Source organism: Spermophilus citellus, assembly GCF_964194105.1.
Source record: "Spermophilus citellus genome assembly, chromosome: 1".
Taxonomy (NCBI): domain Eukaryota; kingdom Metazoa; phylum Chordata; class Mammalia; order Rodentia; family Sciuridae; genus Spermophilus; species Spermophilus citellus.
The window spans coordinates 206,916,304-207,055,478 of record NC_138182.1 but is presented as its reverse complement, the minus strand read 5'-3'; the positions used below and the strand labels follow the sequence as shown (position 1 = coordinate 207,055,478).

Here is a 139,175-nt window from a genome sequence, read left to right as displayed (position 1 = left end):
CTTTCAGAGGTGTTCCTGGTCATCCACTTGTGTAGCAAGAGAAATAGCTCAAGTTTAAAATATACGTGATCTCTGGATCAAAGGTGAATAGCTTGGGTAGCTGGCCAGTTACATTAAACAGAAAAAAATGGTAGATTGGGGACAAGGAAGTCCAAGATAGAGATGTATAAGAGGTCTATGGGAGTGAACAAGAAATAGGAAGATCTTTGGATAACACCCATCAGAAAGCATCTAACAGAGAAAAGACACTAAATAACCAGATAGATCAAAATCGTGTCTAGTTAACAACAGTTATCCTCTGTCATTGGGGTCTTCCCTCACAGTGAAGGTACACGGGGTACACAAGTGAATTTGTGATTATAGCCAGGATGGAGGTTGGTAGGCACAGGCCTGACTACATGGGCTACAACTTACCATGGCTGAATTACCAACTGCTGTTCCTGAACACTCAGTCTGCCTTTAATAGACACCAATGCTGAGTTTCCAGTATGATGCCATCTCTTGAGTCATCAATCCTCACCAGCATTGACAATCCTCACCAGCATTGACTTTGTGTGTATATAAATAATATTGCCATGGGTTTACTATTCCAGTCTATAGGGGCTTAGTTGTGTCAGTACCTTAAGTCTTATAAAATGTTTGCTTTAACAGCATGTAATAGCATGTGTCTATATATCAAAATATGTACAGAAGAATACACGTTACTATAGGATTCCCTGCTTATATCCCACACTACACTACTAGAAGCAGCATGATGGAAGATGCCACAGGCTGTTGAAGGAAATACCTGTTTAAGGTAATACTTTTGAGTTTTATATGGTCCCCAACAAGCTGACTATATGAGTAAGATCAAGAGTAGACATAGTATTGGCTTTAGCTGCTATCATTCTCAATGATCCACTGGGGGAATTTTTATCTCAGCAACTCTAGGCTCAGAGGTTTTAGAGTGTTGTTTTTCAAATGAGAATATTTCCACCAAGGGACATAGCCAAAATTCAGTTGAACAATAATCTATGGCTGACATCTTGTTTCATGATGAGAAGGCAAGAAGATTTTGGAATAAAGATTGAGATTATACTGCTAGACAAATCAAAGGGATTGGCAGCATACCAGCTTAGGGTGAGAGGAATTTAGAATAGAGAGCATCTAAGAGTTATTATTAGTATCAATTTTAGGCTAAGCCTGCTATAGTGATGGGGGATATGGTTCATTTAATTTTCCTTACTTTTTAAAGATTACCCCCAGGAAGAGATAGATACTCACTGGAATTCTGAAGTAGTTGCTTGCAGAATTTAAACAAAGCATGGATCCAAGCAGCACAAGGTTGGACTCTGGTACACACTGTGACATAAAACCCAGAAAACCCTTTTCAGGAATGCAGGATTTAGCTCCCCCCACTACCGGGAGTGCTGCCAACAGAAAGTGCTTAGCTGGCAGCCTGTGTTATAGCCTGTGTTATGAAAAACTTCATATTTTCCTACTACCTCAATATCCCCACAAACAGCTTGTAAGTACCCCACCCAGTGACTAGATGCACCAGTGTGCTCAACGCTGGCCCTGCTATAAGTTCTCTGTCTTTTCCTCCCCTGGCTGTGACCTAGTGATATCCAAATACTCTTTTGCTAGTGTATTCCTTGACTCTGAATAAATATGTTTACCTGGGGCTCCTCACTTTTTCTCTCAGTTCCTCACCAGCATGTTTAAGGATACTCCTTGGCACTCTTGTCTTATTGCTCCCTGCATGCAGTTCTGTGCCCTTCTATTCTAGAAAGTGTGAGTGTAATAAACTACTTTCATAGTTGTACACCTCTGTGTAGTGGTATTCCATGTCTGCACCAGGAGTAATCATAAAAAAGACCCATTTTAAAATATAGTCAGGTGTTGCTTCATGATGGGGCTATTTCCAAGGAATGCACCATTAGGCAATTTCATCTTTCTGTGAACATCATAGAATGTACTCGCACAAACTGAGATCTTATTACACACCTAGGCAATATTGTATAGCTCTCAGACTACAAAACCATATAATATATTACTGTAGGCAATTGTAACATAATAGTAAGTATTTCTGTATCTAAACATAGAAAAGTTACTATAAAGATACAGTAAAAAAAAGTTAAAAACTGGTACATATGTACAGAGTATTTACCATGAATGGAGATTTTAGGGATGGAAATTGCTCTGGGTAAGTCAGTGAGTGAATGAAGGCAAAGGCCCAGAATGTTACTACACTGCTGTAGACTTTATAAACACAATACACTAAGCTACACTAAATTTACTTTAAACACTTCTTATTTCTTCAATAATTACTCTTAGTTTACTTTAAAGTTTTACTTTGTAAGCTTTTTAATTTTTAAAAATTTTGACTCTGATAATAATATATTTTAAAACATACATTGTACAGTTGTACAAAAATACTTTCTTTGTATTCTTATTCTATAAGTTTTTTTCTATTTGTTTGAAAATTTTTAAACTTGTTAAAAATTAAGACAAGGTCAGGAGTATCTTGTGTTTCTCTCCTTTGCTAGCAAAACAGTAAACCTTCTTTTCCCTTTTACTCAAAACCATGTCCTCATTATTGGATTGGCATTGGGGACAAGGACTGAGATTTCGGCAACAAATTTGACGACCCAACTGACAACTACCTGAAAGTAGCCCCTGCTCTTTTTTTCCTGGACAGGCCTGGCTCTCTAAGGAACCACACTTCCATGCTGAGGATTCATGGTGCTGTCAAACTTGTTGAGAGCCAACCGCAGGGGAGTTTGAAAATAGGTGAATTTGCTGCCAGTTGAACCAGAGAAGCTGTTCCTGTGAGTAAAGGAAGGGACTGAGGGACCATCCCAGCAGCTGCTGAAACTCCTTTTGCTTCAGGGAACTCCAGCCTTCTCTCCCTGAACAGTACAGATTGCTCCTTTGTGGACCACTTTGAGAAAAAGGAAACTGAACTCAATAAAGTCGCAACATCCTTGGTCATTTTGTAAGTCCTCTGGGTGCACAACAAGACCCTTGATTCCACACACCTGATTTCTTTCTGGGGAACATCTGGTCCCTCTTTCTGGGGACATCTGTGGTGCCATTGCTGTAGGAGTCACAGTTAAGCAGGACTTGAGAACCTAGGGATATGTACTCCCTTTCTGATCTGTTCTAGGTTCTCATGTTGACCTTGGGCTTGGGAATTCCCTCTGGTTGTCTGTTCTATTTATATCTGCTACTGACCCTTTTAAGACATTGTCAGTACTGCATTGATTATATAGGTAGTCTCTTGGGAAACATCTTTGCTAGTCAATTTAAAAGTACTCATCTCTTGGCCATGGGCTCCTCTCTGGTTGTCTCTCTATCTGTGTTTCTTTTTTGTACAATCTTGCAATTGGAGTTGGTCTGTCAGAGGTGAAGTGAATTGAAGAAAGGGCCACCTATAAGTCTAAGATAATGTTTTACTATGATGATCTGGCTTTTAAATAATTTTCTGGATTATTGTATCAAAATTGGATTTGGTCTGGTCTGTCAAAGGTAAAGTAAGTGAAAGAAATTTGTACGTGCAAGTCTCTGTGTTTTAAAGGTTCCTGTCTGTCAGGCCTCGTTTTGATGATCCTGTCTTTTCTGGGATTTGTTTGTTTGTTTTGTCTGTTACTGGTCCTTTAATTCATGGACCATGCTGCATTGATGTTACTGGTAGTTTCTTGATCAGAGAGATTTTGATTACATGGGCCACCTATAGGGATATGCCTAAGAGAAACAGAGTTTACTGTAATACAGTCTGGTCTTTAAATGTTTTTTCTGGATTATTATACAATCTTTATGTTGAAGTTGGTCTGTCAGAGGTAAAGTATATGAAAGAGATTCTGTATGTACAGGCACTTATGCAGTTGCATGATAAGGAGTCTGAACCATCAGGAACTAATATGAAGGTGCCAAAAGGCACTGCCTCTGGTGTGCAAGGTAGCAGAAGGTTTGTGAAAGGTAAATCTCAAAAAGTTTGTGTTTGTGATTACATTGGTTGTCATTATCACAGTCAGTTAAAGTTACTTCACTTTAATGTATTGATATGAAGCAAAGTCTGAAACACTGATCTGGTCTTATCTATCAAGAGAATTTTCTGGTATTTGTTAGATTTTATTACTTGTGGAAACCAAGTCTTAAAGGAATTAGGGACTTTGTGTCTAGTTAAACAAACAACTTTCACTTAGTTTATAACAATATAGTTGACATCTTAAATATATGTGACTTAGTATATCTGAGAACTTAATCTTTTCTAAGTGTTATGTAAAAGATTATAAAATGAAAGTTTATGTAAGTTTACTGGCAAGATAACCAATAAGTGCTTTCTTTTATACATTGTATCTGCCATAGAAGGGCCACACTGTCATTTGAAGACCTGTCTTACATGTTTGCTTTGACTAACTCAATTTCTGATTATTAACACTGTTTCCTAAATTTGTAAGAGGTTTAAGGCTATCTTTTGATTTTTGTTAACCCATGCAGAACCGTGATTATTGTTACCATACACTCTGAATTCTAAATTGTACTTTAAATGTTAAATATAAAGTTTAGGAGAACACTTTGCCAAGTTGGTGTTCTCAAAAACTAAAATTATGTGTAGCAAAAGTCTTGGATTTGTGTAGAAATAACAAACTTGGTTGGTATTTATTCATGTCGTTTGATTGTTTTATAGCTGGATAAAGTGACCTGTTGTGTTATATATATATATATATAACCTTGACTCATCCTGGCAAGTGGCACTCTGGTAGAAGAAAGTAAAAGGAGCCAGGAGGATTCCCACATGTCCCCAAGAATGATCTCTGAGGTATCTTAGCTGACTCTTAAGAGTAGATAGGTTTTGACCAACTTGGTCTTAACACCTGGCAATAGAGTGTTGGGAACTGCCACACAGGAGATGGACATGTACCCTTAGCCTTGAACGACAGAGGTTGGAATGGCTTCCACAGCACCCAAAAGCAGGTGGCTGGGGATATAGCTCAGTTGGTAGAGTACTTTCCTCACATGCACAAGGCTCTGGGTTCAATCCCTAGCACCACCACTACCACCAAAAAAAAAAAAAAAAAAAGGCAGGTGGGCCTCACCCCACCCTCAGGAGGGGAATGAAGCTCTGGGGTCTCATCTAATCTGATGAGACTGGGCTATACCTCCCCACCCCCGAAATCTAATTCCTTGCTTCATTTGGGAGGAACTTTCTTGAGTGTCTTCCCTTCAATATATAGGGCTTCAGGTGTGTCTGTCTGTCTCTCTCTCCTCCCTCTCTCTCTGTGTGTTTTGTCTGCCTCTCTTGATTCCCTGCAGGAGCTGGGGATGAGGAGCCATTTCTGAACCCCAAGGAAAAGGTATTTTCTCTGTCTCTGTGTGATTATTTAATGCCAACCTAATTCACCTGGAGTGACCCTGACTGATTTAATGGCATGTTGTGGCTGTAGAGTGTGGCGTAAAAGCACACTCCTATGTGTGGACATTTAAAAGGAAAAACAAAGGTTTTTAAAAATGTAACTTAAGATGTATACTTGTGTCAGCCCTATCACAAGTAAAGCAGGAGGCTATAAAAGAAGGGTTTTTGTGTGAAAGTGCCTAATAATAATGATCACAAGAGTCACAAATTTGTCCTGAGTTAATTTGAGTCTGATTTCATAGACCTACAAATTTTTCTAACCTTCTACATTGATGAACATGATCTGCTTTTCACTGATAAGGTTATGAATTACCATCCTCATGGTTTTCAGAGACTGGAAGACATACTAATTGTTTTTGTGCTAATTATTTACAAAAAATAAGGTTTTGCTGTCTTTATTGTTGTCTTAGAATGATCCCTGCCCTATGTATGCCTTATCCAGTCACCTGCCATCTGCCACTGTGGACCTCTGAACTGTTCTGATGCTGAATGCCCTTAGCTGTCCATGCCCCACATAATATAGAATAAGAACTTTGGGTTACTTTCTCCAACTTTGCCCTCTTTCAACAGGAAGCAGTTTGGCGATGTTGTCACCCATTTTTCCATAGAAAAGGAATGTAGGGGAAATGTTACCAGTGGTTCACTTTATGCTTTAAAGTAATCCAGACTTTGGTGATGGTACCAGAAGATCTCAGAAATGACTAGCTCCAAAATTATCAAGTGAATTACAATTGCAACAGAGAACTTGTGGATTGTAGCCTTTGAATCACCACTTTAAAATTTCTCTGTTCCTGCTCATGGGTAGAATCATAGCTTTTGGGACAGGAGTCCCTTGTGCTTCTTTCATGCTAGCAAAGCAATAAACCTTTTTTTTCGTTTTCTCAAAAAACAAAGCAAAACTAAGACACAAACACATATATTGTTTCTGCACACACAGTGTCAAGATCAAGTTTCACTGTCTTCCACTCCACATTTTATCCCACTGAAGATCTTCAGGTGAATAACACCATGGAGGTAGTATCTCCTCTGGTCACAGTCTTTTGGCATACTTCCTGAGGAACCTGAAGCAGGCTGTTAGTGAGAAGCTGTCACTCTTTTCACAAATATGTCCTTGGTGGTTTGCTTATTTGTTTGTTTATAATTGCAGATTTACTTGTAAGCAGATAACATACCTTGAATATTGCTCTCATAGAAAGTCTTGATGTTGTTGTCTAAGTTTTCAAATTATTAGGAGCTTGTGGAGGTCTATAAAAGCTCTTTCTATACTCTTTACTGGGAATTTTCTTGGGGGTTCTTTATATTCATCTTCAGTTTTCATTTGCATCTTCTTTAGCTATGTATTTACTAGGTGAAAGGATTTTTCAGCTTCATTTAAATCCTGTGGGACCACTGTCATTTATACAGTTCATCATTGCCTGAAATGTCATATAGTACCTGATTATACTGATTGTTCCTTGTACCACACAGTTTTTACTTTGATTGCCTATGCTGAAAGGAGCCAGCTCACCTAAGATCATACTTCCATTTGGGGCTTACTTAGATGCATGAAATGACTGATTGATGTGATCATCTCAAGGACACATTTGTCCCAATGCAGCATAATTTCAAAGGATCCTGCTGTCTTCACAATTCCCTGTAGAGTCAACCGAAGCCTCCTTTGGTACTGCATCACATTTCAACCTCTTTTTTTTTTTTGATTTTTTTTTCTCAATCCTACTTATTTCCCTGCTGTCCTCCAAGGATTGGTAATAAGAGCACTCCATCTTGTACTCCTACACACTAATCTCCAGTACAAAGTCCGCTTTCTGGGGAAATCAACCATTTCCAGTGGTTTTTTTTTTTTTTTTTCCTGAACTCTTAGCCTAGTGTTAATGGGACCCTTCCAAGGGAGTGGGATGGTCAGGATAAGACCTCTAACTGAAAGATAGGTAGTTGGCTTAAATCCTGTCACTAACGAACATTTTGACTGTGGGAAAATTCAACTTACCTCATTCATAAAAATTTCCATTTTTAATGTTTACTGAATAATGTTTTTTGTTAAGACAAATATCAATTAATTTCATCAGGGAGCTTATAGATCTAATGGATATTAGTTTCTTTATTTCTGTCATGAAGGAATTGGGCCTGAATTAATGTTTCTAAACCTCTTGTTAAATCCCCATTTCAAGTCACCTGCATTCCTATCTGGTTATGTTCATTTTCTTCTGTGTTTCTTTCTTTGGTTAACTGAGTATCTCAAACAATTTGAGCAAAAAGAATAAATTTGGAGGTATCACACACCCTGATCTAAAAAATGTAAAATGACTGTAATAAAGGCATCATAGTACTGGCAAAAAAAAAAAATCAACCAATGGAACAGGATATAAAATCTAGAAATAAATACATGCATTTATGGTCAGTTTATTTTTGATAAAAATATCAAGAAATTGCATCAGGGAAAAGATAGTATCTTCAATAAATTATGTTGGGTAACTTGTTATCCACATGCACAGGATTGAAATTGGTTCTGATCTCACACTGTATAAATCTTCAACTCAAAATGGATTAAGGACTTCTATATAAGGTCAATAGAAGAAAACATGGAACGCTCCATGACATTGGTCTGGACAGCAATTGTTTTTGGATATGACTCCAAAAGCACAGGCAACAAAGCCAAACATAGACAAATTGAATTTCATTAAACTAAAGATTTCTTTACAACAAAATAAATGCTTAACAGAATGGGAAAAATATTTTCAAACCACATATTTGATGAGGATCTAAAATCCAAACTATTTAAAAAGCTTAACTCAGTAGCAAGGAAAAAAATAACCTGATTAAAATAAAATGAACAAAGAACATGAACAGACATTTCTCAAAAGTAGACATACAGATGGCCACTAGGTACATGAGCAAGCACTTAACATATCTAATCATTAGGAAAATGCAAATTAACAATATGTTATTACCTCACATCTTTTGGGAACCTTTTATAAAAGTGATGAAAGGTAACAAGTGTTCAAGAAGATGCAGAGAAAAGGGAATTCTTGTGTATTGTTCATGGTAATGTAAATTAGTAAGGCCATTATGGAAAACTGAATGAGTGTTACTCAAAATATAAAAAAGAGAATGTTGTTATGATCCATCCAACTACTTCTAGGTCTATAATCAAAAAATTTGCAATCCATTTGTTCAAGAAATATCTACACTCCCATGCTTATTGAAACATTGTTAACAATAGTCAAACTATGCAATCAATCTAAGTTTCCATCAATAGATGAATGAGTAAAGAATATGTGGGATTTAAACATGTTTTATATAATTTTCCCATTGCTGTAACAGAATACCTGAGTCTGGATACTCTGTGAAGTAAAGTGATTGATTTGGCTCACAGTTCTGGAGGCTTAAGAATATGACATTGGCTTCTGCTCTGCTTTGATGAGGATCTCATGGTAGATGACATTACAATGGTACAGTCATATCAGGCAGAGGTCATATGGAGAAACAGAAAGCTAGAGACAATCAGGGGTCATGCTTACTATTTTACAATAATCCATTCTTGTGGAACTAGCATGGATTCCATGAGAACAACCATAATTTCTTCTGAGAGCAGGACCCCCAATGACCTGTGTGGCCAACACCCTTAAACAACACCCCCAGCACCATCATGCTGAGAACCAAGCTTTCAGCACATGAGTTTAGGAGATGTACTGAAACCATACCATACATGGTAAAAAAAAAATTCATCCTTAAAACAGAAGCAAAACTTGTTATTTGTGACAATGTGGACAAACCTGGAATGCATTATGCTAATTGTAATAAGCCAGGCACAGAAGGACAAATACTACATCTCACTTACATGTGGACTATAAAAAAAGTTGAACTCATAGAAAAAGAGAGTACAATAATAGTTACTAGAGGCTGAGAGGCAGGGGGAAGGAAAGATAGGGGAATTGTTGGTCAAAGGATACAAAGTTTCAGATAGATTGAAGAAATATGTTTTGAAGTCTATTGCAAAGCAGGATGCACAATATGTATTATATATTTCAAAACAACTAACAGTGAATTTCAAATATCTTACCACAAAAAATTTATAAAAGCAAGGTGACTGATGTTAGCTTGATTTAATCAATCTCTGTGTGTGTGTGTGTGTGTGTGTGTGTGTGTATCACATTATACCCACAAATGTATATAACTGTGATTTTCACTTAAAAATAAAGAATATTTGGTTAAGTTATATGTTATGAAAACATTTTTAATTTTCTATTATTTGAAAATTATTCATTTTCAAAAAGTTTGCCTCAAATCCTTGGTGATTTCAATAGCATCACTCACCTAAACAATCACAGGACAGGTGATCCGTCTGGGTCTAATTAAGTTAGAAAATATATTGGTTATTTAGATAGAGAATTTAATATTAAGAATTATAATTAGGCATAAAATTAACTAGATAACTGAAAAGGGTAAAGGACAGCTACCACTACTCAGATGAGAGGAACAAACAATAAGAAGTTGAAATTATTTAAAGTTAGATGCTTAAAATAGAGTCCTCATAGACCTGAAACCCAGACCTTTGAGAAGGGGGCACTACCATACTGGTGCAAATATTGCTGGAGCAGGAGGATAGGATAAGCGTTTTTCAAAAATTTGGAAAAATTGTCAACTAGATTCTTCTGATGCTATGGGAAGACTCTGCTCCTGCTGGGAGAAAAGGTGTTGAATGATGCTAAAAATACCCAGCAAATACACAGGAAGTTTGGTGGAAACAACCCAAGGACCAAGTTGATGCTTCCTTGTAGGACTCCTTTTTGGCAGAGTCTGACATGGAGCTAGTGGGCAAAGAAATGTAGTTTACTGGATCCTAGCCCTTGTATCAGTGAGTGGAGTGTAGAAGTCTGAGTTTGAAGGTAAGAGGCAGGAGCTGGATATTGGCACAAACTCTGAGGCATTTTTGAGCTTTAAGATTCTATTTGTTTGTGAGTTCTGCATTGGGTAATAAGTAAGCTTCTTAAAGTTTTCCCTCTTTTTAGGTGTTTTCTTTTTGTGTGGCTTCATTTAGAAATTAAATGACTTGTTTCAGATTTTTTTTGTTTGTTACTTTATTTCCTAACTTGAATGAGTTTGCCTGTTTTAGTCCTGAGTTTGCTATTGTTGTTGTTATATCTTCATTTATACGAATTGAAAAATAATTCCATAGCTCTTTAAGAGATTCTTTTGTAACAGAACTTTTGACCCTCAACATATTCTTAGCATATTATTCCAGGTATTCTGTCAAATGCTAGAATTTTAAATGCATATACACATTAAGTTTTACAAAATTTTATGATTTTTTTCTTTGGATAATGAATCTTGGCTTTAATAATATTCTCTAAACTATGAGATTTTTAACTTCTCACCATTTGGACAGCATTTTAAACCTAAGCTACTGCCTGACTTCCAAACTTGGTTAAACATTCGTACTATGTCCCTTTTACGTGGCTTAATGTGCTCTTTAACATGAAAACATTACTTGCTCAAAAGGAGTTCTCATGAAAGTAGTCTTTATGTAAAATGTGGTATTAAACTTTCAGTAGGAAGTGGTCAAATAAATAGAGAATATTAAAAATGAGGTGTTCAAAAGGTGGAATGGTGGTTTAATTAGCTGAAGAGTACTTAAAAATGTCTGTTGACTTAAAACTAACAAACATGAAAATGTAGTCACTTAGTCACTTGTGTTTATCAGTGGAAACCTTATTATAAATAATAATCTATGGAAAAACTTTAATTTTGTATGTAACTGTATATGATGGTCCAAAAATATATTCTTCTTTAAGTTCCAAATTGCAAAAATGGGTTCTAGTTAAGTTTAATGAAAGGCAGTAACCATGCCAGGTCTCCAAATACTATAAATTCTTGTCCATAGGTAAATTTATAAATACCTCAGAATGCTTGCTGAAAGCCCAACATGCACTGGGAATTTTATATACAAGCTTCTTTCATGCTAGTTTTGGGACCCCCACCCCTTCTCAAGACGTGTTCAAATGGCTCTCCTTTTATTAATACAGGTGTCCCTTTTCAAACAAGTCTCTCAAGGATAAAATTATTTGTTTTCTTTGAATTCTCAATTTTATTAAGCTGCCATCCAAAGTCAGAAGACATTGGAAAATATTGAAGTTATTCTTGAAAGCAGTGACTGTGGTTACCATAGTCACAATTACCCGATATTCCAAACTCATTTATTAACCTAGGGTTTTTTTTTTTTTTTTTAGAGAGAGAGAGAGAGAGAGAGAATATTTTTTTGATATTTATTTTTTAGTTATCGGCGAACACAACATCTTTGTTTGTATGTGGTGCTGAGGATCGAACCGGGCCGCACGCATGCCAGGCGAGTGCGCTACCGCTTGAGCCACATCCCCAGCCCTAACCTAGGGTGTTCTTGTCAAGGAAGTCAGAGGTTGGCATTAATTGATCTGTAGTTGCCATCCAAATACCAACTTATGTTGAGATGATTTTGCTCTGAAGCATATCTAACATATGTTAAGCCTGTATGGAATAAAGCTTGCACAGTGTAGTTTAGCCAAAAATAACCTGTTGACTGGCAATTTTGGGAACTTTCACTATTTCTATAAATATTAGTGGTAGTATGTTCTAGTACTTAACACATGGTATTTTATAGTCACTGGAGCAACTGATTATTCAGTTTGTGAATAAATTGAGTCTGCATTTTGGATTTTTCCTTTTTAGTTCCTGCTCTGAGCATTTCACTATCTCTGTCACTCAAAGTAGTGGTTAAAAGGAAGTGAGATGAAATGAAAATTCTGCTATTTTTATTGCTTTTATTTCTAAGAAAAATACAAATCCTTTCCACAATTCCCATTTCTTTTCACTCAAAATCTGAGTTCTAAATGATTATATACAATCTTACAAAGCTTTCTTTTTTCCTTTCTTTTAATAAAGGTTGTTTTTATAAGTGCTAGAAGAAGAGGGAATACTTCCCAAATTATTCTAAGACCCTATGCCAAAATCAGATAAAAATATCACAAAAGAGAAAACTACAGACCAATATACTTTATGAACATAAAACTAAAATATCTCATCAGAGTATTAGCAAACTGAACTCAGTGATATATGAAAAGGATTGTATACTATAATCAACTGGGGTTTATCCTAGAAAAGCAAAATTGGCTTAATATAAAAGAAACTGGTAAACTAGAGCATACTAATAAAGGATAAAAATCACATGATCATCTGAAAAGATGTAGAAAAAGTTCAATACTTTTTCATGATTGAAAGCATTTGAGGGGCTGGGATTATGGCTCAGTGGTAGAGTACCTGTTTAGCATGTATGAGACACTAGTTTCGATTCTCAGCACCACATGCAAATAAATAAATAAAATAAAAATTTCATCAACAACTAATATAAATATTTAAAAAACAAAACAAAACAAACAAACAACAACAACAACAACAAAAAAAAAACACAAGCTCCAGTAATTAAACAAGTAAAAGAAATATAAGGCACCTAGACTAGAAAGGAGGAAGTAAAATTATCTTTATTCACAGGTGACATTTGATTTTGTATAAAGAAAATTCTGAAGAATGTACAGAGAGAAAAACTGTCAAAATTAATAAATGAATTCAACAAGATTTTAGAACGCATAAGCAACATGAAGTCTTAGAGACTGGAGAAGATTAAGGAGATAGTGTCCAGTCCAAGTGTAAAATGGTATCTTGATTTGGATCCTGGAGACAAAAAAAAGTCATTACTGGAAAAACTGGTAAAATCGAATCTGAACTCTGATTAACAGTGTTGTACGACTTTTAATTTCTTAATTTTAGATAAGTCTATATCATTATGCAAAATGTTAAGATTGAGAGATTAAGGGAAGCTTCATATAACACTCCTACAAATCTAAAATTATTTCAAAGCCAAAAATTTTAAACTTCATATAATTTTTCTGTTCTGTTATTTATTATTTTATGTTTTTTGGGTGAATTTTGATCTCTCAAAAAGAATTCATGCAAAATAATGCTAATTGCCTTGTGGGCTATTTATTTGCTTTTCCTATTTAAAAGGAGCAGTCTATAATCCTTATCAATCCAACCATTATGCTTTAAAACCTATAACAACATGCTTTTGTTCTCATGATTGCAGAAATCATATTATTTGGTTGAACAATCTGAAGGTCACAGAGCTTTTGATCCAATAAAAAATCTGAACATATATTTAAATTCAAGACACTATTTCAATTTATTATAATCTATAATGTAGATTATTTTGCCTTTTTATAATGATAAAAATAAGGTTAAACTGATGTTAGGGTAATAGTGTTAATATATATTTTATATTCTACCAGTGTTCTAAAAACTTTTGAGTTAGGTAACAACTCAAACACACAGTTATTTAAAAGCCATATTCTAGAAAAAATATTTTAGCACTTGAAAAAGGCAATTTCTACATTAAAAAAGTGCATAAGACCTTCTAAAATATAAAGTTTTTAGTTTTTTGAAAGAAAAACTAAATAAACCAATTTTCACAGGGGTAATCATCTTTCAGTTGTGGGGTTAAAGGTTTTTTGTTGTCCCTTTTTATGTTTTCAAAAGTTTACAAAGTGTATGTTCATTACTTTTACAATTAGAAAAACAGTAAGTATTAAAAACATATATATCATAGAATTATTAAAAATAAAGAGAAAATAGAAACAGCACGAAGTAAAGAAAGTCAATTAATTTTGTTCTGAATAAATGAATCTAAAATTTCCAAGATTTGTTCACTTTCTGAGACTTGTAAAACTTCTAATTCCTCATGCTTAGTGTTTTACTTTACACTTACTCATTTAAACAGATGCAAACCTCATATCTGTCTCCATTAAGAGATCAGACTTATACCCATATTTATAGGGTGGCGACTTCCCATATAAATGATTCTTTGTCTATTGTTTATATTGCTGACCAATATATTGTACAACACCACTCACCTAACTCAGATTATAGAGATAATATATAATTAAAAAACAAGCTTAAAAATTTATTAAAATTTTGATTTTTTATAGAGATTATATAGCATTTAGAAATAACAAAAACAAATCTGTATCAAAATTTGGGTCATCATTCCATCACAAATTGAATGATTTTAGATTATACAGAAGAAACGAGAAAGAGGAAGAGGAGAAGAAGAAGAAAAGGAGGAGAAAAAGAGAAGAGGAAGGAGAAGAAGGAAGGAGGAGAAGGAGTAGGAGTAGAAAGAAAAAGAAACAAAAGAGAGAAGAAGGAGAAAGAGAAAAGCTCTGATCTTTGTAAGTTGCCTACCAGCCCTTCTTTCTCACTGGTTCTTTTATCCACATAGAATCATGATGTCATGGCCCATCTGTTTGTTGGAAATTCTACTTGACATATCATATAATTTCATGATAGTGTTTATAGGGCTTTCAGACATTTTATTTTTAACCAGCTTTTAGTTCAAGGCTATAGATTGTCAGAAGTTTGACAAAGATTAAGTGGAAGCATTATTATATTCTTATAACTAAGTTAATTAAAAGGATATTACCCAATGATTTGAGACTACTGCTTGCTTGTGATCTAAAAACAACTTTCTTACATTTTTGGCTAATCTCAATTGCAGAAGGCTGTAATTAAAGTACCTGTAGTAAATCCTTTTACTAAACAGCATATTTGGCTCTTCCATGGCAAGGTGTTTGCTTCTCTTGTGTAAACAATAGCTGGATCAATCCCACAACGTTTTGAAGGGATTGAATAGAATGTTTATGTAAAGGGCTTATAATGTACTTGGAGCATAAAGTGCACAGTAATTCTTATCTAGGAAAGGAAGAGAAAACCAGTGTGTTGAAGAAGTGCATTCTATGCCATTAGAAGCTATAGATACGCAGAAGTTTGACTAAGATTAAGTGGAAGCATTATTGTATTCTTATGATTAAGTTAATTGTATTCTTATGACTAAGTTATCTTCTAGATACTCAGATAGACAAGGGGAAGATCAGCCTATTAGCATTTTTACTCTATTCCAGATTAAAGTAGAAATCATTGAAGGGTGTTCAGCAAGATATGATGTAATCAAATTTGTATTTTGAAAGAATATTTAGCTATTTGAAGATTGGATATCAGAGAATTGAGGGTTCATGTTCTTTCCTCTGGGTTATATATTTGAATTGAGCATTTTTAAAATTTAAACCAATGGTTTAAGTTTTTCCTATGAGTACAGGTGGAGTTTCAGCTTCCCATTTTTATTTTGACATAGGCATAGCACATGTGTAACAAGGCATGCAGCCCTAGTTTCTTGGTATTATTTGAAAACACTTGTGCTAATAGGGCTACCACATTCAACAGAGAACAGGTAGGATGCTAAGGAGGAGACCATCTTTTAATGTGGCTTTGCATTTCAATGATGTTGACTTCCTTGATTTTGCCTCCTAGATTCTCATAACTTTTACATGGAAGCTTTGTTTCTACACCAGTTTTTATTACTTCAGCTTTCAGGTTAGAAATTACAATGCTGTGGTATAGATGCTACTATTTCTTTGCCTATTCTTCCTTCATCTTGCATACTACCCCCACCCTCATTCTATCTCCTCACTTCATCTAATTAATAGTCTCTATTGTTGCCCATATCTCAGGCTGATTTTACCCATTTTTTTCCTTTTTGTCTTTCTTCAGGGGTAAATAAAGTAAAACTGAACTATTAATTGGTGAAATACTATGTTGTTTGGAATTTACTTGTAGAACTCAGAAAAACCAATAAATTGACAGAAGCACAGACGAAAAAAATTAAAAAGACACAAGTTAATACTTGTTAAAGCCGAATGATGGCTATTTCATTCTGTTTTGTGTATATATGCATATTGCAATAATAGAAAGCAAGAAAGACACATATAAAATTTGAACATATTAATTTCCAGTCAAGTAGAGGTCCTGGGGAAGTGGGACAGAAATATGAAAGCAATTGGTTAATGGTCAAAAAGAGGGTGCTCTTTGTCATCTTGGCATATTATACAGGCAAATCATGTTATATTATACATACACATTATACATTATATTATACATGACATATTATACAGTCTCTCTCCATTCCACCCCAAATTGTGAGAACCCAAACTTTCTCTGGATATTTTCAAATGCTCTCTGGGGAAGACAAGTTGAAAACCACTGAAGTATGGTGATGATATATATATTTTTCTATCTTGGTTCTGGCTATGTAGATGGGGATAGACTTGATATGAACATTTGGATGCCATTGTTTCTCCATGCTACATTAAAAGCTGATTGTACTATAAATAAATAATTTAAAAATAAAAAATTTCAAATACTATATGTTTGTTAAAACAACATTAACTAATGTCCTGCTTTTTCAGGTCTATCATATGAAGCCTTGGTATATGTATATCACATAAGATGTTCTTAGGATCATTATTTTTCCAGTATCTTCATAAAATACTGATTTCGTAATATCTTCTGTACATTGTTCCTTTTATCAATTTTTGAATATTATTTCTTCATTTTTTTTCTTTGTGTCTTTAGATACAATTATGTAGTTGTAATTTTTTATTTTTAAGTTAACCTAAATTTTGCAGTGTCTTTGGAAATGTAAGCTCTACTTGGATGGGAGAGTCTGGAAATTTATTTGATAAATTTTGTGGTTCTGGGCACAGGGTAAATGAGACATTTTCAGGTGCTACAGTATATAAATAAATGAATGTTTTTCCTGGCTCCATTTTGTACCATAACTAGCCCACAAGTCTTGTATTAACTTCTTCAACTGAATGGAAGCACACTAGTACATACTTCTGATTTAATAAAATTCTCAAAATAGGTTTTTGTGCTAATATATTTATAACATGCAGGTGTTTGACATAGGAAAATAAATTACATATACAGAAAATTGGTTCAGGGAATTACTAAAATGTGCTGGGGAGGATATTAAAATATATAATTTTACACTTATTTTACAATTCAGTGTGAACATTTTTCAGAAGTGGTAGAGTTCATTGCTCTGTTATATAATTCATTTTTCTGTTGAACATTTCTAATCTTGTATGTTTTTTTTTGTTTTTCTGTTGTCTTGAATTTTTAAAATTATTTACTTAATCTGGTTGTGTAATTCTTTTTGGAACACACACAGAGATATGAGTTCTTAAAAATCTGTTTAATTGGGCTGGGGATGTGGCTCAAGCGGTAGCGCGCTCGCCTGGCATGCGTGCGGCCCGGGTTCGATCCTCAGCACCACATACAAAGATGTTGTGTCTGCCGAGAACTAAAAATAAAAATATTAAAAATTCAAAAAAAAAAAATCTGTTTAATTATACCCAAGAATATTTGTCAGTTCTTTTTTACTCTTATTTTCCCCCTTGGTACTGGGGATTGAACCCAGAGATGCTTTACCATTGAGCTACATCCTCAGCCCTCTTTTAGTTTTTATTTTTAGGCCGGCAGGATGTCACTAAGTTGCCAAGGCTGGCCTTGAACTTTTGATCCTCCTGCTTCAGCCTCCTGAGTACCTAGGAATACAAGCATGTGGCACTATGTCCAGTTTCTTTTTATTGTTTAGAAACATGCATAGTATATGGTTATCTTGCTCCACAAGAGCCACGAGTCTGCTAGTTTATCAAGAATGATAATCATATTTGTATGTTATGTTAAAAAATATCAGTTACATATTTAAGTGATTTTAGAGACACACCACCAATGAATTATTTAAAAAAGACATTTAAGTTGGTGAAGGGTGATCTCTGAAATTCAAGCATGCTAATTTAATTTGCCCCATAAAAGATATTTATTAAAAATGCATTGAAATATTTATTGAGTGCCACTAATTGACAATGTTTTTCATTTGATTTTTTAAAGAGATGTAGACTTACGCCAGTGGAAGTGAAGAGAGGAAAGCAAAGGGAAATACTGGGGAATTATATGGGCCAAATGATATTATATCGTGTGCATGTGTGAGTATGTTAACAATATATCTCACCATTATGTACAACTGTAATGTACCAGTTAAAATATGGGGAAAAATTAAAATTAAAAAAAAAATGATGTGAACTTGCTATGTTATTTAGGTTGGCCTTAAATGATCCCCTTATCTGAGTCTCCTGGGTAGCTAGGACTATAGGCACAGACCATCATAACTGGCTTGAATTTTTTTGATCATTGTTTTTCGTCTGTTATTGCAAAGATTTTTTCATGATTAAAAACAGTATAAATAATTAGAGAATTAATTCTCAAAATAAAAAAAAATATGCATGTTTTTAGAGTGATATCCACATGGCCAAGTTCCTTGGTTCCTTTAAATCTTTTCCTAAAAATCCTTTTCTTAATGAGACTTACTATGATTACCCAATTTGAAATTATACTCTCCCTCTCAACCTCCCTGTATGCTCAATCTTCACAATCTATGCTCTATCTTTTGGTAACACTTGTTCTTTGATGGCATACCATATATTAAATATTTATGTTTTTTTTTTTTTGTTAATTGTCTGCCCCCATCAAACAATAAAATCTTTAAGGAGTTTTTGTTTTTTCATAGGATTGTCATGCAGATGTCTTGTATACAGTAGTTCATGCATTAGAAGGGTCTTGAATTTTAGCTGTTAGTTCTTTACTAATTGCCTTTCTGCTATTATTTTGTTGTTTTCAGGAATTCAAACTAAGAATTCTGAAAGATCTTGAAGTTTGACCTACTGAGCAAACAAACAAATAAACAAACAAACCCCAAACACTGGTATGGATTTTTATGGTTTAGTTATTTTTAAAAATATTGTTTATGTGGAATGATAATAGCTACCCTTTTTTTAATCAAATGCTATACCACATACTTACCTATTTTCTGTAAGTCTTCTCACTATCTTTATTGAGATTGGCAGGCTTCTTAGTTCATTTTGTATTGCTATAACAAAATACTAGATTCTGGGTATTTGTGAAGAAAAGTGGTCTATTTAGCTCATTGTTTCTGAGGTCCAATAACATGGTCCTGGCATCTAGTTGGCTCTGGCAAGGGCCTCATCCTGTATCTCAACATGATGGAGAAGTAGAAGGAGAAAGGACGCATATGAGAAAAATATATACGTAAGAGAAGAAATGAGAGAGACATGGCCCTGCTTTAACATAACTTGGCCTTGTAGTAAGTAATCCAGTCCTGCAAGAGTAAGAACTCATCCTTCCTGGCAAGACAGCATGAATTCATTCATGAGGATTTGTTCTATGACCTAATTAACTTTCAAATGTTCTATCACCTCTCAACACCATTATTTTTATTGGGAACTGCAAGCAAAAATAATGAAAACGGAAACAGACCTCAATAGATCAGCAAGCTTTCTTTATTAAGCTGCGGTGGAATGGCACAGTTTCAGGGGAGAAAATGGCAACTGACTGCAAGAGGGGTGCATTTTTTTAATAGATTTTAAATGAGAGTTAATCATAGTAGAACGTTTAGTGTGACTTAATCATTAAAAACTCAGAGCATGAGGTTGGGTCCTCAGGAAACTAGTTGTGCAGGTTCAAAGTCTGAACAGTTGCAAAAGTTCGAAACCCATTGTTACTGGAATGAAAGTCCAGAGCCCAGAGCCCATTCATTATTTGCCTTCTTCCTCCCTGGGGTTATTACTCCACATCCTTCAGGAACCAAGCCTCAACATGAGTTTTGTTTTTTTCCCAATCACTATTTTATTATTTTGTTTCTAATGATATTAGCAATGTTTCAGGACTTCATTGTCCAATTCACACTATTGAAACTGGGCCATAAAATGGCAACTTACCTTTTTACTAAACGGGAAATTGTTCAATCTGATTTCCAGGCCATAGGCTTAGAAACCTAGAACCTGATCTAAAATGATTTTGAGAACCTGGTGGAATCAAAAGTCTGGGAAAAGTGAACCTGATGAATAAAAACAGGCCCTCACAGATGTATATTACAAGTTAGGGTGCTATCAACAGTAGCAAAGGGATTAGAATAGTGGAGAGACTATGTACTAAGTGTATGTAAGTTCATCTCCATGATCTCCATCTGGACCAGCAAACTGGTGTGGACTTAATGTACCATCAACACTCTCAGGATTAATCCATCAGTTTCTATTTCCATTTGCCCCAGGATCCTGAAATCCCTTCACTCTTGGCTCTACCACGCGGCCTGCGCAGTGGTTTCATTAATGAGGTTCTAGGCATAAAGTTAGTTAGAAGAGATCGAAATAAAACACACAGACCAGTTACCTTATTTATATTGCTAGGTCCGAGACGGCTCACCTCTCTGGTTCCCACCTCTAGCCGCCCAGCAGGGCAGCGAGGATTACTCAGGGCTAGCAGGAGAGAGAGAGCGCGAACACGCCTGGGAGTAGCCCTTTATTGGGGAACAAGAGATTCAGGGGAGAATTCCATCCAATGAAGGTTGAGGGGGCGCTGCACTCCAAGGTCAGGGTCAGTGATTGGGTCCCCGGGGTCAGTGGTCAGGCACACCCCCACACGGATGGGCTCTCTCATCAGGAAAGGGACAGGAAAGCTTCGACAGAGCCAAAGCGCCTCAGGCCCTTAACGGGAGTCACCCAATCACGTGTCAGAATGGCTTCCCACACTTGGCCAACTGGAAGACAAATTTGAGCTGCCTCTCGTCTTCTTGTCCATCACTGTTTCTTTTGCAAAACTTGATGTCACAGTATTGTCTTCTATGCAACTCTATGCAATGTCTATGACATTTCTATGCAACTATGCAGCAAGTCCTTGCTTGGTTTCAATATTCTTAACTATTTACCTTGGCCTGAAGTTTCTCTACTCATTTCTTTTATTTAAATTATTATTTTATTTTATATACGACAGTGGAATGCATTACAATTCTTATTACACATATAGAGCACATTTTTTTTTTTTTACATCTCTGATTGTATACAAAGTATATTCACACCAATTCCTGTCTTCATATATGTACTTTGGATAATAATGTCCATCACATTCCACCTTCATTTCTAACCCCTCCCTTCCCTTCCCACCCCTCTGCCCTATCTAGAGTTTGTGTATTCTTCCCATGCTCCCCTTCCCTACCCGACTATGAATCAACCTCCTTATATCAGAGAAAACATTCGGCTTTTGGTTTTTTTGGATTGGCTAACTTCACTTAGCATTATCTTCTCTAATTCCATCCATTTATCTGCAAATGCCATGATTTTATTCTCTTTTATTGCTGAGTAATATTACATTGTGTATAGATGCACACTTTTTTATCCTTTCCTCTATTGATGGGCATCTAGGTTGGTTCCATAGTTTAGCTATTGTGAATTATGTTGCTATAAACATTGATGTGGCTGTGTCCTTGTAGTATGCTGTTTTTAAGTCCTTTGGGTATAGTCCCAGGAGAGAGATAGCTGGGTCAAATGGTGGTTCCATTTCAAGTTTTCCAAGGAATCTTCATACTGCTTTCCATATTTGCTGCACCAATTTGCAGTCCTACCAGCAGTGTATGAGTGTACCTTTCCCCCCACATCCTCACCAACACTTATTGTTGTTTGTTTTCATAATAGCTGCCATTCTGACTGGAGTGAGATAAAATCTTAGAGTAGTTTTGATTTGCATTTCTCTAATTGCCAGCGATGATAAACATTTTTTCATATATTTCTTGATTGATTGTATATCATCTTCTGAGAAGTGTATGTTCAGGTCCTTGGCCCATTTATTGATTGGGTTGTTTTTTTTTTTTTTTGGTGCTTAGATTTTTAAGTTCTTTATGTACCCTAGATATTAGTGATCTATCTGATGTGTGAGGGGTAAAGATTTGCTCTCAAGATGTAGGCTCTCTATTCGCCTCACATATTGTTTTTTTTTTTTTTTTTTTTTTTTTAGCTGAGAAGAAACTTAGTTTGAGCCTATTCTATTTATTGATTCTTGATTTTAATTCTTGTGTCAAAGGAGTCTTATTAAGGAATTTAGGGCCTAATCCCATGTGATGGATATTAGGGCCCACTTTTTCTTCTATTAGATGTAGGGTCTTTAGTTTTATTCCTAGGTCCTTGATCCATTTTGAATTGAGTTTTGTGTATGGAGAAAGATAGGGGTTTAATTTCATATTGTTGCATATGGATTTCCAGTTTTCCCAGCACAATTTGTTGGGGAGGCTATCTTTTCTCCAATGCATATTTTTGGCACCTTTGTCTAATATAAGATAATTGTAATGTTGTAGGTTAGTCTCTGTGTCCTCTATTCTGTACCATTGGTCTACCAGTCTGTTTTGGTGCCAATACCATGCTGTTTTATTACTATTGCTCTGTAGTACAGTTTAAGGTCTGGTATACTGATGCCACCTGCTTCACTTTTCCTGCTAAGGATTGCTTTAGCTATTCTGGGTCTCTTATTTTTCTAGATGAGTTTCATGACTGCTTTTTTTTTTATTTCTGTGAGGAATGTCATTGGGATTTTGATTGGAATTGCATTAAATCTGTATAGTGCTTTTTTGGTAGTATGGTCAAAATTTGATGACATTAATTCTGCCTATCCAAGAGCAAGGTAGATCTTTCCATCTTCTAAGGTCATCTTTGACTTCTTTCTTTAGGGTTCTGTAGTTTCATTGTATAGATCTCTTACCTCTTTCGTTAAGTTGATTCCCAAGTATTTATTATTATTTTTTTGAGACTATTGTAAATGGGGTAGTTTTTCTCATTTCCCTTTCAGAGGATTTGCCACTGATATACAGAAATGCCTTTGATTTATGGGTGTTGATTTATGTCCTGCGACTTTGCTGAATTCATTTACTAGTTCTAGAAGTTTTCTGGTGGAACTTTTAGGGTCTTCCAGGTAGAGAATCATGTCATCAGCAAATACTGCCATTTTGAGTTGTTCTTTTCCTATGTGTATCCCTTTAATTTCTTTCGTCTAATTGTTCTGGCCAGTGTTTCAAGTGGTGAAAGAGGGCATCTCTGTCTTGTTCCAGTTTTTAGAGGGAATGTTTTCAATTTTTCTCCATTTAGAATAAAGTTGGCCTGGGGCTTATCATAGTTAGTGTTTATGATATTGAGATGTTTCTGTTATTCCTAATTTTTCTAGTGTTTTAAACATGAAAGAGTGCTGTATTTTGTCAAATGCTTTTTCTGTGTCAATTGAGATGATCATATGATTCTTATCTTTAAGTCTATTGATATGATTAATTATATTTATTGCTTTCTGTATGTTGAACCAACCTTGTATCCTCTGTGCCTTCTTGTATCCCAATAACCCTTATATTTGGTCTTTTGATGCTGTCCCATAATTTTTGGATGTTCTGTTCCTGGTTTCTTACTATCTTCACTGTGTGATAAACTTTATTTTCCATATTGTGTACTTTGTCTTTATTATCTGACATTCTTTCTTCCAAGTGATATAGTCTGGTGGGTATGCTTTCTATTGAGTTTTTTATTTTATTTATTGTATCCTTCATTTCAAGGATTTCTGGTTTTTTTCAGAGTCTCTAGCTCTCTGAAGTAATCTTTTTATACCCATATTTGCTCTCATCTCTTTGTAGGAGTGATCAATTTTTGTCTGTATTTGCTCATTTAGGTCATTCTTTAATTCACAGATCATTTTAATTATGAGCCTTCTGAATTCCTTCTCTGATATTTCATCAACTTCGCTGTCCATGGGTTCTGTTATTATAGTGTCCTGGTTTGTTTGGGGCACTTTTCTCCCCCCCCCCTTTTTTTTTCATTTTGTCTATGTGTCTTCCTTTCTTGCAGTGTAGCTATAATATGTTACAGTTTCTTCCCTATATTCTTGTAGTACCCATAGGGATTGTCTGAACCTCACCTTGATGTTAGGCTTCCAGACCCTGCTGGTGTTCCTCAGTGTATGCTACTGCATCTAAAGATGGTGGCAGCAATAGCAGAAGTAACTAGAGATAATAGTTAAGGTGCCCCAAGATGGAAGCAATGTCTTACAAAGATGGGACTGAAAGGGTGAACCTTATTCTCTCCTTGGGATGCCTGCTCTGAGATGCAGCTGCTTCCAGGACCTGTCTACTGTCAAAAGTTAGGGGCTACTGTGTGGGGAAGGCTATACTGATGACTGCAGTGTCCTAAGATGGAAGTGGGTTAGGCTTAGGCTCCCAGTGTGTGTGTGGGGTGATCTCAGACCTACCCTAGATCTGGGCCCTGCATAAGTCAGTGTGGGTGAATTTGGGCTGGGTTTGGGGTCCTGTGGTAATCTGCTGGTCAGAAGAGGTGGTCCTGAGCTGAAGGCTGTGTTCCAGCGGGTATCTCTACTGCTGGTAAAGGGGTGGACCCAGGCGTACTCTCAGCCTGGGTCCTGGGCAGGCTGGTGTGGACAGATCTGAGCTGAGCCTGGGCTCCTGCTCAACATGAGTTTTAGAGGGGATAAACCAGATCCAAATCACAGCAGCAGTGTTACTCCCACTTTATAGATGAGAAAACGGAAACTCAGAGAGAAGCTAAATAATGATAAATGGAAAACCTAGGAACTAAGTTTGTCAGACTGAATTTAAAGAGTTCCTCTTTTTTTCTTTTATAAAAATCTATCTGTATGTGAAAAGGGAATTTCTCTATTAACAGTATTATTTAATGAGAAATCTTTTTCAATGACCATATTGAATAAAATATTTAGGAAAGTTTATAGTGTAATTATTAGCACACAATATACTTATATATTTCATTCATTTATTAAAGTACTTGTTATCTATGTGCTAAGTACTAGGTATGACATGAATACAATAGATAATGGCTCCTACCCTTAAGGAGCTTATAGTCTACTGAGAAAGAGATGCAACATCAAAGATTCAGAACTCTATTCTCTTCTTCACTTAATTTTTCCCACCCTTACCTCTGGCATTTTGCATCATCACTGAAAATAGAAAATATTTTGGTAACTTTTAATTTTTATATTGTTTTGGAAAACATGGCTAAATTTTGCTTTTTCAGATGGTGTCATCAGGGTTATATGGTCTAATGCTTCCCATCACCTGCCCCCTGCAAAATTTTTTCTTTTCACTTTCTTGACCCTTTGCAGTCTGAGTCAAAAGGAAAAGTCAAAACAACAGCAAAATAAGTTGTTTATGATCTATTTTATTCTACTATGGTGAGAGTAAAAGTTAGTTATATATAATGTTATAAGCAACTGAAAGGTAGCTTGAATTTTTGAAATACCGAATTTAGCCAAAAATACATACCTTTGTCATTTTTAGGTCATTTGCATATTGCTCTGTTCAAACACTTTGTAATACATTATTTATTTAATAATGCGACCTTGAGTATTTAAATTACTTTCATTAAACTACTACAATGTTAATATTTTCACTCTTTGTGGATTGTGACCAAGTCTTATGTATAAATGAATTCTGACAAATCTAGAAATTGAATAAATTTAGGATTGAATAAAGAATTCTTGATTTTCATTTCAACGTGGTATCCCAGTTTGTGCTAAATGATAATCTTATATATTTTCAGAATAACTTGATGTTTCTGTATTTCATAAATAGCTGTATTTTTATGATGAATGAAAGATAAGTAACAGGAAGTAAAACTAAGGCATTCATCATCAGCTCTGAGTAATTGAGATTCTGGGCTATTTTTCTTTTCTGCTTGTATTTGCATGATCATAATCTATTCAAGTTCCATTTCCTTTGGAGATTATGAGTCTTAAAAATCCTTTTAAAATAATATTTTATTAATAAAGTAAAGACCTTACTGTAGTGCCACCCCTTCCTCCATAGGAAATCTTAACTAAGCTTCTCCAGGGATATACACCATAATTGTTCTTAGACTATCAGTAAGAATTTTGATAAAAAAGTTCAAATGTGATTAGGTTTCCTATTTCCTGTTGCTCTATCTCACAATAACTAAATTTGGCCATAGCCACAGAGGAGATAAGCACTCTCGAATCAGAGCACCCCTTACTAGTTTTTCACATCATTTATAGACTATCTAGTGTCATAAATTATCTAGTCTAAAACTAAAAATAGTTGTGCACAGTTTTCAAAAAAAACTTATATATGACTGTTTGTAAGAGTTTTCAGGTGGGAAGTGTGTTTACAAAAGCAGAGTGGTTAAGGACCATGGGCTTTTCTTACAAGGCCTCTAGCCTTGGGCCTGGAGCCTTCACAGAAAGGTTTATGCTTCAAAGAAAAGTAGCTAGATCCTAGGGAAAGTCCTTTACCATCCAAAAGGTAAGAGTGAATGGTGTTAATTAGGTTCCTTAAAACAAGATGACATGCAAAGGGAGGGAAACCCTCCCTTTTCTAAATACTAATTTTCAGAGAGCTTCCTTGGTTTATTTTTGTATTCAGGACTGGGTTAGTTACCCAGTACATTAAAAAAACAAACAAGGCTGGGGATGTGGCTTAAGTGGTAGCGTGCTCCTCTGGCATGTGCGCGGTGCTGGGTTTGATCCTCAACACCACATAAAAAGTAAAAACTAAAGATGTTGTGTCCACTGAAAACTAAAAAATAAATACTAAAAAAATTCTCTCTCTCTCTTAAAAAAAACAACTTAAATTGTGGTATAAAGGCATATTAAGAATTGCAATGCAAAAAATTATGAATGTAATGCACTTCTCTATTGTGATGTATGTAAGAAATAATAAAAAATTAAAAATAAATAAATAAAATTAAAAAATCCCCAAACTCTACTTATATAGACTTTTGCAAATTATGAACCTTTGAGCCCCCCAGCCCCCACCACACACTGGGTATAAAGTTCTAAAAATTTCTGGACTTGGGGTTCAGAGGGATGAAGTGATTTAGGGGAAAGCCCCGCTCTGGACCAGCTGCAGCCAATAAACCTGCTTCCTGCTAATTCTTCAGTGTCTAGCCTCCTCTGTCCTACACCATTACAACAGATATTTTGAGCATTTAGGTTTTGACGTCATCCAGATGCACAATTCTGAGGGGATATTTCTAATAGAGTATTTATATCTTTGATCTTTCAGAATAGTTTACAACTGGAAGCACTTGTAATTTAATGTTTCTGAGAACATATGATAATAATGGAAAAATCATAGGATGGAGGTTGAAGGACACTTTTTGCATGTGTTGCATAAAGACTTTTAAACCTACCAAAGTCAAGGATTAAGAAAAGAAACAATTGAGTATCATTATGGATTGTGAAGTTTGTTTTAACCTATATGCTTGGATCTGGAGGGGTCAGAGAGAACTACAGGGGGAGATTTTAAACAGCTACTTTATGTGCTGATCTAGCCTACAGATATATTTTGTTTGGACTACATGGTATTTTTGAAAAGTGGGAGTTAATGGCAAGTGTTTAATAGCTTAGAATTTTTACACAAAAATTCAGATTTTAACTTCTGAAAAATTGGAATATGTGACCATGGTGAAACTGCCTTCCCACAAAGCAACATTTAACTGGGTTGAGTAAGTGGTACCTTTGGAACATACTCCAGTTTCTCATAGTTCTAACAATTCCCTTTCCTTCTTGGATACGGACATGTAGTTTCAATTGCCATTTATCATTGTGTATGTACTGTCTTTTTTTTTTTTTTGTATTTGGTATGTAGTTATGAGTTGCTTTCTTTCCCTATAGCCTTACCCCCAATCTTCAGTGTTTGGCTTCTTCTTACTGCCCTCATAGTACCCATAATGCTCAGTACACACTCCCTTTAGGACCTAACCATTTTTAATGGTGTTTATTTGATAATTTTCCTTTCTAGAAATGAATATTTTGAGGTATGGATCTTGTATTATATTGTATACTCAAGAAATTCAATAGTGTTGAATTTTAAAAATACCAAAATTATATTTGTTGATAAACCAGGTGAAAATTTAAATGTTGCCTAAAAATTATATATTTTGTAATATAAGGAAATCTCCAAGAATAATTGGATCATTAGGAGGTTCAAATATTCGTCAGTGATACTCATTAGGAGAGATTCTCTGATTGCTGCAGAACAGAGTGGGACTCAGTTGAATCAAAAGAGGCTCCTAGTTTAAAAATTTTAGGAGACACTTGCTCTCAGAGTAAGGAAGTACTTTTCCAAGATTTATATTATAGTAGCTCTTTTTGCCCCACTATACTTACTGTCCTGCTTCACATAAACAAACTTTAACTTAAACATAAAATATCGGTCCTAATTGGAAGACGTATGACAGCAGAAATATACATTGGTTTTAAAGGAAACAGGGCCATGAGAATCTATCTTTTCTCAAATTTTACTTTGAAATGCTTTAAAGATTTTCTCTTTATTGTTGGTTTTAATCAATTTGATATGATATGCTTGGGACTAGTTTGTGTTTCTTCTGCTTGGGGCTTATTACACTTTTTGGATCTGTAAATTTTGAGTTTTCATCAAGTTCAAAAAAATTCCAGGTGTTTTTTCTTCAAATGTTTCCATTGTCTCCTCATTGTCTTCCTATTTAGAGACTCTACATGTATACTGGTCTAACCAAAGTTGGTACCCTGTAGCTCACTGACACTGTTTTCATTTTTAGTCTTTTTCTGTTTGCGTTTTATTTTGAATTGTTTCTATGCTATGTCTTTGGGTTCAATAATCTTTTCTTCTGTACTAATTACTATTAGTCATATCCAATGTATTTCTCATTTCAGACACTTACAGTTTTCATACTTATATATTTAATTTAAATTTTTAGTATGTCTTTTATATCTATGTGTGAGATGCTAAATTTTTCCTCTCACCTCTTTTTATATGGACCAGAATAATGGTGATCATTTTAACATTGTCTCTTAAATCTAACCTATATGTTAATTATGGATTAGTTTCAATGACTGATTTTTCTAATCATTATGGACTGCACTTTTCTGCATCTTTGTATGTCTAGTATTAGATGCCTGACATTGTAGTTTTAGTTTGTTGGTTGCTATATATTTTTGAATTTCTATATATACTCTCAAGCTTTGTTTTGGGAATTAGTTAATTTTATTATAAACAGCTTTATCCTTTATAGGTGATATGAATATTTAAGGCACAGATAAAAAAGAAACATCCAGGAATACAGCTGTGGAAAGGGAATTGTCCTAGAGGTCAAGGAAACAATGTTAAGAAATAGAGAAAAATAAGTAGATCACATGCTGCTGGGACTTCAAGCGGGATAAGAACTTTAAAAACCTAAAGAACAAGTTCATTTATTTGATAAGAGAATATTTTGTAGCCTTTTGAGTAGAAATCAGATTATAGAAAGTTTGAGGAGTGAGTGAAAAAATGAAATAGGGTTAAGAGTAGATCCTTTCTCCCCACCCTCCTTCTTTTTCCTTTTTCTATTTTTTCTCTCAGATTCTTTTCTTCCTTAATTTTTACTCCATTTTTTAAAGCAAATTAACTAACAGCCTTATTATGGAATATACTCTTTCTTGAAAAAATCTTTTGATATAAAGTATATTTACATAAAACACATATTCAATTCAGATATTATCAAGAAGATAAAATACCTTTACTTTTGGAGGTTGTCTGGTAACTACCAATTTTTATTTAGATATCTTTCCTCAGCTTACAAGATAAGTTGTAAGGGAATTCACGACCACCAGACCAGTTTTACAAAAGATGCTAAATAGAGTCAGACACCCAGAAATTGAAGAAAATATAACTACTATCATGATAGCATCTGAAAGTATAAGTCCCACTAGAAAAGTAGACATATAAAGAGAATTAGTAAAGAATCAAACATTATTAGTACAGTAAACTATCAAGCACAAAGATGAATAAGAGAGGAAGAAATAAACAGAAAGTATTCAAAACAACCAGAATAAAATTAACAAAGTGACAGGTATAAATCCTTACTTTTATTAATAACTATAAAATATAAATGATATTAATTCTTCAATGGATTAAAAATTTCAGGGGCTGGGGATGTGGCTCAAGTGGTAACGCACTTGCCTGGCATGTGCGGGGCACTGGGTTTGATCCTCAGCACCACATAAAAAAATAAAATAAATGTCTTGAGCAACTAAGAAAAAAAATAAAATAAAGATGTTGTGTCCACCGAAAACTGAAAAATAAATATTAAAAAATTCTCTCTCTCTCTTCTCTCTCTCTCTCTCTTAAAAAAAATCTCAAAAGAAACTCACTTCATAATGTGATAAACTTCTTCATAATGAAGAAACTCACTTCACATATTGAAAGTGAAAGAGTCGAACATGTTATCCCAAGAAAGTGGAATCTGAAAAGAAGCAGGGATAGCTATACTTATATTTGACTAAATAGACTTTCAGACAAAAATGGTAAGAAGAAACAAACAAGGTCATTATGTAATGATCAAGAGAGGAATTCATCAAGATGACATAACAATTACAAGTTTATATGGACTTAATATCAGAGCATCCAGTTATAAAACAAGCACTCATATCTAAAGGGTGAGATAGGCTCCAATACAATGGTGGTGGTGGGTTCTAATACCTATGTTTCACTACTGATAGATCAACTGAATCTCCCCTGAAATCACCAAAGAAGCACCAGAGTTAAACTACACTATGGAGCAAATAGGCTTAAAAGTCATTTACAGGATACTCCATCCAATAGCTGTAGAATACACATTGTTTTCATCAGCACACAGAAATCTCTCTAGAATCAACTATATATTAGGTAACCAAAAAAGTCTTAACAAATTAAAAAAAAATTGAAATCATATTCTATACTTTTTCTCACCCCAGTGGAATTAAACCAGAAATCAATTCTAAGGGAAATATTATAAATTACATAAATACATAGAGACAGAACAACACACTTTTGAATGAGTGGTGCATCATTGTGGAAACCAGAAGAGATATTTAAAAATTACTTGAGATAAAATAAAATGGAAATACAACATATAAAAACCTGTGTGGCACAGCAAAAGCAATACTGAGAAGGAAGTTTATAGAAATAACATGGGCCTAGGGTTGGGGCTGTAGCTCAGTGACAGAGCACTTGCCTAGAGTGTATGAGGCACTGGGTTCGATCCTCAGCACCACATAAAAATAAACAAATAAAATAAAGGCATTCTGTCCATATGCAACTACAAAAAAATTTAAAAGAAAGGAAATGACATTGGCCTACATCAAAGATATAGAAAGAGTTCAAATAACCAACATAATCATGTGTCTCAAGTTCAAAAGCAAGAAAAAAAATCAAGCCATATCCAAAATTAATAGAAGAAAAGAAATAAAAAATATCAGAGCAGAAATAAATAAAGTCTAACAGAACTATACTAAGGATCAAACAGTTGGTTCTTTGAAAAGAAACAAATTGACAAATCTTTAGTTAAACAAATGAACAAACAAAAACAGAAAGAGAAGACCCAAATAAATAAAATTATAAATGAGAAAGCAGATATTACAATTGATACCAGAGACATTTAAAGGATCATTAGAAATTGTTTTGAAAAATGACCCGCAAATTGCAAAACTTAGAAGAATGGGCAAACTTTTTAACCAAAATTAAACCAGGAGAGTATAAAAAAACAGAATAGACCACTAGCAAGTAATCAGATATGATCAGGAGTAAAATATTTCCCAGCAAAGAAAAGCCAAGGACTGGATAGTTTTACTGCAGAATTTTATCAAACTTTTAAAGAAGAACTAATGGCAATGCTTCCCAAGGTAGTTTGTAGAATTAAAAGGCGGGAGGAAAGTTTCAAACTCAATCTGTAATTACCTTGTTACCAAAACCTGACAAGGACACAACAAAAACAACACAAAACTATAGATCAATATCCCTGATGAATATAGATGCAAATTTTGACCAAACTACCAATAAATCAGATTCAATGGCATTTCAAAAAGATCACACACAAATCAAGCTGGTTTCAATCCGGGGATGCAATGATGACCCAAATAATGACCCAAATCAATAAATGTAATAAATGGAATGAAAAATAAAAATCACATGATCATCTCAAAAGATGCAGAAAAAGCATTTGATAACTTTCAACACTGCTTCATGATAAAATCATATGTGGGAACTAAGGGGGGAAAAAGTTGACCTAAAAGTAGAAGAGGGATTACTAGGGAAGTGGAATGGTGCTGGTGGGGCAGAGGGTGTGAAAAATGAGGATAGAAGAGTGGATGAACATGATCAATGCACAATGTATAAAAGGAAAACCAGAAATTGTATGAATAAAATTTCAAAACAAAATTGGGGAATCCATCAGATAGTGGTTTCTTTTGATAATAAAATGGTAAAAAGGATATAAAATTTGCAGAAGGAGCCATTGAGTGGGCTCTCTCTTGTCCAGTGAGGGGATCCACGGAATAGGGTAGAGGAGAGTGTGGCTGCAGATTTGCTAATCAACACCTCCGGAGACAAGCAGGAAGCCAGTCTGGGCACTCTGCCACTGAGCTACAGCCCCAGCCCTTGATCTCATTCTTAAAAGCCTTGTGATCTGTCACTGGTAGTCACTGTATTGCATAGTCTGCTAGAAGTGAATACAGATTTATTAGTGGAAAAGGAATGTCAATTGTCTTTGTTATGTTGCCTGCATACATCCTCTGAAGAAGAGAGAAATAGCTACAAAGGAGTGGTAAAATTAGAGTGTTTTCTTGGCAAATGCTTTGTTCTGGGGCTACATTTTCTAACAGAGAGTATTCATATTATACTGATTTTCTATTTTATGATGTGTGCTTTCTAAAGCCTATTAATTCCTAATACTTTGCAAAGATGCAAATGAAAAACATTTGATCCACGAAAGATGTAAGTGACAAATTCATGCATTTTAATAAACTGAGAATTTAATGCTAGAAAAGAACTCTAGGATCATAGAATTTTATGAGGGTATGTTTGGCCTAGTAAACAACACTGGGATCATATTTGTAGAGCAGACCTGTGTTTATTCATTTATGGTAAATAAAAAAGATAAATACTGTTTTGGGTAATATGAATGGTTTGTTTCCTATTTAGGACTTTTCTTTTTTTTTAATATTTTTTAGTTGTCAATGGATCTTTATTTATTTATATGTGGTGCTGAGAATCGAACCCTGTGCCTCACACATGCCAGGCAAGTGCTCTACCACTAAGCCACGTCCCCAGCCCTTAGGACTTTTCTTGAAAAAAATGTCCATAATCTTTACCAAGAAACCTAAATCATCCCATTGATCTGGCAGTAAAATGTGACTCTCATTTGATTTATTTATTTATTTTTTTTTCTGGTTCTCAAGAGCATATATTTATCTAATAATGGATATGCTAGGTTTACAGCAGGCTTTTTATTTTCTTGATAATGCTGAATTGTCTTTCAAAGTAGTTACACTAATTTATACTCTTTTTTTGTCTTTTTTTATTGGTTGTTCACAACATTACAAAGCTGTTGACATATCATATTTCATACATTAGATTAAAGTGGGTTATGAACCCCCAATTTTACCCCAAATGCAGATTGCAGAATCACGTCGGTTACACATCCACAATTTTACATAATGCCCTATTAGTAATTGTTGTATTTTGCTACCTTTCCTATCCCCTACTATCCCCCCTCCCCTCCCCTCCCATCTTCTCTCTCTAGCCCATCTACTGTAATTCATTTCTCTCCTTGTTTATTTTCCCATTCCCCTCACAACCTCTTATATGTAATTTTGTATAGCAATGAGGGTCTCCCTTCATTTCCATGCAATTTCCCTTTTCTCTCCCTTTCCCTCCCATCTCATGTCTCTGTTTAATGTTAATAACAAGAATCAACAAATGGGACTTACTTAAACTAAAAAGTTTTTTCTCAGCAAGAGAAACAATAAGAGAGGTAAATAGGGAGCCTACATCCTGGGAACAAATTTTTACTCCTCACACTTCAGATAGAGCCCTAATATCCAGAGTATACAAAGAACTCAAAAAATTAGACAATAAGATAACAAATAACCCAATCAACAAATGGGCCAAGGACCTGAACAGACACTTCTCAGAGGAGGATATACAATCAATCAACAAGTACATGAAAAAATGCTCACCATCTCTAGCAGTCAGAGAAATGCAAATCAAAACCACCCTAAGATACCATCTCACTCCAGTAAGATTGGCAGCCACTATGAAGTCAAACAACAACAAGTGCTGGCGAGGATGTGGAGAAAAGGGTACACTTGTACATTGCTGGTGGGACTGCAAATTGGTGCGGCCAATTTGGAAAGCAGTTTGGAGATTCCTGGGAAAGCTGGGAATGGAACCACCATTTGACCCTGCTATTGCCCTTCTCGGACTATTCCCTGAAGACCTTAAAAGAGCATGGTACAGGGATACTGCCACATCGATGTTCATAGCAGCACAATTCACAATAGCTAGACTGTGGAACCAACCCAGATGCCCTTCAATAGATGAATGGATAAAAAAAATGTGGCATCTATACACAATGGAGTACTATGAGCAATAAAAAATGACAAAATCATAGAATTTGCAGGGAAATGGATGACACTAGAGCAGATTATGCTTAGTGAAGCTAGCCAATCCCTAAAAAACAAATACCAAATGTCTTCTTTGATATAATGAGAGCAACTATGAACAGAGCAGGGAGGAAGAGCAGGAAGAAAAGATTAACATTAAACATTTGATTTTTTTACGTGAGGGCAAAATAATCAGGAAAGCTTTTGTAAGCCTATTATGGTAAGTTGGGAGTCAGAAATGGAAGAATTTCACAAGTCAAATGAGATAGAGCTATATGTCAATATTTGTGTACTGACTTGTGAAAACCAGCTCCAGTTGCCAGTTTCTTATAGAGCCTTGCAATTTAAATTTACATTAGTAATCAAAATGAATGACCACAAAATCTCCATTTTAAAAAAACCTGACTTGCAGTTTTTGAGAAAAATAACTTAAGATAGTTTTGGCAACTGCTCATTAAATATTTGAATCTGGTTTTGTGCACATGGAACACATTCTATTCATTACATTAACCACACAGTAAAAAAAAAAAAGCCATTTACTTTTCTCAGTACAACTAAAAAGTTAAGCATTAAGTGTGTAATAAATATATAGGAATACAAAAGTAATTAGAAATATTATTTGGATACTATTATACTTTTCTTGAAATGTATCTGCATAATACTAATTTTATTTCTTATTCAATTACATACATTTTTTTGGTTTCAATTTAATTTTGACTTTCTTTATTTCCCTAAATGATTTTTAAATATTCCTATAATTCCTGAGCCAAAATTTGTGTTTAATTGTCCTACTGATAACACTTAAAAATATTCTTAAAAGAACATTTAATTGTCTGTGACTTCAGATATTTTTTCTTAACATTTTATTTTAGGCACTATTATCAAGTTGAATAGTTAAATCACAATTTTAAATATTATATTAAAATTATGTATTATTTGAACTTTAATCAAATGTCACTTATCTCAGAGTTATTTTTCTTCTTTTGCATGTTTTTTACATCTTTTTGGTGGGTAAAGATTGAAAGGAATAAGAAATGTGCCTTTAATCAACATCTATCTGATGATAGAATCTTTTATTCTGCTATTAAATCTGAAAAATTAGGATTTCAGATAATGTTTTCAATAATTAAATTTCATATTGTCTGCCTTCAATAAATTTATGCATATTTTTTGCATTTATAAATTTAAATTTGGAGGGGGCAAGTTATTTGAGTTACTTGGAGGGAAAATTGATAGCTATGTTTACTATTTTAAATAAGATAGATGACAAATTAAATAATATAAGCACAAATAATATAAATCTGAAATTACTCTGGTGATGGCAATATTTTTAAGAGCTCTGAACAAATTTTAATGTAATATTAAGAACTCCAGATGATTAACTTTCCTTTAGGTATTTTTAAAAAATATTTTATTTCTTATTTACTAGTTGGACACAATACCTTTATTTTATTTATTTATTTTTATGTGTGGCTGAGGATCAAACCCAGGGCCTTGCATGTGCTAGACAAGCGCTCTACTGCTGAGTCACAACTCTAGCCCTTTTCTTTAGTTTTTTAATGAAACTAAAGACGTGTCAGAACCTCAATATTTAGAAAATAAATAAAATAAAATTAGATCTTTTAAAATCTATTTTTGCTAATAACCATTACTGGAATATTATACAGATTATAATATGTTACTTTTTATTTTTTCAAATATCTATAATGTTTTCATGAAAAGATGATGGTAATAAAGCATCACTTTTGCTTTTGCTTTTAAGAAAAGAGTTAGAAAGTTTTTGGCTTACTGTGAGGTTAATGACCAGAATATACTTGATTTTTAAAATTCTCCACGGAATGGAAATGAAAATAATTTAGTATGAAAAACCCTAATCCAGACTCAAATTCCTAATGTAAGAAGAAATTTGCTTGAAAAAGAGTTAAAAGGAATAACTTAATTAGAAATCAGAGTTCTAACAAGAAGCTCTATGCAGTTTCTATTATGTATCAAAAATGTTTCTTTTGCATTTTATACTCCTCAAAGTCAGCTGACATTTATACAAAGTCAAAGTGGATTTAGTATGAAAATAGGGAAGTTTAATTTTCATGACCCCTGTGTTATTCAGCTTTTCATTGTTGTGATGACTCACACACCTGACAAGAACAACTTAGAGAAAGAAAGATTTATCTTGGTTTGTGGTTTCAGAGGATTTGGTTCATGGTCAGCCAGGTCCAAGGCAGAAAAATCACTGTAGAAGGGCAGAGGAAAGCTTCTCAGAAGATGGCAGACAGAAAGGGGGGCAGGGAGAGAGAGATGGAGAGAGAGGGAGGGAGGGAGGGAGGGAGGGAGGAAGGAAGGAAGGGACCACATATAAGAATCCAGGAATAAGATGCAGTCCAAGGCCATGTCCCCATTGACCTACTTCCTCTAGCCATCACTTACCTGCCTATAGTTAACCTCCAGTATCCCATTCATATTATTATTCCATCAAGTGGAGTAATAATATGATGAGATCAGAACTGTCATTACCCAATATTTTCACCTGAACATTGCTATGTTGCTTAATACATGAGCTTTCTGGGGGATATTCCTAATTCCAAACCATAATACTATTCACTTGAAGAAAGACTTAACTTATCTATCTTGTCACTATAGAAAGTGATATTTTAAATAATTATATTTAAAGAAGTGGTGAGAGAATATGCAGTGAAAAAACACAGAAAAAATACAATTGTCAGGTCAAATTATTTTTTTTTGCGATTTTTGTGATATGCATGGTATCTTTCAGTTTATTAAAATCTGTAATTTGTTGTTATTTCTCATTCTAAACAAGTGTGTACTTTCATACAAAATTTTATATTGTCACTCTTTCTTTATTTTGGTACTGGGGATTTAACCCAAGGGTGCTTTATCACTGAGCTACATCCCCCGCAATTTTAATTTTTTTTTAAATTTTGAGACAGGTTTCACTAAGTTATTTAGGGCCTCACTAAATTGCTGAGGTTGGCCTTGAACTTACAATCCTCTTGTCTCAGCCTCCCAAGATTCTGGGATTACTAGTGAGCGCCACTGCACCCTGCTTGTCACTCTTTTTGTTAAAGAGGAGCCCCATATTATAAAACTTCCAGCTTTCCAAGATCTCAGCCCAAAGAAGTATCTTTGCTTTTATGTGGTAATTTGAAAATAATGTAATAGTCATATTTTCATAAGGCATTACTTTCATTTTTCCACAGTTGAATTTTTGTGAATTTTAGTTATCCACTGCAGTGGTAGATGAGTCATTTTAAGTCAATCTCTTATTATGATATCACCATGAAACATATCTCTTATAGAAAATTAATGGAATGAATAATTTCATATTGCAGCTTCAGGTTTGTGTACTACTTTTCCTAATATGGAGATATATATATATATATTTGTTTTGTTTTGTTTTGTTTTTCTGAAGGTAAATTTAAAAAAAATTTAATTGTAGATGGACACAATACCTTTATTTATTTATTTGTATGTGGTGCTGAGCATCAAACCCAGTGCCTCACATGTGCAAAATAAGTGTTCTACCATTGAGCTCCAGCCCTAGCCCTAAAGGTAAGATTTTTGTTTTGCTAATTAATAATGATATTTTCTGTGATTTAACACTAAGTTTCTTTATCTTCTTATAATAGCTCTTTAATTTTTTCAGTTGTTTGAGTTTGTAATGGTTTAGATATGAGGTATCCCACCAAACTGATGTGTGAGAAAATGCAAGGATTTTCAGAGGTGAAATGATTATATCATAAGAGGGGTAATGTAAGCAGTGGATTAATTCACTGAATTAACTGGGAAATAGCTGTAGGCAAGTAGGGTGTGGCTGGAGGAGACGGGTGACTGGGTGTGTGACTTTGGGGTTTATATATGTCCATGGTGAGAAGAGCTCTTTCTCCTTCATGACTGCCATGTCCTGAACTGTTTTCCTCCACCAGGCCCTTTGCCATGATGCTCTGCCTTAGTTCAGGCCCCTGAAGTTGGCTGAGCCAAACCTTTGAAACCATGAGCCAAAATGAACATTTCCTCCTCAAATTGTTCTTGTCAGTTTTTTTTGGTCACAGTGACAAAAATCTCACTAAAACAAAATTAAAAAAAATTCAGAATGAAAAGGCTTACTTTCAGAATGTAAACAATTTTCAAAAAAGCCTACTTTCAGAGCATAAAAAAATTTCAAAAAATGCAGAAGAACTAGATTCATTTTGAAAAGACAGAGTGCACCAAGTATATTGGAACACACCTGTAATCCCAGTGCCTCAGAAGGCTGAGGCAGAAGGATCTGAAGTTTGAGGCCAACCTCAGCAACTTAGGGAGACCTTGTCTCGAAACAACAAGATATAAAGAGATGAGGATGTATCTCAGTGGTAAAACACTCCTGGGTTCAAGCCCCAGTATCACACACACACAAAATAAACAAGAAACAAACAAAAAGCCCCTGTAACGACAGAGTTCTATGGGTAGGAGCGTAACTCCTCAGTGGTAGAGCACGTCCTTACCATGTGCAAGGCCCTGAATTAAATCTCTCTCTCTCTCTCTCTCTCTCTCTCTCTCTCTGTTTCTCTCTCTCACACACATATACACACAGTTCTAAGAATTATTTTTCCATTTTAAAACTTATATTAAGAATGTTCATAGACAATCTATGTCTTTAAAGAATTATTTTTCTTTTATTATTAGTGAAAGAATTTCTAATCATGGCATTTTACCTGTATCTTTTCTCATTTTTTAAAACAAAATATTTATTGTCATTCTAAAGCAAACTAACCTGGTAGTATACAATTCTTAGGTGGGGGAAATATCAGTAGTATTGATAAGAATCTAGGCATATATTATCTCCTCACAGGGTTTTTTGGAGGCATTCAACATAATTACTATTAGTTGGGGTCTGAAACTATACTCTTGAGTTTCAATCCTGGCTATGCCACTTATTGACCTAGTGAATTTATAGAGATCATTTAATCTGTTTGTGCTTCTCTTTCTTTTTTGTCAGATGCTAATAATGTTAATATGTAAACAAATGCTTTTCTTATGTAACACCGACTTTATCTGTTTTGTGTTGCTTTAACACAATACCTGAGACTGGGTAATTTATAAAGAAAATTATTTCTTATAGTTCTGGAGAATGTGAAGTTCAAGGTCAAGGGACCTGTATCTGGTGAGGGTTTTGTTATTACATTATCCCATGATGGAAGGTGGAAGAGTAAAAGAACACATGCATCACAGAGGGGAGTGGGGTGGGGCAGGGATCTCAAAATAGGACCAATTTACTTTTATAACAAATCCACTGTCCAGATAACAAACACACTTCCTTTATAACAGCATTAATCTGTGCATGAGGGCAGGGTCTTCATAATCTGATAATATCTTATTAGGTCATAGCTCCCAACACTATTGTATTGGGGATTAAATTTCCAAGCCTGGTCTTTGGGGTATACATCCAAACCATAGCAAGTTCATAGTAAACAACAAAATAGATGAGAGTTGTTATTATAATGGTGCAATAATAATAATTTGGGGGCACTTGGTTTTCAACAAGGGGGATGAATGCAGGCTTTGTCCTAGTCTGTGAGGGCTACTATAAATATTTTAGACTAGAAATTTATAAGCAACAGAGATAGAAAACTCAAGATCAAGGTGCTGTGGCAGATTTGGTGCTTGTTGACACCTCATTCTCTGCCTCATAGATAGTGCTTTTTATGCAGCATCTTCATATGGTGGAAGGGGTGACAAAGATCCATTGGGCCTCATTTATTTATTTATTTTATTCTTAGGGTACCATGGATTGAACTCAGGGGCACTTGACCACTGAGCCACATCCCCAGCCCTATGTTGTATTTTATTTAGAGACAGGATCTCACTGAATTTCTTAGCTCTTGGTCCTCTTTTATAAGGCATTAATTCTATGACGTATTTAATCTTTTAGAGACCCCACTTCTTACTACCATCATATGGAAGACTAAGTTTCAACATCTAAATTATGGGGGAGCACAAACCTTTAGGCCATAGCAGTCATATTCCCCTCCAGGAGGCTTTGGATGTTTTTGGAAAATTGAAGTCCACTTTGTATGTTATATAGTGTCCTATTGGTCATGCAGCCAGACACAATATAGAGACTTTGATCTTATTTAGGGGGACCTTAAGAAAACATGATTACATTATGAAAATTATTTATTCAAGATGGTTAACATAATATGTCTTCCTAGTTTTAGTAAGAGAAAATTATGTGTAGGATTTGAATTGAGAGCTGGATTATGATGCTAATTATCAGCTGGTTTTTGTAGAAATTTCTGGGATGAAATCAGATTCTTTAATTCTCTATATATTCTAATACCTGTACCTCTGCTTCACTATATCAGACATTGTTTTAAGTGGGAGGGTCGTTTTTAAACCCTGTTATATGAAGTCACATTATTTTGCAGTACCTACAGATGCAATGATTGAGTTGGGGAAGGAGGGAATTTATGGCCTATCAGGTGGGACTGAAGAGGTTGGGAGAGGTTGGAGGCCAAAGAGGTGGAACAGTGATAGAATTTGGCTGACTGGAGGGGTAAGGAAATAGAAGAGCTTCTGAATTTTATGCCAATCTTTCCAAAGTTCAGAGTAGTAAGCAATTCTTGAGTGTTAGGACAAAGTGGAGCCGATATCCTAGACTTATCCAAGAGGAGTTTGGTTTATTCTGTGATGGTGTTGCCCCTTGTGGTAACTGCCTCTTGGAAAGGAGGTAAAGACAAGCCAGGATTGTGTGGTAAGCCTGGCCAATTTGGATTTCATGACTAAATGAGTACAAAACATTTGTGTCCTATAATTCCTCATGCCTTGGTAAAAGAATCTTTGCTAAAACAAGGCTGAGATTTTTAGAGTATGATTGATTACCATGATGCAGAAAAGACTGCTTTCCAGATCCTGTCCTGAGTAGTTTAATCCTGTGGTTGTGGAAAAACATCAGAGCAAACAAGAAATGTCTGTTGGCAATTTCCCTTAATAGTTCATTAGAACTTCTCACCCAGCTATTTTGAAACATATTTGTACTTCTGTAAATATACCGTGACACTTTGGAGTGAGATAGGAAGTAAGAAGAAAATGTCTAATTGCAAGTTGGTGTGAGATCACTGACAGGTATATGATGTGCTTAAGAAGAAAAATTCCATGTCATGTGCATCCAATAGTTTCTTTGACCTCTATTTGTAAATGCCATTCTATAGATATTTTTTGTTTGTTTGTTTTGTTTTTATTTACCCAAGAATCTTCCATAGTGTAGAGTCTTCATTAAGAACATATGATGGGCAGCTGGGGTGTGGCTCAGTGGTAGAGCACTTGCCTCCCATGTGTGAGGCACTGGGTTCAATCCTTAACACCACACAAAAGTAAATAATATAAAAATACTGCATCCATGTATAACTCAAAAAATATATATATTTTTTAAAAAAAGAACATATGATGGCCTGCCCAGATTGTATCCCTTTGCCTTTGCCTTTGCCTCAGGCTTCAGTTTGCATTTAGTATGCTCTGTCATTTATAGGAGCTGTCTGGAGGCAACCAGACTTTTACTGCTGCCATCCCTGGAGTAAGAAAAATAAAGGAAATAGAGTTATACGATGTAAGAAGAGAATTTCAAGAGACCATCTCCAACAGTTTTCAAGCAACTTTTTCTTTCTCTTTCCTTTTCTTCCTCTCTCCTTTCTTGCCCCAACTTCTTTCTCCCTTTCTGCCCTCCCTCCCTCCTTTTCTCTTCCTTCCTCCTCTCCTTTCCCTTCCTTTTCTCCTTCCTTCCATCACATCTTTGTTCCTTCCCACACTCCTTCCTTTCTTCTCTCTCCCTTCCTCCCTTTGTTCTTTATTTCCATCTTCCATTTCTTCTTCCTTCCTTTCTTAACTTATAAAGCCATTTCTTCTGTGGAGGGTTTCTATGGAAACCCACAGGAAGACAAGATGAAGGCTGCTCTCCAGGATGCATGGATGAGGCAGTGCCCATCGTCCTGGTTGTGGTCATGAGGAAATACCTTAAAGAACATTTGTTTGGTTCTATTAATAGAAAAAAAAAGACATAAAATTGACTTGCTTCAATTTCTGATTTTGGCTGTTGAGACAATGAGCACATGGGACTTTTTGGTGATGGGGAAATTCTTGACATGGAATGCCTCATCTCGTCATTGAAGTTTGAAATTATCTCCCCATTTCTTTCTTTCTAAAAAACTTTCAATATTAAGTGTCGATGTGGTAGCAAAATTATATGTGTCAATTTTGTTTCTTTCTGTATCTCTGGGGTTGTGGTTCATTGATAGAGTGCTTGCTTAGCAAGTGTGAGGCACTGGTTTTGATCCATATAAAAGTACCATATAAAAGTAAATAAATAAAATAAAGATATTATGTCCATCTACAGCTAAAAATTTTTATAAAAAGAGTATGTGTACTGTACACATAGCTTTATTGCTATAATAACTGGGGACAAATGTTTGGTATATGTAAAACTACATACTTAAAAAAAAAACTAAAAACTTCCCTTTTTCTGAAACAAGTCTGCATTATCTAATGACAGTGCAAAGGCTTAAAAAGTTTATAAAATAATGGTTCCTCAAAATTAGTTTACCAAACTCTTGAAACAAACACCAAATTTCTTATAAAATTTTAACACTTCCTACGCTGAATATATTTTATGTTTCTTCTCAATGCCCTAAAGATTATCTACTTGAAATTAGGACATTACCTTGTGTAAAGCAGCACTTCATTACGGTGAAGCAGCTGCCTGCTGCATAAGCCCTTGCTCCTCTAGGGGGCAATGCTTCACTTTCACATCTGTAACCCAGAGGAACGTTGAGAACAGCCTTCTTCCTTAGGAGACTAGAAGTGGTTTATTCTCATTCTCTCTTTCAAGAAATATATTGTATAGCCAAGGCATTTAACAGGCATGTGTTTTACCAGAAAATATCCAAGATAATTAGAACTTCCATAAACTAATATTTGATTTGGATTTTTAGGGAAGATTTCTTTGGCTTTTCTTTTTTTATTTTCTAAGAAAGCATAAAAAGAGCTTGACCTGTGCTCTAAATTTAGGTATAACTGAGTTCTTTTTTTATGAAATAAATTTTCTTTTCTCCTTAAAAACCTTTTGATTTAAAGTTCCAGATTTGTCACTAGACTTGCTAAAAACCAAAACAAACCTCCAAAGCCAATCAAAACAAGAATAGCATGCCCCCCCACCCCCCCACCCCCCCAAAAAAAAGAAAAGGAAGGAGAATGAGGAGGAGGAGGGGGAGGAGGGGAAGGAGGGGGAGGAAGAGGAGGGGGAGGAGGAGGAAACAGTTTGAAACTATTTGAAACTCTCTGGGTCTACTTTTTTTAGTTTCCCCAGAATGTAGTTTTGACAACAGACCTCACTGGTCTACTTTTTTTAAAAATTTATGTTTATCGTGCTATTTAAAAATTTAAGTGATTTCCCTTGTGCCACAATCATCATTGTCTTCTTCATCATCTTTTTTCTTTTTCTTTTTTCTTTTTTTTGGTGATATTTTTAACAAAACTAATGGTTTTATTAGGAGAACAAATGTCTTTTCCATACGTGTCAACCAACCATCACTTCATTATCCTTGGAATCAAAACCAAAATATACTAATGCAGTAGGCAGAGTTCTAAGATAGTCCTCAATCTATCTGGCCCTTGGTATAAATGTGCATGTTCACTAAGTTGTTCTGTGAAACACTAATATAGCTACTGCAGTGAAAGAATTTTTACAGGCGAAGTAAGATCCTAAATAGTTAAAGTAGGAAATTTTGGGGGGTGTGGGCCTGACCTAAATCACAAGAGCCATTTAAATTTGTGTCTAGAGATCACAGACAGAACCTGACAGAAATGTGAGAGGGATTCATCTCAAGAGAGGTTCTCCTTTGGTGGTGTGAGATAGACTGGAGCCATGGAGCAAAAAATTGAGAGTGGCCTCTTGTGGCTGAAAGTGTCCACAGTTGATGACCAGCAAGAAAACCTCAATTTTATAACCCAAGAAACTGAATTCCACCAGAGTCAAGTGAGCTTGGAAGTGTCGTTATGTAATACAGATTTGTTTCAGAGGAAGGGAAGTTTTTAGTTTTTCTTAAAGTATGTAGTTTTACATATACGAGACATTTGTCTGCAGTTATTACAGCACTAGAGCTATGTGTACAGTACACATACTCTTTTTTTAAAAGATATTTTTAGTTGTAGATGGACACAATATCTTTATGGTCATGAAGTCCAGACATCTTTGATTTTGTCTTTCTGACACCCTAAGCCAAGTGTAGAGTTTTGACCTACCCACTAGTAAGATAATAAACAGGTACTGTTTTAAGTCTTTAAGTTTATTGTTATGCAGCAATAGAAAACCAGTATAAGTTAAGTAAATTCTTTTAACATCATGTTTAAAGAATTGACCTGAAAAGTGAAAGCTGTCATATGATCAAATATGAAGAAATAATATTCAACATATGGGGATTAGTGTATCCTATTATAGTGCTGTTTTGCTGGCCAGTGTCCATGCTCCCTTCTCCTGGCAACGTTCCCTAATGGGTTGACCTCATGCCTAATTCTAAATGTGAGACAGTTAGCTCAAGCTATTTAGAATGTACCAGGCTAAGATAGGGCATGTGGCCAAAGCTGATTTAATCAGAATAAATCTCAAAAGAATTTTGGTAGGAATATTAAGATATATACTCTTTCTTCTCTGAGCCTGGTGATGTGAATATGAGATTTATAGAGATTGAATATTTGAAGGAGAGCCTAGAGTTTCTCAGAGGCTGCCAGGATATGCCTAAAAGTCAAGCAACCCAGAGGAAGCAAAATTAGGAAACGGATTATAGTTTTGTATTAAAATGTGTGTGAATGTAAACGCAATCATTGACTATTCATTTCCACGAGCCAATAAATTTTCTGTCTTAAAAATATTTTTGTTTAAGCCTCTTTGCACTGAGGTTATGCTTCTTCCTATTGAAGAAAGTCCAAACCAATAATCACTCATTATCTCTTTGACTTTCATAGTATCTTTCTTCTTCTTTCAACTCTCATCATTTAGACTTGTTTTCTTTTGTTTTTGTCTAGTTTTTAACATGTAAAGATAGTAATTGGTGAAAGTATTATAATAAGGTATTATAATAACTATTGTTCTTATATTAAATCTTTTTATACATCCAGAAAAAGAGGCATCATGTCTTTCACAATATTCCTATATTTGAAGAATCTTAATCGCTGTTGGTTTTGTCTAAATTTGTTTCCAGAAATTCTGTCAACAGAGTGAAACCCCATTTTGTTAAATGTTTTGTTTCAAGCTAATGAAAATATAAACTATATAACTCTCATTAATTGCCATTATAATTGCCTATAACTCTGTTGACAGAAACATGTTGAAGTTAGTTGTGTGTGAAAAACAGTAATTAATATTTGTCCTGTGTAAAGATGAAAACAATTGGTTTGTATTATTAAAATTAATATTCAGTACCTGCTTATAATTATAATTTTACTAGCAGGAGTGAACAGACTCCATGATATAATGACTTTTTAATAAATAAATAAAACACCTTTGAAATATGTGTATTTCAATTATGTGTTTATTGAAAATTTTATTTTGTGTGTGTGTGTGTGTGTGTGTGTGTGTATGTGTGTGTTTTACTTGCTTTTTAGCTTTAAGGCCTTTTCTTTTACTTGAAGATATTAGTTTCCCCAGAAGGCAGTCTTTTTTTTTAATACTTTTTTTTAGTTGTAGTTGGACATAATACCCTATTCATTTATTTTTAGGTGGTGCAGAGGATCAAACTCAAGGCCTCACACATTTTATTGAGTGCTCTACCCCTGAGCCACAACCCCAGCCCACAGAATGGAGTTTTGACAACAGACCTCACTGGTCTTCTTCAACTTGTGCCATCTGAGTAAACCCTTCTATGAGGGTATTTTAAATAGTATTTTAGCAGCTTAAAGCTGACTTGAATCCAATTCACAGAAAAAATACTTCCACTTATATAAAAACTTAAAAGTAATTTTTGGGTGAATAAAATTTACATATGATGTTTTAGGATTTGTTGTTGTTGTTGATGAGTCTTCTTAAGAAAATACCATAGAATTTGTGGCACACGTGGTACATATTTTCAATATATGAGTTTCAAAATGAAGTTTGGCTATTCGTACAAAAGGAAGTGGAATACATGTTGAATAAGGAGGATTGATTATTAATGTATGGAATAGAAAGAGACAAATAATTTAGTTTAATTGTAAGAGTGGATTTATAGAGGAAGCTTTAACTCAAAGATGGAAATTGGTGTGAATTCGAGTGGCACTACTGAAGAGGAAAGATGCAAAAGATTCTGGATGTAATGGACATGACAAGATGTGAAAAGGGTGGGAAGAGCATCTGAAGGGTGGCACCTAATGTTGCTGTTCATCAGGGAAATTGAAAAATGTGGGGAAAAGCACAATAAGAGAAAAATATGTGAGATATTTGCTGTGGCCAGAGGACAAGGGATCATTGGAACAGATCAAATATAGATATGAATATCACATGAATTTTCTAGGACTGCCATAACAATATGCCAAAGACTGAGTGGCTTAAACAATAAGAATATATTTCATCACACTTTTAGCAGAAAGAAATCCAAAATCAAGGAATCAGCAGTGTTGATTTCTTCTGAGGGCCTCCCTCTTTGTCTTGTAAGTGGCTCTCTTCTCCCTGTGTCTTCCTGTGGTCTTCCTTCTCTGTGTGTCTGTGTTCTGATCTTTTCTGGTAAGGACCCAGTCATATTGGATTAGAGCTCTCTAGGGGCTTCCTTTTACTTTGATAACTTTTTTAGGTGTCTTATTTCTTTATATGGTTACCTTATGAGGTATGAGGAGTTAGGTCTTCAACATACAAATTTGGAGAGGATACAACTCACTCCATAACAGACATGTTTCCTTCAAGTTTGTCACAAACCTAGTCTAATATGGTGGCTGTGGGAACAGAGAATAGACTAGATAATAAAAAAGAATCATTAAGATGGGTTTTTGGGAATGCAAGATAGATGCACTTATATTTTTTGAACATTTATGATAGAAAAAGAAGACATTAGGGAAACACCTTGTTTTATATAGGAAGATGTATTTGAACCTGTTAATTCTAAGACACTGTCAGGATGTGAAAGTGTTCTATGAGGAGATGGTAATGGAGACCTGCAGAAATGAGTCTAGGTCAGGTCTACACCCAAGCCTCCTGAGGAATATTAATAACTTTTTTTTTTCTCTCAGTCTCACCGTGAACCTTGGGGAATGGACTGGGATTATTTTACACCAGACACTACCCTAAAAGAGTTGAGTAGTACAGAGAGAAGTACCATGTGGGGCTTCAGAGAGCAATGAAGATGGCAAGGCTGAACCTCTTTTCTTTGGTGGAACATTTACTGGCACTATTTGTTCTCTTGGGGACTTGGGAACATAGAAAGACCATTCTTTTTTTTTTTTTTTTTTTTAGGAAATATGCTATATTGTTTTCTATTTTGTGTATCTGTCTCTATAGGTTTTCATATTTTTTGCTCATTAAACAATTGTATATTAACTTTGCCTTTTGATGTATTCTAATAAACATCTCATAATCCTATGTGACAAGACAAATAATCTTGAAAATAGGCCATAATGTGAATAGTTCATTCAACAAACACTGAGCATCAACATAGTACCTATTGCAAGAAACCATACCCTCTAGTAGTTGAAATTATAAGAATACAGGAGCTGTCAATGGAAATGTAAGCAAAAGAACAAAAGGGAAAATTCAGCCCTCTGGTAGGACCTCAGTAAACAGAGGTATAAAATGTCTCAGAAGAACTATTTATGAGAACAGGAAGATACCTAGGATTGTGAATTATCATCTAAACTAAGAGGGTAGTCATCATGAAATGCTGGCCAAAGAATGATTGAGAAGAGGATTTGGCAAGAAGGAGGCCATTGATGTCTCAGAGCAATACTTTCTTGTATGGTAATAGTGGTAGAGAAGGTGGGAATCATAGTCAATATATTTTGAGATATATAGGTGCTGTAATTGGGAAGAAGATGCTCAATTTTATCCTTTACAAAATTCATAACCATCTCAAGTTTCTTCTACAATGTAACATACTCATCTGTCATCTATAGCTTACCAAACATTTTGAATTAATGTTTAGGTTTTTTTAATGTTTAGCTTTTAATAAGCTATAGCTCATATTTTAAATAAAATTGAATGATTCTCAACTGTGAGTAATCCAAAAGCTACACTTGTGCTTTTTATTGGTTACCTCAATATTCAATGCTTGGGTAAACAGAGAGAACATATAAATCCTTATATTTTCAATCTATGTCTAATTTTTGGCTCCAAGATTTGTTCAAATCTGTTCTCAGAACCTTGGGGCCAAACACTTAGTTTATGTTTATTTCCTTGAACAAGTAGTGGTATAAATTTGTGTAGAATCAGTTCAGATACAAAGTGCCAAAGGCAGATAGAATATTACTACTCAGAGGTGATCTGGAGCCAAGGAATGCATGGAGAGGAGACCTATGTGCTGAGACTTGTCCACTGTGGACATGATTTTCTTCTGCTGAGGATGATGCCAGAAGGCCTGTTACATGGGCCTTTTCTTTAATGAAAACAGATTAGCTCTTCCTGGAGATTATTTTTAGAAATTAATACCTGATTCTGTTTTACAGTAAAGTACTTAAATGAAATTATTTATTTATTTTAATTTTGACTTTATATTTTAGTCAGACATTCGGCAACTATTTGTGGAATTTAGTAGGCATTGTTCTATGTACTTGGTGAACCTCTGCTAAAGTGGAGGCTTACATTCTAGCTGGGGAGACAAATGATAGCCAGTAATATAAATTAACATAGTTTAACTATAGTAATTAACATGTAAGTACTTACTTTAATATATAGTATAACAAATAAGAAAACAATGTATCTAGTGTAGGTATTTAATGCATTACCTTTATAAATTTTGAAAATGCTGAATTCTGAAATACATCTCTCTCAAGAATTTCGGCTTTATGGAATTGAGGGATTGTGAATTTGAACATTTGTTTTTCCAATCAGGATACTGAATATTCTTATATCAAAGAAAACATTGGCATTTGGTTTTTTGGGATTGGTTAACTTCACTTAGTATTATCTTCTCTAACTCTATTCATTTAGTGGGATAGGGAGAGGGAGCATGGGTGGAATAGATGAACTCTAGATCGGGCAGAGGGGTTGGAGGGGGAGGGAAGGGACATGGGGTAATTAATGATGGTGGAATGTGATGATCATTATTATCCAAAGTACAGGTATGAAGACATGAACTGGTGTGAATATACTATGTATACAACCAGAGATATGAACAATTGTGCTCTATATATGTAATGAGAATTGTTACATATATTACATGCATTCTGCTATCATAAAGAAAACAATTTAACAGCAAAAACAACAACAACAAAAAATGTAGTCTGTAGTCTACTAGAAAGTAATAAGTATAATCATCTTTCTTTGGTCACAATTGGGTGCGCTTTTTATTTTTCAGATATAAAACTATTTTGGAAGAGTATGTCAGCAAGTAAAATCTATGGTATAAAGTTATAGCAAATGGTTTTATAACCATGAGTAATTAAAATTTTATGATGCTTTTCAACATTTATATTTATTACCTACATTCAACTGATTTTCAAATTCAGTAACTTTCTCCCAGATAAAATAGCTCACATTCATTAGCACAATTTTGTTAATCACTAAGTCATTTACTCACCATACTGGTTAACCTGAACTGTGTTCTATCTGATCTTTGAACATTCATTCCTACTGGAAGGCTCAGGGCTCTTTTGAGGGCAGAATTTTACCCCTTCACCCCAAAAGCAATGGAACCGGTAAAGTGCCTTTGTTTTTTCCTGGGATCCTGATAAAGCAGAGCCTTACCTATTCTGTCCCAAGATGAGATGGTTGCAACAAGGGAAGAAAAAGTAAATAATACTATATACTATAGTTTATGTGAGTCCTCTCTCTCTCTCTCTCTCTTTCTCCATAATTGATGTACGCTTGCTATTTTGAAATATTTCTATTAGGGAAAAGAACAAACAGAATTCTCAGTGTCCTGATTGGAAAAACAAATGTACAAATTAACAATCCCTCAGTTCCATAAAGCTGAAATGCTTGAGACAGATGTATTTCAGAATTCAGCATTTTCAAAATTTATGAAGGTAATGCATTAAATACCTCCACTAGATATTTGTTTTGCTGTGCTCTTCATTTAAAATTTCCAACCCCAATGATTGTCCTTTAAGATTATTATTGGTATTAATTAACTTTATTTACTTATGGTTTATGATCCTAAAGATGCATATTTTGGCAAACACGATTGGTATTTTTTACTAATCCAGTAATTTTAAACCCTAAATAAATACTGAAAGACAACTCAGCATTGCTAGAATGTACAAAGCATTAGTATTTTCATATACAGAGTGTGTGTATATACATGTATATGTAATTATATATATACATATATATTTATGTACATATATACATCAATATATATGTCAACTTACTTATAAATATCTAAGAAGACAGCTATTTTTGGTGTACAAATAAGTTGAGTGGGTGAAGTAGGAGAAATTAATTTAATAGTTATTTATTTCATTTATTAAAGAATGTATGTTGTTTTGGTATATAATAAAAATATTTTCCCCAGACTTAATGACATTAATAAGAAGGTAGGCACACTTCTTTTTTTTTTACTCTTTATAGAGTTTTTGCTATGAAAGTAAAAAACAAAACAAAACAAAAGAAAACACTAATCATATATACAAACAACTTTTGGGAGCACTAGTATCTTTTTGCATTAGAAGACAAAAAGGATAGGTACTTAGTTTTTGGACCCCTGGCTTGGATATCATACTAGGTAATTCTAAACACTAAATGTATTTGCTAATGAACTTTTAGCCTTTAAATTGAGATTTGGCTCTGATTTTCGGTGAAGTTGCCAGGTGTTGCCTTATCATAAATGTTGGTATTTAGAAAAAGTTTTTAAAAATTTATCTCCTCCACAAAGTTTTGTATTTTATTTAAAGCAACTCAACTAAATAATGTGACCTATCAGATTGTTTCATTTTAATTCAGGGACAGAAGGGAATGCTGCTCTGGAGGACGCCAGCATATACCAAGTATTTTCTCATTCTTTGCCAAGTGTACAGTTCATTGTTCGGTCACCTGTGTCTGTTAGTTTGCACATGTAAGGCAGTTCTCAGCATCCACCATTCTTCTCTAAACTTACACAGAGGCTTAAAACATTGTCTGGCTCATTATTTGCCAAAGAAGGTTAAGCCCTTTACTGTCAGACCAGAACCTTTTGCTAATTAGAGACCTTGCTTTGTCACTCAATGTGTCATGTTTGAGAGCCTTCCCGCTGTGATCAGGGACATGCTGCTCACTTGCATAAGTGTCCAGGGACCACAGATCTCTAGTAAAGGTTGTCTTCCATTTTCTGTGTGACAAACTTCTGACTTGCTAAAATCCCAACTCCCCTTTAACAGGCTCTCAGTAGGATTGGATGAGCTATTCACCAGTTCACTAAGATTTTACTTAATTCTAACCTGTTCATCCTTTTCACTGTTACTGAAGTAGACTTCACAATAGAATAACAAAAGTAAACTATCAAATGTGAAAAAAGTAGTAAATTTTTCCACTCTTTAAAATAGTGAATATTTGTGTTGGTATATCTGTTACATAGTATTTAACTTCATCTTTGATGAAAGAAAATCTTTGTGCTTTTTGGTTAGGCAAAAAGAATTCTTTGTCCTTTTGTTTTAATTAGTAGGAATTAATTAGATCAAGATTGGTTTAAATTATCAAAACTATATCTTATAAACACATGCTTCTCATTGATTTTCTTCTTTGCATAAGAAATTATGTTATTTATAGTTCCTTTTTTCAATTCATAGTGTTTTACCAACCTGTAGGGATAGAAAGACTAAACTGTCAGTTTTCGTGTCCTTGAATTTTCAGACTGCCTTAGGGAGTGAGTACATCATAATAGTGCTCCCCTGTCTGGTTTGATCATTTCCTCCTTCATTTCTAGCTCTCCTTGGTTAGAGCAAGGAGCTGGCATGAATGTGGCAAGTGTCTTATTGTTTAATTATTATGGGTTAGTTAGTTTCTTGAAGAAAAATTTCTCTCATGGGTGTAGACCATAATGAGATATTTGGCTAGTTGATTCCAGGTTAATTTTGACATAAGGCTCGCTCTACAAGTATTGTTCATTTTTCTCCTCGAGAGAAAGAAAGTACATTATGAAAGTTAAAACTTTGTTTTAAAAGTTAAAAAACTTTTGCTTTAAAAGTTATAAACTGTAGCCAAATATGGTGGCACACACTTGTAATCATAGTGGCCTGGGAGGCTGAGGCAGGAAGATCCAGCCTCAGCAATTTAACAAGGCCCTAAGCAACTTGGAGAGACCCTTTCTCAAAACAAAAAATAAAAAAAAGGCTGAGGATGTGGCTCAGTGGTTAAGTGCCCCTGGTGTCAATTCTTGGCACGCACACACACACACACACACACACACACACACACAATATATTTATATATATGTTTGTATATCATATATATATATATACACACACATATACACACACATACACTCTTATTTTGAGGGAAATATACTATATAAAGTTTTTCATGTTTCATGACTATAACTAATAATTATATTTTATTATATTATTATATTATATTATGTTGATATTTTATTATAATTATTTCATATATAGGTTGACATTTTAAATTTTGGAATTTATTTTGGTTTTGGTAATCTGTCTTCTCATATACTAATTAAGTAAAGACAGAAAAAATAGAAGTTTCAAAATTAAAGAGTTATATTAAATATCAGAATCATTAAAGGCCAGAGGAAACACATTTTCTTTTTCACTGAGGAAGATTTTTTAAAAATATTTTTTTAGTTGTTGGTGGATCTTTCTTTATTTATAAGTGGTGCTTAGAATCAAACCTAGTGCCTCATACAGGCTAGGCATGTGCTATACTACTGAGCCACAACCCCAGCCCACTGAGGAAGATTTTTATCATGAATTTTTCTTCGTAAAAGGAAATAAAAAGTCAGCAAGCTGTGGAAAATTGTTCATAGAAAGTTCTAGAATAATAAAAAAATACTTATTAGTTAACTCAAGAATTTTGAAATTTGTGTTGATACTTCTTTAAAGATTGTTATATTAAAGATTCAATTGAGCAGGATGCAGTGGAGCATGCCTGTAATCCCAGCAATTCAAAAGGCCAAGACAGAAGAATTTCAAGTTCAAGGCCAGCCTCAACAATTTAGTCAGACTCTGCCTCAAAATAAAAAAGAACTGGAGATGTAGCTCAGTGGTAAAGTTCCCCTGGGATCAATCCCTAGTACCAAAAAAAAAAAAAAATAGTCTTAGTTGACTCCTTTATTCTATTTCTTTATTTATGGGGCTGGAGATTGAATCTAGGCATGCTAGACAAGTGTTCTCCTACTGCATGATACCCCTCAGACCTTATTATTTTGAAACAAGATCTTGCTCAGCTGCTCAGGCTGGCCTCAAATTTGTGATTTCTTCCTGCCTCAGTCTTCCAGGTAGCTGGGATTACAGGTGTGCACCACCACACTTGGTTTCTTTTTTTTTTTTTAAATATAAAATCAAGAAGGCAGGAAGATGGCGGTGAAGGGAGTGCATCACCCCCGTGTGCCGCGTCACTGTGCGGGAGAATGAGGAGTTAAAACAGCTGAAGGCTGTCTTGTTGGGAATTTCCAGCGAAATTGAGGTGCGCCAGAATCTAGTGGAGGGATTTTCATCGCGTGAGGATCGGCGGCGGGGGCTTGGTCGCGGGCGATTTCTCCACACGGAGGGTCGCACGGCTTGTTCGGCGGATTGCCCCATGGCCGGAGTCTGCGGCGCGCGCTGGGAAGCGGCGAGGTGGCGGCGAGGAGGTGCAGCGCTGCAGATTCTGTGGGCTTCTGCCAGCGGTGGAATGGCTGCGTTCAGTGCTTAGTTCTGGGTTTGAGACGGAGGAGGGAAGCAGTCCAGTTTGGTTCTCCACACCGGTCAGTCCACAGAGGAGGCCAGCGGCCGCCATCTTGGAGAGCTGACGTAATCATCCCTTTTTTCTACTGATCTCAGCTCATTCAGCTACAGAACAGGTGATTTCAGGCTGTTATTTGCCTGCGTCTTGCAGACAGATAGCTCAGGCTCAGGGCTAGAGAACCCGCGGAGATGGCTTCTTGGAGCTCGCCCCTAGCAGAGCATGCTCCGAGCTCTGAGCAGCCAGGTTCTGGTTCCCGGAGCTGCTTTGGTCTGGGGCTGGGGAACCCATGGAGACTGCTTCTTGGAGCCCGATCCCAGCAGAGTGTGCACCGAGCTCGGGGCAGCCGGGTTCTGGCTCCCGGAGCTGCTTTGGCCCTGGGCTGGGGATCCCGCGGAAACTACTTCTCGGTCCGGGTCCTGCTGGGTGCTGTGGGGGCCAGAGGGGCAGAGTGGAACTGCCGCCTGCACCCAGAACAGGCCAAGCGACCCGCCAGCGTGGTATCACGTCACCCCAACTGCAGCTGGGGCCGAAGAGAGCAGCCGCCCACGCCTGGATCAGGTCCAGTGACCTGATGGCGTGGTAGTCAAGTCACCCCATTTGGAGTAGGGGCCGAGCAGAGCCACCACCCGAGCCTGCAAGGTAGGCAGATCTGTGACCCACCGGGGGGACAGGCCCGGTGGCCTGCCAGCGTGGTGGACACGTCACACCGATTGGAGTGGGGGCTGAGCGGGGCCACTGCCTGTGCCCGGAAAAGGCCCAGCGACCCACCAGCGTGGCAGTCAAGTCACCCCATTTGGAGTGGGGGCCGAGCAGAGCCGCCGCCCGAGCTCGCAAGGTAGGCAGACCGGCGGCCCACAGGTGGAACGGGCCCAGTGGCCGGCCGGCAAGACAGACAAGTCACACTGGTCGGAGTGGAGGCGGAGCAGAGCCGCCACCCGTGTCCGGAAAAGGCCCAGAGACCCGCCGGAGTGGCAGTCAGGTAGCCCCATTTGGAGTGGGGGCCGAGCAGAGCTGCCGCCCGAGCCCGCAAGGTAGGCAGACCTGCAACCCACCGGCGGAACAGGCCCAGAGGCCTGCCAGTGTGGTAGACACATCACACCAATTGGAGTAGGGGCCGAGCAGAGCTGCCGCCTGCATCCGGATCAGGCCCAACGACCCGTGGGCGTGGTAGTCACGTCACCACAATTGGTGTGGGGCCAGAGCAGAGCCGCCACCCGTGCCCGCAGGGTGGGCAGACCTGCGACTGACCGGCAGAGCAGGCCTAGCGGCACGCCAGCGTAATACACAAATCACCCCAATTGGAGGAGGAGCACAGCCACTACCCGCCCTGCAAGGGAGATTTTCCAACTATACAAGACCAATATAAATAAATAGGGGGAAAATTTCAAAAACACAACAGTTTTACCAAGCAGAAAGAAACGCGAGCAGTATGAAAAGACAAGGCAAGAAAGGACCACAAGCAACGCAGGTCAACTCAACTTTTGAAGAGGTAATAGCTGCAACAGATGGAATGTCAGATAAAGAATTCAAGATATACATGCTTCAGATGATCTGGAGTCTCAAGGAAGACATGAGACAGCAAAATCAGACAATGAAAGATCACTTTGACAAGGAATTACATAAACAAATCCAAGAAGCAAAGGATCAATTATACAGGGAGATAGAGGTAATAAAAAACAAACAAATAGAAATCCTAGAAATGCAGGAAGCAATAAACCAACTTAAAAACTCAATTGAGAATACTACCAGCAGAGTAGAACACTTAGAAGATAGAACATCAGACAATGAAGACAAAGTATTTCAACTTGAAAAGAACATAGACAGCTCAGCAAGACAGTTAAGAAACCATGAGCAGAACATCCAAGAGATATGGGATAACATAAAGAGACCTAACTTAAGAGTCATTGGGATACAGGAAGGCATGGAGGTCCATACCAAAGGAATAAACAATCTATTCAATGAAATAATATGAAAAAACTTCCCAGACTTGAAGAATGAGACAGAATCCCAAATCCTAGAAGCCTACAGGATGCTGAATGTGCAAAATCATAAGAGATCCACACCTAGACACATTATAATGAAGATGCCCAACATACAGAATAAGGAGAGAATTTTAAAAGCTACAAGAGAAAGTAAGCAGATTACATTTAGGGGTAAACCAATCAGGATAACAGCGGATCTTTCAACACAGACTCTGAAAGCTAGAAGATCCTGGAATAACATATTTCAAACACTGAAAGAAAATGGGTTCCAGCCAAGAATCATGTATCCGGAGAAATTAAGCTTCAGGATAGAAGATGAAATTAAAACCTTCCACGATAAACAAAAGTTAAAAGAATTTGCAGCTAGAAAACCATCTCTTCAAAAAATCCTTGGCAAAACATTACAGGAAGAGGAAATGGAAAATAACAATGAAAACCAACAGTGGGAGGTAGGACAATAAAGGGGGGGAAATAATCAAAGAAGAAAACAAATCAGGTTTAGTAACATTAATAAACAAATATGGCTGGAAGAACAAACCATATTTCAATAATAACCCTAAATGTTAATGGCTTAAACTCACCAATTAAGAGACACAGGCTAGTTGAATGGATCACAAAACAAGACCCAACAATATGCTGCCTACAGGAGACGCATTTGATAGGAAAAGATATACATAGACTGAAGGTGAAAGGTTGGGAAAAATCATATCACTCATATGGACTGCGGAAACAAGCAGGAGTGTCCATACTCATATCAAATAAAATAGATTTCAAGCCAAAGTTAATCAAAAGGGATAAAGAGGGACACTGGATAAAGAGGGACACTACATACTGCTCAAGGGAACCATACACCAACAAGACATAACAATCATAAATATATATGCCCCAAACAATGGAGCAGCTATGTTCATCAAGGAAACTCTTCTCAAGTTCAAGAGTCTAATAGACCACCATACAATAATCACGGGAGACTTCAACACACCTCTCTCACCACTGGACAGATCTTCCAAACAAAAGTTGAATAAGGAAACTATAGAACTCAATAACACAATTAACAACCTAGACTTAATTGACATATATAGAATATACCACCCAACATCAAGCAGTTACACTTTTTTCTCAGCAGCACATGGATCCTTCTCAAAAATAGATCATATATTATGTCACAGGGCAACTCTTAGACAATATAAAGGAGTAGAGATAATACCATGCATCTTATCTGATCATAATGGAATGAAACTGAAAATCAACGATAAAAGAAAGGAGGAAAAATCATGCATCACTTGGAGAATGAACAATAGGTTACTGAATGATCACTGGGTTTTAGAAGACATCAAGGAGGAAATTAAAAAATTCTTAGAGTTAAATGAAAACTCAGACACAACATATCGGAATCTATGGGACACATTGAAAGCAGTTCTAAGAGGAAAATTCATTGCTTGGAGTTCATTCCTTAAAAAAAGAAAAAACCAACAAATAAATGATCTCATACTTCATCTCAAAATCCTAGAAAAAGAAGAGCAAAACAACAGCAAAAGAAGTAGAAGGCAAGAAATAATTAAAATCAGAGCTGAAATTAATGAAATTGAAACAAAAGAAACAATTGAAAAAATTGACAAAACTAAAAGTTGGTTCTTTGAAAAAATAAATAAAATAGACAGGCCCTTAGCCATGCTAACGAAGAGAAGAAGAGAGAGAACTCAAATTACTAGCATATGGGATGAGAAAGGCAATATCACAACAGACACTTCAGAAATACAGAAGATAATCAGAAATTATTTTGAATCCTTATACTCCAATAAAATAGAAGATAGTGAAGGCATCGATAAATTTCTTAAGTCATATGATCTGCCCAGATTGAGTCAGGAGGATATAGACAACCTAAACAGACCAATATCAATTGAGGAACTAGAAGAAACCATCAATAGACTACCAACTAAGAAAAGCCCAGGACCGGATGGGTATACAGCAGAGTTTTACAAAACCTTTAAAGAGGAACTAATACCAATACTTTTCAAGCTATTTCAGGAAATAGAAAAAGAGGGAGAACTTCCAAATTCATTCTATGAGGCCAACATCACCCTGATGCCTAAACCAGACAAAGACACTTCAAAGAAAGAAAACTACAGACCAATATCTCTAATGAACCTAGATGCAAAAATCCTCAATAAAATTCTGGCGAACCGGATTCAAAAACATATCAAAAAAATTGTACACCATGATCAAGTAGGATTCATCCCTGGGATGCAAGGCTGGTTCAATATACGGAAATCAATAAATGTTATTCACCACATCAATAGACTTAAAAATAAGAACCATATGATCATCTCGATAGATGCAGAAAAAGCATTCGACAAAGTACAGCATCCCGTTATGTTCAAAACTCTAGAAAAATTAGGGATAACAGGATCATACCTCAACATAGTAAAAGCAATCTATGCTAAGCCACAGGCTAGCATCATTCTGAATGGAGAAAAATTGAAGGCATTCCCTCCAAAATCTGGAACAAGACAGGGATGCCCTCTCTCACCACTTCTGTTCAACATAGTCCTCAAAACACTGGCCAGAGCAATTAGACAGATGAAAGAAATTAAAGGCATAAAAATAGGAAAAGAAGGACTTAAATTATCACTATTTGCAGATGACATGATTCTATACCTAACAGACCCAAAAGGGTCTACAAAGAAACTATTAGAGCTAATAAATGAATTCAGCAAAGTGGCAGGATATAAAATCAACATGCATAAATCAAAGGCATTCCTGTATATCCACGACAAATCCTCTGAAATGGAAATGAGGACGACTACTCCATTCACAATATCCTCAAAAAAAAATAAAATACTTGGGAATCAACCTAACAAAAGAGGTGAAAGACTTATACAATGAAAACTACAGAACCCTAAAGAGAGATATAGAAGAAGATCTTAGAAGATGGAAAAATATACCCTGTTCATGGATAGGCAGAACTAACATCATCAAAATGGCGATATTACCAAAAGTTCTCTATAAGTTCAATGCAATGCCAATCAAAATCCCAACGGCATTTCTTGTAGAAATAGAGAAAGCAATCATGAAATTCTTATGGAAAAATAAAAGACCCAGAATAGCAAAAACAATGCTAAGCAGGAAGTGTGAATCAGGCGGTATAGCGATACCAGACTTCAAACTATACTACAGGGCAATAGTAACAAAAACAGCATGGTACTGGTACCAAAACAGGCAGGTGGACCAATGGTATAGAATAGAGGACAAAGAAACCAATCCACAAAACTCATTAGATTTCCATTCTGGGCTCTGAGTTTCTTTATTTCTTTTAATTTTATTAGTACTAAGACTCAATGTATGTGTATCTGGCATATAAATACATACATATCTTTTAGGGGGGGAAAGATAAGGATGAGAGAGGCTCTTTTTGAGTCTCCTCCCACCCCAATTTTAAAGATATATATATTCATTGTAGAAATTTTAGAAAAGAAGGAAAAAATTTATATATCCAACATCCCCAAAACAGTCTTGAGTTATGCATATACATATAATTATTTACTTATATGGTTTATCTATTAATTTTTTAATATTATTCATTAATTTTATGATGAAAAAGCCCATTCTGTGATTTATATCCACTGCTATGTTCTTTTTGACTGTTGGTGATTAGTGCTTAAAATTTCATTGGTTTTGAAATTTTCTTTTGATTTACTTTAAATTATATGAGTAATAACATGACTGTCGTTTTGGAAAAGATTCAGACAGCACTTTCTTTTCAGTTCTCCATACCAGTCTCTTGTTAGATTTAAATATGATGATTAGTTCGGTGTGTTCTTTCCCAACATTTTTCTTTTTATTAACAGATATATTAAACTATCGAGTAGGACTTGACCTGTTGCTCTGGACTAGAGGACAAAACCTAGAATTTTAGGGACAGCAAATAACTTAAATTCTGAAGAGATCATAGTATGTCAATTCCTTTAGGACTCAAATTCAATCTACAATTCCTGACCATATACCAGCCCCTTTTTCTAACTATGGGTTCCCCCAGTGTATGCAAGAGAACAAGAGACCTCTAGAGAGGGGTGGGAAAAAGAAAAGAAAGTTCAGAACATAGAGAGAGGGAAGGTAGGGAAAGAATAGTTAATATTGGTTTCCAAGAGAATTGCTTATAGAGAATGGGCATTCCTGCAAGAACAGGTTGGAGTCTGCTTACGTAGCTGAATAGCTGACCTGTTTCCATGACTATTTGAGCATAACTGGTGAGAAACAATGGGCAGAGACAGGAGGCAGCAGGGGTCAGCCTGTATTCCTGAGATTTGGAATGGCAGGAGTGTGTGAGCTTCTTATGGTCAGTGGGCAATATGGGAAGTAGACGGGCTTACACCCTCCTTCGAGTATCTCAACAGAGGGTGGTTTCCTGGGTAAGGAGGACTGTGGGTTAGACAAAATGAGGGATCCAACTGATAGACCCACCCTATGTCACAAGGCAGAGAATAGGCCTGTGGAGGGGGAATTGGAAGAAGGTGGATTCACCCTAGATCTTCCAAGGCCAGAATCTATCACATTCTGTGAATTATTTTCTGTTCCCACTATTTTTTTTTTTTGCTTAGGTTTAGTTATTTTTCAAATCTTCTGTACATAACCAATGTCACTAGTCCCTACGTGGACGCCTTGCTATCTACACCCATGTATTAACATTCTAGGCTAGATCTCATTGCTCAGTATGGAAACCTTACACCTGGCCAGTGTACCTTGGGCCCCCATACAAATGTTCTTCTCATTTTGCCCAGCCAGCCCCTCTTATGTCCTCCCTGCTTAGAAGTCCCTCCTTCCTGTGCTCAGGCTTAGACTTGCTGAGCATATCCCCCTGCCTTCCTTGTTGACTCAGGCTCTGATCCACACAGGGCCACTAATCTTTCATAGATTCCCCTTATGAATGCACTGCAGCTCAGACATCTCGCTCTGATTGAGCTCCCATTCTCCATGCAGGGTGCCTCTCCATGGGATGACTTGCTTACCCTGTCTGGACTCTAGCCTTCTGCTCTGGGTCCTTCCTTCACACACAAGTGTATCTCCTCAGCCAGTTAGGGCTCTGTCATCCTGAGGTGGGTCACCTCCAATCTTTATGCTCTTTGTGCTATGATATATGTCTATACTGGGCTGCCACAATCCACAGACTCCTTCATCACTTGCTCAGGTCCTACTTAGGCTGTGGGTTATTCTATGTCACCCTAGCTTGGCTTCCAACTTCCTTCTTCAGGTTGCCCTCTCACATGAATGCCATCCTCATTCTACTTAGGCACTTATGATAATTTCCATGTTGGTCAGCCTTTTTACCTTTCTAAAGTTTTGGACCTAGACACCTGCCTTGTCTTGCCTCACAAACAATGGTCTGAATCATTCCAAAAAAGGGGAAAGAAAGGAAAAGATAAGCAAAAGAGTCATGGTAATGACTGTTGTGCATTCCTTTCTCCAAACTGAATGTGGTACTGAGGATCAAACCCCACAATACTCAGATATTGTGTCCATCTACAACTAAAACTAACAAACAAACAAACAAACAAAAACCAACCAACCAAACAAAACACACACACACACACACACACACACACACACACACAGATAGATAGGATTCCTGCTTTTACATTCTGCAAGCAGAAACAGACTTGAAAAGGCATTACACTGCATGATTCTAACACAGCACTCTTCTCTACAACCTGTGGTGGGAGATTAGAGTCACACCTATCCCATCCTGGAGTTATTGGAGGCCTTTTGGAGGTGGTGATGAGACATCTTTAAGGAACAAGATACTTGAGCCAGGTGCAAGATAGACCAGGGTAGATTGATGAACCCACACTAACATTTACATCTGATTATTTAGAAATTTAAGTAAGTATTATATAAAAATTTTTCAGATTGCTAAGAAAATAGAAATTTATTTTGTTTATTTAAAAAGCCTTTATGAGAAAAATCTTATGATATACACAAGCAGAACTTCTCTGCTTTTCTTTGTAAGACAAAGAAGTTGGTTTAAGAATGAGTTCATGTTGCTTTGAGGGTAGGGCAAACACCTGGATAGAGTAACTACCACAAAAAAAGAATTTAAAATTAAGCCTTAAATATTTTAAAATGGGGATGCTTACTTAGGGCTGAGAATAAAAATGACAAACCTCTGACTAAAAGGAAAGCAAAGTTTTTTTTTTTTGTAGATGGAATGTCTTTCAGTTTCTTTTTTTAGACTTTTCTTTTTTTATTATTTGTTTTAATTAGTTACACATGACAGTTCAATGATCTTGCATATCATACATTTGAATCAAATGGGGTATACTTACTCCTTTTTCTGAGTGTACAGTTTGCTGAATCACATTGGTCGTTCAGTCACGTATATACATACAGCAATCGTAGTGTCTATTAAAGAAAAATCCATCAAGAACGTTATTCATGATGGTTTTTCCTGCAATAGGCCTTGGAGCTTGCCTCCATTGCCCATGCAGAATGGCCAAGAGGTTTTGCTTCAGGGAGATGTCATTCAATAGGCTTAAGAATCACGTTTAGGTGAGCCATCTAGTGGAAGGCTTAACAATGGGACTAGAGATTCTGTACCTGGGGGATTTCTTTGGATGTATGTTTAGCTCTTTTAATCTGCTTTGCTTATGTATGTGAATTGGGGTGTGCATATTGTCATGAAAGAAAACATGCATAAAATGCTTTACTAAAATCAACATTAATTGATCTATGGAACACATTTGTAGACTAAGAAAACAAATACTTTTGATAGTAATTTTGCATGTCTGAATATATTTGGTTTAAAGAATGCATTTTGTGGTTTTTTTTAACAGAATACTTTGAAATTCAAATTGAGGGTTAAACAGGCAATTTTGGTGGTCCCAATTGGTCCAGAAAGGCCCAGTTCTACCATTTATAAACTATATGACCTTGGGCTAGTTACTTAACATTTCTCAGCCTCAATTTCTTCATGTGTATAATGTAAATAATTATATTGAAAAAAATGATATCCTTTCCCCATAACATCTTATGTTGTTGGTAAGTTAGTAAACTGAATTAATCACAGATATAATCCAACTTCTTCATATAAATTCCATTTCTGAATAACATTATTTTTAAGGAAATAATGCCTACTGGACTCAGTTCTTGGCAATAGTAATTTTTTTCTAGTAATTTTTTAATAAAGATAATTTTATTTACCTAAAGTGTGAAAAGTAAACTTTCTTCAAGTCAGCATGTGAAAAAAACCGAACACGAAATTTGCTAGCATTAATTCCTTAGTACCTAACATATGAAGGAGTAAAGATTATATTTTTTTCATCCCTAACATAATGTGGATCATGCTGTGAAAAGTATTTGTGTAGGTTGTTAATAGATTTGCCTGAAAATGATGCTTCAATTACTGATATTATGTTTTAACTTCTCCTATAAACAATGGCAGTGCTCTCCTCTTGTGCGCTGCAATTACTTATGCAATACAAGATATGACAACATGATAACTGGTTGTGAGAAGCATGATTCCATTAAAAAATCAGTTACTGTATTTACAAAGAAATCAGGGTCATCACTACAACACTTTTGGAAAAGTAATTTGCAATTGCAATAAATTAGAGTTCATTCCTATTATTTTCTTTGAGAAACAATTTTCTTTTTACAAGTATAGTTGCTTGTCTAGCTATTGAAAAATCTTTTGTTTAGGCAATTTTCTTCTAAAACATTCCAGATTGCAGTGTATCATTTCAGTTTTCATGGCTGTTTTTACTGTGCATGTTTCTGCTAAAACACTTTATCAAGTGGAAATGCTATTAAACTTTAAGACTAAGTGAAAATAGGCATACTCTTAAACAAAATAAAATCTCTGAGGATTTAATTTGATTTTTTTTAGGAAATGGCTAACTTTTAAAATTAGTACCTATAAGAAAAAATACATTAAAATGCTTTTTCTCTTGAATTTATTTTTTATTAGAAAGTGTCAGTCCAAATTATAACCAACTCATAAATCTAAGAAAAAAGGTAAACTAATTCTGTACTTTAAGAAAGCATGTCATCCAAAACTGTAAAGAAATATGACAAGTACCCCCATAATGCACAATTTAAGGACTTATTCCAGTGTAGAATTTTAAAAACTTTCTCTTTATAGATAAAATAGGTTTAGATATCTACAGAGAACTAAAGATACAGAATTACAGAATTAAAAAAAAAGTTTTTTGGTCACAAAGAATTTTGTGTTTGTGGGGAGAGTAATTTAATGCATGAAATTATGAGATAGACACAAATAATCATAATTGTTAGTTCTGAAGAAAGCATTCAGTAAATATCTATTAATAAGTTCATATATTTCAATGACAAAATATATTTATTACTGTGATTATACTTAATGTTTGTTTTGTGAAAACATAAGTATTATACGTTAAATGTATCTTGTTTTCAAAATTAATTACAGCATTTTTATTATCAAAGGACAGATAATTCACCCAAGATAATAAACTCATCGCTAGCTACCATGTGCTGTAAATTTTCTTTCTGAAAGATTAATACTGTGCTACACTGATCGGGTTTTATGTGTTAGGGTATGTAATTGGGAGTATTTATAAGCTTTCTCAGGTTTAAAATAAAAGCTGTGTTTATAATGGTTTTATTTACAGGTGAATAACTTGTTATTTTATTTTATTTTTTTGGTTTTGGTGCTGGAGACTGAACCTAGGGCCTCATACATGCACCTGCTCTACCTTTGAGTCACCCTCCAACTCCTAGGTAGGTAATTTCTCTTTTTTCCAGTATTTTGGAATAGGGGAAGTTCAGTTGATAATTTTCTGTGGTGAAAAAAAAAATAAGTTAATGGTCAAATTTTATGCCATCCCTTGCCTGACCTCCCCATCACACCACTACTGGAGACTGAATCCAGAGGCCCTCTACCACTCCAGGCCACTTTAATTTTATTTTAAGATAGAGGTCTCATTAAGTTGCCAAAGCTGGCCTGGAACTTGTGATATTTCTGCCCCAGTCTCCTAAGTAGCTGGGATTATAGGCATGTATTTGTTTTTTTTTTAATTATTTTTTAGTTATCGGTGGACACAGTGTCTTTATTTTACTTTTTTTTTCTTTCTCTTTTTACCCTTTTTAATGTGCTACTAGTAAATGTAGAATCACATTGTACATATATTTTATGGGACATTGCTATTCTGTATGACAATAAGATGTAATGTTTGAGGTGATTCTTTCTATAGGGGAGAAATTTATTCTATTTCCAGATAAAATACATATGCTTTTCAATGGATAATAATCATTTGCATTTCTAACCATTTTCTACAACTTAATTTCTCTACCCTTTACAGAGTTATAAAATAGCCTAAACAATGCAGGAAAATCAAAGGTGCACACTTGTATAGATTCAGATAACCAGGCAGGGTTGATATCCAAATGATAATAATCTTTTGCACATTTCTGAGTTTTTGAAGATTTTTTTCCCTAGGAGCATCTTTCCATATTCTTTTGTTACTTTTTTTTTATTGGTTGTTCACAACATTACAAAGCTCTTGACATATCATATTGCATACATTAGATCGAAGTGGGTTATGAACCTCCAATTTTACCCCAAATGCAGATTGCAGAATCACATCGGTTACACATCCACAATTTTACATAATGCCCTATTAGTAATTGTTGTATTCTGCTACCCTACTATCCCCCTCCCCTCCCCTCCCATCTTCTCTCTCTACCCCATCTACTGTAATTCATTTCTCTCCTTGTTTATTTTCCCATTCCCCTCACAACCTCTTATATGTAATTTTGTATAGCAATGAGGGTCTCCCTTCATTTCCATGCGATTTCCCTTTTCTCTCCCTTTCCCTCCCATCTCATGTCTCTGTTTAATGTTAATCTTTTCTTCCTGCTCTTCCTCCCTGCTCTGTTCATAGTTGCTCTCATTATATCAAAGAAGACATTTGGTATTTGTTTTTTAGGGATTGGCTAGCTTCACTAAGCATAATCTGCTCTAGTGCCATCCATTTCCCTGCAAATTCTATGATTTTGTCTTTATGTGGTGCTGAGGATAGAACCCAGTACTTCATGCATGCTAGGCGAGTGCTCTACCCCTGAGCCACAAGCCCATCCCCTAGGCATGTATTTCTGCTCCCTGCTTTTATGCCATTTTTTAAAAAACATTCTCAAAAGTAGAATTTTTTTTCAGGTTTGCTTTGTTTTGTTTTTGTTTTGGTACTGGGGATTGAACCCAGGAACATTTTATCACTGAGATACATCCCCAGATCCCCTTCTCTTTTTTAAAGTTGTAGGTGAACACAATACTTTATTTATTTATTTAGATAGGTACAGAGTGGGAATTGAACTCAGGGGCCGCTTGACCATTGAGCCACATCCCCAGCCCTATGTTCTATTTTATTTAGAGACAGGATCTCACTGAGTTGCTTAGCACCTAACCATTGCTGAGGCTGGCTTTGAACTCGCAATCTTCCAGTCTCCTGAGCCACTGGGATTACAGGCACAAAACATGGTGCATGGCTTATTTATTTATTGTTATGTGGTGCTGAGGTTTGAACCCAGTGCCTCATACATGCTAGTCTTGTGCTCTACCACTGAGCTACAATCCCAGCCCTTTTCATTTTTATTTTGAGACAAGTTCTCTCTAAATGGCCTAGGCTGGCCTCAAACTTGCAATCCTCCTGCCTCAGCTTCCTGAGTAGCTATAAACACAGATGTGTTTCACTATGTGAAGCTTTATTTTTCTTTCTCCCAGTTCTTATAAAAAACAAGGAAGGAGGACAAGGAATAAGAACAAGGAAATTATTCTTGTCTGAGCCTATGACTTATGGAGTTTTCAGATGATAAGTGATTGCTCTTTTGTCAGACATATATGACTTTCCATGATGCTTTTAAATAATGACAGTTATTTTTTAGTATACATTTTTTTGATTTGTTTTCAATATTTTTTACTTATGATTTAAATTTTAGTACTTTGAATGATGATGAGGTATAATTTTGAATCATGTTATTTTAGCTTCTGAGCTTTTTATTTGGGTTGGCAAGTAGGGGCAATTTTGGGTGACCTGAGTTTCTATTAACTGTGACAATTTCATGCCAGATGTTGACTTCTGTGATTCTGACTCTATCATGGTCTCATGACCTCAATTTCTGATTAATTGTGTTCCTGACAGTTGGATACTGTTTGTCTGTCTTGATAGCTTGGCTACAGCTGTTCAACAGGAAGGGCCCAAAGCTCCTCTCTGACACATAGAAAAAAAGTATCTTTATTTTAACTTGACCAAAATGAATTCTCAGATTGCCCACATAGAATTTTTTTTTTAGTATTGACTCTTTTTTTTTTTGGTTTTGAACAATAATTTTCAAAGATAATGACTAATTTATAGGAAATTTCCATATGTGATTAGTGAATTGTTTTCCAAATTATCACAGAAGAAAGTTTCTAGGTTCTAAATGTATGAAAAACACTTTATAGTTTCTCTTTTCTCTTGAAACCTCCTGGTGCTCATTAGTCCTATGGTAAAAAAAAATGTTAAAATGTTCACTTTGTTATTATTATGAAGACCAAGATTTGTGCTGTAATTGATCAGCTTTGAAGCCATTTTTTTTTTATGCCCCAGAAACTTGAGATTACAGTGTTATAATCATGTTCTTTAGGGGAGACCTGTAACTTCTGCAATAGTCATATTTCAGATTTGTGGCTCACTAAACTTATATTCTTGTCAAGTGTTTTCCCCCTTTTGCTAGAGGGAGTAGCTTGAGTGAATTATAAGGAGCTAAATTAAGTAAGTGAGATAAATGGCTTGCTTCCCCCCACCCTCCACTTTGATTGGTGAGTAGTCCTTGTGTCACTTCTCCAAATAAAAGCCAAGTCATGATCCCATGGTTAGGGTCAGTGGCAGGTGGCAGAGACATTAGGGGTCCAGCTCTGTTATCTGATAATCTATTGCTGAGTAGGCTTTGTGTTTAATGAGCAGTAACTACAGATATGGCCAAATGGGCATGGCTGAGATAGTGAAATTATGATGAGGGTTGATAAACAAGAAATTCTAAGGCTTGGATGACACTTTTATTATGTTATGTTCATATGTGTACTCTGTATGTTGGAACATTGAAAATATCTTCAGTACATATATTTCATCTTTCACCTGTCCCTTAGAGTGAAGTTGATTTCATATGGATTTTTTTAAATAACTCCCAAAGTTTCTTAGTAAATTTAGACTCCTGGGATAACTTTTAAGAATCATTTTAGTTATTTCATAATAAAATAGCACAGTTTTGCCAAATTACTTGATTTTAGAATCTTTTTGGGTGGTAGGAACGTAACACTTATTAATAACTCACTGAATTAGAGTGCTATGAAGCCCAGTTTGAAAATCGTTATGTTTCTTAATATAACTGGGGCTCATTTTGCCGTAAAATAGAGAGGATATGTTTTCAAATGGGCATAATTTCTAAATACCTGCACATATTCATTTGCTTTTGATCCTGGGTAGAAAGTCATTTGTTCAATAAGTAACATAGTTCCTAGTAATTTACATTAGTCAAATTACCACAAATTTGATGAATATAGAAAAAAATGTTTTACTGACTCTTGCACACCATGATACTCTGACACTGATTGTGTGTGATTTCCCCCCATATACCAAGCAATTTTCTAGAAGATACCAACTGGTTGTCCTCTCATCCAGTTCAATTCTGATGTTGTCTACCTGGAAATAGCATTAGATGCCACAGGGTAAGGGCTCAATTCTAAAAGAATGATACCTCCAACTTGAGATATCAATTGCCAAGTAGTAGGTTGTCACCTACACTTCTCTTAAAAGTAATTATTATTGTAATTACAAGTCAATTAATAGCACAAATTAATGGGATATTTCCATTTCCATATGTGTGTGTGTATATATGTATATGGAATTGATCTACTCCTAACCATCCCCAACCTTTATTTATGAACAACCAGCTTTAAGTAAGGTTTCTGCACTCCCTATTCTGATTCAGTTAATTTCCTAGAGTGATTTCCTGAGTGCCTCAGGAAAGCACTTTACTTAGATTTTACCATTTAATATAAAGAGTATTACAAAAGGTACAGATGAATAGCTAGATGCAAAGTACATTTAGAGCAAGGTATGTGAAAAGGGACGAGGAGCTTCCATGCCCTATCCCTGGTGCTCTGCCCTCCAAGCACCACCATGTGTTCAACTGTCTGGAAGCTCTTCAGACCCTGGCCTTTTGGGTTTTTATAGAGGCTTCACAACTTAGGCATAATTAATCACATCATTGGCCATTGGTGATTAAGTCAACTTTTAGCCCTTCTCCCATCACTGGAAATCAGGGGTAGGATGAAAGTTTCAATCCTTAATCATATGGTTAGTTTCCCCTGACAAACAACCCTTATCCTGAGGCTATCCAGGAGCCTACCAAGAATCTCATTAGAAAAAATGATGCTTCTACCACCCAGGAAATTCCAAGGGATTTAGGAGCTCTGTGTCAGGAACCAGGTGCAGAGACCAAATATTTCTTATTATGTGACAGTGACTTAAAGAAGACAAAGTTATTATCTTACATAGTTTCGGAGGTCAGAAGTTCTACAATCAAGGTAACATCAGGGATGTTTTCCTTCCAGAGGCTTCTGGGGAGAATTCCTTTTTCAGCTTTCAGATGCCACCTGCCTTCCAGAGTTCATGCTACCTTGCCTGCATTATCACTTCAATCTCTGCTTCTGTCATCAATGTCTTCTGACACTGAGCTGCTTGCCTCCCTCTTCCAGAGACTCTTGTGATTATATTGAACTCACTCCAGTAAACCAGAATAATCCTAACCATCTTGAAGTCCTTAACTTAATTACATTTCTAAAGTCTCTTTTGGCATGTTTGGTAACATAGTCACAGGTTTCAGGAATTAAGACATGGATGTATTTGGAAGGTCAAGAATCTTTCTACCAAAGTCATATACTTCCATGAAGGAGAAAACTACTGATCTGTAATCTAAGGTATCTTATAGTAAATCAAATCCATCACTAGAATTCAAATTTCTCAAAGATATGTTTAAGCAATACCAGTGGCTAACAATTACACAGGGGAATATCATCATAGAACACGTTGGATATCTCTTTATTCTCTGTTTTAGCTAACTATATTTATTTTTGCTGATACCATGGCATCTTCTCTCTAAATATATCAGCAGGAATCTCTGAAATATAAGTATATTTATTTCCATAGCCCAATAGTATTGTCCTCTTTTTAAATAAGCAAATTGTTACAAACCTTAGCAGGAGGAAATTCTACTAGCTAAATGTAAGCTTTCTTGTGCAAATGATTGTTGTTGTTGTCAAGCTTGTACATATTAAATAATTGAACTCTTTGCATATACTTCTATGATGCAGAGATTTAAGTTGATGGCACATACTTAGTAGTGGTGTCTTTAGTTTTTTCCTACAATTGCTCTTAATTTTTCCCCCGATTTCTCACCTGTTTTCCTCCCCTTTAAATATATTTTATATATCTTTATGCCTTGCATAAAATCTTTGGACTTAAGTCATGTATGTATTAATAAGAAAACACTTCCTGTTAGTGATATGGGTTAGTGTTTTCTGAAGAAGCATATAGAAAATTAATCCCTGCAAGTCTCTTAATTTGGTTAGAATGCCATCAAAATAATTTGAGTTGGAGTTTGACTAGGGAAGATATAAAAATCCACTCAAATTCACTCTGATTTATTTTACTCTCAAGAATGGTGGAAATATCAACTGACTTATTTTGATATTGGATTCTATTTTATATTTTGAAGACAAAGAACAAATTGTAGAGGACCACCAAAATCAAACATCTCCTACTTGATTCAGAATACCCAAATTCACTCTACTCACATGAGAAGAGCAAAGTTTGGAGGAAACTCAGACAGCATCAGTGGCAGCAACAGGAGGAGGAGAAGGAGTAGGAGGAGAGTTCATAGAATATGAAAACGATGGTATAAGGAACATTTTTCTGATCATAACTAGAAATTCCTTCCTATTTATTTTTTGATAAATTAATATAAATACTGCAATCCTTCTACAGAATGTCTTTCTCCTTTACAATTTTTTTCCCATGGTGCTAAATAGTCTAAAATTGCCCTGAGGAAGGAAGCATATTACTTCCTCTGCCCTCCTCCCAGTTTTCTGTTTAAATCCTGCTGCTGCCAAGTTTGAGTGGAAAATCATTCCACTGCCAGTTGGCAACTTACATAACTCCTGGCCAAGAAAACTATTTAAGCAACTTTGAAATCTGCTTAGATTTTCAGAGCTCTGTGTGTGTGTGGTGCAGCTCCAGTGCTCCTGGAAAACACTGGGAGGCACGCCATCCTCCCTGATGAAGCCTCACAGGTGACACCAGTTCCTTGTCATGGACACTAGCATAACTGAAGCACCAAGAGGAAGTCTTGGGTTTCCTCATGTGAACTTCCTGCCATAAATCTATGGAGAACTATTGCTACTATTATTAGCACATGTTAATTGTGCACTAACTCTATGCTAGGAATTGGGCTAAGCTCTAAAGTGCATTTTTAACTTAATCTACACAACAGTCCTTTGATAGAGCTACTATTACTAACCTTACCTTATGAATAAAGAATCTATTGACCTAAGAAGTTAAGTCATTTGCCCAAGATCACATAGTTTATCAAGTCATGATTAAAACCTTTGTGTATTTGACTTTTAAGCCTACAATGTTAATGTTTATGTCGTATTTCTAGTTTGTGAGTACACAGGGAACCAAAATTTTGTTGTGAGAGCTCACATTTGAAGTATATAAATTTCTGATACAAAAGTAATATAGAAGACATCTCTTTAAGTTAAAAACCCTTCATTTAGTATTGTTTCACTCTCCCCCATCAACTAGAGATTGCCTTTGCATTCCGAAAAGAAATATAACTCTAAAATTACTTTGAGATTTATGTGTCATCATTGGGGCATAGCATTAGGGGAAAAAAGAATAACTTTAAATCATTTTGATGGGAAGCAGCATAACAGGCAGATGTAATGATGCTAGAAATGAGGAAATGGATCTTATGCTCTGGTTCAATTTTGACTTTTGAGAACTACTCATCATTTTAATAGTTTTCATATCTTTTTCTTTAGCTGAAGATATACATAAACATTATATTATTATTAAATGTAGAAAATTTTAATTATCTGTCTAAAGGCCATTGACCAGCAACTAGATTGCAGGCTTTAAGATCTAAGTAACTCATACTTGCTGCCCATTCCTTCTCACAAAGGAAGGTGGGAAGCCCAGCTGCCCATATTGCCCATAAGTCTTCAGCCTATTCTCTGTCATGCCTGATTTGGTCCTCTTTTTGATGTGTGAGCTTAGCTTTAGGTTTTGTTTCCAAAGAACTCTTGGCAGTCCATCCAGCCAACTTGACTGTATACACTCTTTGCTGCACCACTCATCTTTGCCCACCAGTCGATTTCTGGATATTGCTTTTGACCCCTTTTCATGGGCTTAAGTGCAGAAAAAAATTGCAAATGTAAATTGGTCCTGCCAGCTCTCATCGTAGTGAGCTTCCCTTAACCCAAAACGAAGTGCCTGAAAGAATCAGCACTAGATAGGTAAAAAGTCACTCTAAATATACTGTTTTCAATATTTAATACTCAAAAATATCTATATTTAATCATAAAAATACAGTTTTTATACATAACTGCTTTTTAAGAGTTAGAACCTGCCAGGTGCAGTGGTGCATGCAGTAATGTAATCCCAGCAGCTCAGGAAGCTGAGATAGGAGGATCTAGAGTTCAAAGCCAGCCTCAGAAACGGCGAAGTGCTAAGCAACTCAGTGAGACCCTGTCTCTAAATAAAATACGAAATAGGGCTGGGAATGTGGCTCAGCGGCTGAGTGCCCCTGGATTCAATCCCAGGTACAAAAAAAAAAAAAAAAAAAAAAAAGAGAGAACCTGATACATTTGCTCACTTATTTCCTTCTTCCTTCCTAATTTCCTTCTTTCTTTCTTGCCTTTCTGTCTAGAAATTTCAGTAAAGTTTGAACTAGGAGGTGTGAATTAGCAGCTTTGGGGTATTATAACACTTCAACATGTCATAGTAGTTAGAAAAGCATTTATATTAAAGTTTTTAAAATAGGTTAACTGGGAAAATATGAGACTATATCTTATAAAGGTTCCTCTAAAATTGCTTTCATTATCAAGGTCCAACCAAAACTATAAAGATTTAAAAGAAATACCCTACCATGCTTTATTTTTCTTACTTTTGTATATGTATTAGGCAGGTTCTCCAGGGAAACAGAGCCAATAGAATATATATGGAGGTATATATAAAGAGATTTATTATTCAAGATTGGCTCACTAGACTACATTGGCTGAGAAATCCTATGATCTGCCATCTGCAAGGTAGAGAACCAGGAAAGCCCATGATGTGGTTTCAGTTCAAGTCTGTAGGCTTACGACTCTGGGCATCTAATGGTACACAGGACAGAGAGTGAAGGCCAAATAAACAGGAGTGTTGATGTGCATGGGTAGAAGATGGATGTCTTGCTTCAAGAAGAAAGGGAATTTACACTTATTCTGTCTTTTTGTTTTTTCTGGAGGTCTTCAGTTGATTGTATGATGCCCACCCACACTGCTGAAGGCAAATCTTTACTCACTCTAACAGATAACAATGCATTATATATTTCAAAGAGCTAGAAGAAAGGATTTTGAAAATTTATTGTAAAGAAATTGATAAATAGCCAGGTGCGGTGGCACACACCTGTAATCCTAGCGCCTTGGGAGGTTGAGGCAGGAGGACTGAGAGTTCAAAGCCAGCCTCAGTAAATATGAGGCACTAAGCAACTCAGACCCTGTATCTAAATAAAATACAAAATAGGGCTAGGGATATGGCTCAGTGGTTGAATGCCGTTGAGTTCAATCCCTGGTACCCCTCATTCCCCTGAAAATGAAAATGATAAATATTTGAGGAGATAGATAATGCTTATCCTGTATTAGCTTGTATCAAACATTAAATGATGCCTTACTAACATATATAAGTATAAATAAACATATTTATGGTTGATATTTATTACACAGGGTTGACTCATATACATATACACACACATATATATAAATTTTATGTTTTTGATGTGTTAAATTTTATAAATCTTTATCATTCTCTACCTATTTTTCACAAATACATTCATTGAAACAAATATGTGTTTGTCTAGGTCATTCATCCTAAGTGTTTATTTAGTTTAATTAATACATAAAAACATCTTTTTTTCTTGAACTATTTGATCTTCCTATCCCTTGTATCAGATTATTCTCCAAATTGTTTTATTCTGAAAACTAGAGCCCTATTCAGTAATGGACAAAATGAAATAATAACCTTATTTTAGAGTCTACTTCCTTAAATTGTCAGTAGTTTCACACAGTTTTCATACCTTATGTATTACTTCAATAGCCAAATTACTGCCTTGATGCTAAGGTTCTTCATTTATTTTTTCCCAACTTTAATTATTATAATATTTTCAGATAAAACCTGATTTGTTTTACAGTGTATAACTTCTCTTCATTAAGAGAGGTTTTTCATAAAATGTATTGTTTCAAAACATGTATTGTTTCTGACACCTTAAGTCATCCCTGGCATTAACTAGTATTATATTAAAATGATATATTCAGGCCAGGTGTGTAGTGCATGCCTGTAATCCTAGTGATTTGGGAGGTTGAGACAGGAGGATTGCAAGTTTAAGGCCAGCTTTAGTAAGGATCTGTCTCAAAATAAAAAATAGAAAGTTCTGTAGCTCAGTGGTAGAACTCCCCTGGATTCAATCACCAGTACAATAATAATAAGATAATTTATTCTTTACTTTGTTTCAATTTCTTCAATTTTACCTTGTTTCTATTTCTTCAAATATCTGTATTCTCTAAGATGGTGACTATTTCTGCTCTAATGAAACTAAAACCTAGTCAATAGAGAATCAATGGAGAATCTAGTGTTAACTGTGTACAGAGTGGGTTAACTGCAATAATTTGACATATTTTTCTAATTAAAATTCCATGCATAGATTGTTAGGAACACAGATTCCTATTTTATTAATTACTTGAGACTTTCTTATAAAAAGTAGAAATTTTAGGGAAAAGGATGTCATTTTGTAAATAGAAAGATGCCTCTGCTGCTTATTTCTCAGTGTCTCTGAAACTCCTTAAAGATGCTTGTACATATGTCTCAGGACCCTTTATGGGGAATACAGATATTCCTTAACTTGAGGTAGGTTATGTCCCTATAAACCCACTGTAAGTTGAAAATGCGTTTGATTCACTTAACCTACTGAACATAATAGCTCAGTAACACAGAGTATCAATTGTTTACTCTCATTATCAAGTGACTGATGGAGATGTGAATTGCTGCTACTGTCCAGCATGATGAGAGATCATACAGAAAATATCATCAAAGCATTTTTTTTCTGAATGCATATCACCATTGTAAAGTCAAAGACTCCTAAGTCCAACCATCATAATTTGGGGATCATCTTTAAATGAGATGATATCGGCTTGACACTGCTTTTGTGGGCAATGTGTAGTTTCCCAGAATATTTTTTAGATAAAGATTGTATATAGGAGAGTTTTCTATACATGCTTTTATACGAGAGTTTTCTATACATGCTTACCAAAGAAAAAAGTTTTAAAGTGGGCATGGTAGCTTGCATCTATTGGCTAGTTATTCAAGAGACTTAGGCAGGAGAATCTCTTGACTCAGGGTTTGAGATCAACCTGGACAACATGAAGAAAGAAAGAGAGAGATGGGGGGGGGGAGGGAGAGGGAGAGGGAGGGAGAGAGAGAGAGGAAGGAAGAAGTTTCACACATGTAGTAATTTTTTTATTTGTTTTTGAAATGCTGGGTATCAAACCCATGCCAACTAAGCACTGTATTATTGAGCTACATCTCTAGCTCCAAATAACTTCTCTAATGTACTGTTTGTGTTGCTGTAACATACCACAGTCTAGGTAATTTATAAAGGGCAGAAATCTCTCTCTCTTGCTCTCTCTCTCTCTCTTTTTTTTTTTTTGCCCCTCTTTCTGTTCTCCTCTTCTCCTTCTCCTCTTGTGCGTGGTGCTTGGGATTAAAGCCAGAAACGGTGCTACCACTGAATCACATTCCAGTCCTTTTTATTTTTATTTTTTTATTTTTAAGTTGCCGAGGCTGGCCTTGAACTTGTGATCTTCCTGCCTTTGCTGCCTGAGTAGCTTGGATTACAGATGTGTGCCAACTATTTCTTACACTTCTGGTAGCTGGGAAGCCCCAAATCAAGTTGCTAGTCTTTGGTGACTGGTGAGGGCCTTATATCATGTCTTTATGTGGTAGAATGGGTACAAGGTATTTTAATCAGCTCTTTCATCTTTGTAACCAAAAGATCTGACAAAAACAATTTTAGAGGAGGGAAAGTTTATTTGGTACTCATGGTTTCAGAGGTCTCAGTCCATAGATAGTTGGCAAAATTGCTCTGGCCTGAGGTGAGGCAGAACATCCTGGTGGAAGAGTGTGGTGGAGGAAAGCAGCTCAGTACATGGTCACCAGAAGCAGACAGAGATTCCTCAATAGGAATAAATATACCCAAACAGCGTGCTCCAGTGACCTTCCTTCTCCAGTTACACCCTACCTGCCTAGGGTTATCAACCCAGTTATTCCATTCAAGTGGATCAATGCACTGATTAGGTTAAAGCTCTCAAACATAATCATTTCACCTTTAAATTTTCTTGCATTGTTTCACACATCAGCTTTGGGGATACCTCATATCAAATGATGACAGAAAGGCAAAGAAAAGGAGGTGACCACTGTGTTCTCAAAGGGGGAAGAGCAGAAGAGCAAAAAGGGCCAAAGGCAGTTCTCTCCAGCTCTTTTTATAAGAGATGGAGTAATACATTCAGGAGGGCACAGCCCCCATGACAAAAACGCTTCCCAGAAGGCCCCATCTCTTAGTACTACCACAATAGGTATTAGTTTCAGCATGTAAATTTTAGGGGACATCCAGACCAAAGTGGCTAGAAAAACCCAACTTCTGAAATTCTCAGTGCCTAATCTTAATAAGTGTTCAAATGCTTCAGGGCCCACAAAATGAAGTGCAAAGAAATTGTCAGGTACATCTTTATTTGCCACAATTAGAACCTGGATGCTCTATTTTTCATAAGTGTTCCTACTAGATAAAAAAGGAAATTATGATCCTTCATAAGATTCAAACATATTTTAAAGCAATATTTCATTACAATTTTTGTGTTTGAATTTTAATATTAATTGCTAAGGGACAACTTCAAAATTTGTCTTAAAATGATAATTTTCTGAAAGTAGAAATGAAAGATAATAATAACATGTCAGAGAATGACTATGACAATTAAATAAATATCAATAGATTATAGTGATTCATGATAAATTTTTACTAATGGCACTTAATTCTATGTAGCCATCCTGATGAGACTGTGATGGAATGGTTTGTTTTTGAAATAAGCTTTTACTGTAAAAAGAAGAGAGAAATATAATGATGCTCTTATTTTTGATCATATTTAAGATGCTATTGATTCAAAGTTTCACAATTGATTTATGTACCTCTAAGTAAGAAAAAGCATTGTCAATAAACCATGACACACTATAGGTTGAAATACTCATCCCAATTTTAAATTGCTAAGATGGTGAGAAATAGAAAATCTGGTGGTTTACTTTCAAAATCTAGCATTCAGACTTAACTGGATTCATTGGTAGTCCTTTCCTTGACCACCCTAATTCTAAAATTAGCTAATCGTGTAGATTATACCTTGAGCTCTTCCTAGGGTCAGTACTTCCTTAGAGATAAATATAAATGTTGGTGGGATACCTGCCCATTTGTGCTTTCTTGCTGGATTCCCTTTGGGAGCACACCCTTCTGCAGAAGTAAAGTTTTGCCTTGCCTGCCCACTTTTGAGCACATTTGATTTCTTGAGGTACCTCTTATTTCTAGCAAATGTAGTAACAAGCAATTGTAAAAATTGATGAAAAAATATGAATTTAATTTTTAAAATATAAATGTTTCTTTGTTTGACCAACGCAAGGTGAGAGAACAAATGTCTAAAGCCCTTAAAATAAATAACGTGGAAAAACAAAGCACACTCAGTTTAGGTATCTAATTTGATTTTTAACCTCCCTGTTGAATAATTTACATGTCTCTCTTCTATTGAGAATGGAAGTAGAGATTTCAATGAGGAAAAAAAATGCTGATGGAATAAGCTTTTGTCAAAGGACCACACCATTTTTCTTATAAGATTAATGAAACTGTGTCTTCCAGAGTATATGTAAGTTGGAGAAAAAAATAATGGAAAAAAATGAAATAAAAATCTGAAGGTAGTACCCTTGCCTCTAGAGTTTTAGAATCTCTACAGTATCTTCACATGAACATTACACAAACCCCCTGAAAAATAGCCTATGAAATATAGCTTTGGTCAATTTACTTAGGTTCTTTGAACTCAGCTTTAACATCTCCAAAATGAATAGAATATCTACTTCATGAGATTCTTGCAAAGATTAAATGAAATTGTCATAATCCAATTTGTTCATGAGCAGAGGAGACCTTTACTTGGAATTTTTGGGTTCTTGACTCATTGCAGAAAAGAATTTAAGGACATGTTGGGTCAGAGTAGCAGAGCAAGGAATTTATTTTAATGGGAAAGTACATAGTCAAAAATGAAAGTGCAGGCAACCCCAGAGAGAGTCATGCATAGTTTCAGCCTGGGGTTCCAATACTTACAGCGTAGCTACGGTGCTGGACTAGATGTGGAGTCAGGAAAGGCTTACAACATTTCATGCCAGTTTTCCTTGCACTGTGCGTTGCGCTTGTGTGTTGTAATTGTGCTATTTGCTGCACCACATGCCTCATTAATGTCTTAAATCTCCACCTGGGGATGTGTGCCTTACTATTAAGATGAGGTTAGTGTCACTTCTTGGTCACTAAAGCCTTTAATGGGTATACTTCCTAAAGGAGCAGTCACTCCTGAAGCCTTCTAGTTATCTTGCGGTTTTGTTGCTTTTTCATTGGCCAGGTTGGGGGTGGGTTACTTGAGAGTTGTTTTTCATTCCAATGGTCCATGGGAGTTTCCTGCCTTCTAAGAGTTCATAGGCATTTCCCTTTTAAGACTCAGTCCTTTCTTTAATCCCTAAGTTCCTATTTCAAAATGTTTGTCTGGTATTTTGAGTGTTTGACCCACAGCATGTATTCAGAAATGGATATTTATTGTGTATATCTATTAATAGTTTCAATATGTCAAATTAGCAGGCGGAGTCTTTTATTTGTCCAGGCCACACAGGTTTAGAATAGAGTCAGGTCAATTGATTAAAGCCCTTTCTATTGTTATCTCCCTGAAATTTTCACACAACTATACTCCCTCTTTGTGATCCATGGGAACATTTTGAAATGCTTCCTTTGAAGATTAAGTATGTATAAGGTCCTTACTTAGCATCTGGACAGCCATCTTAAGTGACAACCTCCATTTGAAGGAAAAAGTTTTGCTTTCCCGCCCAAGGACATTTCTGAGAAAGGCTCACCACTCTCTCATACCAACCCAACCCCTAATGCCCACATGAGGACCCCCCCCCAGCTTTGATTTCTGAACCTGCCCCATAAAAGTCCCCAAACCCAAGCCTGTTTTGCCTCTCTTTGCTATAGAGAGATGGCCTTTGTCAGCTCTGACAAATAAACTCTGCTGTGTATCTCTGCCTGATCTCCGTCTTTCATTTCTTGCTTACCCACCTCTCTTTCTTCACTTTCCCTTTATTTTGGTGCCAAAACCTGGGATCAGGTTCTCTGGTATGCCCGCTCCCCTCTTTGAGGATCACTGAGAGTCCCCGGCCTCCTTGATCTAAATTCCATTGTGGGACCAAGCCCTCCATTCTGTACCCACCACTGGACATTCTAGGTAAGACCACTGACTCTAGTCAACCTAAGTGACCTATGGGTCTCAGGAAATGACCATTGGGACATGTGGTCAAGGCTACCTCTAGCAACTGCTTTCACAGCTATGGCTGATCCCTACTGTTGACTGGGTCTATAGGTAATCTTTTATTTGGGTCCTGGGTTTTGAGAAAAAAAACACCAAGGGTGATTGAGAATTGTTCCTGGTGAGTCTACCTCTCAGACTTGGGTTAATCTCTATGGGCTTCTGCCCCTACTGCATAGTCCCTGCCAGGTGCCCAAGTGCCTCTACGGGCTCCTGTTCCAATGCTTACCCAGCTGTGGTGATGAGCCCCTGAGCATAACCATCCTCTCAACTAGGTGATACGAGAGACTGGGGGATGCCCCACCTCTAAATCACCTCTGTCTCACCATGGGCAGCTCCTCATCCATTCCCTCCCATGGTCCCCTAGGCTTTCTCCTGGCTAACCAAGGGTCTCTCTCTGTCTCTCTCTCTCACCCTGAACCTAACCCCACCCAAACTTATCTGCTTGTGCAATCAGATCTGGCCTCAATATCCTTTGGATAATGATTCTAAATGATCATTAACGACACTCTAGATTCCAATATTATCAGGGATCTTCTCAACTATTGTTAGTGTTCGGGAAAATGGAAAGGGATACTGTATGTTCAGGCCTTCTCCTCTCTATGTTTTAAGCTTTCTCTCTGCAACTCTTGCTCTCCCACACCAGTCCTCTTACCTCTCACCTCCCCAGTGTCCAGCAGATGAACCCCTACCATACCACAATTCCCTTTTCGATGAAGCCGCCGCAGCAACTGCCCCTCAGCCCCTTTGCCCCTCTCTCCTCCTGCTACCTGCTTATGGGCTGCCGCTGCCCAACCTGCATCTCCATGTCCTCTATGTGAGGTGGCTGGGGTAGATGGTGTAATATGGGTTTATACGCCTTTCTCTTTGTCAGATCTTTCACAGATAGAAAAGTGGCTTGGGTCTATACTTCAAGCCCCACCACATATATCAAAGAGTTTCAATATCTGACTCAATCATATCATTTGACCTTCTGTAATGTCCATATAATCTTGTCTAACACCCTCCTGCCCAAGGAGTGCAGGCAAGTTTGGGAGCAAGCTAGAAATTATGCTGATGAGGTACATCAGACCTCCCCTGCCCTTCTGATTGGCACTGAAGCCGTCCCTGATTAGGATTATAATTCACCTGGAGGAGTATCTAGTGGAAACTAATTCATTACTTGACTCATGGCAGGACATATAAAGGCAGCCCATTAGGCTATCAATTATGAAAAGCTCCAGGAAATCATCCAAGATAAGAATGAAAACTCTTTAGCATTTTTAGATCGCCTGACCAAGGTTTTATTACAATATACTAATCTGGACCCTGAGATTCCAGGTGGGAGACAACTACTAATGACCTACTTTTTCTCCAAGAGTTTCCCCTATATTAAGGCCAAACTAAGGCACCTCGAGGGTGGCCCCCAAACTCCCCAAGCTGAGGTTCTGGGAGTAGCCTTTAAGGTGTATAATGGGAGAGACCAGAAGGCCTGGAAGCAGAAATATCAGATACTCACTTAAGCCATCCACCCAGCCTCAGCATCTGTCCCTGGTTCCACTGGCCTGGGGAAGGGCCCCTGGGGACACCCCAGAAGGGTCACTAGGCTCGTACATGTCCCAAGCCTCACAAGCCTCTGAGCCCTTGTCCTAAATGCCATCAGGAGGGCCACTGGGCTTTTGACTGTCCCCAAGCCCATAGTGGTCTCCGGCCACCCAACCCTTCTAGTTCCCCTTTATAACTCTTAGGACCAGCTGCAGAGGACTGACAAGGCCCAGGTCCCCATAACCTGATCACTACCATCACTCCATGGGAACCCAGGGTAACTGCGTATTTCAGGTAGGCCTATCTCCTTCCTCCTAGACATCAGGGCTACATATTCAGTCCTCAAAGAGTTCTGGGGCTTACTACTCATTCTATGACCTCTATTGTTGGGTAGAGGGTAAACCTTATCAACACTTACAAACACCTAGCCTTGTTTGTGCTTTTGGCTCTGTAATTTTTACCCACTTCTTTTTGGTCATACCACAGGGCCCTGTTCCCCTTATGGAAAGGGACATCCTCACAACATTGGGGGTTATGCTTTCCTTCTCCCCTCATATATGCTTCCATTCAGACTTGCCTGACACTCCCCTGATCCTCACCCTTACCTTAGGATCATCCACTATTCTGTCTGCCAGTGGCTTCCCATTACCCCCTTCTGAGGTGGACCCTACTGCCTGGGATATTTCAAGTCCTTCTATCACCTCACACCATGAACCCATTCACATCTATCTCAAAAACTCCCTCCATTTTCTGGCCCAATCATAATACTCGCTCTCCAGACAAAATCTCCTAGGCTTACAGTCTATCATTCAAGACTTCTTGCAAGAGGGATTCCTTAGACCTACTCATTTCCCTTATAACACTCACATCTTGAAAGTAAATAATAGTCCAGTGGTTCCTACCACTTGGTCCAAGACCTTCATTCCATCAATTCTGTGGTCATCCCAATCCATCCTATGGTAACCAATCCTTATACCCTTCTCTCCACCATTCCTTCTGGGACCTCTTACTTCTCAGTGCTAGACCTGAAAGATGCCTCTTCTTTATTCCCATACATCCTTACTTTCAAGACATTTCACCTTTACATGGACAGACCCTGAGTCATGTAACTCCACTTTGTTGACATGGACAATTCTCCCCCAAGGGTTCTGAGACAGTCCTCTAATCTTCGGACAGGCCTTGACTAAGGATCTAGCATTCATACATCTCACTCAGCCTATGGTGCTACAATATGTTGATGACCTCCTTCTTTGCAGTCCCTCCTTTGAGGTCAGTCATCAGGACACCTTTCTGCCTGTGGCCATAGGGTTTCTCCATCCAAGGTACAGCTTTCCTTGGCAATGGTAACATACCTAGGCCTCCTCCTGATTGGACTAAACTCCTTCCCTTGGCTCTTAGGTTATGGGTCCTCCTAAAGAAGCCACTCAACATCTCCCCTTTTGAGCTTCTATATGGACGACCTATCTCGTCGCTCAGCTCACCACCCTCTGATTATCCACTACCTACCCCTTGCTCCTCATCTTTTCTAGCCCCTTCTTGCATATATTAGGAACAGCAATACAGTGATGCTGTTCTGGCAAAGCCTAGTTCTGCCTCTTCCCCTTCTCCCACTCTGTTTCCTGGTGACCTGGTACTTTTTAACCCCCCAAACAGGCTCCCCACCTTCTCTCAACTATCTGCAAAATGGATTGATACCTATTGGGTCATTCTTACCACTCCCTTGTCAGCCTGCCTTAAAGATATCTCATATTGGATTCATAACTTTGTCTTTTTATACAGTGACACCCACAGGCCCTGTCAAGCTGCATTTCTCCAAGGCCAGAATCCCCATTCTTCCTTTGGTCTCTGAGGACCACAAGGACACTGCAGAACCATAAGTACCATCCTTCCCTTTTTCATTTTTCCCTCCTCCCTCATTCTACACTCATTCCCAGGGGTACTATTATCAGGAATTATCATTCAATTTCTAGGAGACTTACAGCAACTTGCTCAAACCATACTGACCATACAATCCCAGCTTGATTCTTTAGCTGCTGTGGTTCTAAAGAATCAAAGGGGCCATAATGTTCTTATGGCCAAAAAAGGTGGACATTTTACCTACAGGAGGAATGCTATTTTTATGTCAATCCGTCTGGTATAGTAAATGACAAGACAAAACAACTTCAACAGGACCTTGAATGTCAAAAACAACAGCTATCCTCTGCTGAAGGATGGCACCTAAGTAACCCCCCTCCTTTCCTGACCCCTCTCTTGTCATAGGCCTTCTTTTAATGCTTGCCCCCTGTGACATTAGATTTTTTCAAGACCAGACCCCAAATAGTCTCTAACCAAACTATAAACTAACTTTTGTTACAGGAATACCAATCCCTCACCAAACAGTATTCCACCACCACTCAACCTCTGTCATCATTCCAATGCCATCCCATGTCCCTAAGGGATTCAAGTGCCACCCCTTCCTAGCAGGAAACAGTTACAGAAGATCAACCTGCAAACCTGTTCCCTAAGGGGCCCAATAAAAATCACAAAAAGGGGGTAATATAAGGTCCTTGCTTAGCATCTGGAAAGCCATCTCCAGTGACAACTGCCATTTGAAGGAAAAAGTTTTGCTTTTCTGCCCAAGGGCATTTCTGAGAAAGGCTCACCACTTTCTCATACCAACCCAACCCCTGGTCCACTTTATACTTTGAATATAGCCCTTGTTGCTCTGCCAACCCCTAATACCGGCAGAAAGGCCCACCCAACTCTGATTCCTGCGCCTACCCATAAAAGTCCCCAAACCCAAGCCTGTTTTGCCTTTCTTTGCTATAGAGAGATGGCCTTTATTTATCAGCTCTGACAAATAAACTCTACTATGTATCTCTGCCTGATCTCCATCTTTCATTTCTGGCTTACCAGTCTCTGGTTCCTCACTTTCCCTTCATTATGTTTTTATGAAAAGTACAGGTTTAGGAGGAACAGAAACCTGGATTTAACTCCAAATTCTGCATCTACAGGTTATATAACCCTGGAAAAATTACTCAGGTCCACATTTTTCACATTTGTGAAAGTACCTCAGGTTTATTATCATTGAGAGAGAAAAGAATCTACCTTCAAGTTATTGGACACACAAACATGCATATAAATATATAGATATGGGTATAAATATTTATAAAGAAAGGGCCTAGTAGAGTGAATGTCTAATACGTAAAAATTTTAATAAATGGTACTTAATTATATGATATAGTTGGTATTTTCATTGAATTGTGTTTTAAATTGTTTTGAACAAAATAAATTAAAAAAATTAAATCTAATGAAAATGTAGACAGTTGTTTTGCATCAAAGAATTGGTATCCAACACATTATTTATGTCCAAAATACACAATCATTATCAAACATAGAATTTTTAGGCTTTTGTAATTGACAATTTTACAGATATGAGCATCTAACAGAATTTTCTGAAGTTATCCAGAAATTACTTCAAACCCAGATTTTTTTTTTTTATTAAGTAGGCTTAAGCCATCTAGATACTGACAGTACACAATCATACTATTACCAAAGAACCAGAGGTATATTTTGGAAAAATCAGATTAACATTCAATAAGAAGCCTGATGATACATATCAATCACATCTCATTTAAATTTGTGACAGTGGTCCACTTTATACTTTGAATATAGCCCTTGTTGCTCTGCCACTGCAACTTATTTTCTTGTTTCTTTCTCTTCCTCTTTTCCTGCTCCTCCTTAATCTCTCCCCTTCCCTTATGGGGGGGGGGGGGGAAACAGTATTACCTTTTCCCCCATCCTAGCAGAGTTATCTGTCCTTGAGCACACACCCAGTACAGGAATGAAGTAATTGGGAATGGCACCAGAAGGTCTCAGGAATGACTATTTCCCAAATAAACAAGTGAATTACAACTCCAAACAGAGAACACATGGAATATAGCCTTTGAATCACCTCTTTAAAATCCCCTGTTGCCCTGATGGGAGAAACACAGCCTCTGAGACAGGATTCCCCTGTTTCTCCTTTGTTAGCAAAGCAATAAAACTTTTCTCCGTTTTCTCAAAAAAAAAAAAAACAAAAAAAAAACATGTTGTTATTATTGGATTGGCACTGGGAACAAGAACCAAACTTTCAGTAAGATTATGTCATGTCTTCAACTTTTCCCTGAGATGATAGCCAGTCTCCTAAAGAGAAAAATGTGAATTTGAGGGATGGGAAAATGGTAATGGGAATGGATGTAGGACAATAAAGGGGTTAGTCATACTTGTAAGAGATGGGCATCATACATAAACATATTTAATAATTAAATGGGGAAGGGTGTATTTCAAAAGATGTAAAAAATTCTGATTAATTTGTTTCCAAATGTAATGTTTCTCCACAAGACAAAATACCTGCTTAGAAATGCTCACTTAGAGGCAATGGATTATAGATAATTTATTTGTTTCACTCTTCAGTCTCTCTTACACTATTGTAATAGCTATGGCTGGGCACATTTTTCACATATTATTTGAAAATTTGCATGCATTTTTTAGAACCATGGAGCCACTGATAAAATAGCATATGAATGGGTTTCTAGATTATCTTCTAAATACTGTTAAAATACATTTGCTAATAATGATGCTTTTTATCAATCTCTTCCATTTTCTTGATAAATCTATCAAACATGCCATCAGAAACTAGAAATATAAATCTCCTTTATTTTGAATCAAATTCTCATTGCCTATCCATAAATGCCCATATCAAGAAAAATTGATCTTTTACTTATCTTGGGGAATATTTTACCAGTGTCTGTTGTCCATTTCTTGGATGCATATCAAGTCTGTGCCTTCCCAGTGTAATTCAGGGAGAATGATGGTCAAAGGTGAGCATCCCTGGCTGTCTGTCAAGAGTTTATTTATCTATGAGAAGATTTGCTTTTTTTTTTCTTTTAGCACTAGGAATTGAATCCACAGACTGTCTGTCACTGAACCACACCCTAGAATTTTTTATTTTAATTTTTTAAAGACAGGGTTTTGCTAAATTGCCCAGGATGACTTCAAACTTGTGATCCTCCAGCCTTGTCTTCCTGAGTTGTTGGGATTATAGGTGTGCACCACCATACCAGGCTAGGTTTTCAGTTTTCTATTCCAAGGGCTCTGACTTTCATTCACCTCTAAATTGTTAATGTCTTTTACACAGCAGATTCTTGCTCTCATTGAATCTTATCACAATATTTGAATTTTTAATTAAAATCATCATTAGAATTTAGCATGCTTTGAGTTTTGCTGAATTACATATTTGGAATTAGAACCTAGGATTCTTGATTCCAATGTTCAAATTTCTGCTTTAATTGTTTTCTTTCACAATAACCCACTACTTCCAGTATATCCACAAATGCGCCTTATATTCCTTCTGAGCTTTTCCAAGAGTACTTACAAATCAGGGCCTAGTGCTCAGATTCTACCCACAGGTATATTTTACTTGGCTTATGCAGTATCTTACATTTTGTGAATTACTTTGAATTGAGGATTATTTATTGAAATGAGTGTATACTTTCCCATAGTCCCCATGATCACCGTTCTTCCTTGCTCACTGATAGTAAGACTGCTTCTGTTTTTCTTATATTTTGCTTCACTTATTTGAAAAACCATACTATTCTCCATTAACAGAGTTTATGACCAGATAGGTAGTATCTCTGATACCATTACTAGACATTTAACATTTTAAGAAAATGTGACATATGTATATACAGTAGAATATTATTCAGTTATAAAGAAAGATGAAATCCTGTAATTTGTAGCAAAAAGGATGGAACTGGAGGACATTATGTTAAGTGAAATAAGGTAGACACAGAAGGGGAAGTATCATATTTATTTGTCATATATGAAAGTTAAAAAAGTCAGACCTAATGTGGAATAGTGACTGGTTGAGAAGGGCAGGGGGAGGGTGGATGAGAGGAGGCTGGATTTGATTGGTACATAACGGTTTAAATATATTGAAATATTATGTTGAACTTTATTAATTGTACATTTAATACATACTAATAGAAAATACAAAGCAAAAAGAAATTTAGCTATTTAAATTGAAATATTCTTCTTCATTTCAAAAGTAATTTGCTCTTTGTCACATGTGGTGTTACATGCCTATAATCACAGTGGCTCAGATGGCTGAGACAGGGGGATTATAAATTCAAAGTCAACCTCAGCAACAAAGAGGCACTAAGCAACTCAGTGAGACCCTTTCTCTAAATAAAATACAAAATAGGACTGGTGATGTGGCTCAGTGATTGAGTGCCCCTGAGTTCAATCCCCATTCCCCCTCTCCAAAAAAAAAAAATAAAATAAAAACCAACAACAAGTAATATGCTCTTTATAAAAAGTAAAAGTATCAAAATTACTTGTAATCTAATCTAATTTACTTAAGATTCATGCATATGAAATAATCAGAGAAGATTGTGAAACAGTGTTTCTCTCAGGTGGGTAATATAGGTAATAGAATACTCACACAATGAAGAAAATTTAATGGCTCACACCTTCAAAACATTCAGAGGCAGGACAGCTTTCACATGAAGCTCAATCAATTCAGTTTTCCCCTCTATAAAAATAAAAAAGATAGTAACTGTATTAGCATACTGTGGATGATGCCACAAATTCTCACAAACTTGCTGGCTTAAAACAACAGATTGCTTTACTCTCATAGATCTGGAGACCACAAGTCTAAAATTAGAATCACAGGCTTGAAAACAAGACTCCAAGGTCATAGAAGAAGATTCATTGCTTGCCTCTTGAAGCTTCTGGCAGTCTTTGTCTTGTGGTCTCTGCCCTTGTATTCACATCACCTTCTTGTCTCTTTGTGTCAAAACTTCCTCAGCTTTCCTCTTTCGAGGAGAATTTTCATTACACTTAGAGCATATCTGGACAGTTCAGGATAACCTCACCATTTCAAGTGCCTTAACTTCATCATGTCAGCAGACTCTTTTTTCTTCTTAAAGTAAAATTTGCAGGTTTTAAGAATTAGGACTTGATGTCTTTGGGTGGCCATTATTCGGTCTACTACAACTATTTATTATTAGATTAATGAATTAGTATGTATAAAGAATTTAGAAGCATTGAGAAACATGTTATTGGATACTGGTATTACTGTTATTATATATATTTGCCATAGAAATCTATTCCCTGGCCAACTATCCATCATATAAAAAGATCCTTGCTCCTTTGGACAACAAACCCATTAACAGCCCCAACTAGCATAGGTATATTAAGATGTAAAGACATTCTCCCTATCTAGTGTTGTATTTGTAAATGTGTACAAGCATTTTCATACTACATAAGCCTTCTCCTTAATTTAGAGATACTTAATTCTCCATAGAACTTGGTACATTGTACTTTATTGTTCTATCTTGATCCATTTAATACTTACAAATATTGGATACTATTATATGGTTAGGGCCTACCTTTGCTATTATTTCAATTGTTTTTTTAAATATTTATTCAATCAATTTAAAATGTATTTTTATAATGTTTTATTCATTTATGTAGGTCCTAAATTTTGATGGCTATCAAATTGCTAACAATTTTCTCTATTCTGCAGAACATTTTGACAGTGAAGGTGGATTAGTTGATTGTATAGCATGTTATTTAGTTATTTAGTTTTTAGTAATGAGTACATCTTTTTGTTATGTCAGTAAGTACTAGAGTTAAGTACTGGAGTTAGGTGTTTGTAGTGTAATACTAAATTTTATCCACTTGGTGGCTACTATGATTAAACTTCTGGTCAATTTTTACTTTGAGAATAAGATTTAGTTTATAATCAGCTTTAATTACTGGAACTTATGCTGAAATTCTTTATTATTTGTTCCTTCTAATATATTTTTTTTGCAGATTATTAATACTGACATTAAGTATTTTATTCATTTTTAGAGATTTTCCTTAAAATTCAGCTTTTTAAACATTAGAATATTTTTTCCATGTAGTTTGACAGTTGGATTGATACAAATTGCTGAAAGTAGATAAATTATAGATTCAATTTCAAATTGGTTTTCAATCTTTAAATTCATTTTTCTAAGCAAATAAAGGTCCTCTACCTAATATTTTAACTTGGGAAGAGTATGAAAATATTGTGAGAGCCCTGGAACTTGTATTATTGTATCTTTTTTTTTAAAATTTAATTTATTTTTTGGTAGCACATTATAGTTATATGTAATAGTGAAATTCACTGTGACATAATCATACATACATAAAATATAGTTTACTCCTTTTTAGTACTCAGTACTTCCTTTTTCCCTCCCCTTACCCCCACCCCCATTCCCCTTCCTCTACTGGTCTTTTTTTTTCCCTTTTTTCCCCTTGATACTGAGGATTGAACTCAGGGGTGCTCTACCACTGAGCTACATCCCCAAACTTTTGATCCTCCTGCCTCAGCCTCCCTACTTGCTAGGATTATAGGCATGTACCACCGTATCTGGCTATTCTATTGGTATTTCTTCCTTTTATTTGTTTTTTAAATTGGCACTTTATAGGTATGCATAAAGGTGAAATTTACTGTGGTATATTAATATATGTACATAGTATAGTTTGGTCAATTTCATTTCTCATTTCCTCCCTTTTCCTATCTTTCCTCCTCCCTCTTGATCCCCTTTGTCTATTCCATTGATCTTCCTTCTATTTTCATGGGGTACCCCTTTTTCCTCCTTATTTTGCTCTAGCTTCTGCATATGAGAAAAAAAAAATTCGACCCTTGACTTTCTGGGTCTAGCTTATTTCACTTAGCATGATCTCTAGTTCCACTCATTTACCAGTAAATGCCATAATTTCATTTTTCTTTGTGGCTGAGTAAAATTCCATTGTGTATCTCTACCATATTTTCTTTATCAGTTTGTTGATGGACACCTGGGATTCCATAACTTGGCCACTGTGACTTGCATTGCTTTAAACATGGCTATAAACATTTGGAGCATTGTGTTCTAAAATGGTTCTACTAATTTACAGTCCTTCTAACAATATATGAGTACACCATTTTTGCTTGTTTACTTTTATTAAGTACATGTTTACAGGGGAATCATATTGTATTATTTGGATACAAAGCTAACTATTTTCTTAATTTAACTCTTCATGAAATAATTGGGGGGCATAGACAGAGGTACTCTAGAACCTTGAGTTCTTACTAAGTAAAACAAAATAACTTAAAGTAGCTACTCAGCTTGTATTCTAGGAAAGTAAAATTTTAGCTTAATCAATCAGAAAACATCAAGTAATCTTGAACTTTAAGGCTACTGTTGCTCATTAACCAGTTAACTGTTTTCTTTGTCTTGATTCCAGGAACATCTTTGAAAAGCCACTCTTCACCCCCAGCCCCTCTGATGGTTGGTGCTACCTGTTGTTCACTGTCTGCTCCAAGAAATTCTTTAAAACTTCAATATGCCAAAAAAAAAAATAATAAGATGTCTAAGTTTATCTTTGAGCTCACCAAAAAGGGATATTAAAGACTATGTCTTAATTTTTTCCCTATCTTATCATTATGTGAATCACCATCAGTATGTGACACATTTTTTTTTTCTGCTTTTATGGCACATTTCCTATAGTCCTATATTGCTCTAGGTTTGAAAAAAATCTAATTTTTTATTGCTAAGCTTAAAACACTTTGTTTTTCTGGGAACACAAACTGAATATTATAAAGATAAGATTTATTGTTCTTAATAACAACACTTATTTTTATCTCAAATATGTACATTATTAATAATATCAATAATTAAAACAATAAAAATAGAGGCCTTGCTTCCAGTGAACTCAAAATAAGAGAGATAAATAAAGCTATATGTAATTAAGATTTATTTACAAAATGTGAGGTGGAAAAATTCAGTGTGTTTACTCAATATTTTTCATTAAAAATTTAATAACTTAAAAACATTTGTAAGAAATCTTGGAGGACTCAAACACTGCCTAAGATAGAACTAACGGCTATTATTAAAATTTCACTAATCCAAACTTAAAATATGTAGAATTCATTCTTTATTTCATGTTTTATAATAAACAGGATAGCATTCATATTTTTGAAGTTTATAAATCTTCTTAGTGAGTTTCATCAAACATTGGGTTGAAATATCTAAAGTATAAACATGTTAAGTGAACAAAGTTGGTATAAATAATTTGAATGACCAATGCTAAAATGATTCCTTATAAACCTCTCTAGTGTCTTTTTATATGTGAAATTAGAATTCATGGGTCATGGGAATATTTTTAACTTTACTAAAAAATATCAAATTTCTTTCTAAAGTGGATTTCACAATTTACACTCACCAGTTCTTGGTATTGAAAGACACTTAAATTTTTGTTGATATCAATCTGATAGAATATTTTATTTGTCTTCCTCTGACTGTTATTTAATGTGAACATGTTTTTCTTTATTGGCCATCTCTGCTTCCTCATTTTAGAATTGCCTGTGGACATTACTTACTCATTTTTCCTTAAGATTACTTATGTTGATTTTTGTGTGTACTTTAAGTACTCACTCATTCCTGTGTGTGAATGATTTGAAGTTTATGTGCATTGTAAATAAATTCTCTTGGCAAGTGGTCTTGTCTTTTTATTTTAATAATTCTACTGTTCTATATAAGTTTAAGTTTTAATGAAATTAACTGTATCAACCATTTCCCCATTTTATCTGTCCTTATTTAGTATCTTGTGTGAAAAATACATTCCTACCCCAAGATCATAAAAATGTCATCTCTATAGGTTTTTTTTTCCATACAGATAAGTCTATTTCATTCAGATCCAGTTTTTGAATAATGAATCCTTCTGCCCTTGACTTTATTTATTTATTTTGGTACTGGGAATTGAACCTAGGGGTATTCTATCACTGAACTACCCCAGTCATTTTTAAATTCTTTTATTTTGAGACAGTATCTTGCTAAAGTGCCCAGACAGTTGGCCTTCAACTTGTGATTGTCTTGTCTCAGCCCCTCGAGTAGCTGGGATTACAGCATGTTTCATTGCACCTGACCTGCCTTTGATTTTTTAATATAAACTCAGTCATATATTAAGTATGCTTGAATCTATTTCTTAGCTTTATTCACCTTCATTGGTTTATTTTTCTATCCTTGACCAAAACAGCTCTATCTCTGCAATATTATAACAGTCCAGATTTCTTGAGACTGGACTCCTGTTCTTCAAAAATATTTTGCTTATTTTTGGTGTTTTTAAAATTTCCACATTAATTTAAGAATCCACCTCTCATTATTGCATTTTAATTTGAATTGTATTTAATTTATTGATTGTGTTAGCTTCATGTCACTGTGACTAAATACTTGAGAAAAAATAACTTAAAGGAAGAAAGGTATATTTTGGTTCACAGTACCTGAAGGTTCAGTCCATGATCAGCTGATTCCACTGCTGTGGGCCAGTAGTGAGGCAGCTATCATGGTGCAAGGGTGAGGTGGAATAAAGCTGCCTACTTCACGGTATCCAGGAAACAGAGGGGTTGAAAGGAAGGGACTGGGGATAAGACCATAGTGGTATGCCCTAATGACCATCTCCTATAGTTTCTATGACCTTCCAATAATGTCACCAAATTATAAATTCATCAAAGATTTGATTCACTGATGAGGTCAGAGCCTCATAATCCAATCATTACCTACATCTCTAACATGGGCATCCGGCCTTCAATCCATCAGCCTTTGGGGGACATTCCAGATCTAAACCATAACATAGACCAACTGACATCTTTTAAGACACTGTTTCAATCCAGGAACACAGGTATTTCTCTAATAATCAAATTCTATGTTTTTCAATAATATTTCATAATTCTCCAAAGAGTTTTCACAAATGTTTTGTTTGGTTTATTGCTAGGTACCTCATTTTTTTGTTGTTGCTGTAGTGTATTAGATATTTTCTTTCTTTTTTTTTCTTCCTTTCTTTCTTCTTTTTAAAACTAGAATGTAAGCTTCAAGAAAGAAGGCATTTTTGTCTCTTTTGCTCACTGCTAGATGAGTGTGGAAACAATGTGGGTTCTCAAAACGTATTAAATAAATTAATATCACTTTTTAAAACGCACTATTTCTGTTTTATAGTAATTCTAATGATTGTTTCACCAACCTTGATGAACTTGCATTATAGTTATCACATTAATCTGTTGATTCTCTTGAATTTTATGTGTAGACTATGAAAACATCTGAAGAAAAACAGTTTGAACTCTGCTTTTTAATATAAAAAATAGAATAATAGAAAAAATTATAATAAAATAATATTTAAAATATAATGGATTATTATATTTTATTATTAATTTTCTTATAATCCATTACATTTTAAATATTATTTTATTATTTCTATGCATGAGTATGAACATGCATTTCCATTCTAAAGGAAATGCTTCTAGAAATCTCTCCATTAGTATGCTAACAATCCTAAGTTGTTGATTAAAACAGCTTTTCGTGTTGAACAAATAGTTTTCTATCATTATTTTGATAAAATTTCTTTCAAATGAACATTTAATTATATAAAATTGTTTTTCTTAATTGATTTAAATGACTATATCCTTTTTATTGCTGTTCATGTTAAAGTAAGTAATTAAATTTCTGACTTCAAGCATATTATTATTTTATTGGTAACTTGGAAGACAATATGCCAATGCTGAAAATGTGAAATTAAATGATTTAGAGCTATTTGTGTCCTATATAATTGGGCTATGTGAGTGTGAGTCCCTCAAGTTATTTTCCTTTTTTGGGGGGTAATCTTTTCTACACTATTTCTCAGTCCTGGTTTCATATTGCCTCTGTTTCTCGGGTATAGCTCTTCTAATAAATCACCTGCAACTAAGTCTGACTCATATTTTGTTTTTGGACTGATCTATACTAATAAATGCTGTGTCTGGGGTAGTTGGCATGGGGGGAGTTGTTATTTATTTATTTATTTATTTATTGGTTGTTCAAAACATTACAAAGTTCATGACATATCATCTTTCATACATTTGATTCAAGTGAGTTATGAACTTCCATTTTTACCCCAAATACAAATTGCAGAAATTTAGAAACATTATTTTATTCTTTATTTACTGTTATTTGTCATAAAGTAGTTACTAAAAAGTCACTCATGGCTATAACATAGCTGTATATATTTATACATATAACATAAAGCTATTCATGTGTGACATTATAAATTTATTTTCAGAGTGAAATACTGTAGGCTTAAATTTTTTATTGCAATAAAAATCCCCTTAAATTATATCATAATTTGTTAAAGTAAAAATTAAACTTCTGATTTTAAAGTTCTAATGTCATTGAATTAAAAATGACTAAATGACTATAGAAAGGATTATTTTAGCTCATAACTATCACATGTGTATCATAAGCATTTTGATCAATTTTTTAGTAAATTTACTATGAAGTTCCTATTCTTTGAAAGATTTTCATCAAGTTATTTTAATTCTACCCTCTAGACACTCATATGAACAATAAAAAGTAGATATTTCCTGCTTTCTTGTTTCTTCCACCTCTAATATTGGCATCTGCATACTCCACTTTGACAATACTGCCACTGGTTAGGTGGGGTGTGGCCACTGGAAGTCCAGTCACTCTTTTTCCTCAACCAGATTGCATATTATCTCGGGCAGTCTTCTTTGGTGCTGCAATTCTATTAGGGTCCCAGGAACTCTAATTTTCTTTCAGGCCTGGGTAGTACTGACTTTACACTCTTGCTCTTCTTAGGGTGATTCCCATCTTTTATTGTTTTCCCTTAACCCTGTCCACAGCATTGTAAATTACCCCTTCATTAAACTTTCTTTAATGAACCCTTCTTAATGTGTCATCTATTTCTTGAAAGATGCTGACTAGTAAAAGAATAGTAAGTACTAAATTCATATTTTATTTACCAGGAAGTAAGCATAAAATATGTGATTGATTAAGGTTCCACAGGGGATTTGGATATAACTGTAAGTTCTTATAAAAATAAAGATTCATGGAATATATAACATTATATTAAGGTCATTCTTTGTATTTTTTAAATATTTCACCATTTTAAATAATGAAAAAAATAGCGTGAATTCTCTGGGGAAGTAGAAGACAAATATGATCTTAAAAGTGAATGTAGTTGCATATTGAATCTAAGCAGAATCCAACCTAGAAATTAGATACCAACTATAGCAAGGTTTTCATTGGAAATGGCAATGAAAACTCTCTGAACTGATCTCAACTTAGTTATTCATGATTAAATGGGATTCTGCTTTCCTTCTGGGAACCTGATGTTGTGACATGATTAATGCCTGTAGCTATTAGGCTGTTCTTTAGTGTACTCAACTCTTCTCCCATCAGCTGAGTTGTGTGATTACCAAAAGTTACAGTATTACTTCCTAAACCTGTTTACTACCAATCATACCTGCTATTCTAATTACATCATTTAATTAAAGCCATGGAAAAGAAACAGATAAGTGGAGAAATCTGTAGTTCTATGAAGATTAGGTTGAAACCCCTAATAATATATCATATCCTTAGCACAATGTTGGATAACATTGTATCTTGACAAAATAATATGGAACATTCTTATATTGCTGATAGACAGTATAAACTGTTAGAAACTTTTTGGAAAACAACTTGGCATTGTGTAATAAGGTTGATGATGTACATATGTATCTTTGTAGTCAGTAATTCTAGTCTTAGGCTTCAAACTTCCTGCTAACGATCTGTTTCTTATGCTCAGTGACTTGATGCATATAGTTTTTTGTTATATTATTAATTTTTAAATTGAGTATATTTCAAATACATTCTTCTGAGTAAAACATATTTCATAACTATAAAAAAGAAAAACATTAAATGTCACATTAAAATTTTGGAAGGATGATTCAGGAAGTCAGTAAAAAAAATATTGTCATTGGGTTAAGTATGTATAAAAACCAGACTGTGTGTTAAGAATAATTATGTGCTAGTTTCCTTTGAAAGAAAGACTAATCAGAATTCCAAACTTGAGACTTGTATTTAAAATAAAGGACTTTACCTTGGATTAAATTATTGCTTAAGTAATGTATTCAGTGAAAATAAAAACTTAAAAATATATGCCTTAGGATGGTTTCATATAACAATCGAATTTCCAAATAAAAAATTGCTTAAATACTAAGAATATTTACTTTTTTATAGAAGAATTTTATACTTAGTCTATTCTAAGGCTTTTAAAAAATATCATGTCAAGGATGATAAAGTCTTCAGTCTGCATTCCTGTGCTTCTCTAGACAGCAATATGGGGGTCAAAGTGCCAGATGCACATTCTGTGTCATCATCTTAGGCAGATGGAAGGGAACCCAGCATCTCTCTACATCTTACTTCTTAATTTTCAAAGAGAAGGACCATTCATCACTCCTAGCAGATTCCTCTTGCTTTTGGGTCCAGTACTGGGTCACGTGCCTACCTCTGAATTATGACAGTACTAGGAGGATTGCTAAAATGACTTGGTCTGATCCTGGTTCATATCTTGAAGCTCAAGAGGAGACTACCTACAGCGAAAATATTCCCACTCAAACCTAACTACTATGGGTAAGCTAAGAAAGAAGTGACATGTTGCCTTTGGGTCAGGAATCAACATGGTCTGCATAGAATTTAACTTAAAAAATGATTTCTATTCTGCACTTTAACTAACTTCACTTGTTAACTGATATTCTAATTGTGTCAGATGTGAGAACTGAATCTGTTCTTCCCAATGTCACTTATAGTTTGAGATTTTCATTGCAAATATTGCTAGGATTTCTTAGTTCAGCTTGTTGAAATTTATAAATGTATTTAGTACTATCTGTTATTCTAGTCTATTCGTTTTTGTTGATACTGACTCTTAAAATAATGCGTTTTAATATTACTGCCTAACTTCTGAGAAAGATACTTGATGCTATTTGAATATGATTTTAGAAGTAAGGTTTAAAAAATAATAATTCTATTGTTGTCTCTTATGAAAGAACAGTTGAAGATGTTATGATAATACATAAAAAAGATTTACCTACAATTAATTGGTGCAAAAGTGATATTTAAGATAAACCCCAAAGATGCATTATTTTGAATGCCACTGCTGTTTTTCTTCTACATTAATTTTTCTTATGTACAGTGTGAGAGGTCAAATACTACAAGTCTGTAATGAAAAAAAAGAAAACAGTGTTCCTCTGCCTCACTGTACCTACTCCTGATCTTTTGATCCTAAGTCTTCTGTGTGCATTTCGGGGGCATCCTTTTCTAAAAACACCACCTGGACAATACCCTGGAGTTGTGGGGCGGAGATTTTCTTGGATCCTCAGGGAAGTCATATCCAGCACTTCTGCAGTTTCTTCTGGCCTTCTCCTCCACATGTCTAAAGAATTTACTTGTGCCTCTACTTCTGGAATTTTCAGTCTTAGATCATCGGATCTTCTTACGGAAGATGAAGTCTTAATTGTCATAAAATATTATCATTTTAATTATATCATAAATTTATTTGATTCAATGTTTAGGAATTATATCACTGTGATTAAAAAATTGTTGTATTTAGTAGTCAAGGCTTACATTGCTATCATTATAACTATTGTTTAGAGCCCAGTTTCATAAAAATTGATTGCATTTTCTTTCTTTCATAGATTTTTATTTATCCTGCAGACAATAGTAGCCTCAGGGGTGAGGAAAGGGTTCTAGATGTCTATTATTATTTTCCAAATTCTATGAAAACAAGCTGTACTATTTCTTCTCAGCTGATCAAAAGCACCTAGTAATTTACCGGTATCATGCTTCTTCCTTTGCCTTCTATTAATGTCCATCTTCCAGCTTTATAGTTGTTGGTTGTTCTCCTGGCTCACTGCATAGTTGACTTCTAGGAAATTATTTTCATCATCATTCTGGGAATTCCCTTTGCCTCTCTTAGGCTGTAATTTCCTGTTTTCAGAATTCCATATCTTCCTTTTTCATGGTACTTCCTTGTAACAATGAATAGGAAAGAGTGTCTTACTCTGGAGGAACGAGGGAATGTTCCATAGAAAAAATGAAATTGTTTGGTTTGGAGAATACATAAGAATTTTTCAAAAAATGAGTATTCCATGGGGAGAAAATAGTAGCATATATAACCATTCGTAAGCATTACATAACTTATGCATGAGAAAGTCAGTAGGTTTATTAATTCTAGGGGCTCAGAAGGCAGAAGTTTGATGCTATAGCATGTGGTCAAGTTTTGAAGAGAATAACACAAGTTAAAGATTTTGAAACTTTTTCTTAAAAACTAGAGTGATCTTAAATAAGTTTTTAATAAGAGAAGAGACACGATTATATAATAAATACTTTTAAATGAAGATAATTCTGGGAGCAGTTTATAGAGTGGATCAAATTGGAAGCAAGTGGAGGCGGGGGCAGCAATTAAGAGGCAATTTAGTTGAGAGATAATGAAGGAATTTTGATAAATATGGAGGCAAGAAGCTCAGCCATATATGAGAGAAACTTTTAGATGGATTTGAAAGAACATGCTGAGTCATGAGAACCTCCTCAGAAATGGTATCTTTGAGGAAAACTATAAAGTTCATAGATTAGGAGAAAAAAATGGGACCATGCTCTTAACTCAGAGGGAGATTACATGAGAATCGACTAAAGATGGAAAAGACAGATAACAAATTTAGCTATGGATATATTAAGGTTTGTATACCATAGCAAAACATTGATATGGAAATATACGATACCCAATGAAATATGAAAATATTGTTATTAGCAAAAATATTGTATTTAAGTATAGTGTTTTGAGATTACTCCAGGCAGGAAAGGTTATCACTATTACCTGGAAACTACTTTCACAATATTGCCCTTTTTCTTCTTCTAGAAATTATATGCATATTAAATTGAAATATAAGGAGTTTCATCCTTATGATTTAATTTTTAGCTCTTTTAGTAATATGATAGTGTGTGTATGTGTGTGTTGTTTTAAAATGACCTTCAGATTATTATATGATCTTTGTATATTTACTTTGTATATTTACTTTCTCTTGTAAAGGTAGAATATAGAGCAGCAGTGGTTCCAGAAAAGGGATATATGTTTCAAATTCAAAATTGGTGTTTTGGAGTAAAGGGTATATATAGCTAAGTGCTAGAGCACTTACTTACCGTGTGCAAGGCCATGGCTGCTATCCCCAGCACTTGAAAAAAAATTATGTAGGTGTAAGGTTGTAACTCAGTAATAGAACATGTGCTTAGCATGTACAAGGCCCTGGGTTCAGTCCCTAGGATCTAAAAGAATGATATTTTCAGAACATAATTACTATAATTTGAATAGCAGATTACTTGTACAGAATGGATTTAATCTGATTAAAGCCATTAAAGTTACTTTTGAAGAAAAAATGAATGTGGCTCTTTTCATATATGTAATCCTAAAACCTCCATTTAGGTTTTAAATTGCTCTTGATCATTCACTAATGTATGCTTACAGTTTTATTATATATACTTACACTGTCATAGTCTGAAGATTTTATGTTACATGGGCATAGGTAAATGTTAACCTTATTTTATTTGTAGCAAATGATGACCTGTATTTAAATGATTTTCTTTTTCTTTAAATTAAAAAAAATAGTTGTCAATGGATATTTATTTATTTATATGTGGTGCTGAGAATTGAACCCAGTTCCTCACACATGCTAGGCATGTACTCTAGCACTGAGCCATTACCCCAGTCCAAATTTCAAAGTGTGTAAATTTCAGTTTCAAATAAAACTTTAAACTTCAACATCTGTTATTATCTGAAAAATATCTTAGTAAGCAATAACATTCTCCCCCAAACATCTAAAATCTGTTTGTATTTTCATTGGGCAATATGTAGGTAGTAAACTGGACGAAAGAAATATTTTTCACTAGTCATGAGCAGTTTTCAAAATGAGTGATTAAGCCATGTCATCTCCCTATACGTGTTCACATAAAAGTTTTCACAATACAAACAACGTGATCTGACTTAATTTGGTGAGAAATGAGTCAAAGTGTTCTCATGTAGAGTTTTGTAAAGGTGTTTCTTTTTTCTTTTCTTTTCTTTCTTTTTTTTTTAGAGCTTTATAGTTATACATAGTCACTGGGCTCATTTTGACAGAGTCATGCATGCATGGAATTTGATTTACTCCATTTTCGTCTCTGTTCCCTCTGCCTTTCCCTTCCCTCCTCCCTCCCCCTAGTCTCCTTCCTTTATTCTACGGATCTTTTGTAAAGGTATTTTGATCCTTCTGCTTATATCACAAGTAAATCAGAGCTCAGTAGTATCTAATTTTTTTAAGGTTAAAGAGCATCTTCTTGACACTATGTTAGGATGCTTTACTTGACTGGTTTTGAAGCTTTTATGTTTAAATGCAATTATTTCATTCAGAAGATAATACCCTTATTGATCATTGGCAAATGCAATTATATTATTCCCTTGGTTCATTCATTAAATTAACAAATATTTACAGAGCACTTACTCTATACCAGGCAGTGTTGTAGGTAAGTCATTATGTTGTTAGAGTAACATTAAAGTATTTTCTTCGGTATCTTAGGAAGATCAACCTACTCTTTTCAGGATGTATGTAAGACTTTACCTTTCTGAGATTAAAGCCATGACAGAATTGCTGAATGAATAATACTTGTTTTTCTTTTTAATTTCTGGGTTGAATAATGTGCAGATCTGGAGCATATCAAACCAACTATATGTATTTCTTAATATCTTGTATCTGGCTTTGTTGAAAGCCCATAATTGCTAAATAGTAAAAATTGTCTTATTATTTCTAGCTTAGTCTTACCTGATAATAGATACATATTGTATTATACTGTTCCTGTCTCCAACTTCACCTTCTCTTTCAACGAGAGGACAATAAAAATTGTTTTAATAAGGAATAGTCATTTCTTCTCTGAACATACTTGCTTTTATCAAGAGTTTTTGCTTTGCAAATATTCCTTTGGTACAAACTTATTGTAAGCATGTAAATGATAAAATAGTCATTTATTAAATATTTAAAATGCCCTGAGCACCATGTAAAGTCTTTGCATATATGATTTCAAACAAATGAGCAAATAAACTAAAGTTCAACATGGCTCCATTCTTTTCATGTATAATCAAGTGTATACCCTTATTTTTTTTCTTGGCAGTGCAGTTATTGGTTATTATTTGAGGTTCTATTTCAGGGCCTCCTTTTTTGTTTTCCTTTTGCTTCATAAGAAGTGGATAGCGATGGCCCCATGCCCTCACTTGGCAGGACATGACTGCACTCCTAGTATGCTGTGTCATTCTCATCTCTTCCTTCTGATATGTCTGGCTAGTCTCAGGGGCAGTTACTGGATAAAATAATGTGTCTAGACTTGAGGTCCTTTGTTCCCTTTTGGTTTGAAAAAGAATGAATGACTCTGTCTGTCCTGTTTGTATGAAAAGAGAAATAGAGCTAACAGTTTTATGGAAACCTCAAATTGCTGTTTGAATGAATTGCATGATAAATGCTTGTGACCAACACCAATATTTACATTGCCTTCTAGTTTGGGGGCATAATAAAAAATTTAATCCTTTTCAGAAAATATGGGATTGCCATGTCAATAAATCTAGTCTGATGCCTAAACAACAAGACAATATTTATTCAACAGACAGAATATGGCACTTAGTCTTCTGTATGTTCACTATAAAAGCTAATAGTCTGATGGTGCTCAGCCATTGGAAATATTATTCATTAAATGTTCTTAAATAGGCATAACCAATTATCCAGAGACACTAATAATTTCACAATAAATCTTGAATCCATTTTAGTTTCTCATGGAATTCTATTATCTTAAATGAATCTTCTTTATTTTTTGCTTTTATTTACTTATTTCAAAGTCTTTTTATAAATCTCTAAATTGTACCAAAATTCAACATTCTCTAATAATTTGTCTTGATGTCAATCTATTGTAGTCTTCTCCGTATGATGTATACAGAAGATGATACCATTCCCAGTCATTTGTGTATCTTTATGTGTGTGTGTGTGTCGCGCGCACGTGCACGCGCATGTACATGTGCATAAGGGACAGCAAGAAAGAGATGGAAAGATAGAAGATTTCAAACTAAAGAAAATTAAAGTGAAAATTTTGATTAGTTATGTAGATAAAATACGTAGGAAGTCAAGAAGTGAGATGAAACAATAAGTAATACAGTAACCCTCCCTCATCCACAGTTTGTTACTTACATTCAATTGCAGTACAAAGTTTTAAGTGGAAAATTCAAGAAATAAACAATGCATAAATTTTTAAATTATAGACCATTCTGAATAGTATAATGAAATCTCCTGCCATTCTGCTCTTTTGAGTTGGAGACATCAATCATCCTTTGTCTAGGGTATTGACTTGTTACTTGGTAGTCCTGGTTAATCACTTGGTAGTCCTGCCATCTCAGATTGCCTACAGTGGTATCATAGTATTTATATTCAAGAAACCCTCACTCTGATTAATAATGGCTCCAAAGCACAAAAGAAATGATATTGGAAATTCAAATGTGCCAAAGAGAAACTGCAAAGTGCTTCCTTGAAGTGAAATGGTAAAAATACCATAGGATATTGAGAGCACATTTACATAACTTTTATTAGAATATATTATTATAATTTTCTATTTTATTATTAGCTATTATTTGTAATTTCTTACTGTGCCTAATTTATAAGTGAAACTTTATCATATCTATGTATATATATGGAAAAAAACCCTGTATTTATATTCAGAGTTTGGTTTTATTCATGTTCCAGCCATCCACTGGGGGGTCTGAAAATATATCCACTGTGGAAAGAAGTAGATACTGTATTGAAACATCTCATGACCTTTGAAGTATTTCATTCAGTCACTTGTGAGTATTCACAGGAGGAAGAATTGGTAAAGAGAATTTTTTTAAAGAGATGGCTGGTATTTGCTCAGATTCCCCATTCTTGGAGGGTAGGATGAGTAAACTCCTTTACCTCTAAAAAGAATGTATTTTCCCAGGGTCATATGGAGAGTTTAAGAGGGCAGTATTGGAATTTTGAGTATTGGAATTTGATGTCTGCCTGGAAACTTGGAATTTGAGATTTGGAAGGCAAACTGCTTTGGGAGATGAGCCTAGAGAGTGCTCCTACATTGGGATCAGTCCCTACTTGAGAGTTAGCCCAGCTAAGGTATGCATGAATACTTTCTAGGGATCTGTTGTGGGTCATGCCAGAGAGCAGACATGCAGCCCTCTTGGGTCTTACCTGTTAGGGTCTTTTGAAAAGGTAGAGGGACCACTTCTTCAGGAGGAAGCTGGTGGTGACTGCTTTGAGGCTGAGGAAGTTTTGCAATGACAACTTGGAATACAGATAATCTGCCTGGTTGCAGTTTATGCTAGAGAGAAGGGACCTGAAAGACAACTTCCAAGATCCTATGAAAGTCCTGATGGTACAAAGAGTTTAATGCCTGCTAGTCTTAGAGAATTCAAAGCCAGGTATATATGGTGTCAAATACCTTCTCCACTTACCAGCCAGAGAGGACTACAAAAGTCTTGACTCAGGTGAGGAAAACAGACTGGAAAATTAGGAAAGAACCCTACTCCCTCTGTCCTTCTGGCTCTGAAACAGAACAGAGCCAGGGAAGCGGAGACATTAGGTACAACTGATTAATATTGTGGAACTGACATCCTATTTTCTGAATTGAGATTCAGATTATTTGCAACTATAGAAATGTTCATGATGCAAGAATGAGCAGAAAACTCGAGATATACTATAGTTTCATCCATAGACAGGCCGTATCATTTCCAGTAAATGCACTTTTAAAAGGAAGAAAACGGAAGAGGCGAAGCAAACAACAAAAACTTGAATTTCAAAATTATTGATTTTGAAATTAAAAATATTAAATATGGATAGTGATGATATGTGGATTTCACTATTTCTCTCTCTTAAATGTATTTAAAAGTATTAAGAAAATATTTTTAGAAGGGATGGCAATGGATGGAGAACAAAAAATAGGTTGTATTTTCGTTATTAGTTGTTGTGTTTGTTAGTTAGTTAGTTGTTAGTTAGTTAGTTGTTGTGTTAGTTAGTTAGTTGTTGTTGCTCAGTTTTGTATTATATGTATTTTTATGCATAATCAAGTGCAATTTTAAAATTAAACTTGCATTAGAATTACACACACAAATAAATGTAATTGTTTGATAATATGGAAGAAAAAACTAATCCAGATTGAGTTAACCTTCTTTTAGTCAGATTTTCATTGCTGTGACCAAAATACCTAATAAGAACGACTCAAGCTTGCATGTATTTCTGAAACCACCAGTTGTCTGTGACGAGTTCTGCTTCCTCAAATGTTGAAGTTTGAACATTAGAGGAGTGCTGAGGCAAGCATAGAAAGCAGGTTTTATTTTAAAAAATAGTTAACACAGACTTCTTCTGGGAGGGAGAAGAGGTCATGGCTGGTGTCCTGGTATCCCAAGAAGAGGGTGCCCCTTGAACCTTTTACACATTTTAGACTTTCTTTGTTCTTCTTCCCTCTTCCCCCTTATCTCTCTCCTTCCTACTTCCAGACTAGGCCCAGGTGATGCTGATGAGATGGCCAAAAGGTGAGAAGCAGGTGGTCTGCAAGGGCAGGAAGGGAGCAGCAGCCCAGGGGGGGCATAAATTTCCAGCTCCCTGTCTGCTCAAGAGGTGCCCCTCTGGGAGGGGCAGCATAGGCAAGTAATCCTGGTAATCTAAAGGCTCTGGAAGCATTAACATTCCAATCTCCCAGGGGTGGTCTTGAAATTTCCAAATATGCCTCCATTTTCTCAGTCTGACCCATTTACCTATCTATACTGACTGCCTATCTTTAATTCTTGCTTCATTTCCATGCCTTGTTCTGAAATTCAGAGTTTTATTCTAAGGGTACTGAGGAGCAGAAGTTTGAAGACAGCGCTGATATGATTAATACAAGCAATTCTAGAACTTTAATTAATCCACAGTGGTGAAGTGTCTACAACGAAAAGAGGTTTTATGAGGAAATTTGGGTTGTTTCAGTATCTTAACTGAGAAGTACTAAATATAGGCACTTTAAATGGAGAAGATAAGTAGAAGAGACACATGCATCCTACTACCTTTGCAGTTTGGGGGGTGGGTAATGATTAGAATCAGATATCATTTAGTTAAAAACACTTCATTCTAAAACAATGTTTTGATTTTTAAATAGGAAAATTTCTATTTATTGGTTAAAAATATCTAAAACCCTCCATGTCATTATAAGGTAATCAATTCTTTTTAATGTTTTTTAGTTATAGATGGACAAAATACCTTTATTTTATTTATTTATATGTGGTGCTGAGGATTGAACCCAGGACCTCACACATGCTAGGCAAGTAAGTACCCCTACCACTGAGCCACAACCCCAGCTCAAGGAAATCAATTCAAATAAGATTAAGTAATTGACATTCTCTGTTGCACTACGTGGACTGTATTTATTGTATGTGCTATTTTCTTTGAAATAAATTAATCATCTAGAAAGAGGAAAAAATACACATTAAATTATTTAATTTCATTTAGAAGCCTAGGCAAGATGGCATTTGTGATTTAATCTTCTTCTTTGAATAACAATAATGTTAGAAGTAATTACTGGGTGAGTTGTGGCTATACATGGGCATATCCACATCATAATATACTTAGAAAGTAAATAATCAAATAGGAAGTATAATACTTAAGAACAAATTATGAAAATAGATAGAATCATGTATTTATGCAGTGATAATTTTATTTAGCTACCTTGATATATTAACAGGGAGTATAAGCTATTTTAAAATAAAACATTTCTTTAGAAATCCTCTTGTTAACATATATTTTGAATAACTCACCCTTCATATAACAATCTTTTGTTACAGACATACCTAGTAAGAACTGATTAACTCTGGGGATCCATATATTAATGCTTTGCTTCTGGAATAATGTCATCTATTTTGTGGAATACATATTAATAGTAATTGATGATCTAAAGAAAAGAATAACTTTATATTTTTCTTCCAAATATACGTGCATTAGAATCATGTAGTGCTTCTTGATTCATTTCTATGGGTCCATTGTCTGCTAATATCATGCCATGATGACATGGTTTTCATTTTCCCCAATATTTTGAGGGTAACAAACCTCAAAAGTCATTCAGAATAAAGCTCAATGAATTCAGCATCAATAAGAACAGAGTTTTAATAATTTTTTGGTTGGTATTAATCGGCCAGTTTTAAAGATGATGTAAAGTATGAGTTTGGAAGGATTAAGAGAGTGAAGTCACAGCTGATCAAGGTGAGAGATTGTGGACCTAATTTTGCTTCTAGGGTGGACCATATTTAGCTGGAACCTTGATATGGAAATGTGCTTCCTAATATTGTCCTCTTTTGAAAGTGCATCTTGCCTTTGCCATAAAAATTGTTGCAAAATATCTCTGAATTAAAAACAAAACAAAACACACTTAAATAAAAGTACAAAAATAAACACAGGGCAAATCCTGCATTAGTTTTTAGTTTTAAGCCTAAATTTCTTCTGTCTTTGAGTTTAAATAGGATGCATGGCATTGTGATGTTTGCTCCAAAGGGCTTGTGTAGCTCCTCTCCTATGACCCTGCTGGCTGCAGCCCATGTAGTCTCTCAGGCTTGTTTTTGGGTACTCCTTCAGTTTTCCTCAGCAGATGTCCCGTGGTACTGGCATCTCTTAATCTCTAGGGTCTCCATTGTAATTTCAGTTTTCTTCTCACATTATGCAGTGCCCTCTCAGGGGCTGCCCACAGAGACCCTAACCTTGCTACACCTTGCCTGACCTCCCAGGCCTTCCTTTAAAACCCTGGTGGAAATCATGAACCCTAACTCCAGCATTCTGTACTCCTGAAAAACCAGCACCATGTGTTTGATGCCAAGATCCACCACCTTCTTGAGCAGTAGCTAAGCCTCCTGGACCCTCTGAGTGCCATGGTGAAACAATATTCTAGGTTTCCCGTGGTCTCTTCATAAAGCTATTTTTTCTTTTCTAACCTTGAACCTGAGATGGATGTAGTCTTGTCAATTCCTGAGATGCTTTCAAGCTATCTTTCCTATTGTGTATGTGTAAAGCGTTTAGCATTTCTTTAGTGGCTGTAATGTCTTTATCAACTGCAATTTTCTTAGACCCAGTTTTACTTGCACTTTTCTGGCCAAACTAAAATGTTTTTCAAATCTTTCTATTCCTGATTATCACAGTAAGCTTGTCTAATAGCTGCGAACAATATCCATGCCAATGCCTGAATGCTCTACTCCCTTGAAATTTTCTCTGCAAGATTAATTAATCTATTATCTTTATACTGAGCCTCACAGAAGTCTCAGGACATGGGCAAAATATAGACAACTTCTTAGCCAGCATATAACATGAATGGCTTATAATCCAATTTCTAATACATTCCTCCTCCTCTGAAACCTCATGAGCAGTCTTTATTGTCCACAATCCTATCAGCCTTCTGGTCTTTACAGCTCTCACATGAATCATCCATTAAGCTCTGCTTAAAACATTCTAAAGCTTTTCCAGCTTGCATCTCTAAGTATTTAAAAATTCTTCCCCTAGCAAATCAGCTCCAAAGGCTTCTGAACCACATGATCAGGTTAGTCATAGCAAAAACCCCACTCTTGGTACCAATTTTTGTTTTAGTTACTTTTTTGTCACTGTGACCAAAAGACCTGAAAAGAATAATATAAAAAAGGAAAAGTTTATTTTGGTTCATGGTTTCAGAGGTCAAGAAAATCCCTGTCCCCCCTTTTTTCTATATTCCACATCTGAGAGAAAACATACAACTTTTGACTTTCTTTTATTTCAGTCATCATGCTCTTCTCCAGTTCCATTCATTTACCTGCAGCTAACACAATTTCATTCTTCTTTATGGCTTTGTAAAACTCCATTGTGTATATGGTCCACATTTTCTTCATCCATTGAGGTACACTGAGCCTGACTTCATTCCCTGAACATTGTGAATTGTACTGCTATATCCTTGGTCTTGTAATTCTTTTAAGACAAAATTAGTAATGGCCAGCCCTGGGGGTATTAATTATATTTTCAAATGAATTAAATCCCAGATATACATTTCCAAATTGCCATTTTTATAAGAAACAATTATTCAAGATTAGTAACCTTATGAAATGTTATAGTTTAGTAGATATTTTTAATGTTGTGAAAACTGACAGAAAAAATATTTTTTTTGTTTTTCATGTTTATTGAGACTGTATTATAATCGGACTTCAAAATCTTATTTGTATTAGTTTCTTATTTTTAAAAAAATTATGGTAAAATTGACATATAGTTAGATGTACACCTGCCTCTGCCCCTACCCACATTTGTAATTGAACCCAGGGATCCTTTATCACTGAGCTATGTATGTCCCCAGTTTTTTTTTTTTTTTGAGAAAGGGTCTCATTTGATATCCAGGCTGCCCTCAAAATTGAGATCTTCCTGTTTCAGTGTCCTGAGTAGCTGGGATTATAGTCATGGACTACAAGGCTTGGTTATATGCACAGATTATTAGTGTTAAGTTCATTGAGCTTTGACATCTATAAAAGCCTAAGAAACTGTGATCTATAGATAAGCACTGTCTAAAAGAGCTATCTATGATGATGGTAATGTTTTATATCTGTATTGTCCAGTATAGGTGCCAATTACCACATATGACTTTTGAGCATTTGAAATGTTGCTAGTATTCTGAGGAATTGAATTTTAAATTTTATTTAATTTTAAATAATTTAAATTTAAATTCATATGACTACATGGGGCTAGTGCTACAGTGGTATCGCACAATCCTAGACAGTGTTTCTCAACAGGAGATCTAGGATAGAATTAAATCTTAATGCCTAAATGCACACAATATTTATAGTGAATTAATTTATCTTCTATGCCCCTAGAATGGTATTAGCTATGTGTCATTAAAAGGATTAGAAAACAGCCACTCAAGCCATTTTCCTGAGGCTTAATTTCTCATAATATCCAGTTAGGAATGACTTCCAGTCTTTGTCCATTTTCTGTTGCTGTAACAAAATTCCCAAGACTGAGTAATTTGTGGACAATAAAGATTTGTTTAACTCATGGTTCTGGAGGGTAGGAAGTCCATGAGCATGGTTCAAGTATCTGTTGATGGTCTTCTTGCTGCATCATAATGAGACAGAGCAAGCAAGACAAAGAGATCATTCTTTTATAACAAAGCCACTCCCTTGAGAGCACCCATTAACCTATGACTGGATTAATGCATTCAAAAGGCAAGATTCGTCATGATCCAATCAGTTCACGAAGGTCTCACCTCTCAACACTACTGTGTTATGGACTAAGTTTCTAACTCACAAATTTTGGGGGACAAACTTAAACCATACAATGTCCTCTAAAGTTCCCTTATTTCTCTTTCTAGTTGATAGCACTTCCAAACCTCTTTTAAACTAAAATCATTTTTTGTTTATATACATAGTTTACTTTTATTTTTATTGGTCTTCATATAAGTTGTAATATTTTGAGATTTAAGGTAATATTTTGAGTTTTATCTATATAAGTAGCAATAATTTATTACTTGTACCTTTATGTAGGATTTCATTGTTTCAGCATACCAGTATTTGTTAATTCATTCTCTAAATGTATTCACCTAAGTTTTCTAAATGCCTGGACATAAAACTTCCATAATATCTTCTTACTCCTTCAATATCCATCTGATAAAGTACCTGTTTCCTTTTTGATATTGGCAATTTAGTTTTTCAATATTGCTTTTTATTACTGTTTCAATCTCACTGCATGTTATTGGACTGTTTAAGTTTTCTGTATCTTTTTGGTTCAACTCTTGTAGGTTACATGTGTCTAAAGATTTATTAATTTCTTCTAGATTTCCTAATTTATTGAAATATAAGTTTTCAAAATAGTTCCAAATGGTCTTATGAATGTCAATGTTGTCTGTTGTAACATCTCCTTTATTTGTATTTAATTTTATTAATTTGGATCTTCTACTCCTTTGTCTTGGACAGTTTGCCTATAGATTTATCCATCTCTGTTATCTTTTCAAAGAAACAACTTTTTGTTTTATTGATTCCCTTCATTGTTTTTTTTTTGTTACTCTCTATTTCATCAATTTCAGTTTTCCTCTTTATTGTTTCTTTCTTTCTACTAATTTTCCAAGTGATTTGTCCTTCTTTTCCTAAAACTTTAGGATGTGCCAATAGGTTATTTATTTGAGATGTTTCTGACTTTTTTGGTGTGTGCGTGCTGGCACTCAAAGCCACAACATTTCTTCTATTAAACTGCCTTCACTGTGTTGCAGAGATTTTGGTATGTTGTATTTCTATTTTTGCTTGATTCTAATAATGTTTAAATTTCACCTCTGATTACTTTGATAACCTGATTGTTACTTAAGAGGGTATTGTTCAATTTCCAAGTATTTTTATCATTTCAATTGTTTTTCTTGCTGTTGAATTCTAATGCAATTCCATTAGGATCCAAAAAGTTGCAAATAATTACTTCAATTTTTTGTATTCATTAAGATTTGATTAGGCTGGGGATATACCTCAGTTAGTAGAGTGCTTGCCTTGAATGCACAAGGCCCTGGGTTCAATCCCCAGCACCACAAAAACAAACAAACAAACAAACAAACAAACAAACAAACAAACAAACAAGATATGATTTGTGGCCTAATACATAATTTTGGAGAAAGTTCAATAGAGTTGAAAAGAAAGTACAGTTAGCTGTTATTGGATGAAATAGTCTTGAAATGTCTTTTAAGTCTATTTGATCTACAGTATGTTTTAAATCTGTAGTATCTTTGTTGATTTTAGGTCAGAATGATCTATCTTTTAGTAAAAGAGGTATATTGAAGCCACCTGCTATTACTATATTAGGGCCTGAGACTCTATGTCAAATGGTGGTTGTTTTATGAAATCAAGTGGACTGAAACAGGGTTATAAGTATTTATAATCATTACATCTTCTTGTTACCATTTCTTCCGTGTGTAGGATTACTTTCCTTATGTTCCATAATATTGGATTTGTGATTATGAATTCATTTAGTTTATGTTTATCTCAAAAGGTTTTTATTTTTTCTCCTATTTTGGTGGACAGTTTTGCTTGATATAGCAATCAAAGATGGCAGTTATTTTCTTTTAGAGCTTGAAATACCCGATTTGAAGTCCTTCTGGCATTTGGGGTTCCTGCTAAGAAATCTTCTGTTATACTGATTAGTTTGCCTTTATAAATGACTTGGTGTTTTTCTCTTTCTGCTTTCAAAATTATTTCTTTTCTCTGAATTTTTTGGCATATTAAGTATGCTATATCATAGGCAGGTTCTTTTCTGGTCTTGTCTATTTTGGGCTTCTAAATATCTCTAGTATCTGAATGTTCATCTGATTTGCAAAGTTTGAAAAATTTTCAGTTGTTCTTTCACTGAATAAGTTATCAATGATATTAGCCTGTATCTCTGTTCCTTCCTTAATAACTATGAGACTTAAGTTAGGTCTCTTAATGTTGTGTATTCTCATAATAGTTTCTTTTCTTTTTTTTTCTTTATTACCATGTGCATATTCATGTACTTTTTCTTCAAGCTCTTAAATTATGTCTTTTACTTACCTAGTTTTGTTGGAGAGATTTTCAAATGATTTGTTTTATTTGACACACTTGGCCTTTCGTTTTCTAGATTTCTGTTTTATTCCTTTTCAGAATTTTTATCTCTATAGAGAAACAGTCTTTCGTAGTCTATATTACCTCCCACAGTTTTAATTCCTTAGGCCTTCTTCTAGTTCACTGATCATTTTAACAATAAACCTTTAGCCTTCTTTGTCTGACATTTCTTCCACTTATCCATGGATTTAGTTATTGAAGAAGCATGTACTTTTGGAGCATATTCTTTGCTTGTTTGTTCACTTTTACTATATTTCTATGTTGATATTTGTGTCTTTTGGGATACCTATCTCTTCCACTGTTGTGTGAGGGTTTTTTTTTTTTTTTTTAGTGAGTTGCTTCCTCTCTCTCTCTCTCTCTCTCTTTATCTCTCTCTCTCTCTCTCTCTCTCTCTCTCTCTCTTTATCTCTCTCTCTCTCTCAATCTCTCTCTTTTCAGCACTGGGGATTGAACCCAGGAGTGCTTTACCACTGAGCTACATCCCCAGTCTTTTACATTTTGAGGTAGGGTCTTGCTAAATTGCTGAGGGTCTCGTTAAGTTACCGAAAGTGGCCTTGAACTTGTGATCTTCCTGCCTCAGCTTACCAGGTCACTGCAATTACAGGCATGTGCCACCAGGCTTGGCTGCTTAATCATGGTATTCCTCATATTGGGAGTTTATCTCAGTGTCTAAGTTCTTACTTAATGTGCTTAAAGTGCTATGTGTGTTTAGTTGCCAGCCCCAATTTGAGAGGAGAGAATGATTACTGGTAACTGTGATAGCTTGACAACAAACTATATTCTAACACTAATTTAAAATGCTTTCTATAGTTCCACTAACTGAAGAGAAAAAGTGGGGAGTAATAGTATACAGAAAAGACTGAAGAAATAAAGCAATAAAGGATACAAAATTAGCTGAGCACACTAGTGCAACCATGTAATCCCATCCACTGTGGGGAGCTAAGATAGGAGAATGACAAGTCTCAGGCCAGTCCGTGTGTGTGCTGTGGTTTGGATCTGTAATGTTCCTCCAGATATACATGTGCTAAACAAAGAGAGCGATCTTCAGAGATGTAAAGATTGGGTTATGAGAGCTCTGACATCATCAGCAGATTAATCCATTTGATAGATTAAAATTTGAAAGGAGTACTCCATGTTAATTATAGGCAGGTCGGCATGGTTGAAGGAAGTAGGTCACTTGGGGTGTGTTCTTGGGGACTATATATAAACCTTGCTCCTTCCTCATTCTCTCTTCCTTCTGCTGCTATGTCTTGAGAAGCTTTCCTCCACAATACCCTTCTGCCATGATATTTCTGCCTTGAAACTGGTGGAAACTCTTGAAACTCTGACCCAGTAAGCCAAATAAATCTTTTCTCTTTCAAATTATTCTTGTCTGTTAGTTTGTTTACAATGATGAAAAGCTGACTAACCCACTAGACCTCTTAGCAAGAGTACACCCTAAATCTAAAAGACAAAAATAAGAAGGTCTAAGGATGTAGCTTGGCAGCAGAATACCCCAAGTTCAATCCCCAGTACAGGCCCAAACATGTAAAATTCATTTTAAAGTATATCAAACATGGAAAGATAAGAGAAAAAGAAATGGTGAGAGCAAAATTCAAACACAACAAAAACAAAATAACCAGAAAAAGATGTAAAATATACAACTCAAAAAAAAAAAAAAAAGGAAAGATGAAATAGCTAAATCAAAAAATAGACAAACTGGGGCTGGGGTTGTGGTTCAGTGGTAGAGCGCTCACCTAGCATATGTGAGACTGGGTTCGATCCTCAGCACCACATAAAAATGGAATAAAGAGATTGTGTCTGCCTACAATTAAAAAAATATTAAAATAAGTAGACAAGTCAAAATATAATAAAAACAAAATAAATAAAAAATGGACAAGAGGAATAGAAGAAAAAAGGAAAAGAAAGAAGTACAAAAGAGAAGAGTATAGAATGAGAAAGAATAAAAAAGAGTAAATATAATTAACAAATTATTTAAAAACACCTTTTTTTTAACACAGTTACAACTAAAGTATATAGTCACAATCAATGAAAAGGATCAAAATTTATCTCCATAGAAAACTAAGCAAGCAAAATCAAGAAGTATAATTGAAAAGACTAAATTTTCTCCTTGTTAGATATTTGTGATGGAGAGACTTTGGGGGAATTCTGAATTAGGAGCTGGTGAGTTATTGGAGGTGTGGTAAATGTTCAAACTCCAATGTGTTCTCTCTATAAGTCTGGGTATAGAGCCCTGAATGACTCCACAAGATTCAGGCTGAGATGGGGCACTGCGCCTTTATTTCTTACCACATCTATTATCCCTGTATCCTGATCAGCTTAGTAGCTCCTTGTTAGGTTTAGATGATGAAAAATTCTTTGGCGATACAAATGTAATGGTCTCAGTTTGTGTGACTGGAAGCCTGATACAAGCAATAACTATGTTGAGTTCTGAGGGGGAAATGTCACACCCAGTGCTGTTAACACAGTTCTCAACCTTCCCTTCTTCAGTTCTACAAAGGTAGCTCTGGAAGCTTCCACCATGGGTTCAGGCATTGAACAGTCCTCTTCCTCTATAGGCTCACAGGGTATCTTCTGCTAGTGGGCAGGTGAGTTTGTCCAGGTATGTCAGTGCTTCACTAGGGGGAAGCATGGTGAGCCTGGGCAAAGGATTGCACCCTGCCCCAATTCAGCTTGTGAAACAGTAGGCAGGGGGCTTTTGGTGGCCTTTGCATACCCTAATCTCACAACATAATGTAAAGTCATTTTCCTATGGCAAAATTTGCTCTGCCATCTCCAGAAGTGAGAAGATGCTGGAGTTTAAAATTTCCTATTGCTTTCAGCTAAGGTGTGATCTTTCACAAAATGACTTCCTGCCACAATATTCCCTTTCAAACAAACAAACAAACCAAAACCAAAACAAAACAAAACAAAAACAAAAACAAAAAACCTAGCAACAACAACAACAAAACCATACCAGTGTGCTGTGTAGCTTTGTATCAGCTAAGTTCAGTTTAATATTCTCTTCTATGGCTGTTTTCAAAGCAGTCTCATTAGTTTCCCTCCCCATTTTTCTTCTTTGTTTGGACACTTTCCCTATTCCAGCTGCACATGTGCATATTCAGATCTGATTAACTCCTTCTCACTGCTTTCTGTGACAGATTTTTGTTGCTGTCACAAATACTTGACACAAACAAAGTTAAAGGAGAAAAGATTTATTTTGGCTCATGGCTTCTGAGGTTTCAGTTCATGGTCATTTGGCTCTGGTGTTTCTGGGCTAGTGGTAAGGGAGAGAGGGTATGGTAAATAAAAATTGCTCAAGACAGTCTAGAAGAAAAGAGAAAGAGAGGAAGGAGCCATGGTCCTATGTACCCTTCAAGGGCACCCTTCCAATGCCCTATTTCCTTCAACTATGTCCCACCTCCTCAAATTTCCACCATCTTCCAATAACACTACCAGTTGGGGGACCAAGTCTTCAACATATGAGCCTTTCAGGGACATTGCAGATCCAAATTATAACACTTTGGTTTATTATGTAAATTCTTAGTAACGTGAAATCCTAATTCTTTGCATTTATTGATTCTGTTGACATTTATTAAATATCTCTGTATCCCATGGGAGGTACTGGGATAGCTAACAATGAATAAAATAGATACAATCCTTGCTCTTTTGTTTTCAGAATTTTGTTGAGTAGTTGGATGTTGGAAAAGAAGTGTCAAGGATGATAAATTCCAATGATGGAGAACTGCAAGGAAATCTGAGAGTTTATAACAGAACGTGCATAGGCTGGAGCCTGGGAAAAGTATTCCTGAGGTATTGCAGCTTGATCTCAGATACAGCCATGTTAACAAATGAGGTAGAGGAAGAAGGAAGAGATAGGAGAATGCTCTAGACACAAATAACAACTTTTATAAGACCCTGGAGTAAGGAGGAGGAAAGTGTGGTTGGAAAATTAAGGAAAGCCAGTATGGATGAAATGAGGTGGTATGTAGCTTGACATGAAGATTTTAAAGCAGACAGAGCAAGATGACATAGGTGATTTTAGATGTATTTTAACTAGTAGAACTAGGAGATCACTATGAACTTCTAAGCTGAGGAGATAAATTAGGCTTGTATTTCACAAATTCTACTTTGGATATTGGTGTGTGTTGGGAATAGACAGAGGGAAAACAGGGATGGATAAAGATTAAATAGCAGACAACTGCAGGTGAGATGTGTTCTGAAACAGAGAATTGGCATGATAAATTTTAAGGAATTTTTCTACATGTATTTGAAATTCCTTGGTGGAATTCCAGTTTTTGCTCAACAACTAGTTCCTGTTAAAATGGAACTCAAAGGTGATATAATGCTATGGTTATTTTTAAAAATGTGTCTTTGAGATGACAGCCCCCTAGACATAGTATACTTGGGAGTCTATTTTTTTGATCTTAAAAATGTTGAGTATAAAATGGTCAATATGGAATTATTTGCATTTGTATCTATCATTCTGCATTCTGACAAAACAGACATTATGGAGGGACAGCAGAATGTTCACCCGCAAAATTCAGCGTCACAAGTTTGACTCTCAAGTGTTATGAATAATTCTGAAATACAAAGTACATGGAAAACTAATTCCATTCTGTGTGAATAATCCTATGTACTACATAACTTTTCAAACAACTTCACTTTTACATGGAAGTTTGAACAATTAAAATTGAGGAGGTAAATTTGTCAATCTCAAATCTTTAATAAAAGTAGCTTTTATATGAAAGATTTAAATGTGAATGTGAAATGTAAACATTAGCCAAATTTTTAAAATCCAAAAGCCAGAATTTATATTAGCACAAAATGTACTTATTTATTTATATACTGTAAGTTTCTGTTCTCTTCCACCATGTTTGTCTATTTATGTGTCTCTTCATCTCTATCTTGAAAAGTCAGAAAGATTGGCCTTAACAATTATCTAACAGTTGTGCTGAAGGAAATAAAATTTCATATTTAAATTTTAAGAAGTCACCTTTTTTTGCAGGTTTTCTTATCCATTTTAAATTGTATTTTTAAAGTTGAGAACATGTAAACATAATTTTAATGACTTTTTCATTTTGAATATGAATCTTGAATATCTAGCTTGTCTTTATATAGAAAAAAATGAAGTTAAGCAGATTAATTAGTTGGTGAGATTTACCTTTAGCAATAAATTAAGGCAGAGAAGAAAAGGTCAATTTAATTTAAAATAAGATGACTAGATGTTCATACAGTTAAGACTATCTATGATTACTCACATTTTAAAAGATAAATAAGCCCTTGTTCTGTTTTCTACAAAGTTTGCTAGATTTTGGGTTTAATAACAGAATGATGTGAAATTCATTTCAGAAGAATTTTCAGTGGAGACTCATTCTTAGATATCAGTTGAATATTATTTTAAAACATGACTACTAACTTTTATAAATTAACTATTAGTGTGCTTGACTGTTAGCAATTAGAGGATCATGTTTTTAAATGCACATTGCTGAATTTTGCAGAATCCCTGAAGACAAAATCCAGTTGTGGCTATAGTATAAAATTGCATTTCTGAAGTGTTTCATTTAGTTGATATTTTTTAATTTAGTTTTTCCTAAATGCCATTCCATTCATGATGATATTTTCACTAGTGAGAAAAATAGAAACACATTATTTTGTATTTTTAATAAAACTGATTGTGTTTGATTTTATAAAGTTCCTTTTATTCTGAGATTATACTCTTCTTATATTGTGAATGTAGCATATTTTTCCTTGGAAATCATGGTGACAATAGATGGTGTTTGGTCCTCATTTGTAAGATATATGGCCAAGTAGATGGCCTGCGACATTTTGTCAGACTATTAATATTTAATTTAGGAATTTCACCAGTCCTTTATACTTAGCAGTAAATAGAGATGCTCAACACTGGGACAGTGAAGAGTTACAAGGTGGAGTGTGTGGATGTTTATCTGCCAACCACCCTACAGGAATATTATGAGATTTAAAATGGTTTGCACTTTTCTTATTTTATACTTGAAGTCACTTGAAGGGCTTTGATTTAAAATACTCATGGACCACTTAAGAAAATGAAAGTTGTATTCAACCAAATTTTTAATGTTTGAAGACTTGAGGGTAAGGGCAGAGTTAAGGACTAGTGGCAACCACTCCTTATCTTGAAATAATTTCTAAATTGAAAACAAATACATGCAGAACATTTAATAATGTCTAATCGTGCTAAAGAGATTACCACTAAAAATACATTCTCTGGCTGCATGTCCTTTTTAATCCCCAACCTAGCCCTTTCTTTGGCATCTAATTTCAACTTTTCTATGTACTTTTAATAGTTATGTCCAGATTTTTAAATTATATGCTTGTAATGCTCCGTCTAAATTCATTAATTTGAGACATTTATTTAAGCTTCAATGTGATAGATAATGAATTATGCTATATTGCAACTCCCCCTGTGATGATTAATTTTATGTGTCAAATTGGGATACAGAGTATGCACATTAAACACTATTTCTGCATACATTAAACACTATTTCTTCACGTACCTGTGAGGGTGTTTCTGGTTGGGATTAGCATTTGAATCAGTGGATTCAGCAAAGTAGATTGCCTTCCCCAGTGTGTATGGTCATCATCCAACTCCCCCAGGGCCTCAAGAGAACAAAAGGCAAAAGGAGAAATTTGCCCATTATTTTTCTCCCTTTACTGTTTGAACTGGGACTTATCTCATTTTCTATCCTCAGACTGAAGTTTATTCTATTGGCTTCCTTGCTTTTCATTCCTTGGGACTCACACTGGCCTTCCTGAATCTCCAGCTTGCAGAGGGCAGATCACTGGAATTCTTAGCCTTCAAACCCACATAAGCCAATTATTTATGCTCTCTCTCTCAGACTTATCATATTTATCTATTAATCATGCATATTTCTTATTGGTTTTGTTTCTCTGAAGAAACCTGATCGATACATCCCTATATTGCTAGTCTGTAATATTTTAGGTTACATTACAATTTTCTGTGAAATTAATATTTAGAGGTTTTTTCCTTGTGATGTTGTGTTATTCTTTGCTAAGTTAATTAATGTGCTATAATAATGAAATAGGGTTGCACTGACTAATCATAGAAGACTTAACTACACTGTGCCTTATACAAAGGATTTAGATTTTACTTATATGGTAAGAAGTTCAGAGAGAGGGGATTCAAGGTTTATGTTCAAGCTCCATTAAGGTCATAAGCTCCATTCAGATTTCTCATTTCCTCTTATGTGGCTTCTGATATCATGTGGGTACTTCTAGGTTGCAAGATGAATGTTTTCTTTCCAGTATCTCCTCTACTTTTAGACAGGAAAAAAAAAAAAGAGATGGAAAAGGGCAGAAAACATGGTTTTTCTGAATTTTTTCCTTTAAAATATTTTCCCAGAAGGTGTTAACTAAGGACTTTCATTTACATGTCATTGACTAGAGCAATATCCCATGGTTCCCCTTTTTACTTGCATATTGTCTTTCCTTAATAATACTTGCATTTTTCCCCTCCCTAATCTATATTTCTTTTCTTTTCAACCTATTTCCAGAGAAATTTTCAAAATTTTACTTTATTTTTTTTGAAATGGTATTAACTGTTTTCTAATTTACAAGAACTTGTTTTAATGTTTTACATATATACATATATATTTTAATTGTAGATGGACACAATATCTTTGTTTATCTTTTTATGGTGCTGAGGATAGAACCCAGTGCCTCACACATGTGAGGCCAGAGCTCTACCACTGAGCTACAGCCCCAGCCCTGATGTTTTTTTATGTTTTTATAGCAATCTATGTCTCATTTCAATATACAATTTCTTCTCTTATCTCTCTGAGGATATTGCAGATGATTTCTTTGAACCTAGCTGCTATACTCTGTTGTTTCTGTTTCCTTAGGATTCTCCTTTTTAAATTGCTTTTTTCAATTTTGAGTTCTCATCATTCACATTTTGCTAAATGTATTGGTCTCTATTTCCTTTTCCTATATTGCATTCAGGTATTAAGAGATCTCCTAGTTTTATTGAATGACATTTCTATTTCTTATTGTGCTTGTGAAGTTTGGAAGGTATCTTAGAGGATAAATTGAACAATTTCTGTTCTCCATCTTAAAAATCAGAAATCCCTCCCAATTCATCTTTTTCATAGACTGACTTCCCTAAAAAGAACGAAGATGAAATATTAGTGTGCAGTAAGGGAAATAAATGAAGGTGAATTTTGCAGAGATAGATGCTGGGCTGTGATGTAGTCTCAATAAAGGTCTCAGCTGATTGGGAACTCTGAAGCTGGGATGGCCTCAGAGTTGTCCTGCATTGCTGTGAGGGTCTTTGAATGTCCTCACCAATCAGTCATTAAATGTGAACTGACCCAAAATGAAAGAGTAAAATTGATCCAGGTGGCCATCTCTAGGCACAAGATATTTCTGGAGGGGACTAATATCTAATGGCTGTAAGCTGGCAACATCCCCCAAAGTGAGAGGAAAACAGCCTTTATTCCTGAAAGGGGTTCTGGGTAAGTGACCACAGGATTTTCTATTCTTCTTTAGCCATTATACATTCTGACTGGCTGAACTTTGATTCTTTATCCCTCATCTTGATTTTCTCCTTAGATCATAAATCCCTCCTCTTAATTTTTATTCGTTAGAATTGTTTTTTTTTTTGTCAAAAAGCCGCTAACTCTCAGCAATGAAACCTTCAGCAATTATCCTAATGAAAATGAGATCTTCATCCTTTGAAACCCCTTTGACTCTAGATTCTGTCTCTAGCATGACATCTAGCACATTCTGCCTTAAATGTTGTTAATTACATAATTAAACTCTTACAAGATTGTTAGTTCTTTATGTACAAGAAATCAAGGGCAAAACCCTGGCATGCTAGAAACTCAATGATTTTCTTTGAATTTAACATTTGTTGAAATATACCCATAACAGGTATAGAATGTCAAATAATACACGGACAACTGACAATAGCAGCTGTGTCTTCTATCTCACCTTAACATAGAGCAATATTTAAAAAAATATTTTTAAATAATTGTAATTGATGTAGTATTTTAATTAAAGGGAAAACAAGCATAAATCAAGGTATAATTTTTCTAAGAATAGCATAGCTTTTGCTTTGCCTAAGGCTTTTGGTGTAAATGGAACCTTTTTTTTCATCCCCTCACATCTTTTGGGTATTGGGGATTGATCCCAGGGATGCTTGACGACTGAGCAACATTCCCAGACCTTTTAATTTTTTATTTTGAGACCCCAGGTCTTGCCAAGTGCTCAGGACCTACCTAAGTTGCAGAGGCTGGCCTTGAACTTGTGATTCTCCTGCCTCAGCCTTCCAAGTTTCTGGAATCATAGGCATATGCTATTTGTACCCCAGACCTTCATTGTTTTAAGGATGGTTTCTACTGCTTATACTGCTAGTAATTTGTTTCATAGTTTTAAAAAATTATGTTTCATAAATCAATGATTTTCTTAGTAATATACACTGAAGGGCTTAAAACTGATGCATTGTGAAGTGAAATTGACTTAGCTAAAAGGAGAAAAGTCTATCAGAAACATGAAAGTAATTTAAATGCTTGGTTTACTTTGCATCTTACTGAACTGTATTGGTTTACCAAGTTAATATTCCATAAATAATAAATAATAGAAAATTGTATTCTTTAATGGTCTACTGTCTGCTTTTTTTCTGATTGGTCTACTTTATGCAAAATCCAACCATTTTACTAAGAAAGCATTGTTTGATTCTTTTGCATTTGGTAATTGATAATATCTTCTCCTTAAAATTCTCCTGTTTTCTAACTTGAGTGTTTTATTTCATTTCTTAGTTGAATAGTATCTTAAACTAGTTTAGGACAGCATATGACCAAGTGTACAAATCTATAATACATATTTCTGGATTAAAAGTTTCATGAAACAATACTTGTTACCCAAGTACTCTGTGATATTGTCATTTCTTTTTCAAGAACATGCATTAAAATGTTGGTATTGATCCATTAAATCAGATTCACAAATCATAATGTATCAAAACTTGTACTTTAAAGACCTGCTTCCAAAGTTAAGCCATTCTTAGTCTTGATTATCATCTCCCTTGGTCACTGATACCCAGAACTCACTTCTAATTTAATCTTTTTCTTTGTTTTCTACTGCTCTCATCATTTTAGATCTGGATTCAAACAGTAACTGACTCACTGGTCTCTCTGTTTATTTTCCTTCTCCAGTTCACTGCTTTCTAATTTTCTTTCATAAGCCAGTACTCTGCTCTCTCATGTAACAATTATATACTGCTTTGGAGATTTTCTGTGAACGCTTTCTGAATGACCGAACACTTACGTTCCCCAGAAATATTTGTCAGAAAGATAACTATAGGATATTGTACTTAGTTTTGTAGATTTGTTCGTCACAGTTTTTTCATATCCTAAGTGAGAATTTAGTGCCTGGTGAATTTATGTTTCAGTGTATGGTAAGCCATCTTATCTGGTATCTCCACTGTTATTATCTTTACAAACTTTCCATTTGGATTTCATTCATTATGTACATAACATGTTCTTTTCTGTTTGTCTGAATTTGTATCTTTGCATCAAGTTTAATTCCTTTGTAAAGCTCCAAATCCATTGTATTTATCATTCTCATTTGAACTTTTTATTATTTGAATTTTTCATGCTTCCTATGAATGCTAATTTTGTATTATAGGAAACTCCCTATACAATGTCCTGGCTTAATGCTACATAAAAACTAACCAAGTAACCAAACAGCAATTCAACCAAAAAAGAAAAAGCAAATGTAAAGGAGAGAAAAACAGTATTCTGTATCAAAATAAATTAGAAGGTTATGGATGAAATAAAGTTTAAGAGATTTTTTTGTTGTTGTAGTCTTTATTGAACTCTATAAATCTCCAAAGGTTAAAATTTGGTACTGAAGAGTTACCAAGATCAATCTAAGTCTACAGAATCAGTTTTGGTCACAGCAATTTTCCAGGTCTAGGATTTCTCACTAAATACTTTTGAAAATGTTATCATAGGGAATTGTTATTTATCATAGACTTTTTAGTTTCTCCTCAAAATACCTGTGTATATTAAATATGTTCTATTCAGTTTGACTGATGAAGCAACTGAGATTTTAAGAGGCTTAACACCTAAGACCACAAAGCCTCTAAGAGGCAGCACTTGCCATTTTGAACTTCTGGCTCTAGAGTTCAGGCTTGGCCACACATGTGGGGAAGATAACCCCTTGATAATCTCTTTGACCTACAAAAATGGAGCTGCTGCATGAATTCTGTGAGAAACAAGAATGTATCTTGTAATGTAGAATAGATGGCTTCCAAAAAATGTTAAATCTCTCCACATTCAATTTTATTGTTTCTATTTATCCTGGTGTTTTGTTATTATTTTTTAGCATGTATATCTCAATTCCTCTTGAAGATATCTGTGACAGAAGAGAAACTTATATGTCCCTTTTTCAAGTCTTTATAAAACCAAGTCTAGTGTAATTTAGTTGGACATAAAGTTTGGAGCTACATAACTACTTGTTATATAAAATGAATATCTGAAGATTATCTTTTGATTTTGAAGACATTATTTTTAATGTGGGCAATTATCCAGGTATTATAAATATTCTTCAAAATATCTGTGATATATGATCCTTGTCCATGGTCTGTTTTCATTGATTACTATTTGAGAGAAAGAAAGATTAGAGAAAGTGCAAATTATGTGTTCAACTAGATGTTATAAAACTTTTTCTGTAATTCTAAAATGTTAACCACAATAATATTTACTGTAATCCAAAGAATTTATAAAGCACACTTACTGACCTCTGACTTTAGGGCCACAGAAGAACTCTTATTATGATTTCTTACTATAAACAGACTTCAATCTCCGGATGACGTGCTGAATATATAACTTTGTCTTATTTGAGTTCAAACTTTCAGCATGACATTATTAACCTTTAGAAATATGTCCAGCCTACATTTAAATAATATTTTTACATTTTTTCTTACTGCTGTCACCTCTGACTCTGTGTTCTCCAAGCATGCCTTTTGTTTCTTTTCCAGCTTGTTCATGTTGATGCTTTGCCTGTTGAAATTATATGCAGCTTCCCGTATGCTTTCTCAGGTTGCATCTTCCTATTGAAGACTTTCTTGGTTCTTTCACCCGACTTTGAATTTAAACACAGTTTTCACATGAATGTGTCAATATTATTACATCACACAGCAAATATTATTGTTATATGTATGTATTTCTTTCTCTCATCTTCCCACTCTTCACCTCCTCTCCCATCCTATTCTTCAAGACTCTTGAAGCAAGACTTGAGAATAGTGAGTGAATCTTACTGAACTTTGTATTACAGCAACAATGGCAACAGTAATAAAAATAATTTAGTTGAGTGATAACTAGACAGAGAAGACATAGTATTGCTGCATTATGATGTATCATTAGTCTATAAAACTTGACAATAATATAGTTAGTATTTCTATTCCATTTTATAGATGGGGAAACTTAGGTTTAGAGAAGTTCCTTACCACAAATATATACAGTCAAGAAGTGGTGGGGCCAGGATTTGGCTCTCAACATTAGTATTCCTCAATTTGTTTCTTGAAGCACCACATAGTATCTGCGATAGTGTATTATCCATGCTAAAAGCTCCAATAATAAATAAACACTGAGTTTGCATTTTGAAAAGTGCATATTTTTTATTGAAGCATATGGTTAGTCTCTTGCATGTGTACTTTCTTCAAAAAATACATTGTAACAGATGCTCACAGTATCTCATTTTATGGAATATTACTTTTATGAACCACAAGCACCTATGAAGTGTAAAAGATTAGGCTGAATGTAATTTGGAAAACAAGGGATACAAATAATTTGACTACATATCATACCACTTGAAGAAACACGACTTTTCAAATCAAAGTTAATGACTTTTTCATTCTGAAGCATCATTCTGCACGAAAACTTTAATGATACATTTTCTTACTGCTTATTACTAGTTATTTTTTGAGGCTTAGTTTCTATCATAATATATGGTTATCCTCCTGCCTTTTTCTCAGGTCAGGGAGAGTAAGTAAACATCATCTCAAGGATCATCTATAGCAGTTTAATTCCTAGTTCTTGCTTGGATCCCTGGATCAAGATAGATTTTGTATCTTTTTTTATTTTATTAAAATAAAATACACCTTTTATTGGGGTATAATTTGCAAACAATAAATATCACCAATTTTAAATGAGCTATGTTATGATATATGGAAATTGTTTGTGGTCATGTAGTAATTACCACAATCAAAATTATAGAACTTTTTGTACTCTCTTTTCAGTTCATCTTCTCCACTGATTAACCCTAGTTAATCACTCATCAGTTCCCCAATATAATTTTTATTTCTTGGAGTTATACAATTGTTTGTCTTTTCTATCTATTTTATTTCTTAAAAATTTATGTATTTATTTATTACAATTAGGTATATATGACAGCAGAATGCATTTTTGATTCATTGTATACAATTGCAGCACAACTATTCATTTCTCTGGTCCTACATATTGTAGCATTGCACCATATGTACAATCACACATGTACCTAGGGTAATGATGCCCATCTCATACCACCATCTTTTTTGCCCCCATGCCCCTTCTCCTCCCCTTCTTCCCTTTTGCCAGATCAATTATGCTCCACCCCCCCCCCCAATTATGGATCAGCATCCACTTATCAGAGACAGCATTTGGCTTTTGGTTTTTGGGGGATTGGTTTACTTTGCTTAGCATGATATTCTCCAACTTCATCCGTTTACCTGCAAGTGCCATAATTTTATTCTCTTTTAAAGCTGAGTAATATTCCATTGTGTATGTGTGCCACAGTTTCATTGTCCATTCATCTGTTGAAGGACACCTAGGTTGGTTCCTTAATTTAGCTATTGTGAGTTGAGCTGCTATAAACATTGATGTGGCTGCATTACTACAGTATGCTGATTTTAAGTCCTTTGTGTATAAACTGAGGAGTGGGATAGCTGGGTCAAATGGTGGTTCCATTCCAAGTTTTCTAAGGAATCTTCATATGCTTTTCAGAGTGGTTGCACCAATTTGCAGTCCCACCAGCAATGTATGAGTGTACCTTTTCCCCCATATCCTTGCCAACAATTATTGTTGTTTGTATTCTTGATAACTGCCATTCTGATTGGTATGAGATGAAATCTTAGAGTAGTTTTGATTTGCATTTCTGTAATTACTAGAGATGTTGAACATTGATCATATATATTTTTAAAGATGTGATGTGCTATACAGCTCCTTAGCCCATTTATTGATTGGGTGTTTGTTTTTGTGGTGGTAAGTTTTTTGAGTTCTTTGCATATCCTGGAGGTTAGTGCTTTATCTGACTTGTGTGTGGCGAAAATTTGCTCCCAAAATGTAGGCTCTCTCTACACCTCATTGATTATTTCTTTTGCTGAGAAGAAGCTTTTTATTTTGAATCCATGCCATTTATTGTTTCTTGATTTTATTTCTTGGGCTTTAGGAATCTTGTTAAGGAAGTTGGGGCATAATCTGACATGACGGAGATTTGGGCCACTTTTTCTTCTATTAGGTGTAGGGTCTGTGGTCTAATTCCTAGGTGTTTGACCCAGTTTGAGTTGAGTTTTGTGCATGGTAAGAGATAGGGGTTTAGTTTCATTTTGCTGCATATGGATTTCCAGTTTTCCAGCACCATTTGTTGAAGAGGCTATGTTTTCACCAATGCATGATTTTGGTGCCTATGTCTAGTATGAGATAACTGTAATAAAAAGTGGTTTTTTTCTTGGTGTCTTCTACTCGGTACCATTAGACTGCAACTCAAATTATTAAAATTAATGATGAAAAAGGAAATATCAAGACAGACACTATTGAAATACAGAAGGCAATTAGAAAGTATTTTTAAAATTTATATTTCAGTAAAATAGAAAATCTTGAAGACACTGACAAATTTCTAGATGCATATGATCAACCCAAACTGAGTCAAGAGGTCATACACAATTTAAACATCAATTTCAAGCAAGGAAATAGAAGATGCCATCAAATGACTACCAACCAAGCAAAGTCTAAGACCAGATGGATTCACAGCTGAGTTCCATAAGACCTACAAAGAAAAATCAATACCAATACTTCTCAAATTATTCCATAAAATAGAAAAGGAAGGAACCCTTCCAAACTCATTCTATGAAGCTAGTGTCATACTGATTCCCATACCAGACACATCAAGGAAAGAAAATTTCAGACCAATATCCCTTATGAACATAGATGCAAAAATTCTTAATAACTCTGGCAAATCATATACAAAAACATATTTTAAAAATAGTGCATCTTGATCAAGTGAGATTCATCCCAGGGAGGCAGGGTTGTTTCAACATATGAAAATCAATAAATGTAATTCATCACATCAATAGACTTAAAGATAAGAATCATATCAATATATCAATTGATGTAGAGTAAGCATTTGACAAAATATACAGCACCCTTTCATATTCAGGACACTAGAAAAACTAGGGATAGGAGGAACATAACTCAACATTGTAAGAGCTATCTATGCTAAACCCAAGGCCAACATCATTCTAAATGGAGAAAAATTGGAAGCACACCCTCTAAAATCTGGAAGAAGACAGGGATGCCCTCTTTCACCACTTCTATTCAACATAGTCCTTGAAACTCTAACCAGAGCAATTAGATGAAAGAATTTAAAGGGATATGAATAGAAAAAAGAAAAACTCAAACTATCATTATTTGCCAAGACATGACTCTATACTTACAGGATCCAAAGAACTCCACCAGAAAACTTCTAGAATAAATAAATGAATTCAGCAAAGTAGCAGGATATAAAATCAATACCCATAAATCAAATGCATTTCTACACATCAGTGATGAATCCTCTGAAAGAGAAATTAGGACAACTACCCCATGCACATTAGCCTAAAATTTAAAAAATTTAAAAAACCCACAACACTTGGGAATCAATTTAACAAAAGAGGGGAAATGTCTCTACAATGAAAACTACAGAACAATAAAGAAAGAAACTGAAGAATACTTAGAAGATGAAAAGATCTCCTATGTTCTTGGATAGGCAAAATTGATATTATCAAAATTTCCATACTACCCAAAGCATTATACAGATCCAATGTGATTACAATTAAAATCTCAACATTATTCCTTATGGAAATAGAAAAAGCAATCATGAACTTCATTTGGAAAAATAGGAGACCCAGTGTAGCCAAAGCAATCCTTAGCAAGAAGAGTGAAGCAGGAGGTATCACAATATCAGACCTTAAACTATACTACAAAGATATAGTAACAATAATGGCATGGTATTGGTACCAAAATAGATTCTGAATCTTTGCCAAGGTCCTCAAAAATGAGTGCTGCTGGGCATGTTGATGCACGTCTATAGTTCCAGCATCTTGGGAGAATGAGGCAGAAGAATAGCCAGTTCTAAGCCAGTAATTTTAATGAGACCCTAAGTAACTTAGTGAGACCTTGTCTCTAAATAAAAAATATCAAAAAAGGCTGAAGATGTGGCTCAGTGATTAAGCACCCTTGGGTTCAATCCCAATACAAAAAGAAAAGAAAAATGGATAATGAGTACCATGATTAGAGAGGAACATCTGAAATAAACATGGGGTTACTGCACTCAACATAGTGCTTGCTACACACTTCATATCTGCTATAGGCTGCTCTCTTTCAGTGCTCTAACAACATTGATTAGAGTATACATAAATTCCAGTTTGTAGTAAAACACAATCAGCAAAGCAAATGCTTGGAATACAGACAGTGATGTTTTTTTCAAGCCAGGTAGTTTAGAATAGGTCACTCTTTATTCACTTTGTATTCGTAAATGTATAGATTCTTGAGCATTATGTCTAATAGTATCTATCATTATGATATTATAACCTACACATTGCTATTCTTTATTATATATTTTGACAGTATTTTCTTACTGTTTTATTAGGCAATGTTCCTGAAGAGATTTCTACCACTCTAGGTAATGCCAAAGATGTATTGACCAAAGCATTAATTACACTTCTGGACCCTTGCCTGGTTAAATGGAAAATACACAAAATGGATGGTAAGTTTATTAAATTATTGTCTAGGCTTTTCCAGCTTTTTTCTTTTGTACCTATCTATAGAATAAGAGTAGTCAATAAAAGTATTTGAGTAGAATGAAGATGTTTTGCTTTGTTATTTCTTGCTCTGTTCAAATAATACTTCTGCATTTTTATTATTCTCTATGACATTAAGTATAAGAATACTTACACTTAAAGTAACTTCACACACATTTTGCTGTTTGTTGAGGGCATTGTCTATGTTTTGAGTCTTTTGTCTTCTGTCTTATTTGAACTATATGACAATTTCAAAACAAACATACAGACACATGATTACTTTTAGTTTTGGTGGTATCATGTACAATATTTATGCTCATGATAGGCTAACTGTATTTGCTTTTCAAGCTCTATAGCTAATTTGGGTTTTGTAAGAAATAATGCAAAGCTAAATTTTGTGACACTCTTCTCTTTTCATCTCTATTAGAGCACATTCTCCTATAAGAGTCCTATTGACAGAGAGCTCCATACAAGTCTCTAAGCGAGATCTTTTAGAAAGACTGTTGTCTTGATGTTCACATGACATTGAAGAACTAAGCTGTGATACTGTATGATATGGATTTATTTTTAATAAAATTTCAATGAAAAATTTAAATATAACTTTCTCTATCCCACTATATAGCAGTATATATAGAAAATAATCTTCTAATTTAAAAAATGTTTTTCACATCTTATGATCAGGGTTTTTAATTGCGGGCACTTTGGACACATGCTGGCTATTGTGAACAGAAAAGGATTTATTCAAGATTATTAACAACTCATACAATCATTGGGAGAACTGAAGGAACAGGCTGAAAAAAAAAATTAACTGTGCCTAAGGGAATCTGCTAATCTTCTAGGTATTCTTCTGCTCAAATTTACTGTTTTTTTTTACATAAATCATAAGGAAAAGAAAAGAATCAAAAAAGAATTTATAGATTTAAAAGAAAATTAAAAAGACAATTTTTTAAAAAGGAGGCAAGATTAAACCAATGTTCAGGGAAATATTCTTAGTTGATATAATAATAATAACAAGAAAGTGATTGTTATAAATGTCAGAATATTAGGTAAATTTGGGAAATGTAGAACATGCTATAATAGGCTACATGGAGGGCTTCTAGGTGGCTCACAAAATTCTATTTTATGTAGGTGGTACTTATAAGTGAGTTCTCCTTAATATAACTAGTTATTTGCCTTTTTATCTGTAAGTTTTGTGTTTTTTCATTTTAAAATAAAATATAATTAAATATGAGTCAGTATTATCACTTTTTTATAGGAGATTACTTTCATAAACATGCTGTATTTGCATATACTATGTTTTCATTCCAAGAGTTATTTTATAGGTTTTTTTTTTTCTCTTGCAGTCCTGGGGATTAAACCCAGAGACTTGCATTTGCTATATAAGTGCTTTACCACTAGGCTATTTCCCCATTTCTAAAGATCTTAAATTTGATTCATATCTAAAAACTATTTTAACATTTATCTACTGTGACAACATACTCAGAATAATATAACTTACAGCTTTGCTCAGATAAAAACATACACATGTAATTATTCTGGTAACCAAGATAGAAAGCATTAAATACCACAAATTGAAAGTTTAAATGTAAAATGGATATAAATGTTTATGAAAATTATTAATTTTCAAAAGTAGGAAAATTTTGGTGTAGTAGAGCAGCTTGAATTCGAATGTCGTTATGTTTAAAACTTTTAGGTGAACTTAGATAACTCATGTAATAATCAATTTATATTTAAAATTAAGATAGTATAAGAAAACTCTTATTTTGGGTGGTCCAGCAATTCCTTTCTCCTCTAGAGAAACTCTCCATAGGCGCCCTTGCCCCTTCACACATTTTTCTGTAGGGGGTTGGCCCTCTCTGACTCCAGTTCTTGTGAGTTTGTAATGAAAGTACTTGCTTCTTGATCAAGAACCAGCTCAACATATTAGTGATCTGCGGTAGACAAATCAGAAATCTTTTCTAAAGTTTTATATATTGAATCTCAAAAAGAGAGCTCCATGCTCTCTCTGCTCTCTGGTCATTTGATGAGTTGATGAGTGCCCAGGTAGGAACGTTTGTAAACATTCTCAGAGAAGTGGTTTTGAGAGCTGGAGGAAAAGAGACACAAGAAGAGATTTGTCACAGTTTAGTATAATTTGAGGTACTATCTGCACCTCAACTTTGGTCCAACCTTACATTTCTCAGGTACACAAACCAGAAAATTGCTTGTTCCTTTTAGCTTATGCTAATTTGAAGTGAGCTTCTATCATTTATAAATAGAAGAGTTTCAACTACTTTAGGGAGCATGGTAAATGTTCTCTTTTTTACTTGACGGTATTTGAAAAATGTCACAGATGTCATTTTTACACACAAAAATAGGACAGGAATGAATTAAGATTAATCAAGTATCTGAATCTTGATCTACCAACTAACCTTACAAATTGTTGTTAGTCTTTTGGATTCTCATTAACATTTAATAAAGACATTTGTCAAAATTAACCAATGGACCCATCAATTGTTAATTAAATTCTCCCAAAATTTCTCCTTGTTAGTATTTAAATATGCACTTTGGAAAATATGTATGATGGATGGTGTGAGATTTGATAATGACAGATGAGCTGTTTACCTTAAAGTTAATAATGTTTTTCAAGTTTTAGATTTGGAAATTAAGCATCTTTAATTTTTAAACAAGGAAAATATAGTTGTTACAGCCAAGGAACCCCACTCAGAGAAACTTGATGTGGAGCATGATATATTCTAGGTTTTGAGCTTATGGTGCGAATGGATGAGATTCTGGGAGCTCTGGGAAGGCTGAAGTGTGTTTTCTATGTGGGAAGGATGTGACTCAACGGAGGCCAGAAAGCCAACCAGTACGTAGGCAGCATCCAGAATGTTTCCCAGTGATCGCTGTCTGCTGGTGTTCCCACAGTTTGTGAACACCTCCTCTGGAATGTGAGCAGGACCCTGTGACTCCTGCAGACAGCAGAACATGGCAGAAATGATAGAATGTCATTTCATAACTTAGATTATAAAAGACTATCTTCTGTCTTGCTCCTTATCTCTCTCCAGAGGTCTCTTTCAGTTTCCCTATGGTACTAGTTTGTTAAATATCAGTCTCCTGATGACAGAAGGATGGAAATTTATTTACTACGTGCTTTGGGCTGGATTCTCAAACAGCCTGATTTCAGGAAGACTCAACTGTTTGGTGCCATGGGGGACACTAAAGGCCTCCCATTGCAGGGTCTTAAATTATCTAAACAAAAACATACAAAAAAGGAAATTCTGGGAAATGAAATTCACATCAAGCCAAGTTAGTACATCATAAAGCAATCAAAATCACTGAGGGTGCAGTATGTCTATAATGATGGGAGAAATGCACAGATTCCCATTTTTATCAGTGTCTAAGATAGTGAATTGTTTCCTTATCATCTCCTGAAGCTAATTATTTTAAGTTAACTTTTAATTTTAGAAGAGTTTTAGACTCATGAAAAACTTGTTATTAAAATGGTTGCTGTATACTCTACATCTAGCCCTCCAAATTATCCTTATATTACATTTGTGTGGTATAATTGTTACATTTAATGATTCAAAATAGATTCATCATCACTAGAGTCCATGTGTCACTCAAATGCTTAGGTTTTTTTTTTTTCTGTTCAGGACCTCATTACATCTTGTGGGCACCATATTATATTTAGTGCCACATCTCCCTATGCTCCTCTTGGCTGTCACAATCTCTAAGATTTTCCTGCATTTTTTTAGATATTTGACAGTTTTGAAAAGTGCTGGTCAGGTATTTTGTGGAATGTCCCTCACTTGGTATTTGTAGGATGTTTTTCTTTTGATTAGACAGGCATTATGTGTTTTGGGGAGGAAGACCACCAAGGAAATGTACTGTTTTCATTATATTACATTCAGGTCACATGCTTTCAACATGATTTATCTGGGCTGAGATATTATTTGTCTATTTCTCCACTATAAATTTACTTCCCTCCCCCTGCTCTTCATGCTGTATTCTTTGGAGAAATACTACAAGCAGCCTGAACTTAGGAGTGGGAAATTGTGCTTTACTTTGCAGAGGAGAGACTATCTGCATAAATGACCCTATTATAAATGACCCTCTTGCATAAGGGTCCTGAACTATGGCTACAGATGTATACTGTACCTGGCTTTTAATGGGAAAAAAAATTCTTTTCAAATGGGTCTGAATGGTTCTTCGGATCATGTCTGGTAGCTCCACAGATTATAACAGCAGAGAACATGGAGGCCCAGAGGGAATGGGCCCCAAAGGTGTTATCGAGAGAAACTGGAATGAGATTGTTGATAACTTTTTTGATATGAATTTAAAGGAGTCTCTTCTTCCAGGCATCTATGCTTATGGTTTTGAGAAGCCTTCAGCAATTCAACAGAGAGCTACTATTTGCTGTATTAAAGGGTATGATGTGATTGCTCAAGGTCAGTCAAGTACTGGCAAGACAGCCACATTTGCTATTTCTATCCTGCAATCCTGGAAATTGAGTTCAAGGAGACCCAAGCACAAGTATTGGCCCCCACCAGAGAACTGGCTTAACAGATTCTAAAGGTGATTCTGGCACTTGGAGACTATATGGGAGCAACTTGTCATGCCTGCATTGGTAGAACAAATGTTCAAAATGAAATGTAAAAACTACAGGCTGAAGTACCACATATTGTTGTTGGTACACCAGGGAGTGTGTTTGCTATGTTAAACAGAAGATATCTTTCTCCAAAATAGACCAAAATGTTTGTTTTGGATGAAGCAGATGAAATGTGGAGCCTGGAGTTTAAGAATCAAATCTATGAGATTTTACAAAAATTAAATACAAGTATTCAGGTTGTGTTGAATTGCCAATTGATGTGTTGGAAGTGACCAAAAAATTCATGAGAGATCCAATTTGAATTCTGGTGAAGAATAAAGAATTGACCCTTGAAGGAATCAAACAGTTTTACATTAAGGTTGAAAGAGAAGAATGGAAGTTGGGCACACTTTGTGACTTGTATGAGACACTGACTGTTACACAGGCTGTGATTTTTCTTCAATGCAAGGCACAAAGTGGACTGGCTCACTGAGAAAATGCATGCCAGGGACTTCACAGTTTCTGCTCTTCATGGTTACATGGACCAGAAGGAGAGAGATGTTATCATGAGTGAATTCTGATCAGAGTCAAGCAGAGTTCTGATCACTACTGACTTGTTGGCTCATGGGATTGAGGTGCAATAAATATCTTTGGTTGTAAACTATGATTTACCTACCAATCTTGAAAATTATATTCACAGAATTGGAAAAGGGGGATATTTGTGAGGAAAGGTGGCTATAAATTTTGTTATTGAAGAAGACAATAGGATTCTTTGTAACATAGAGACTTTCTACAATATACAGTGGAGGAAATGTCCGTGAGTGTGGCTGACCATATTTAATTCCTGGGATGAAATATATTTGAATGCAGTGCTCTCTGTTGCTGAATAGATGATCACAGCATGCATGGTGCTTCTTTGGGAATATTTGAATTTTGTCTTAATGCTCATAACAGATCAGAAATACAGATTTTGACAGCAAAGTGACATTAGTTGTGAGCTCTTGTAAGGAAAGTCATTGGCTTTATCCTCTTTAGACTGTTGGGGTGGGTATAAAAGATGGGGGTCTGTAAAATCTTTCTTTCTTAGAAATTTATTTCCTAATTCTATAAAAATGGTTGTATTAGATATTCTTTATCATTTAATAATATACTTGTGGACTAAAAGATATAAGTGCTGTATAAAATCAGCCAATTATGTTAAACTAGCATATCTTCTTTTATTGTGTTTGTCATTAGCCTGAATAGAAAGGCCTTTAAAATTGATTGTTTTAGAAAACATTTGAATGCATTTTGTTTTATATTGTATTTATTCAATAAAGTATTGAATTAGTGCTACAGTGTGAACTGAAGCCCCAGCAAGCAATCATATCCTAGGCAGGGCGAAACTCCCAGTAAAATTGCCATATTTCACATGTCTTAATGAAGTTTGAATGTTAAATAAAATTGTATATTCACTTTAAAAAAAACATTCCTTTTTTATTTTTATTTTTTTGTACCAGAAATGGAACCCTAGGGTGCTTAACCACTGAACAACATCCCCAGCCTTATTTTATTTTTATTTTTTTAATTTTTGAGACAGGGTCTTGCTAAGTTCCTTTGGACCTTGCTAAGTTGCTCAGGCTGGTCTGAAACTTGCAATCCTCCTGTCTCAGCTTCCCAAGTCACTGAGATTATAGGCATTCACCACTGTACCTGGATTCTTTAATTTTTTGAGGTGAAAGCTTAGATTATTGATTGTAGATCTTTCTTCTTCTCTGATACATGCATTCAGTGCTACAAACTTCCCTCTAAATACTGCTTTCATGTCATTCTACAAATTTAGATAAGTTGTGTTTTTATTTCCATTTAATTAAAAACATTTAGAAAATTCTCTTAGACTTTAACTTTGACCCACATGTTGTTTATGAGGAATTAGTTTAATTTTCAAGTATTCAGGGATTTTCTGTCCTTGATTTTTAGTTTAATTTAACTGTGATCTGAAGACACAATTTGCATGATTTGTACTGTTTAAATTTGTAAAGGTATGTTTCATGACCTACACTGCAGTTTGTCTTGGTGAATGTTTCACTTTTGATTCCTGTGCTAGGACACTCATCGCAGATTGTTTTAATTATTTGGTCAATACTCTTTTTTTGCTAAACTGTAAGCTTATTGCAAGAAACAACCATCTCCATTTCTGTCTTAGTCACCACTCTATCACCATTCCTTAGCATGATTTCTAGCATATAGTAGTGTATGCTCAGTGAAGGGTAACAGTGCTGCATGTCCATCATCTCTAGTCTAGCTCTCCCTTTTGGTGACCTTCTGACTCATCACCCATCTATTGAAGAATTCTGTCTCATTCAGGCCTGAAGATCACCCAGACTCTGGCTCACAGGAGTTTTCTCCTGACACATCTCATGCTGTTTTTTTCTTCTTTCTAGATTAAATAACTGAATAAAGAGGACAAGGCAACAGTTACTACATGAAATGACTTCAGGTCCTTTAATTAAATGTATAGCATTTAGTCTTCTAGTTGATAAATCTTGTTCTTTAAAACAGTGCAGATATGATAGTATTATGGTTTATATACAATGTCCCCCAAAAGCTCATGTGTGAGAGAATGCAAGAAGGTTTGGAGGAGAGATGATTGGGTTACATCCTTAACTTATTCAGAGAATTAATCCCTGATGGAGTAACTGAGTGGTAACTGGAGTCAGGTGGGGTGTGGATGGAGGAAGTGGTTCACTGGGAATGGGGCTATGAGGTGTATATTTTGTAGCTGGAGAGTAGAGTCTCTCTCTGCTTCCTGATCATCATGTGAGCTGTTTCCCTCTGCTACACTTTTTTGCCATAATGTGCAGCCTCACCTGGAGTCCCAAGGAATAGAGCCTGCTTTCTGTGGACTGAGACTTCTGAAACTGTCAGCCCCCAAATAAACTTTACCTCCTAAAAGTGTTCCAGTCAGATATTTACAGCAGTGAAAAAACTAAGACAGATACCAATGTGTCATCATTCTGATGTATATAATTCCAGCAACTGCAGGAAAAAAATGAGAGTTTTACAAGTTTGTGAAAAACAATTCAATTTATCACTTTGTAAAACATATTGAGGAGAAAAGGGCACCAACAAGTTAGCCTGTTCATAATTGTCATATGCATTACCATTATGAATGAAACTGGAGAATGACTGAGGCCAAGATGTAAATTTTGGAGAGGGAAGAAGTAATGCAAATTGATACTGATTTGGAGTCTGTGTTCAGGACAGAACAGGGTGAAGAAAATCTGTTGTAGAGAGACCACGGTGGAGATGGTAGCCATAACATCTATGCATTAAAAGCAAATCAAGGTCTCTGTTAACACTAGTTAGAATCCCTCCACTCTTAGTTTTTTCTTCAAAGTTAACTTCTGTGGAAAAAAAATCAATTACATAAAAGTAAAACCCCTGTCCATTGTCCTGAATGCAGCATGATATAGTGGTGAAAACAAACAAGTAAACAAGCAACAGAAATCTACTTATATTTTTAGAAAGGTTGTTGTATCCTTGTGCTACACTGATGATGAATGAATTCTCAAAAGTGTTATCTAAAATTTCTCAGAGTTAAGTAGAGATCATAACAATAATAAGCTTTTTGTGTTCATTAAATGAAACCATTCTGGTAAAATTATAGGGAGAGGCTTGGCACGTAGTTGTAACCCAATAAATCTTAGTTTCCTCTCTCCTCAGAAATCATTGAATAAGCTGAGTAACTATATTGACAATATGAATTGAATCATAGAAATAAGCCTTTAGATATATTGGCAAAGAATTAAATATTATTTGGTGATTTCTATTTTGAATTTTTCAGTTCTTTTCTGGATGGTACTAAATCTGAATGAATTAAGAAGAGGTAATCTCTTAACTATTAATATAGTTAGCCAGTGTTTGCAATATTGTGTCAAATTCTTGCTACTATAATTTAAGAGAGTGCTGACAAACTAAAGTTTAGTTTTAGGAAATTGGCCATTAAAAGCTGTGTGAGCTTTGAAGAAACCCAAGAAATCTGTACAACTGCTATTTTCTCACATACATTGTTTTTAAATACAGAGGGGAACATCTGCTAACTTGTAGATTATACTTTGTATGTTGTAGCTAGTGATATTGTAAATGTTCATACATCTCAATTTTCTTATTCATCTTACCACCAATAACTACTACAGGAAAACACTAACTATGTACTCAAAGACTCAAAGTTGAATAAGGTGTGGATTCTGTTCTAAACATTCCAGTGGGGAAGATTTCTATTCACAAATTACTCTGAATTAGAAGAATGAATGAGAAAGGAATAATGAGCAGTATTGAGTAAAGAAAACACCCATGTGTAAGGTCTAGTTTTGTTCTGTATCGAAATTCTAACCTGGGTTTGCACAGGTGGAAGAGCAGGTTGATGGAACTGCTTTTAAAAACTTTGGTTCAGTTTTTAAAGATTTCTTTTCTAAGAAGCCAAAATATATGAAGTGTTAAAAAAGAAATGAATAGATAGAAATTTGAGGTTCCAATGAATATATATTTTTTTCAATTGTTGGTTTGATTTGCTTGTGTGTTTCTTAAGAATCAAACATAGGAGAAAGTACTTATGGAGCAGGGGTAGAAATGTATGGGAACAAGGGAGACAGTTTCAGATCCTGCCTCTACAGCACAGGTGGTGTATGATACGTATGATGGTGAAGAAAAATAGGGAGATTGGGCATCAGTGTTGGAAGAACATCCTCTCTTTCTGAGGCTATGGGAAATGTGAATAATTAAGCAAAGTAATCCAATCGAGAACCTGTAACTGAAGGGAAGGAGGAAACATTTTCTGGAGGAGATAACTACTATCACTTGAAATTGCTAATAATGAAAAACTAATTTAGAACATGGAGTTAAAAAACTG

The 139,175-nt window shown here is 35.2% G+C and overlaps 1 long non-coding RNA gene and 1 pseudogene across 2 annotated transcripts; one reads left to right on the top strand and one right to left on the bottom strand.

Annotated features, from left to right (window-relative positions):
• Positions 1 to 19,188: 19,188 nt before the first annotated feature.
• LOC308657561 lies at positions 19,189 to 88,743 on the bottom strand. The gene is made up of 3 exons (XR_014023991.1): positions 88,606 to 88,743; positions 62,965 to 63,040; positions 19,189 to 19,371 (listed from the first exon to the last, which is right to left on the bottom strand). It is a non-coding gene; the product is annotated as an uncharacterized lncRNA (long non-coding RNA).
• Positions 88,744 to 133,912: 45,169 nt separating this feature from the next.
• On the top strand, positions 133,913 to 135,125 carry LOC308645634 (eukaryotic initiation factor 4A-II-like; annotated as a pseudogene). The gene has a single exon. The product of its transcript is annotated as a eukaryotic initiation factor 4A-II-like (transcript).
• The last annotated feature ends 4,050 nt before the right edge of the window (positions 135,126 to 139,175 follow it).